The sequence below is a fragment of the Trachurus japonicus genome, chromosome 22 (assembly GCF_045865225.1).
Source record: "Trachurus japonicus isolate A0001 chromosome 22, Traja_1.0".
Classification (NCBI taxonomy): domain Eukaryota; kingdom Metazoa; phylum Chordata; class Actinopteri; order Carangiformes; family Carangidae; genus Trachurus; species Trachurus japonicus.
This window is the reverse complement of record NC_140928.1, coordinates 27,602,351-27,746,529: the sequence shown is the minus strand read 5'-3', so window position 1 is coordinate 27,746,529 and position 144,179 is coordinate 27,602,351. Positions and strand designations below refer to the sequence as shown.

General features: G+C 42.2%; 4 protein-coding genes across 6 annotated transcripts; 2 read left to right on the top strand and 2 right to left on the bottom strand.

The window, feature by feature from the left end:
* Positions 1-56,611: 56,611 nt before the first annotated feature.
* Positions 56,612-61,951, bottom strand: pcare1 (photoreceptor cilium actin regulator 1). The gene is made up of 2 exons (XM_085767476.1): positions 58,179-61,951; positions 56,612-57,191 (listed from the first exon to the last, which is right to left on the bottom strand). The coding sequence occupies exons 1-2, from the start codon at positions 61,538-61,540 to the stop codon at positions 57,068-57,070; spliced, it is 3,486 nt and encodes a 1,161-aa protein (XP_085623602.1). The 5' UTR covers positions 61,541-61,951; the 3' UTR covers positions 56,612-57,067.
* A 910-nt stretch (positions 61,952-62,861) lies between these two features.
* Positions 62,862-68,787, top strand: spdya (speedy/RINGO cell cycle regulator family member A). 2 transcript variants are annotated; one of them, XM_085767175.1, is made up of 7 exons: positions 62,862-62,931; positions 63,794-64,043; positions 64,151-64,209; positions 64,295-64,380; positions 64,482-64,650; positions 65,144-65,508; positions 68,456-68,787. In XM_085767175.1, the coding sequence occupies exons 1-7, from the start codon at positions 62,926-62,928 to the stop codon at positions 68,460-68,462; spliced, it is 942 nt and encodes a 313-aa protein (XP_085623301.1). In that variant the 5' UTR covers positions 62,862-62,925; the 3' UTR covers positions 68,463-68,787. The 2 variants fall into 2 exon arrangements, with proteins under 2 accessions (XP_085623301.1, XP_085623300.1); XM_085767174.1 differs by having other exon boundaries at positions 65,144-65,504; positions 68,456-68,786.
* Positions 68,788-68,994: 207 nt separating this feature from the next.
* trmt61b (tRNA methyltransferase 61B) lies at positions 68,995-74,162 on the bottom strand. 2 transcript variants are annotated; one of them, XM_085767055.1, is made up of 8 exons: positions 74,043-74,162; positions 73,130-73,940; positions 72,922-73,024; positions 71,880-72,073; positions 71,693-71,784; positions 69,367-69,587; positions 69,218-69,286; positions 68,995-69,122 (listed from the first exon to the last, which is right to left on the bottom strand). In XM_085767055.1, the coding sequence occupies exons 2-8, from the start codon at positions 73,850-73,852 to the stop codon at positions 69,088-69,090; spliced, it is 1,437 nt and encodes a 478-aa protein (XP_085623181.1). In that variant the 5' UTR covers positions 73,853-73,940; positions 74,043-74,162; the 3' UTR covers positions 68,995-69,087. The 2 variants fall into 2 exon arrangements, with proteins under 2 accessions (XP_085623181.1, XP_085623182.1); XM_085767056.1 differs by having other exon boundaries at positions 73,130-73,921; positions 74,043-74,121.
* Positions 74,163-75,434: 1,272 nt separating this feature from the next.
* On the top strand, positions 75,435-94,549 carry wdr43 (WD repeat domain 43). The gene is made up of 18 exons (XM_085767764.1): positions 75,435-75,663; positions 76,560-76,694; positions 77,141-77,262; positions 82,327-82,447; positions 82,538-82,656; positions 82,803-82,905; positions 83,292-83,356; positions 83,653-83,812; positions 87,219-87,305; positions 87,419-87,529; positions 88,043-88,189; positions 88,408-88,494; positions 88,618-88,649; positions 88,832-88,895; positions 90,143-90,256; positions 91,464-91,533; positions 93,304-93,362; positions 93,470-94,549. The coding sequence occupies exons 1-18, from the start codon at positions 75,457-75,459 to the stop codon at positions 93,593-93,595; spliced, it is 1,929 nt and encodes a 642-aa protein (XP_085623890.1). The 5' UTR covers positions 75,435-75,456; the 3' UTR covers positions 93,596-94,549.
* The last annotated feature ends 49,630 nt before the right edge of the window (positions 94,550-144,179 follow it).

Sequence of the window (144,179 nt, the reverse complement as noted above, 5' to 3'; positions counted from 1 at the left end):
TCATGCAAAACCGCTGATGCGCGTTGCCTTCAGGGACAGTTTTTCAGCAAGCAGACTCTGCATTTCCCTCTAAAACAACTCTGTGTGGTAACGTTCTGTTATTATCTCATAGCGTGGTGAATGTGCAGCTCACAACTTGTCCACGGAATCTTTTTGGAGTTGTTGGATTGTGTATTTGATGAGTTTGATGAGGGAAACCAAGAAGCGAGAACCAAGAACCCTAGCGATTATGGTAATGGGCCAATTTGCCAAAATGTTGAACTATCCCTTTAAGAGATGAAGGGGAGATTTGTGATTGTTGAGGATTTTGGGGTCGAGGATGAACAGAGTTTTAATCTTTTTTGCCTTTTTGATAAAATAGCAGAGCACAGAGGAGTATTAATGAGAGTGAACAAAGGGGAACATACTGGGAGCGTGGACTAACCAGCGTGTTGGTTTAGTGGCAAATACTAATTTGTTTAGGGTATCTAGAGATGGTATCTAGGGAGGCAGTCTCAAGCTGAGTGATCACAGGTGAATCGCAGGGCAAAGGAAGTGCATGCTAAAGAGGAGACACGACTCTGCTTGTGTAAAATGTTAATTATCTCTGATGTGGCTAATTTGTGATGAAAGAAAGGAATTGCAAAGTGTGGTGAGATTAAACAGAGGCATGAGGGTTTAAATAATTACTGTTGTTCTCAGTGTTATTTGACTGTTTTGTTGAGTGTAGACTAGTTTATTCATGTATTTTCAGTTGTACCATGCTCTTCTTTAGGAATAATTTTCAATATTTGCAATTCCAGTTGCAATGATTGTTGTGACAGGTTTAATTATCACAGACTTTTCCACCTTACCTTTGCTACTAATTCTCACTCTTAACTTAGAAACATTGGATATCCGACTCAAAGCCCCACAGGCCGGCTTGCAGGGGAATTATGTTCAGCCTGCTAACAATAGAGGAGCATATCATTGCAAATGTGCCAATGCAGAGCCAAGAAATGACCATATTTATAAGGAGGAAATATCACACTGCAGATGTTGCCACAATGATTGATGAAAAATAAAGGGAGATGAAAAACAATTTCCATGGCGAGTGGTTAAAGAGCAGTACGAAAGCACCAGTGCTACAAGGTGCTGCAAGTCAATTCTAATTAAAAGTTTTTGCAAAGATAGTGGATGCATCTGAAGTTGGCAGGGGCAGATATCATCACTAACCCCGGGGCCCAGGGGCAAAATGGTCAATAACACTGATATGAGTTCTGGACAAAGATTTCTGATTCAGCAAATAAAAGAGCGAGTGAAAAGAGTTTGGCTGCAGCCGTGTGCTCATTACCTACTCATCAGGCCCAATCTGACCCAGTGGAACAGTGCAGCTTATGAGGCTATAAGGTTAACATTCATTTGAAAATAAGGAAAATTAAAGCTGCAATAATCGATACCATAGCAACAGTGAGTCAGTTTACTGTATTTAATGTGACAGGGGATGCAGAAGAAGTATTACACACATCTGCGGCCGCCCTCGGCTATTGAGCTTTCTTCAGTGCTGACAAGCTTATAGTTCTGGTTTCTGCAGATTCACTGTTTGGATTCACTCTCACTGTTATCATCAACCTTTTTTTGGAAGAAAAAAAAAAACTAACAGTGCAGCATTGACCTGCCAAAGAGCTGGATCTCTTTTCCCAGGCGCTGTACAACAAAACAGATAACATGTGAGAGTATCAGGTCAGAGACATGACTTTGATGCTAATGTTGCTGCATCAACACTGGATGTGTGACTGGCCCGCAGTTTGAGAACTGTTGTCTACACACGTTGAGAACAAATTCTCCAAAAAGGTCGTAAAAGTTCATGAAGGCAGCTTCAAAAATTTGATTTTCAAAACACAACATCTGATATTTTAACATTATAAGACTGTACGGTGGCGGTAACACAGTCAAACAGCCTGGCAGCCACGTGTGTCCTGCAGCTATCCCCATGAATATCACACAGAGAGGACAAAAGCCAAAAAACAAAGTGCTTTTATGCCACCAATATATTGTTTCTTTTAAAGGGATAGTTCAACATTTTGGCAAATTGGCCCATTGCCATAATCCCTATAGTCTTAGCAGTAGGTTCGTTTCCTTTAATTGTCGGTGCAAGCTATTTTTAGAACGGCAGAGCCAAGCTGTGAGCTGCTCAGAGCTACGCTGTCGAGGGCAGTTTTTCAGCCATCAGTCTCTGCATTTGCCTCTAAAACAACTCTGTCTCGTAACGTTCTGTTATTATCTCATAGCGTGGTGAATGTGCAGCTCACAACTTGTTGGATTGTGTATTTGATGAGTTTGATGAGGGAAACCAAGAAATCCCATTAGCCTCCATAGTGTAGCTCTGGGCAGCTCACGGCTCTGCTCCGCCACTCTAAAAAATAGCTTGCACAGACAAATAAAGGTAACGAACCTGTGGCTAACACTATAGGGATTATGACAATGGGCCGATTTGCCAAAATGTTGAACTATCCCTTTAAATGTCTGCATTTATGTATCTTTTTCATTTGCTCATTAGGTGCTGAATGGTGATTGAAGTGGACTACAGAATGTACAGAATGCAGATAAAGGGGCGGTCAGGCGTGCTGCAGCAGTGTTTGAATAGTGACACTGCAGGTGGGCGGTAACAGGCTGAAGAGACGAGCTGCGGGGGGGGGGGGGGACATGCTGCTGCTCCAGCTCCAGATGAAACACTGCTCATTAATGTGATACCAGGCTCAGCCCCAGGACTTCAGGATCCGTGCTGCTGTTAATCTTGAGTCAACGCTGCCAACAGCTCCTGTATTATATAGAATTTCTGAATTTGACTTTCTGACGCACGAACCTCCAGTGGTGCAGTTTCCCCCCAGAACTGCACAGTGTCCAGGAAAGAAATTCCTCAGACCAGAGTCCATTTAAACTCCCCATTCAAACGCATAATAATACAATTTGTTGCAGCAGCAGTTCCTTTAGGACTTCCAGAGACTCTGGATTATATTACTTTCACCAAAAAGCTAATGTCTGAAGAAAATCTAATTTCATTGGAGCTTTTAAAAGCTTGTTCCCGTATCGCTACGGAAATTCATTTTAATGGCATAACTTACCGGATCATAATGTTTTACCAATATTAGAAGTTGTTTTTTCTTTTTTCCTATCTTGGCCCCAGGAAAGGAAATGTTTGATGTTGGTCTGGTTACTGGTTGAAATATTGGAACATTTGTTTGATGGATTGCAGTGAGTTTAGGTTTAGACATTCATGTCCTCTGCAGCTTTTAGTCCTCTGGATGAACGCCTTGGCATTTCATTCATTGTCAGCTGCAGTGGTTATTGGGACTAAGTGTAATGGGAAACTTGGTTTTCCTTGATGTGTTGTGTAACAATTTTATAATTGATTCTGTTCTTCTTAGACAAACTGTTCTTATTAAACAAATAAGCATGTACCTCTTAGGCAAATGATGCTTAACGTCATATGATTCATTTTCAGACATTCTCTGTAAGCCTACTGCACTCTGAACTGTCTGGCTGAACATGTGTATGGGATCATAATTGTATAAAAATCTGAGCCTATTAGTGTGTGTCCAGTCTCTTGAGACCCCTGTGGTTGAAAGATATGGTAACACTTTATTTGACGCCTATCTCTATAATGCACAGTGAATGGAGGCATAAAGGAGGATGGGGTGAGCGCCACTGCTTACTCTGTGTCTTGCATTGCTCTGCCACGTTAGCCAGTTAGCCATTCCCTCTGCCATGGGACACACCCACAGTTGTCCTCCATTGAAAAATGGATTGGACACATCTCTTTTGCTCTTTACTCTGTCCTTCCCACTAATATGTTAGCAAACCAGAATACATGGCGTCACTATGGAACTGATCTGAGCTCCGTCCTCGCGTGCTCCTCCACCAGTGGCGGTGTTATCCCATCAGAGAAGGTCCTCTGTCAGTCACATCGACCCCGGGGACATCGTGACATTTGTTGAGTAGAACAATGTCACAGCTGCTTACCTGACCTTTCACAAAGGCTCCTGCTGAAGCGTCGGAGGAGCCGCACACTTGCTCCCAGGTGGATATGTGGACGAGGCCGTTCATTTTGTGCTCTTGACTAAAGCCGTAATGATGTCGTACACGGAGTTGTCTTTCATTTACCACTTGCTGATTGCCTTGTGCATTTTCATTTATAAAAAAATAGCATGTGATATGTACAGAATTAATTTCTAATGCAATCATCATGTGTGTTTCACCTGCAAAACTTCCATGTTGGGTTGATTTGTTCTTGTGGTCTTATAAAAGGCAGCTTAATATGAGCCACTAATGGCAGCAAAACATGAACAGAGTGAATGGTAAATGATATTTTCCTGGAAATGGCGTGAATCCTTTGGCTAACACTGCCACCCAGTGCACAGGAAACCTCTTACACTCGTCTTCCTGCAAGGCAACACCACTCTCCAGTATCAGAGTGGAAAAAACACAAAACACACAATGCATCTCCTCCATAATGCCACACCTGTTCATTCTGTAAATAAGTAAACACTGATATTATCCCAAGATAGAAACACACACATGAAACAGGATTCTTTTGTTTTTCCTTCACTGCATTTATCTAATCAATCCCCCTCTAAGTAGGATCTAAGTATTTTTAGTCCAACACAGTTTACAGACCTTGAATGCTAATGCTATTATTGAGATGCAGAGCATGTCAGCTCTGTGCTGGGACCTCAGCCTTCATGCAGTGAGTGAGTACAAATCCCAGAGATAGACACGCACACGCTCTAAACTAATAGCTTACCCTATGCAGTGTAAACACACTATTTGTCTTAAAGGATGTTAGGGCATCTTCAAGCTCACAGATCTGTTCCTTCTATTCTTTGTCCTCATTCATTCTGTTCTGAATACCAATAACGCTGACCTGTTTGCCCTTCCCTCCCCCTCCTCTGGTATTTATTGTCATTATTACTCGTTATCATATACAGGCAACTGATTGAATCCATTCCTGTTAATCACCATTTTTCATCCTATCATCACTTTGAGACTTAAGCAATCTGAAAATCCTAACTCTCATGTCACTGCAGATTTTTGATTGTGCTGTCTATATGCAAATGGTGCATGAAATTTGACAGCGGCTCATTGTGTAGTTAGAGGATATATTTTTGCAGGGAACACTGCACCAGTAAAACTGTGTTACTGTGCACCATCTATTAAAAATCCAAGGCACCTAGATCGTTCAAAGTGCTTAGTCAACACAGGGCGTGCACGTGGGTTTACAGACGCCCAGGTACTGAGTGTGCATCTTGTCTTCTCTCATGAGTTCCCTGAGTAGCAACACATACACTGTCAGAGCAGCAGAGTACAGCGTCGCACAAGGAGGAGGTGATTAACCAGGAAATAAAATTCAATACATATTTGATTACATATTAGATCAATTTATTTTTTCCTTTTTTTGTAGGATTTTCTCTTTTGGAAACAGTCATTATTGATCATTTAGAGATGTTTGAAACTAGAAAAGGTGAGAAAAACAAGAACAGACCATCATAGAAATAAAATACTACAATTACAAAAACCCAAACCCTTGATGTTATTCAGTAATCTGTTACTCTCCCTTGATATGACACAAATTAACAGACTTTCAAAAGTTTAATTTGGACCCTTGTGTCAGGTTTTGTCGGGGAACAGGACCCAAATTCAGACACGGAGCTGCAACAAAAAAATATGGGACGGGAAACGCTAACTTTGACACCTTGACTGCAACAGGTATCTTAACATGTAGTTACGATGTAGTTGGATGCATTGTAATATAAACTTAATATACTCACATTCACAGTAGCTGCACACACCCAAGTGGGATCTCAAAGTAGTGAATGTTGCAGGTACTTCATATTTCTGACTACAGAGAAACCAAATAAAAGGCTGAAACTGAATCACTGTAGTTTACAATGACTTTTGTTTAATCCTCTGAGATATAAAATCTAATCTCAACGATGAAAGAAAGTAAAATGCCATCCTTTTTTTTAAATGTTCATAGTCAGCAAAAAGAAAAATCTATGAAACTCCACCTGTATTATTATTTTTTTTAACTTCCCCTCCACCTCTAAAAATATGTATGTAATCCCTAGCTACGCTCTTCCTTTCTCCAGTATTTGGTGCTTCCAGCAAAACAGTAATGGAGTCATTTACATAAATATTAACACATTGAGTAAGCAGTTAGAATGTTCCCAAGAAACAATCAGGAAGAATTAGCATCATGAGACTGCGAGTGAGAAGCCGTGTTGAGAGATGAAAGAGTGTCAGGGCCTGAGGGCGCAGATAACAAAACAAGGAGCAGCTGATCTACAGTAGATGAAAGTCAGTGGTATGACGGTGCCTCTTGTGAATACATTAGCATATGGTGTGTTAATATCAAAGCAGATATGTGTTGTGGTTTTCTAACCTCCCCTGTTCTTTTTTTTGGGGGGTAGAAGCCGCATTTCAAAGGTGTTTAGCAATCTGACATCCTCTATTGACTCCAGCTATGAATGAGAAATGCATTGTGGATCCCTGTTACCGTCACCAAATATTACCACTACACTGGTTATTAATTTTTTTTTTTTACCAGAATACTGTCAATCAACACATTGTGCCAGTTTGTAACTGGTTATTCTCATTAAGGTCGTTCTCCCCTGAGTCAGAACTGAGCATCTGCTGCTCATGTTCATTTCTGCCAGGTCCTGCAGACTGGCATGTGCATACAGGGAACTCAGCCTCTTTCACTCATATTTTGCTACATCCTCGGTGAAATATGAACTCAATAATCTGGTTCCCCTGGTTACTTTAAAGGGATAGTTCAACATTTTGGCAAATTCACCCATTGCCATAATCCCTATGGGGATGCAGGCTGTTTTGCGATCCACAGGGCAGAGATGTGAGCTGCTCAGCTAACACAATTGAGGTAATAGTACATAGTCCACTGTCCCTCAAAACTCATCAAATACACAATCCAGCAACTCAAAAACACTCTTGTGGAGAGGTTGTGACCTGTACATTTGCCACACAATGAAATAATCATGTAATCATGTTACGAGACAGAGTTGTTTTGGAGGCAAATGCGTAGCCGGAACTACGTTCCAGACGCGGCTGCTGGGCGGAGTGATTTCAAAAATGTATTAATTATACATGATTATTTCATAGCGTGGTGAATGTGCAGGTCACAACTTGTCCAAGAGAGTGTGTTGGAGTTGTTGGATTGTGTATTTGATGAGTTTTGAGGGACAGGGGACCTGTACCGTTCACCTCTATTGTGTTCACTAAGCAGCTCGCGTCTCTGCCCCGCTGATCTCAAAACAACATGCACTAAAGATAATGAACCTTCCTCTATGACTATAGGGATGATGGAAATGGGTGAATTTGTCAAAATGTTGAACTATCCTTTTAAGCGACCTCATCAAAGGCAATGATAACAATTTTAGTTCTTACCCGTTTTCATTGTTTCCCATTTGGTGCTTCACATTTACGCTGTGTACTCACTCAGCACACTTGTAAAAGAAGGATGATGTTCTTCTCTCATTTTTGTGTTCTGTCAACTTCCAAAAGTTCATCCCCACCTTTTACTGTAATTCGGGCTTGGACGCCATTTCTTCAGTAGCTTCAAACTGAGGACAGTTTCAATGATGCGAAGCCTGCAAAGCTAGTTCAGGCAGACGACTCAAGCCGTGTCCGTCCTGATCAGCTGATCCTCGCCCAGATAGGGCGGGTTATTTAAACCCCCAGTTGACCGGCTCATCCCTGGCTCTGCTGCTGCTGCTCTGCCTTCGCTACTGCTGCTGCTAGTCTGCTGCTGCTCTGCCTTCGCTGCTGCTGCTGCCTTGCTGCCCATGAAGTTTTGCAAACCCACCTCCTCCCCAGCCACCTGTGGGCTCTGTTCCCTTCCCCCCTCCCTTCCCTGTGGGGGGTCTGCTTCATTCCCTGTAATGAAAAAACAGATCATTCAGGGAACGAATATGAGACAGAGCCTGATGCCAAACCTGCTGCAGCCATGCTCAAGAATATGATATCCATGCTGTGCTTCAGCTTGCAATGCTTACGCTCAATAAATGATTTCTTCTCATTCCAGAGTTGTCTGATTGAACTGTGTTTGTTTGTGCTGTCGTTGTATGATGCAACAAAGCCACAGTTTTAAGATTGTGTCTTTTCAAGACAGTGTTTCAAATTATGGAGTGGCTGTGGCTTAAGAAGTCGAGCAAATCATCTCAAAGGTCAGTCGTTCACTCTCCTCCTTGGTGTGTGTGTGTGTGTGTGTGTGTGTGTGTGTGTGTGTGTGTGTGTGTGTGTGTGTTTGTCTATGTTACTTGGTGGGAACCACCGTCGGACAGCACACTCACAGTGTGGGCACCAAAATTTTGGTGGGGACCAAAATGCTGGTCCCCACCAAGAAAAGCATTGCATTGATGTAAAAAAGGTCACAGGGATGCCCTGTCAAATTTTCAGGGGTTACCCCACCAGTCACGAAAACCTGACAAGTGTGCTTAAGTGTGCTTGAGTGAAATTTACTCAGTATCGCCCCCTACTGGTCAGACCTGGTAAGGCAGACACACACACTTCACACACACTTGGTCATCTGCGCATGTGCAAGCAATTGGTTTACTGCAAAGACAGATACTACACTGACTGACTTAGTGAGGGTTATTAATTATAAAGGTTATTAGATAATGTTATAACTATTGAATGTATTTTCCTGTATGTAAGTACCAGTGGAAACGACAAGCTTTTGATTTATTATCAAATAACATCTTATCAAAAAGTAACGGATATAATATCTTTTATTAAGTACATAGACAAAGAAAACTGGCATTTATTCTTAATTAATTCCGTAATTCTCTGTTAAAAAATAGTATTAATTTTAGGGCCGGGACTCGATTAAAAAAATTAATCTAATTAATTAGAGGCTGTGTAATTAATTAATAGCAATTAATCGCATTTTAATCGCATATAAATATTTGACCTGAGAACAGTGAGAAGCATTTTTTTGTCACATGAATTTTAGTATAGCTATCATTGAATAATGATTGAATACATAAGCTTAAGCAACAAAACTTTTTTTTTTCAAAGTGGTACTTAAAGGGATAGTTCACCCAAAATTCAAATTTCACTCATTATCTACTCACCCTCATGTCAACTAAGAGCTGTGAGAATTTTCAGAGTCCTCCGTTCCTTCTCTGAGATACGGGGGGTCCGCACAGCAGTATTTGTCCATATAATGGTTGTCTATGGACACCAACTTTCTTGGTCCAAAAAGACACACCAAAAAACATCCAAATACCTCCATACTGCTCGTATGTAATGTCCCTCTTGTATTGAGGCCCCCACATGAGAAATTGTTCCGCCGGTCAGTGCAAATCATGAGAGATTAGCACTGACACAGGAAGAGCAGTGAACCGACACACTGGGAGCTTCCGCTACAAACAAGCTTAAAATATAGACTTATTTAACTTTTTTCAGAACAATTTCTCATGTCGGGGCTTCAATACAAGAGGGACATTACAGACGAGCAGCATGGAGGTATTTGAATGTTTTTTGGTGTGTCTTTTTGGACCAAGAAAGTTGGTGTCCATAGACAACCATTATAGAGAGCCTAAGCGGAAGCAGGAAGTAACGGTCACCATGGGACCTCAACTCTGAAAAACTTGCCATTCACTTGCATTGGACTGACAATTTTATTTCGCGATCCGATTGAATTGCGTCATGAGAAAAAAATATGACCTCTACCTGTTTAAAACATCACGTTTCATGAAGAGAAATCAGCAGGTTATCGTAAAACTATTGTAGAATAAAATTCGGAAGAATCCGTAACCAGAAAGACTACAAGTCGCGTAGTGACGTCACCATGGCGACCACATGCCGCCCTTTCCCGTGTCAGTTGGTGACGTATTTTCTGTGGGACAGCAGATCTGTAGTCCGTAGAGCAGTCTTCACACAAAATACATTCTCCTGTTGTCATTTTACAATAAACTGCTGCTTTTTTCGGTCGAAACGTGATGTTTTTAAACAGGTAGAGGTCATATTTTTTTCTCATGGCGCAATTCAATCGGATCGCGAAATAAAATTGTCAGTCCAATGCAAGTGAATGGCAAGTTTTTCAGAGTTGAGGTCCCATGGCGACGTTACTTCCTGCCAAGGGCGTAGAATTGGGTAGGACGCTAGGGACACGTCCCTACCAATACTCAGCCGCTGTGTCCGCTGTCCGTGGTGTTTAGTCAAATGATTATGGCAGAAAAAGGGTTAACAGCCGGTCTCTGCTAGAAGTCCCACCTCTAACCTAAATATCTACCTATTGGTCCGGCCGTTTCTCGCTAACGTACATGTGATTGGCCGTCCCCGCTGTCACTCGCGAATGTAAGTTGTCAACATGTTCGGCATTTGTTCTGTAACTGTAGAGCCTCAACAATAGGCTACAGATAATGAATAAAAGCCAATATTTAATGGCAAACAGATAAGGTTTTTTTTTTTACTACTAGCTTATTATTTCCATGTATCCTCCTTTGTGAAAGGGAGCAACTGCTTAAAAAAACAAAAATAAAGAACATTGGTCGGGAAAATAGGCCTACAAAAAAAACCTCAGATGCTCATGTAATTTTATACATCCATATTTTCGGGGAATAAATTACACATTGTGTGAAAGTAAAAGCCTTTTTTCCTCATGCAATAACTGTACCATCAAGCTCTATGATCATTGTATCCCTCATGTATCTGTTCATATGTCCTGCATCAACATATTCAGTCAGGTGACAGAGACAGACAGTAGAGAGGCTGGAGGAGATGGAGAGACCAGAGGAGGTAGAGGAGGAGAGGCTAGAACAGAGGGAGGAGAGGCAGGAAGAGGTAGAGAAGGAGGAGATGGAGAGACCAGAGGAGGTAGAGGAGGAGAGGCTAGAACAGATGAAGGAGGAGAGGCAGGAAGAGGTAGAGAAGGAGGAGATGGAGAGACCAGAGGAGGTAGAGGAGGAGAGGCTAGAACAGAGGGAGGAGAGGCAGGAAGAGGTAGAGAAGGAGGAGATGGAGAAGGAGAGACCAGAGGAGGTAGAGGAGGAGAGGCTAGAACAGAAGGCGGAGAGGCAGGAAGAGGTAGAGAAGGAGGAGATGGAGAGACCAGAGGAGGTAGAGGAGGAGAGGCTAGAACAGAGGGAGGAGAGGCAGGAAGAGGTAGAGAAGGAGGAGATGGAGAGACCAGAGGAGGTAGAGGAGGAGAGGCTAGAACAGAAGGAGGAGAGACTGGAAGAGGTAGAGAAGGAGGAGATGGAGAGACCAGAGGTAGAGGAGGAGAGGCTAGAACAGATGAAGGAGGAGAGGCAGGAAGAGGTGGAGAAGGAGGAGATGGAGAGACCAGAGGGGTAGAGGAGGAGAGGCTAGAACAGATGAAGGAGGAGAGGCAGGAAGAGGTAGAGAAGGAGGAGATGGAGAGACCAGAGGAGGTAGAGGAGGAGAGGCTAGAACAGATGAAGGAGGAGAGGCAGGAAGAGGTAGAGAAGGAGGAGATGGAGAAGGAGAGACCAGAGGAGGTAGAGGAGAGGCTAGAACAGAGGGAGGAGAGGCAGGAAGAGGTAGAGAAGGAGAAGCTGGAGGAGGTAGAGAAGGAGGAGATGGAGGAGAGGCAGGATGAGGTAGAGAAGGAGAAGCTGGAGGAGGTAGAGAAGGAGGAGATGGAGGAGAGGCAGGAAGAGGTAGAGAAGGAGAAGCTGGAGGAGGTAGAGAAGGAGGAGATGGAGGAGAGGCTGGAAATTCACAGGTGAGGTTAAATAATGATGGATGTGTTAGTCATGATGATGCACAGTTGACTTCAGCCAGAGCAACTGAGAACTCTTCTAAGTTGTCTTCTTGTCTTTCATTAGTTGCTCATTAGTTACCCCTACGTAACATGAAATTATGATTGCAAATGCAAAAAACATCAACTTTCAGGAGCGATGCCTCGGAGCACTTTTGTGTCCCCACCAATGTCAAAATCAAACCTACTCCCTTGCTTCCTGCTTCCGCTTAGGCTCTCTATATGGACAAATACTGCTGCGAGGACCCCCCCGTAACTCAGAGAAGGAACGGAGGACTCTGAAAATTCTCACAGCTCTTAGTCAACATGAGTAGATAATGAGTGAAATTTGAATTTTGGGTGAACTATCCCTTTAACCAAGACCAACAGACTAGGGATGCAAATTATGATTAATTCATTAATATTTAACTACTTAAATCACAGAAGCATAAACTGATTTGTGGAACTCAGCCTGATGTAACCAGGCTGATGGTAACCCAGTGGTTTTTGGCTTGTGACTCCTACACACAGCAGCATCATGTCGCTCTTTACAATAAAGGCAAAAAATCAATACATGGCCACGTGGATCTGTTTACAAAGACGCAGCGAAAAATCAATACATGGCCATGTGCATTTGTTGACAGCTGCCGAAAAATCAATACATGGAGCGGTGAAATAAGTTTTTTTGTGCATCCACCTTGTTGTTCCACATTGTTAGCCAAGATAATGTTTCTGAAATTCAGTTTGTTGTGCCATGGTGTCCTGAAATCCTGTGGGAAACACTGATGCCACGTCTTGACCACATGTCAGCTGATCAGCTGCAGCAGAGGAAACTCCGCTGTTCTCAGCTCCACCTCAACGAGCGCTTTTTTTTTTTTTTAATTATATGGTGCGTTCCAGGCAGGCTTTTTAACCCGTAAGTCACGACTTCAAGTCACCAGTTATGAGTTTGTAGCGTTCCAGGCAAGTTACGAGTTACGAACTGGGAACTGGGAGTAGATCGATCTAGCACGAGTTCACAGGTGGGAAGTTACGAGTTTGACTGTACGTTCTAACGGGTAACCATAGAAACAGGTCGGAAAAATACGAGTTACGGGTTGCCTCGAACGCACCATAAGCTCAGGTAGCGACACACAGGGCGGATCCGGTTTGTTTATCAAAGCTTGGTCGCTGTGAGGTGAGCGCTCCTTGGCTCGACAGGAGGGAGAGAACGGCACAGAGAAGCGGTCAAGTGGCAGCTTGGCCCCAACGAAAAGGTTAGTTGTAATTTCTCACAAATAGCAGGTAGGTGTGTTAAAGAAACAAAAAAGCAACTTCACCGAGTTGCATTCGGTCATGGAGTGAAATGTTTACATGAAGGGGGCTACCGAAGGTTAGCAGAGCAGCTCGCGCTAGCTTGACTAAATGTTTACATGAAGGGGGAGCTACCTAACGTTAGCAGAGCAGCTGCTAGCTAATTGACTAAATGTTTACATGAAGGGGGAGCTACCTAACGTTAGCAGAGCAGCTGCTAGCTAATTGACTAAATGTTTACATGAAGGGGGAGCTACCTAACGTTAGCAGAGCAGCTGCTAGCTAATTGACTAAATGTTTACATGAAGGGGGAGCTACCTAACGTTAGCAGAGCAGCTGCTAGCTAATTGACTAAATGTTTACATGAAGGGGGAGCTACCTAACGTTAGCAGAGCAGCTGCTAGCTAATTGACTAAATGTTTACATGAAGGGGGAGCTACCTAACGTTAGCAGAGCAGCTGCTAGCTAATTGACTAAATGTTTACATGAAGGGGGAGCTACCTAACGTTAGCAGAGCAGCTGCTAGCTAATTGACTAAATGTTTACATGAAGGGGGAGCTACCTAACGTTAGCAGAGCAGCTGCTAGCTAATTGACTAAATGTTTACATGAAGGGGGAGCTACCTAACGTTAGCAGAGCAGCTGCTAGCTAATTGACTAAATGTTTACATGAAGGAGAGCTACCTAACGTTAGCAGAGCAGCTCGCGCTAGCTAAGTTAATTGACTAACATGCAGCCTGGGGCACAGTGCACGCAGAACTTGAACTGCAAGTCTCCTCTGTTCACACTTTGAGTTTGACTTCAGTTTCCTCTCGTTCAGACTATCGGGGGAAGGATAGAGAGGAAGAGAGAGAGTCTACACATGCAGCTGTTTAAAGACTGAAAATTGTGTTCAACTGTGCATCCACAGCTAGTGTAAGCAGGAGGCTCCACAGCTGTTTGACCTGACTCACGCGTGTTTCATGTCCCTCCTTCAGTGTGTCCCAACACACCATATATTACATAGAGCCTATAACACTGGGCTACTTTTGCTTTCTATAGTTCACATCACTTCTATCACAGGTCAATCCAACCCTGTAACACTTGATATTCATTTGTTTTCAGCTGTAACAATCACTGCAGTATTAAAACAGGCTACACAAACGTCACATTGGCTAGAACCAAGTTCAACTTATGTGGAAAAAATATGACTTGGAGCCAGATACTCACAGATGTTGATATTTATGTAAATTATTGATGTTCTCCTTTAACGGTTGCTTATTATTTGGTCTAATGATTTTGGTTTTGTTGATTAGTTGCTTAATAATGATGATTTATCATTTCAGGCAGAAGAACAGCCATGTGATGCTGAGTCCGCTGACACTGAACTCTCCAGACAGAGTCCATCATCCTCCATCATGCAGGTAGGACTCACTTTATTGTGTTTTGTGTTTCATTTTTAGTCAAATATGTACAACTTTGCTCTTGTGCACACTGTTTGGTTGAGTTTAGATCAGTGCAACATTGGTTTTACACATGCTGCTAAGCAAGGGAGTAGGTTTGATTTTGACATTGGTGGGGACACAAAAGTGCTCCGAGGCATCGCTCCTGAAAGTTGATGTTGTTTGCATTTGCAATCATAATTTCATGTTACGTAGGGGTAACTAATGAGCAACTAATGAAAGACAAGAAGGCAATTTAGAAGAGTTCTCAGTTGCTCTGGCTGAAGTCAACTGTGCATCATCATGACTAACACATCCATCATTATTTAACCTCACCTGTGAATTTCCAGCCTCTCCTCCATCTCCTCCTTCTCTACCTCCTCCATCTCCTCCTTCATCTCCTCCTTCTCTACCTCTTCCTGCCTCTCCTCCTTCTCTACCTCCTCCAGCTTCTCCTTCTCTACCTCTTCCTGCCTCTCCTCCATCTCCTCCTTCTCTACCTCCTCCAGCTTCTCCTTCTCTACCTCTTCCTGCCTCTCCTCCATCTCCTCCTTCTCTACCTCTTCCTGCCTCTCCTCCTTCATCTGTTCTAGCCTCTCCTCCTCTACCTCCTCTGGTCTCTCCATCTCCTCCTTCTCTACCTCTTCCTGCCTCTCCTCCTTCATCTGTTCTAGCCTCTCCTCCTCTACCTCCTCTGGTCTCTCCATCTCCTCCTTCTCTACCTCTTCCTGCCTCTCCTCCCTCTGTTCTAGCCTCTCCTCCTCTACCTCCTCTGGTCTCTCCATCTCCTCCTTCTCTACCTCTTCCTGACTCTCCTCCTTCATCTGTTCTAGCCTCTCCTCCTCTACCTCCTCTGGTCTCTCCATCTCCTCCTTCTCTACCTCTTCCTGCCTCTCCTCCCTCTGTTCTAGCCTCTCCTCCTCTACCTCCTCTGGTCTCTCCATCTCCTCCTTCTCTACCTCTTCCATCTCCTCCTTCTCTACCTCTTCCTGCCTCTCCTCCCTCTGTTCTAGCCTCTCCTCCTCTACCTCCTCTGGTCTCTCCATCTCCTCCTTCTCTACCTCTTCCTGCCTCTCCTCCTTCTGTTCTAGCCTCTCCTCCTCTACCTCCTCTGGTCTCTCCATCTCCTCCTTCTCTACCTCTTCCTGCCTCTCCTCCCTCTGTTCTAGCCTCTCCTCCTCTACCTCCTCTGGTCTCTCCTTCTCCATCTCCTCCTTCTCTACCTCTTCCTGCCTCTCCCCCTCCCTCTGTTCTAGCCTCTCCTCCTCTACCTCCTCTGGTCTCTCCATCTCCTCCTTCTCTACCTCTTCCTGCCTCTCCTCCTTCATCTGTTCTAGCCTCTCCTCCTCTACCTCCTCTGGTCTCTCCATCTCCTCCTTCTCTACCTCTTCCTGCCTCTCCTCCTTCTGTTCTAGCCTCTCCTCCTCTACCTCCTCTGGTCTCTCCTTCTCCTCCTTCTCTACCTCTTCCTGCCTCTCCTCCTTCTGTTCTAGCCTCTCCTTCTCTACCTCCTCTGGTCTCTCCATCTCCTCCTTCTCTACCTCTTCCTGCCTCTCCTCCCTCTGTTCTAGCCTCTCCTCCTCTACCTCCTCTGGTCTCTCCATCTCCTCCTTCTCTACCTCTTCCTGCCTCTCCTCCCTCTGTTCTAGCCTCTCCTCCTCTACCTCCTCTGGTCTCTCCTTCTCCATCTCCTCCTTCTCTACCTCTTCCTGCCTCTCCTCCTTCATCTGTTCTAGCCTCTCCTCCTCTACCTCCTCTGGTCTCTCCATCTCCTCCTTCTCTACCTCTTCCTGCCTCTCCTCCCTCTGTTCTAGCCTCTCCTCCTCTACCTCCTCTGGTCTCTCCATCTCCTCCTTCTCTACCTCTTCCTGCCTCTCCTCCCTCTGTTCTAGCCTCTCCTCCTCTACCTCCTCTGGTCTCTCCATCTCCTCCTTCTCTACCTCTTCCTGCCTCTCCGCCTTCTGTTCTAGCCTCTCCTCCTCTACCTCCTCTGGTCTCTCCATCTCCTCCTTCTCTACCTCTTCCTGCCTCTCCGCCTTCTGTTCTAGCCTCTCCTCCTCTACCTCCTCTGGTCTCTCCTTCTCCATCTCCTCCTTCTCTACCTCTTCCTGCCTCTCCTCCCTCTGTTCTAGCCTCTCCTCCTCTACCTCCTCTGGTCTCTCCTTCTCCATCTCCTCCTTCTCTACCTCTTCCTGCCTCTCCTCCTTCATCTGTTCTAGCCTCTCCTCCTCTACCTCCTCTGGTCTCTCCATCTCCTCCTTCTCTACCTCTTCCTGCCTCTCCTCCTTCATCTGTTCTAGCCTCTCCTCCTCTACCTCCTCTGGTCTCTCCATCTCCTCCTTCTCTACCTCTTCCTGCCTCTCCTCCTTCATCTGTTCTAGCCTCTCCTCCTCTACCTCCTCTGGTCTCTCCATCTCCTCCTTCTCTACCTCTTCCTGCCTCTCCTCCCTCTGTTCTAGCCTCTCCTCCTCTACCTCCTCTGGTCTCTCCATCTCCTCCTTCTCTACCTCTTCCTGCCTCTCCTCCCTCTGTTCTAGCCTCTCCTCCTCTACCTCCTCTGGTCTCTCCATCTCCTCCTTCTCTACCTCTTCCTGCCTCTCCGCCTTCTGTTCTAGCCTCTCCTCCTCTACCTCCTCTGGTCTCTCCATCTCCTCCTTCTCTACCTCTTCCTGCCTCTCCGCCTTCTGTTCTAGCCTCTCCTCCTCTACCTCCTCTGGTCTCTCCTTCTCCATCTCCTCCTTCTCTACCTCTTCCTGCCTCTCCTCCCTCTGTTCTAGCCTCTCCTCCTCTACCTCCTCTGGTCTCTCCTTCTCCATCTCCTCCTTCTCTACCTCTTCCTGCCTCTCCTCCCTCTGTTCTAGCCTCTCCTCCTCTACCTCCTCTGGTCTCTCCATCTCCTCCTTCTCTACCTCTTCCTGCCTCTCCTCCTTCATCTGTTCTAGCCTCTCCTCCTCTACCTCCTCTGGTCTCTCCATCTCCTCCTTCTCTACCTCTTCCTGCCTCTCCTCCTTCATCTGTTCTAGCCTCTCCTCCTCTACCTCCTCTGGTCTCTCCATCTCCTCCTTCTCTACCTCTTCCTGCCTCTCCTCCCTCTGTTCTAGCCTCTCCTCCTCTACCTCCTCTGGTCTCTCCATCTCCTCCAGCCTCTCTACTGTCTGTCTCTGTCACCTGACTGAATATGTTGATGCAGGACATATGAACAGATACATGAGGGATACAATGATCATAGAGCTTGATGGTACAGTTATTGCATGAGGAAAAAAGGCTTTTACTTTCACACAATGTGTAATTTATTCCCCGAAAATATGGATGTATAAAATTACATGAGCATCTGAGGTTTTTTTTTGTAGGCCTATTTTCCCGACCAATGTTCTTTATTTTTGTTTTTTTAAGCAGTTGCTCCCTTTCACAAAGGAGGATACATGGAAATAATAAGCTAGTAGTAAAAAAAAAACCTTATCTGTTTGCCATTAAATATTGGCTTTTATTCATTATCTGTAGCCTATTGTTGAGGCTCTACAGTTACAGAACAAATGCCGAACATGTTGACAACTTACATTCGCGAGTGACAGCGGGGACGGCCAATCACATGTACGTTAGCGAGAAACGGCCGGACCAATAGGTAGATATTTAGGTTAGAGGTGGGACTTCTAGCAGAGACCGGCTGTTAACCCTTTTTCTGCCATAATCATTTGACTAAACACCACGGACAGCGGACACAGCGGCTGAGTATTGGTAGGGACGTGTCCCTAGCGTCCCTACCCAATTCTACGCCCTTGCTGCTAAGCACAGTCTGGTTTCCTGATTCAGTTGGGACCAACCAGTCATTACTATGAATACTATGTTACACACTTGTCTGGTGTTTCTTTATTTTGGGGGACCACCGTAGCTGATTCAGTTGGGACCAACCAGTCATTACTATGACTACTATGTTACACACTTGTCTGGTGTTTCTTCATTTGGGGGGACCACCGTAGCTGAGAGATAATCTCCACATTTACTGATACTGATATTACTCTTTCATTCACAATGTCAACAACACACCATATATTACATAGAGCCTATAACACTGGGCTACGTTTGCTTTCTATAGTTCACATCACTTCTATCACAGGTCAATCCAACCTTGTAATACTTGATATTCACTTGTTTTCAGCTGTAACAATCACTGCAGTATTATAACAGGCTACACACAAACGACACATTGACTAGAACCAAGTTCAACTTATGTGGAAAAAATATGACTTGGAGCAAGATACTCACAGATGTTGATATTTATGTAAATTATTTATGTTCTCCTTTAACTGTTGCTTATTATTTGGTCTAATGATTTTGGTTTTGTTGATTAGTTGCTTAATAATGATGATTTATCATTTCAGGCAGAAGAACAGCCATGTGATGCTGAGTCCGCTGACACTGAACTCTCCAGACAGAGTCCATCATCCTCCATCATGCAGGTAGGACTCACTTTATTGTGTTTTGTGTTTCATTTTTAGTCAAATATGTACAACTTTGCTCTTGTGCACACTGTTTGGTTGAGTTTAGATCAGTGCAACATTGGTTTTACACATGCTGCTAAGCACAGTCTGGTTTCCTGATTCAGTTGGGAACAACCAGTCATTACTATGAATACTATGTTACACACTTGTCTGGTGTTTCTTTATTTGGGGGGACCATTGTAGCTGATTCAGTTGGGACCAACCAGTCATTACTGTGACTGCTATCTTATACACTTGTCTGGTGTTTCTTCATTTCTGGGGACCACCGTAGCTGAGAGATAATCTCCACATTTACTGATACTGATATTACTCTTTGATTCACAATGTCAACAACACACCATATATTACATAGAGCCTATAACACTGGGCTACGTTTGCTTTCTATAGTTCACATCACTTCTATCACAGGTCAATCCAACCCTGTAACACTTGATATTCACTTGTTTTCAGCTGTAACAATCACTGCAGTATTATAACAGGCTACACACAAACGACACATTGACTAGAACCAAGTTCAACTTATGTGGAAAAAATATGACTTGGAGCAAGATACTCACAGATGTTGATATTTATGTAAATTATTTATGTTCTCCTTTAAAGGTTGCTTATTATTTGGTCTAATGATTTTGGTTTTGTTGATTAGTTGCAATGATGATTTATCATTTCAGGCAGAACAGTCATGTGATGCTGAGTCCGCTGACACTGAACTCTCCAGACAGAGTCCATCATCCTCCATCATGCAGGTAGGACTCACTTTATTGTGTTTTGTGTTTCATTTTTAGTCAAATATGTACAACTTTGCTCTTGTGCACACTGTTTGGTTGAGTTTAGATCAGTGCAACATTGGTTTTACACATGCTGTTAAGCACAGTCTGGTTTCCTGATTCAGTTGGGACCAACCAGTCATTACTATGACTACTATGTTACACACTTGTCTGGTGTTTCTTTATTTGGGGGGACCACCGTAGCTGATTCAGTTGGGACCAACCAGTCATTACTATGACTAAGTATGTTACACACTTGTTTGGTGTTTCTTTATTTGGGGGGACCATCGTAGCTGATTCAGTTGGGACCAACCAGTCATTACTGTGACTGCTATCTTATACACTTGTCTGGTGTTTCTTCATTTGTGGGGACCACCGTAGCTGAGAGATAATCTCCACATTTACTGATACTGATATTACTCTTTGATTCACAATGTCAACAACACACCATATATTACATAGAGCTTATAACACTGGGCTACTTTTGCTTTCTATAGTTCACATCACTTCTTCTATCACAGGTCAATCAAACCCTGTAACACTTGATATTCATTTGTTTTCAGCTGTAACAATCACTGCAGTATTATAACTAGAACCAAGTTCAACTTATGTGGAAAAAATATGATTTGGAGCCAGATACTCACAGATGTTGATATTTATGTAAATTATTGATGTTCTCCTTTAACGGTTGCTTATTATTTGGTCTAATGATTTTGGTTTTGTTGATTAGTTGCTTAATAATGATGATTTATCATTTCAGGCAGAAGAACAGCCATGTGATGCTGAGTCCGCTGACACTGAACTCTCCAGACAGAGTCCATCATCCTCCATCATGCAGGTAGGACTCGCTTTATTGTGTTTTGTGTTTCATTTTTAGTCAAATATGTACAACTTTGCTCTTGTGCACACTGTTTGGTTGAGTTTAGATCAGTGCAACATTGGTTTTACACATGCTGCTAAGCACAGTCTGGTTTCCTGATTCAGTTGGGACCAACCAGTCATTACTGTGACTACTATGTTACACACTTGTCTGGTGTTTCTTTATTTGGGGGGACCATCGTAGCTGATTCAGTTGGGACCAACCAGTCATTACTGTGACTGCTATCTTATACACTTGTCTGGTGTTTCTTCATTTGTGGGGACCACCGTAGCTGAGGGATAATCTCCACATTTACTGATACTGATATTACTCTTTGATTCACAATGTCAACAACACACCATATATTACATAGAGCTTATAACACTGGGCTACGTTTGCTTTCTACAGTTCACATCACTTCTTCTATCACATGTCAATCCAACCCTGTAACACTTGATATTCATTTGTTTTCAGCTGTAACAACCACTGCAGTATAATAACAGGCTACACCAGGCGTGTCTAAACTATTCCACAAAGGGCCATGTGGCTGCAGGTTTTAGGTCCAACCAATCAAGAGCACACCATTTGACCAATCAGCTGTCTGAAGACTGAGATCAGCTGATTAAATGAATCAAGTCTGGTGTGCTCCTGCTTGGTTGGAATGAAAACCTGTAGCCACATGGCCCTTTGTGGAATAGTTTGGACAACCCTGGCTATATAAACATCACATTGACTAGAACCAAGTTCAACTTATGTGGAAAAAAATATGATTTGGAGCCAGATACTCACAGATGTTGATATTTATGTAAATTATTGATGTTCTCCTTTAACTGTTGGTTATTATTTGGTCTAATGATTTTGGTTTTGTTGATTAGTTGCTTAATAATGATGATTTATCATTTCAGGCAGAAGAACAGCCATGTGATGCTGAGTCCGCTGACACTGAACTCTCCAGACAGAGTCCATCATCCTCCATCATGCAGGTAGGACTCCCTTTATTGTGTTTTGTGTTTCATTTTTAGTCAAATATGTACAACTTTGCTCTTGTGCACACTGTTTGGTTGAGTTTAGATCAGTGCAACATTGGTTTTACACATGCTGCTAAGCACAGTCTAGTTTCCTGATTCAGTTGGGACCAACCAGTCATTACTATGAATACTATGTTACACACTTGTCTGGTGTTTCTTCATTTGTGGGGACCACCGTAGCTGAGAGATAATCTCCACATTTACTGATACTGATATTACTCTTTCATTCACAATGTCAACAACACACCATATATTACATAGAGCCTATAACACTGGGCTACGTTTGCTTTCTATAGTTCACATCACTTCTATCACAGGTCAATCCAACCTAGTAACACTTGATATTGACTTGTTTTCAGCTGTAACAATCACTGCAGTATTATAACAGGCTACACACAAACGACACATTGGCTAGAACCAAGTTCAACTTATGTGGAAAAAATATGACTTGGAGCCAGATACTCACAGATGTTGATATTTATGTTCTCCTTTAACTGTTGCTTATTATTTGGTCTAATGATTTTGGTTTTGTTGATTAGTTGCTTAATTATGATGATTTATCATTTCAGGCAGAACAGCCATGTGATGCTGAGTCCGCTGACACTGAACTCTCCAGACAGAGTCCATCATCCTCCATCATGCAGGTAGGACTCTCTTGTGCACACTGTTTGGTTGAGTTTAGATCAGTGCAACATTGGTTTTACACATGCTGCTAAGCAAAGTCTGGTTTCCTGATTCTGTTGGGACCAACCAGTCATTACTATGACTACAATGTTACACACTTGTCTGGTGTTTCTTCATTTGTGGGGACCACCGTAGCTGAGAGTAGGGATGTCCCGATACCACTTTTTCACTTCCGATACGATACCGATATTGCAGCCTTCAATATCGGCCCGATACCGATATTGATCCGATATTAGGGGTGGTGAAAAAAAAACTAATTATATATATATATATATATATATATATATATATATATATATATATATATATATATATATATATTTATATATAATTATTTATATGTTTCAAGTTCTAATACAAAGGAGAGTCCTCCTGTTGCTGACTGACAGGCTGCTGCTGTCATGTTCTTCTATGGGACAAACAGTAGTGAGCTTACTTTTGAACTGTGAAATATTAAAAAATAAACCTTATTTACAACTGTTATTGAATTACTGTAGGTACATCAATGTCAAACAAAAGGCAAAATCTTCTTGCTTCAAGGTTTTATTTGTCACTCCAAATTGAAGATTATAGCCTGCCTTACAGTAAAAATGGCATACATCAAATAAAAAGAGGAGTAAAGCAATATATTAAGCAGCAATATTTAAGCATCAAAGATGTTTAATCAAACCCACATAGTTTGAAACAACGTTCAAAACACACAGCCAGCGTCACAACTAAGCATAAAGCCCGCTAGCTTAATGCTAACGTATAATGTAAAACGCCATAGACAGGCTAACAGAAATTAGCATCGTTAATTTAATGCTGGCTTTTTAGCACTGTTACTCGCGCCCGGTGTGAACGCACCGTAACCTGACCGTAACACGGCACAACATGTGGACCAGCTGGTCTTCCTCCAGAAGAATCTGACCACTGACCTTTAGAGCAATATAGCGCATTTACCGTTGATTAGCGGGCAAGCGCGACCTGTCCATGCACCTGTGTCTGTGTGTGACACGCTGTTGTTATTGTGATCATGTGATCTCTGCATGCTGCAGCCGGCCGCTCTTCTTCTCTGGCAGGCGGCGCACCAACATTAAGGTGCATTAGCGCCACCTACTGTGTTAAAGCGTGAACGAGAGTCACCTATTCATATGGGACAGAAGTGCTGGAGCGGAATAATGGACTGCTTTTATCGGAGCGTTTATATCGGAGATTTTAGATGCAGTCCGATATAATCCGATATTCGTTTTTTTGGCTGATATCGGACATAAATCCGATATCAATATCGGATCGGGACATCCCTAGCTGAGAGATAATCTCCACAATTACTGATACTGGTATTACTCTTTCATTCACAATGTCAACAACACACCATATATTACATAGAGCCTATAACACTGGGCTACGTTTGCCCCCTGTGAAGGGTGGATGAGTCTGTAATTGCAACCACTGGATGGCCCTAGGCTCCTGATAAAGATCTGAAAGTTTAAGGCTGATAACTCAAAGCGCATAGACGCTATTAAATAATTGCTGTTGAAATATGTCTCCCGCAACAGGAGGCTTTAAACATGACCATTGCTTTTTGGCCATTTTGGACCTTTCTGAATGGAACAGAGTTCTGATTTTTGGCACAAACAATCTATTCCCCAGTCTGGACTAGAACCTAAAAGCTCAGCTTCCCAGCTTAAAATATTGGTGAGTTATTCCAGAAATTAGGGCTAAAATCATCAGATTTCACATGAAAAGTTGACCTTTGACCCCTGTGAAGGGTGGACGAGTCTGTAATTGCAAACACTGGATGGCTCTAGGCTCCTGATAAAGGTGTGAAAGTTTCAGGCTTATAACTCAAAGCGTGTGGAAGCTATTAAATAATTGCTGTTGAAATATGTCTCCCGCAATAGGAGGCTTTAAACATTACCATTGGTTTTTGGCCATTTTGGACCCTTCTGAATGGAACAGAGCTCTGATTTTTGGCACAAACAATCTATTCCCCAGTCTGGACTAGAACCTAAAAGCTCAGCTTCCCAGCTCAAAGTGTTGGTGAGTTATTCCAGAAATTAGGGCTAAAATCATCAGATTTCACATGAAAAGTTAACAAATAGTTCACATCACTTCTTCCATCACAGGTCAATCCAACCCTGTAACACTTGATATTCATTTGTTTTCAGCTGTAACAATAACTGCAGTATTATAACAGGCTACGTCACATTGACTAGAACCAAGTTCAATTTATTTGGAAAAATTATGATTTGGAGCCAGATACTCACAGATGTTGATATTTATGTAAATTATTGATGTTCTCCTTTAACGGTTTGCTTATTATTTGGTCTAATGATTTTGGTTTTGTTGATTAGTTGCTTAATAATGATGATTTATCATTTCAGGCAGAACAGCCATGTGATGCTGAGTCCGCTGACACTGAACTCTCCAGACAGAGTCCATCATCCTCCATCATGCAGGTAGGACTCATTTTATTGTGTTTTGTGTTTCATTTTTAGTCAAATATGTACAACTTTGCTCCTGTGCACACTGTTTGGTTGAGTTTAGATCAGTGCAACATTGGTTTTACACATGCTGCTAAGCACAGTCTGGTTTCCTGATTCAGTTGGGACCAACCAGTCATTACTATGAATACTATGTTACACACTTGTCTGGTGTTTCTTTATTTGGGGGGACCACCGTAGCTGAGAGATAATCTCCACATTTACTGATACTGATATTACTCTTTCATTCACAATGTCAACAACACACCATATATTACATAGAGCCTATAACACTGGGCTACGTTTGCTTTCTATAGTTCACATCACTTCTATCACAGGTCAATCCAACCTTGTAATACTTGATATTCACTTGTTTTCAGCTGTAACAATCACTGCAGTATTATAACAGGCTACACAAACGTCACATTGACTAGAACCAAGTTCAATTTATGTGGAGAAAATATGATTTGGAGCCAGATACTCACAGATGTTGATATTTATGTTGGGACCAACCAGTCATTACTATGACTACTATGTTACACACTTGTCTGGTGTTTCTTTATTTGGGGGGACCATCGTAGCTGATTCAGTAGGGACCAACCAGTCATTACTGTGACTGCTATCTTACACACTTGTCTGGTGTTTCTTCATTTCTGGGGACCACCGTAGCTGAGAGATAATCTCCACATTTACTGATACTGACATTACTCTTTCATTCACAATGTCAACAACACACCATATATTACATAGAGCTTATAACACTGGGCTACTTTTGCTTTCTATAGTTCACATCACTTCTTCTATCACAGGTCAATCAAACCCTGTAACACTTGATATTCATTTGTTTTCAGCTGTAACAATCACTGCAGTATTATAACTAGAACCAAGTTCAACTTATGTGGAAAAAATATGATTTGGAGCCAGATACTCACAGATGTTGATATTTATGTAAATTATTGATGTTCTCCTTTAACGGTTGCTTATTATTTGGTCTAATGATTTTGGTTTTGTTGATTAGTTGCTTAATAATGATGATTTATCATTTCAGGCAGAAGAACAGCCATGTGATGCTGAGTCCGCTGACACTGAACTCTCCAGACAGAGTCCATCATCCTCCATCATGCAGGTAGGACTCACTTTATTGTGTTTTGTGTTTCATTTTTAGTCAAATATGTACAACTTTGCTCTTGTGCACACTGTTTGGTTGAGTTTAGATCAGTGCAACATTGGTTTTACACATGCTGCAAGCACAGTCTGGTTTCCTGATTCAGTTGGGACCAACCAGTCATTACTATGACTACTATGTTACACACTTGTCTGGTGTTTCTTTATTTGGGGGGACCACCGTAGCTGATTCAGTTGGGACCAACCAGTCATTCCTATGACTACTATGTTACACACTTGTCTGGTGTTTCTTTATTTGGGGGGACCATCGTAGCTGATTCAGTAGGGACCAACCAGTCATTACTGTGACTGCTATCTTACACACTTGTCTGGTGTTTCTTCATTTCTGGGGACCACCGTAGCTGAGAGATAATCTCCACATTTACTGATACTGATATTACTCTTTCATTCACAATGTCAACAACACACCATATATTACATAGAGCATATAACACTGGGCTACTTTTGCTTTCTATAGTTCACATCACTTCTTCTATCGCAGGTCAATCAAACCCTGTAACACTTGATATTCATTTGTTTTCAGCTGTAACAATCACTGCAGTATTATAACTAGAACCAAGTTAAACTTATGTGGAAAAAATATGATTTGGAGCCAGATACTCACAGATGTTGATATTTATGTAAATTATTGATGTTCTCCTTTAACGGTTGCTTATTATTTGGTCTAATGATTTTGGTTTTGTTGATTAGTTGCTTAATAATGATGATTTATCATTTCAGGCAGAAGAACAGCCATGTGATGCTGAGTCCGCTGACACTGAACTCTCCAGACAGAGTCCATCATCCTCCATCATGCAGGTATGACTCACTTTATTGTGTTTTGTGTTTCATTTTTAGTCAAATATGTACAACTTTGCTCTTGTGCACACTGTTTGGTTGAGTTTAGATCAGTGCAACATTGGTTTTACACATGCTGCAAGCACAGTCTGGTTTCCTGATTCAGTTGGGACCAACCAGTCATTACTATGACTACTATGTTACACACTTGTCTGGTGTTTCTTTATTTGGGGGGACCACCGTAGCTGATTCAGTTGGGACCAATCAGTCATTACTACGACTACTATGTTACACACTTGTCTGGTGTTTCTTTATTTGGGGGGACCATCGTAGCTGATTCAGTAGGGACCAACCAGTCATTACTGTGACTGCTATCTTACACACTTGTCTGGTGTTTCTTCATTTGTGGGGACCACCGTAGCTGAGAGATAATCTCCACATTTACTGATACTGATATTACTCTTTGATTCACAATGTCAACAACACACCATATATTACATAGAGCTTATAACACTGGGCTACTTTTGCTTTCTATAGTTCACATCACTTCTTCTATCACAGGTCAATCAAACCCTGTAACACTTGATATTCATTTGTTTTCAGCTGTAACAATCACTGCAGTATTATAACTAGAACCAAGTTCAATTTATGTGGAAAAAATGTGATTTGGAGCCAGATACTCACAGATGTTGATATTTATGTAAATTATTGATGTTCTCCTTTAACGGTTGCTTATTATTTGGTCTAATGATTTTGGTTTTGTTGATTAGTTGCTTAATAATGATGATTTATCATTTCAGGCAGAAGAACAGCCATGTGATGCTGAGTCCGCTGACACTGAACTCTCCAGACAGAGTCCATCATCCTCCATCATGCAGGTAGGACTCACTTTATTGTGTTTTGTGTTTCATTTTTAGTCAAATATGTACAACTTTGCTCTTGTGCACACTGTTTGGTTGAGTTTAGATCAGTGCAACATTGGTTTTACACATGCTGCAAGCACAGTCTGGTTTCCTGATTCAGTTGGGACCAACCAGTCATTACTATGACTACTATGTTACACACTTGTCTGGTGTTTCTTTATTTGGGGGGACCACCGTAGCTGATTCAGTTGGGACCAACCAGTCAACCAGGAAATATGGAGGGAAAGAAGGAAGGAAATATGGAGGGAAGAAAGGTAGGAAGGACAGATGGAAGAAAGGGAAGAAGAACAGATGGTAGGAAGAAGGGAAGGAAGGAACAAATAAAGGATAAAAGGGAGTAGGAAGGACAGATGGAAGGGCATGAGGAAGAAGGGGAGGAAGGGCAGGAGGAAGAAAGAGCGGTTAAAAGGAAGAAAGAGGTTAAAAGGGCAGAAGGAAGTCAGGTCAGGGAGGAAGGACAGAAGGGAAGAAGGACAGATGGAAGGGAAGAAGGACAGAAGGAAGACAGGGAGGAAGGACAGAAGGAAGACAGGGAGGAAGGATAGATGGAAGGAAGGAAAGGACAGAAGAAAGAAAGGATAAAAGGACAGATGGAAGGAAGGAAAGGACAGAAGAAAGAAAGGATAAAAGGACAGATGGAAGGAAGAAAGGACTGAAGAAAGAAAGGGAGGAAGGAAGGAAGGACCAAAGAAATGATAAAAGGAAGTAGGAAGGACAGAAGGAAGAAAGGGAGGAAGGACAGATGGAAAGAAGAAAGTGGGCCGGATTGCACCCCTTGGTGGGCCGGTTCTGGCCCACGGGCCGCATGTTTGACACCTGCCACATCTGGTTCCCTCCTACTTGCATGTCAGTAATTTGTTGTTGTTTTTTTTGTCTTTCGTTTTTAGAAACTTCTGTCACAACAGAGGAAAGTGAGACAGCAGGGTCAGATGTGAGCCACAGAAAAATAGTATCACAACAGGATCCTCACAAACCTCTGACGAGGTTGAAAGGTAAAGTTTTTAAAATTTGAATTTCAAGATTGGCTGCCAAAAAATAAGTAAATTAACGAGAGCTACTTTGTTTGTGTTGTGTGTTGGTGTATAGGGCGACAACCTAACAAAAAAAGGATGTGGGAGAAGGATGAGGTCGCTGCCGTGGAAAGGCACATGATGTCCTTCATAGAGTCATGTCGGGTTCCTGGAAAAAGGGACTGTGACAAGTGCCTTGACAGTGAAAGAAAAGCCCTTCGAAATAGAAACTGGCTAAGTCTTAAGTTTTACGTTAAAAATCGCATCACAGCACTGAAAAAAAAAAAGTAGAGTTTAACCCTTAAAAAGGAAGGGAAGGAGGGAGGAAGAAGGAGGGAAGGAGGGAGGGAGGGAAGGAGGGAGGAAGAAGGATTGAAGGAGGGAGGGAGGGAAGGAGGGAGGAAGAGGGATGGAAGGAGGGAGGAAGAAGGATGGGCGGGAGGGAGGGAGGGAAGAAGAAGAACAGATGAAGGAAGGAAGGACAGATGAAGGAAGGAAGAAAGGACAGATGAAAGGATGGAAGAAAGGACAGATGAAAGGATGGAAGAAAGGACAGATGGAAGGAAGGAAGAAAGGACAGATGAAAGGATGGAAGAAAGGACAGATGGACGGAAGGAAGAAAGGACAGATGAAGGAAGGAAGGAAGGACAGATGAAGGAAGGAAGAAAGGATAGAAGGAGGGAACATTTACCCTAACAGCTGAACTTAGATCTGAGGGAGGAAGGAAGGACCCGGGAGGACAACAGGAAGGTTAAAGAGTCTGTATCTCCTGGTGCACGTTGCCTGTTTAAGGGTTAACCCTTAAATGATAGAGTTAGAGTTAGATGTGTTAGAGTTGATGTGTATTGATATGGGTATAGTTAGGTATACCAATAGTTAGTGATACCACCATAATTGTAAAGTTACAATTATTTGTGTACCGTGGACTGTCAAGCTATTAAAAACTGTAGCCTTTGGCCCACATCCACTGTGTTTGTCATTAAGTGATATAAATGCTTAAACACAGGCATTATGGGCACTGACACACATTTTGCATGAACTGTTCGTCCAGACAACAGGTGATCTCTGGCACGTGTGAGTATCTGTACATAAATGTGTGTATGTGCAGATCTGCATCACAGTATGTGAATGTGCTGTACATTTACTGTATAAGTGAATGTACAGCATATTTGAAGTGTAACATATTTTGTTCTATTGGTGCCATATGTATGAACACCAAAATCCAGCCAAAGCCAGAAAATTAACAGACAAGCCAAAAATGTCTTGAGTGAGGCATAAGGGTTAAGAAAACATGCTGCCAAGCAGCACAAATACATTTGATCAGGCGTGTTTAGATGCCAGTAGAGCCAGGAGCAACAGCTGCATAAAAACATTAGCGCAGCTACGTAACTGACATATAAAGTAACAAATAAAATTGGTTCTCAGCTGGTTCACAAGTTGAACTGACTGGTTAACGGAGTCAGTGGTGTGTAAGGTCTCTACAAAGTAAGTTGAACCTGAATGTGTGTTAAGTGGTCCACAGGAAGACAGAAAAATCAGACAGTGTGTATATGTGGACCCCACCAATCACAAAAACATGACAAGTCCCCAGGAAGTTGTTCCTGGTCAGGTGAGGGACTCTACTTCTTCTGATTGACAATTTGAAGTGACATCTGTGTTTCTGGCTGTTCCAGTATATTGCTTGATTTTTTTCAGTGCTGTAGAACCTTCAGAAAGGGTGGTCCCCAGATTGCACGTCCACGTCTTGTGTCCCTACAATGGCATATAGACAAGGCTGTGTGTGTGTGTGTGTGTGTGTGTGTGTGTGTGTATGTGTGTTAGGTATGAATGATTGAATGTGACAAGTAGGATATTGTGCTTTGAGTGGTCATACTTAGGAAAGTCACAAGAAGTGCTGCCCATTTTCTATTTAATGAGATATAGTGTCTCCTTTCCAGAAACTGATTTTAAAAAGCAGGAGGGGAACTTGATACACATGAAGGTTATTTTATAAAAGTTTTTCACTTTCACACACAAATTTAAGAGTCACTGGACCAATGGAAACCGGTTAGCATGGTAACCTCTTTAGCTACAATAAATAGAAGCAGAACAAAAAAGATTGGATCAGATTTACATCATTCTGAACAGCTCTGAGTAAAGACAGCACGATGAAGGATGTGCACAATTTCCAAAAGATGAAATATATTAAGACAGATTAAAATAATAATAACAATGGGTTACTGAAAAGAAAGAAGTCAGGAGGTTGTGTTGGCAAGTGGTATGACGACGCCTCTTGTGAATACATTAGCAGAAGTGTTTTAAAGCAGAAGTAAGTGATATATTTGTGTTAATATAAGTCTTAAATAGTTGTATCTTCCGACAGCAATGACTTCTATAGAGTGTTTGGTCTGAAACACGGGTCTGTCAGTCACTCTGCTCTGCTCTGAGCCCAGGAGAAAACTTTCCTTGTATCCTACAACCTTTATCCAATGAGGAGAGAGAACGGCATAAAGGGGCAGTCCTCTCTGTGTGTGCAGCCAAGGGATGCGCCTGAATGTGGTGACGTAGGGACGAGGACCAATAGATCCATGACGAGGGCGGGGGCTGCTAACTCCATCGGCTGACAAGACGTTATGGTGCGTTCAAGGCAACTCGTAACTCGTGTTTTTCCGACCTGTGAAGTCGTACCAGTTCGATCTGGTACGAGTTCACGGGTCAGAAGTTACGAGTGGCCGTTATAGTGACTTTCACAGGTAAAACAGGTCGGAGAAACACGAGTGGGTTGCCTGGAACGCTACAAGGTCGTAAGTTGTGACTTGAAGCTGTAATTTACGGTTTCAAAAGCCTGCCTGGAACGCAGCATTAGCCAAAACCACCGGATCACTTACTTCTGCTTTAATATCAAGTGTGTTGTGGTTTTATAACCTCTCCTAGCTCTTTTTTTTGTTTGTTTTGTTTAGTGTACATAATAGAAGCAGTATTTTAAAGGTGTTTAGCAATCTGACATCCTCTGTTCACTCCAGCTAATTGTTGTTGTTGTTAATTATTTTACCAGAATAATGTCAATCAATACATTGTGCCAGTTTGTAACTGGTTATTCGCATTAGTGTGGTTGTATTTGTTGTTTCAAATAAGTGTGGAACTTTAAAAACCAGGCAGATTCTGTCAAAAAAAGCGCTAAATAAATGTAAGCCATTATTATGATTAAAGTCATAAAACCTTGTATCCATATCAATAAACATATAACCCTGAATTGTTTTAGGTGACAGCTTGTGCAAACATCCCGGCATCTCGGATGATTCACCTCATCTTTATGACAAAACATCTTTAATCCCTCAGTTGATCAGTGACTCAGGCATGCAGATGAGAAGTTTCAGTGAGCCCTACACTGCCAAAAATGTCCAAATTCTCGTCACGCTCAACCTTCCAAGGCCGTTTTCTTTTTCTCTTTTGTCTGCATCTCTGCATCTGCATCAGAGTTCACCTTCAGGCCCGGGCCATTTGACATAAACCGTTATCATATAGTGTTATCTGGTAGCTGCCATGTTCCAACCAGCACTGAGCACACACAAGGCCTGATAAGAGGCATCCATGGCAGCTGATGGGTCATGTGGTTTTTTTTTTCTCAACCCCACAGTCCTGTAGTTGCAAGCCAGCCAGAGGAGTGAGGCTGTGTAAACGGGATAATGGACTTATGTATTTGCTGTGGTCTTGGATTTTGTGTAATGAATGGAATCTGGGCCAGTTCGGCGAGATAAGGAGAGTTCTGGATAACGATAGTTTTGTTTACTCTTGCGTCACCGATCCCCTGCAAAGACAGCCGGTGCCATCTTGGATGAGTCACTGGACCAGTGAGTGCACTACAGTGTATGAAATGCAACATTAGAACCACATTAAAATGAAAAAGGCTAATAAGAAACAGATACATGCACTTGGAGGTGGAAATGTCTTCTTTTTTTGGATATGTATATCACAGTCAATTGAATTATAATTAGAAAACTGGAAAATTTCCTCTCGGGAAATTTTGAAAGGCCCACGGGGCTACTGCCGGTTTTGCCATCTCTGTCAACATGGGAATCAAACCCACGATCTTAAGGTCAAGACAGAGCTGATCAGACAGACACATGATCATCTTTCTATAAGCACTGATATGGAGGAGCTGTAACCACATTAGGTTAACTGTGTGTGTGTGTGTGTGTGTGTGTGTGTGTGTGTGTGTGTGTGTGTGTAATCACATTTAGTTACCTGTGTGTGTTAGAGTGTGGGAGAGGAGTGCGCGCCTCCGCGGGCATTTGTATGTTACCTGTGTGTTTTGATGTGTGTGTGTGTCTGTAACTGTAATCACATGAAGCTGGTTCTAGAGTCTGTGTGTGTGTGTGTGTGTGTGTGTGTGTGTGTGTGTGTGTGTGTGTGTGTGTGTGTGTGTGTGTGTGTGTGTGTGTGTGTGTGTGTGTGTGTGTGTGTGTGTGTGTGTGTGTGTGTGTGTGTGTGTGTGTGACTATGAGCTGCATCCTGTGTCAGTCTGATTTAGCTGTGTCTGTGTTTATAAACATTTAAACGAGCGCCAGGTGGATTGTTTATGAAGTTAACGAGCTCTGGCCTGAGAATCAGACATTACCACGGCAACTCGAGGTGGTTACCACGGCGATAGGGGCCCCCCCAGGCTGAGACAGACAGAAACGTGGAGAAAAAGAGCCATTTTCTGCCTCTGCACCGGTCTCACATTTAGGCTTAGCATGACAAAACGGTAACTCCTATCAGAACAAAACACAGAAACAACAACAACAAAAACAAACATCAAAATGTCACTTTATCCAACACGGGACCTTTAAGCTCAACGTATTGAAAAAAAAAATTAAAATAGAAACAGAATGGTAAAACCAAATCAACGCCATTGCTCCTCCGAGCCATGCTGGGATTATCACATTTCACATTACCTATTCCCAATGGTTTGTCTGAGGCAGGAAGTTGTACATGACTGAAACATAAACTGGCTGACAGACACCATTCAATACACAAGTTTGGTTATGTTTTGGAGGTTGTTGATAGCCTACTTCTTCCGTTTGCAAACATATCATTAAGCATGGTAGAAGTGAGAGAGAGAGAGGTGAAAGATAGTACATATCTTGGATGAATAAATATGACGACTATGTCATCCACTTACCTATTTTTGATTAGCAAACTGCACAAAAACTGCAAAAAACCCTTTTATTTCCAAGAACTGCAGTCATATTTATGTATTATTACATTATCGACACCAGTTATTACCAGCCAATAATGTAATAAATTACTACATTATTGGCAAAAAGTTATTACGTTATTGGCTCAAAAGTTTTATTACATTATTGGCACGTTATTACATTATTGGCTTTATTACATTTAAAATGGCCAAAATGATTACGTTATTGGCTGTTATTACGTTATTGGCCGTTATTACGTTTTTGGTTGCTACAGGGTGGTTTAACTTTTTTGCGTTTTCAAGCCCCCAAAACGCTGTCGCCGTCTAAACGAAAGGCACATCCAATGAAATATTTAGCTGTTTTCATCCGCGAGCGCTGTCGTATAAACAGGGCCTCAGTTTTTCTCTGTTTACATGCCTCCTTGTTCCCCCACAGCTCCACCCAGGTCCCAATCAGCTGAACGAGGCACACTTAAAACCCTGCAGCTGGCACCGGAAGAGCAGGGGCTGGGCGCGGGGACTGCTGAGCTTGCCTGCCTCCCAGCATGGCTTTTGTTTCTTTAGTTTATGTCTACTTTGTTTGTGTCACCGTTATGTTTTGTATTAAACCTCTTACTATTTTATTTAGTGTCGTTGTGTGGTGGTGTTTGGGGTCATAGGTGGGTCCATTGTTATGCCCCTCTGGGTCAACAAAGTCTGGGGTGTAACACATGGAAACAGTTTTCCAAAATCTCCACTCTGGCCGCAGTTTATTAAAAGAATCGTTTTCAGGGGCAAATTCTCCGTTTGCGTCTAAACGAAGGGTGCAAACGATGGTTATGTCTCCGTTTTTAAAAATAACCGTATACGTATAAACAGGGCAATCGGTAGGAAAAAAAACACAAAATGTGGCAACATACCGCACACTTCGACTGTGTACAGGATCTATGATTTATTGAGGAACATGTTCGCATCAGCCTTCTTCAGGCTACTATAAATAGGGCCTTGGACTCAAGGGTGATTAGACGTAGTACTCAAAGGCAAAGATTGTAATGTTTTCAGAAAATTGTTCACGACTTACCATGACAAAAACAAAATCTCTTGAATAAAATTTCATCCATAATCTTGAAGTCACAGCTTCTCTTCCTGCCACAGCAACTAGGGCAATGGGTCAAGCATGTTCCTTCCCAGCTCAGACAGCAAAACTGTTAAAAAAAAAAAAAAAGGACTGAATGGTACAAAAGTGGCAGCATTGCACTCAGCACACTGTGTTGCTTGTTAGGCCAGGGCAATACAGCTGTTTCTTTCATTATTATTTATAGTATTTGTCTTTAACTAGCTATTTGAGAGGAGGAGTGAGGAGTCGAGTTCCACTTTTAAACTGTTCCATGAAAACAGGCCCAAAAGGGCTTATTGGTGCTCAGCATGCAGCAGAAGCAGGTACAATAAGCCAAATGTGGGTTTCAGACAGTTTAAGATGAAGGGAAATGAGCTCAGTAGGTCCATCCTGTCTGAAACGCAAGCAACAGGCCCATCCAGCCTCCCCTCTACCTTGTCATCATCAATACTCTGAAGAGTGAAATGAGAGGTTTATTTTAACATCTTCTGTCTGCATACATCTGCATGGTGTCCAGATTCATGTGTGCTTCTCAGTGAGCCTTCTGGACTATCACCATAACCACATGTTCCACCACATATTGCTTGAAAGATGACAATGGATCTACAAAATCTCAGATTACATTCAGTGACAAGGAGCCATTATATATATAAAAAAAAAATAAAAAAAATTCTCAAAATGAGAAAATTACACGACATCGTACGATGCTAATCCCCGCCTTCATGGACGTGTCTTACTATGGCACGTGTTGGGGTTCATCCCAAGTTCAGCTTCATTGGCGCCACACAGTTTTTTCTGACGCCCGTTATCTACTTCACCCGGCCTTGACTCCCCCTGCAGGTGGCTACACACAAATCTACTACATTATATCATTGAGCGCACTCTCTGTCTAGCTCACTCGCCCCTCCCTTCTCCTTTTCTCTCTACTGTCCCAAAGCTCAGTGTCCTTTTCCTTTTTTCAGTGCTTTACCTTTTTCCTTTACCCAACATTACCCCCTGTGAGACTTGCAAAGTCTCATTAACCAAAAGAAAAAAAAAAAAAGTACATGTAATGTTTGATTAAAGCAAAAGTTTCAGTAAGTCAGAACAAGTAGGAGTCTTGCATTAATCTTTTATCAATTAATCATTATAACCAAACCAAAATGTACTATTTCAAAATCTACTTTTACTTAGAATACTTGAAGATCTATATGATGTGAGTCAAACAGGGTAGTGGTATCAGTACACATATTAAACCAACAACAACAGTTCATTAAAACTACCAGAAATGACCCCTTGTTTTAAATCGTCAAAGTTAAACCCACACACCCCTGACTCTAGGCAAACCTCTTACTAAATTACACAAACGCTAAACCATTGTCAGAGTTGTACTGCTAACTGAAACTGTACTTTGTAGATTATATAAAACACTGCATAACATATCAAAATTGATTATATGTAACCACACAAATCAGTAATATGTATCACACAATAGTAGGTGTCAACTTATAATATGGTGTTGATCACTTTTCAAAAACAACACATTAGTACGTGCTCAGTTACTATCCCAAAGTCAAAGTGAGGGTTAAACATCACAGAAGTGATTACCAAATGTTACGCATATATGATTGTTGGTTAATAGATTACATGTAAAGTAGTTTAATGAATCAAAACCTTTAGATGGGTTCAAACTATGGGTGTATATAATGTACTAATGATCCTAACAACTATAGTAAATAATAAAAAGAAGAAATGGCCATGTGTTCACTTAGGTTGAGTATGGTGACAAAACTCATATAGAAAATCACAGCTCGGCAGGGCAAGGCTCAGTATCGGTCACCCATCTCAGGGTGCGGTAACGATCCAAAGTCTCTGACGTACGCAACCCAACGATTAACAGGTTTTTTGTTTTCCTCTTCCAACACCTCGATCTTCTTTCGCAATTCGTAATTCTCTTTCAAGAATGCCACCCTATCCTTCATCAGAAGCTTGATCCTGGATGCCCTGACTTTTCGTTCTCGAGCCAGTCTCATCTGCTCTTGAGCTCGTTTATCAGCTTCAGGTGGGTTAGGTTGCTCCGTCATGGTAGACTGATTCATTTTATCCACCTGAAGTGTTCCTTCTGGAGATGATGCAGAACTCTCTGAGTCAGATTCGTCTGTCTCAGTAGTTGAACTGACGTCATCATAGAACTGCCGCAGGTTCAGGGTCTGATAATGATCTTGCTGTATATCCAGACTTATGCTTATGGCTTCTCCCAGGTCTGGCCAACCAACACTCGGCCCTGCACCTGGTTGAATCACTTCCACGTTGGTGTAGGTAACACTGTGCTGGTACGTAGGTGGTGCCAATGATGGTGGATTCACTGGCTGTGGTCCCGGTGGCGGTGGTGGTCCCCAGGCGGCTGTTGGCTGCGTCATCGGTGGACGTCCCTCATACTGCGATGGAAGGAATGGATTCATCTGTCCCCTCACGAATGATGATGGTGGTGGAGGTGGAGGTGACATCACCCTACGCGGTCCCCAGGCTGGTTCAGCTACGTATGAGCCGTAGCGTGACAGCACCCCCGGCACTGGTGGCACCATGAGATGAGCTGGCTGCTCCGCTGGCCTTTCTATGTATTGGGACTGAGCTGAGTTATTAGCTAGACCTGGTCTGGGCTCGTAGTGGTCTGCCATGGTGTGACTACTAGTGAGGCACACAAAACACATCATTAGTGCACACTAAAACATTGTGTATATATCGATATAAGTATATATTTTCTCCCGAGTTAGTTAAGCTAAACGCGGGGGCCTAAACTTGTATCATAGTCTACAAACACATGCAGTCTAAGCAGTCTGTGAACCTTCCGGGTCGTAGGGGTGACACACAGAGACTGGCCTAGGTCTTAGAGGTGGAGCATCATAGTCTGAGGACCTAGGAGTGTCATAAGTTGTACTGACCATGGGTATATACTCCATGTCTTCTATTTCAAGGTACTCATTCTCCATTTGCTGCATAGGGTTCAGTTCAGTCATTTCAATGTCCACGCTATTAGTCACTGCTACAAAGAATTGGCCTGATGTCATCTTAAGCATCTTGTTTACTAGAATCCGAATCAGTGGTATGATACAACATGTTACGGTTACGACTATCAATAGGAATATGCCGATGATCATACCTATCACCTTTAGGATTTTCTGCCATGATTGGTTGTTTAACCATTCCCACAGGGGAGTGATTTTTGTGTTCCAGTTTGAATTTCGTACATGCTCATCTCTTAACCCTTTCATTTTATCTAACACCATAGTTAGTTGTTAGATAGTTGTTAGATAGTTATTGTCCCCACTAACTGCCCTGAAATAATCCAATCTTCTCCTATGGCCTTGTGTTCTTCAGGGATGCCATATGGTTCTTGGTTCCATGCAATATAAACATTACTGTCCGGTTTCCATCCCAACTTACCATCCACTTCTCTTTTTGACCATTTCCCCTTAACCTGCAGTTGTTCAAGCACAGTTAGTTGTCCAGTTAACATAACAGGTGCGCATAGAGGTTGAACAGATTTGTTAGTTTTAGGTGGTAGCACGACCCTCAGTTGATTGTCATCGTCGCATAACCAAAAAATGTCGGCAAGAGGTTTTGTTCCCTTACGCAGGGAAGGATGCACCTTAATTCGATTGGCTGCTACTGATCCGTTCCAAAGACGCAACCACCCATTTTGATACACTACTTGTTTACATTGAAATAGTGCCTGGCTGGTAGTGTTAAGCGGCGTTCACACCGGACGCGATAGACGCGAATATAATCGCGCCAGACGCTTTCATCGCGCCGCTTGGTCATTTTGGATCATTCGCGTCCATCGCGTCATTCGCGCTAGACGCTCCGCCCGTTCATTTGAAAACCGGTCTCAACCTGCTCTCTTTCCACGTCAATCATGGCTGATATCACCACCGTTGCTGCACTGTACTACTGCTGTACAAGTCTCAGAAACACCGGAAAACCACCCGCCGTCCTGTCTGGGTTCACTGTGTGTGTGTGTGTGTGTGTGTGTGTGTGTGTTCACTCTGTGTAGAAGACGGCAGCGGTGCCACACACAGCTCAAATACAATCAGCTTCTCCTTCATGTTGTTCTGAGTGTAAACAACCGTACAGAGAAGTGACGTCGTCGGCTTGAACTCGGCGCTGATTGGATGTCACGGCGCGATGCCGCCTGAAAAGTTCAATATTTTCAACTTTATTCTCGCCGCTTCAGACGCGCCGCTTCATTCGCGCCGCGTCTCATCGCTCCAGACGCTCCATTTGCGCCGCCTCCGCCTGAATCGCGTGTCATCGCGCCATTTACATTGATTTTCAATGTAGAGTTGCCGCTCCATTCGCGTCTATCTCGTCCGGTGTGAACGCCCCTTTACACAGTGTCATATTCACTTGCGTTGTGACTGATTTCAGCTTTTGCAGCCATGTACCTTGCACCAAACCTTCTCGTTTCTCTACCACTGGTGGGATCCAGGACTCCAATTCATGTGCGAGCGCTTTTGGACAAATCTTTGGGTCTGCTGACCAATTGGAGCTGCCTATGGCCATCTCTAGAACACATTTCACAAAACAATTATCTGTGTCAAACTCTTCACATTCTTCTAAACCCAGGGAGGGGTCTCATTTGAGGAATACGTCTTGCATTGTAACATGTTATACACGTTTGATCACTTATTTGGTTGGCTGTGAATTTCATCCATTGGTAAAACAAGTTTCGATCTTGTGCTCCTGTTTTAATTGTCAAAGCTGTCCCATAACTTCTTTTACCACGTTTTCTTGGTTTCAGTTTGACCAAATTGGCTGCAGTTTGGTGATTTATTAGTTGATTGGAATTTTGATTAACACAATGTGTTTCTGAACAATTTACCAGTATTGTGGCCACCCCCTCGACGCTGCAATTGCTGGTCAAAGGTTCACTTTCTACCTTAGGGCCATTAGGTCCAAAGGTTAAGGTTAGCTTGTGAGTGTGAGAGCTGACGTATGTTAGTTCGATTACTTTATCAACAGGAATAAGTTTTTGCTCGGCTGCTAGCACTGCTACTGCAAAAGCACATTGTGTCAGTTGCTCGTGTTCATGCACTGTTTTGGCTGCATTCTTCTGTTGTCCCGTGCAGATTAAGATCTGAATTAGTATTATTAACACCCCATATCTCTTACTACACTGATGGTCCCACCCCCAAGTCCCCATGCTCTATGTTTGGATCCTGAAGTGGGTTAGTCTATGAATCACTGTCCTGTCTTTTCTGCCAGCCTTGTAGACCTCCTCACTCCTTTCTGGCTGGGAGTTTGTTTAGTCTTTGGTGGGGAGGTGTCACCGTCCCCTTCCTGTAGTCGGTCTCCCTGCGGGGCGGTATCACCATCCCCTTCCGACTCAGGTGGTGTGCTTCTTTCACTGCAGCCTTTTAGCGCGTGTGTAGGTTCTTCTGCCTTACAACAATGGTTGAGATGGAACCAAACACTCTTACCCTCAACTTTCAATGCAGTTGGGGTTGCCAAGATAACCTTTAATGGGCCTTCGCGTCTACGCTGGTTCCACTTTCTTTTGAACACCTTAACATACACCCAGTCGCCTGGCTGTATTTGTTTGTTCGATGCTGGAATAAGGACTTCTCTGTCCTCGGTGGCTCCTTGCACCTGTTGAAACACAAGTTTATGGATTTTAGTTAGTTGTTGGACATAGCTATACAGTTCATTTTCCAACTGTTCGAGTGCGGGGCCTTTATAAGGTCCTCTAAGATATGGGACTGGCATTGGGCGTCCCGTGCACATTTCATGCGGTGTTAAATGGGTTATTCTGTTAGTTTGTGATCTCATTACCATCAGTGCTAAAGGCAGCGCATCCACCCAGTTCAACTTACCATTGCTGTCAGCTATTATCTTAGCCAATTTGGATTTCAATGTTCCATTGGCTCTCTCAACTGATCCTTGAGACTGTGGATGGTACACACATCCAAATTTTTGTCTGATTCCCAACATTCGCATTGTTTTTCTGATAATCTTAGCTACAAAATGTACTCAAATGTGTCTGATCACTTCCCCCCTGGCGCAGTGGTCCTGACCATGCGCCATTCTAACTGCACACATCAGTAAAGATTGTGGAAGAACAAAATGTCCTGACTGACTACGCCACAAACCCTTTCCTGTGATGAGGCATTCTCTTGTGCTTGGGTGAGAGAAGAGAGAGTTGTTAGGGGCTCACAGTCTGGTGCCATTAAAAGTGGACTCATACTGGAACCAACTGCAGCCCTCTTAGCTGCTTCATCTGCTAGATGATTTCCTTTTGCAATGAGATTAGTGGGTTTCTGATGGGCTGGGCATTTAATAATAGCTAACGCGGCTGGAAGTAACATGGCTTCTAACAATGCCGCCACAGCTTCACCATGAACTACAGGTGTGCCGTCGGCTCTGAGGAAACCTCGCTGTTTCCAAATGTTACCATTCACATGGCATACCCCGTACGCGTATGCTGAGTCGGTGTAAACATTAAGATGTTTATCTTTTGCTAGTTGACATGCAACAGTCAAAGCTTTGATCTCTGCCAATTGTGCAGAGCATGGCTGTGGGATTTGTGTTGATTGTAACTCGGTGAAAGTGTTATCTGCATCTAGCTGGATTATGGCATATCCAGCCCTGTAGCCTGTAGCATCTCTGAAGCATGAACCATCCACAAACAATGTGAGGTCTGCTGCAATAGGTTGGTTATACAAGTCATTTCGGACCTTCATAAACTCGTTCGTCTTATTTACACAGTCATGAGGAGTTCCATCTGCTGGTGTGACCATTCTGGCTGCTGGATTTACTGTATTGCACCGTTGGATGGTCAATTCTGGAGCGGAAAGAACTACTTCATAGCCAGTTTTCCTGGCTTGGGTCAGAACAAATCTGGGGCTCGTTCATAATGCATGCAATTGGTGTGATGTGTAAAGCGTCACTGGGTGTCCCATTGTCAAAGTGGAAGCTTTCTTAAATGCAAATGCAGCAGCTGCCAAACCTTGGTAACAAGGTGGCAGTCCTGCTTCAATGTTATCAAGTTTTGTGCTATAATATGCAAGTGGTTGTTTAATAGTTGGAGTGTCTTGCATTAAAACAGCATTTGCATAGCCCGATTTTTCTGCTACATATAAATGAAAAGGTTTAGTGTAGTCAGGGTTACCCAATGCTGGAGCCGTGAGATCTCCTTTTAACGTTTGGAAAGCTGTTTCAGCTGTATCATTCCACTGCAGTTTTGTGTTGTTATCATTTTGACCAGCAGCTCTAATAAGAGCACGCAGGGGTGATGTTTTCTCAGCAAAATCACTAATCCATGCCCGACTGTATCCTGCCATGACCAGAAATGAAAGCATCTGCCCTACTGTTTGTGGTCGTGGAGCCTTAGTTATTGCCTCTACTTGTGATGGGGCAATCTGTCTTTTCCCTCCAGACAACTGTCTGCCTAGGTATTCTACCTCTTGTCGGCAAAACTGAAGCTTTGCTTTACTGACTTTATGTCCACCTTTGGCTAGAGCATTTAACAGTGTTACAGAGTCTTTTTCACATTGTTCTTTGGTTGGGCTGCAAACCAACAAATCATCCACATATTGAAGGACTGTGCTATCTAAATCTAGGTGTTGTAGGTCTTGGGTCAGTACTTTGTTAAACAAAGATGGACTTTCTACATACCCTTGTGGCAGTCTGGTATATGTATACTGCTGCCCTTTGTAGGTAAATGCAAAAATGTTTTGAAAATCTGGGTGAATAGGAACACTAAAAAATGCAGAACACAAATCATCTACTGTAAACCATTTACTGTAGATTAGTGCTACACGATTAATCTAATCATAATCGCAAATCACAATATTATCCACCATAATCGCAATCGCACATTTTTATCAAATTGTGCAGCACTACTGTAGGTGGTAGGCTATATGTAAGAATAAGGTGTAAGGATCTGGGACGATGGGAGTTTTAGATCCTACAACAGAGTTGACAGCTTGTAAATCATGTACTAGTCTATAATCATTAAACTGTGGTTTTCTGATTGGAAAATTAGTATGTTTTAGATACAGTCTTTGTTACAGTCTTTGTTTTTTACCAACACTCCAGCTTTTAACAGCCGTGCGACTGTTGGCTTAATACCTTCAATGGCATGTTGCTTCAGTGGATATTGTCTTTGGTTTGGTAGACTTCACCTTTTTTTTCCTTTTTTTTTTTCCTCATCTGTTTTGTGTTGATTTTGACTTTCGTGTAGACTTAAAATTTCTCAGTTGCTGGTCCAATAAAATTTTCTTTGTCATTTCCTCTTCATTTTTCTTCTAGGGATATTATGCTCAAGTAGTCTCTGGGAATTTCTTGATCTTGAATTGTCACTGACAGTGGTCTCATCTTGTGATTGAGTGGAGAGTGGTGACACGGTAGTCACCCTCCTGGTTCCTCAATTGCCAATTTTTAGCGTCTGTCCGTTGTCTTGTGGGACAGTCTCTGCATCAATGTCCTGGTTGTTGACATTGCCAACATAGTTCATCATTAGATGTGCCGTCATAATCTCCCTCATAAAACTGAATTTGTTGATATAATCTCTTTTGGTATCTTGTCAGGGCTCCTCTTTGTGCTGGTCTCCATCTTCCTGGAGGATTCATTCTGATATCCTCCACTTTATGTATAAATGGTGCACTTATTGGTCTTCCTGCAGCCGCTGGATTTGACAATGGAGAGTTGGTGACTTGTGTGGTGGCTTGGGTTGCAGGTGGTTGTGTTTCTGTTACTACTGACTGTGGTGGGCTTGGTTGGGTCACTGTCACTACTGGACCTTATGTTTCTTCTTTATCCTTCTTCTGCTTGGTGAGTTCACCAAGCTGCTGCTGGGCTAGTTTGTTTACTAGCTGTTCATTCTTTTCTTCTGCCATTTGCTTTCTAATCACATGCATTAATAGGGATTCCATATTCCCTAGTACCATCTTCACACCTTCTGTACCTTCTTCTAGCTTCCCGATCCACTTGTGTGCTCCTTCAGTGAGGTCTGGCAGTCTGCCAGCCAGGCCAATCATATCCATAAAGGACAATGATTCACGCTTGGTTTGTCCACTGGCTCTCGTTGATGGACACACTGAAGTTGCTACTTCTTCATCCTCCTGTTGGTCGTTTGGAGTCCGGAAGTCCAAATCTCGTGGACCCAATCTTTTCCATTTTGCATCTGCAATGGTTCGCTCTTCATTTGCCTTGCATTCATCTCCTTTGCTCTCACCTCTTCTCCATTCTTCAATAACTTTCGTAATACTTTCTTAAGTTCTTCTTCCTCTTCATCCAGCTGCTGTATCTTCCTGTTTACATCAGTTTGTGACATCATGGCCCTCTTCCTCTGCTCTACCAGCTGAGCTTAGGCTGTATGCTTGTCTCAGTTTTTTTGGAGTGATCTTTGGTTCAGGTGAGAGGGTTCTTGAGGTGTTGTTGATCATTGGCTCTTCAGGGTCATATGGTGGCGGTGATGAGTTTATTGTCCACATGGGAGTCGTCAGAACTCTTTCTTCTTTTGCTCCCACAACCCCTGCCTGTGTTTCAACTCCATCTGGGAAATTCTTTCTCATCGGTGATATCGACAGGCGTGGACACAGGGTTCGTTGTTGCCGTTGTCCTTCTTGTCCAAACCACTGCAGCACTTCTCTCTCTTTTGTTTGCTTGTATTCTCTGTTGACATTGGAGTCTTTTGCTGCGCAATGTTTGATGTCGACTGCCACTTCATCACAACATTTTTCAATGAAGGTTCCAGCTGTAGGCCACTATGCCTCTCTAGACGTTCTCCTATGGCTTTTTACCATACATTTTTGAACTTGCATCTCATGTTTTTTTGGTGCTGTCTCTGTATTCCCTCCATTGGGATCAACATCCCATAGTCTTTTTCCTCAGTTCTGCTCCTATGCTTAACTATCTTCGCTGTGTCTCTATTTGCTTTGGTTTGTTGAGTGTGTTTCTTTGTTCGATTTGCGCCTTGTATATCCACTACTGTTACCACTTACTGTGGTTTTAACTTTTAGATGGCCTAAATTGTGTCTTTTATTTTTATTATTTATTATTGTTAGTTATAATAGTTTATTTATCAGTAATATTTTCTTCCTTCTTATTTTATGTTATTGTGATAACAGTGGCATGTGTTTTTTATTGTTATTATTTTTATATTGGATTTAAATGTTTAACTTTAAGTTTTGCTCTCTCTCTCTGTCCAAACTGTGTGTGTCGTTATCAGTTCCCCAATTAGCTCTCCTAGGGATGGCAGTACACAGAGTAGAGTGGATTTATGGTACTTTCCAGACTATCTTGGTACTCCCCCACAGGCCTCTGTTGGCCCGCTTACACAGCAGCTCAGGGAACTTTTCTGTGACTGTGCCAGATTTATTAAATAATGTTAGATGTCAGTTTTATTATTTTAACTTAATTTTATTTTCTATATTACTATTAAATGTGCTTTCGTCCTAGATGTATTTTATATTCTCTTTGTTAAATAAATAAAAAATAAAAAAAATGCTTTAATGATAGCACTGTCAATTCACCACAGTTTTTCTCTTTTACTCTAGTTACTGTGTTTCAATCATCCTCCAAATTACCCCAGTAAGAAACACTATGAACATTAAACCTGTCAGTATTCCTAGGAAAGCATATCCTAGTTCAGTTTGTTCATACAAATTCTCTAATGACTCTATTTTGTCAGATTTACACATACACTCACACACATATACACACATACAGTATGTATATATATATATATACGTCATCTAGTTCTATATTACTACTCACTATTCATGCAGTTTACACAAGCTGGTTAACATATAGTTATATATACATTATTTACAACCGTGCACGAACTTTAGTACCTCACGTACTATACACTCTGGTCAGCAGTCCTCTCAATCACCATGAGAGCGGTATCATCAGAATGCACCTTCTGGTCAGCAGACCTCTCGGTTGAGAGCTGTATCATCAGAAGTTCACCCAGTACCTCACGTACTGTAGCTACTATACACTCCGGTCAGCAGACCTCTCGGTTGAGAGCTGTATCGTCAGAATTCCACCCAGTACCTTACGTACTATACATTCTGGTCAGCAGACCTCTCAATCACCATGAGAGCGGTATCATCAGAATGTATCTTCTGGTCAACAGTCCTCAGTTGAGAGCGGTATCATCAGAGTTTAAACTGGAACCCCCCCCCCACTTTGGTATTTAGATTTATAGCACGCTGCCTGTGTACACTTCGATTAGTGAGAAGAATTTCACTCAGGTCTTAACATAGCCGCCTGCAAAGCAGTCCATGTCAGTCCAGCGAAAAACACCAAACAGACTAATAGCCACAATCCAATCCCCACATTCAGTGTTGTCTCATTCATTCACTCCGCACCATGGTTTTCTTTTTCTTTTCTTTTTCTCTTTTTCCAAACATGCACTAACTTATCTTCAATTTTATACAGACACAGATTCTAGACAGTGGTTCAGAACAGATAGCATACAGATGGAGAGGTTAAAAGACATACAAAACATGGAATCTGCACCAAAGCTCAGTCAATTGTATTTACGACCTAAGGTTGGGAGTTAACATCAATTTACAGCTAGGTTCTTTAGGGGCAAGCTTATATTTTCTGAGTTATCTTACCTTGGCGGAGACCTGCACTCAGTCACACAAATTTGAGCAGAAAATTAACTGCTTTACCTTTAATTTGTGGCCACAAGTGTGATGAGTTGCATGTTGTCCACCCCGGCACGTCCTCAGCTGCTCGCAATCCCTCCTGGCTAGCTCGCCAATTATGTCGGAGGAAAAATAAGATCCAAAACAGGGCCAGCTGCGATCAAGGATCCTTTTATTCCAACATGTAATTAGTACAAAATTATGGTATCGAATATGCTCAAAGGTTATAAAAGTTGTTCATCAAAGTTATAAGAAAAATCCCCTCAGAGTATCAGAATAGCTCCACAAGGCGATCAGAGTAGACTGAGCTTTGGTGCAGTAGAGTTTACGCCGCTTAGAAAAAATGGACATAAACCCGAGCCTGTTCCGGATCAGACTAAGTTGCTATCTCTTTGTCTTCGCTTTTTATTTACGATTTCTCCCTTCTATTCAAATGACGGTTGACGAAAATGGTTCGACTACGATCTACCCCGCTGATTTGTTCAACTAAAATTACACGACATCGCACGATGCTAATCCCCGCCTTCATGGACGTGTCTTACTATGGCACGTGTTGGGGTTCATCCCAAGTTCAGCTTCATTGGCGCCACACAGTTTTTTCTGACGCCCGTTATCTACTTCACCCGGCCTTGACTCCCCCTGCAGGTGGCTACACACAAATCTACTACATTATATCATTGAGCGCACTCTCTGTCTAGCTCACTCGCCCCTCCCTTCTCCTTTTCTCTCTACTGTACCAAAGCTCAGTGTCCTTTTCCTTTTTTCAGTGCTTTACCTTTTTCCTTTACCCAACACTCTGTCACCAAGAAGTGATTCACGTCCCTCATTCACAACAAAGAAGAATAGGTGGTGCACTTTTCCTTTAACTGTGACACCTGCATGTGCCCAAACATTTGATTGGCCGCCCATTGTAGTCTTTCAGTCCAGATTCTTTTCTTTTTATTTGTGGCTTATTTTTCATTGCCTTCACATCACACATGCTTATGAGATTTGCTTTCGCACCAGTGTCCAATCTCATGGTGACTACAGTCCCATTTATCATTAGAGGAGCTATCCACTTATCTTCTCTAGTGACATAATTTACATTGTCTGGTTTATTTATTTGTTCACTTTCACAATTCACCATTCCAACAAAGAACGTGTCACTTAGATCAGGCTCGTCTATTAAGTTTACAGTTTTTTTTTTTTTCCACTCTTTCCGTTTGGAGAAGCATTGTTTAGCAAAATGATTCTTGCCTTGGCAAGTGGAGCATTGCTTACCAAACGCTGGACACTGTCTAGGCTTGTGCTGTGAGCCGCAGCGCTTGCAGTTTATCATCACGTCCTCCTGCTGTGCAGGCCGGGTCTGTGTGCGCCGTCTCCGCTGATACGACACTGCTCCAACCGCTGCCGCGCTGTCGCTCTGCGCCGAGGCGACTGCAGACATCTCGCTGAACGTCCTCACGTGCCTTTGGGACAGCTCACTGGCCTGGCAGATCTTAATGGCTCCTGCCAGCGTCAGCTCCATCTCCCGTAGTAGCCTCTCTCTGACCTTTTTATCCTCCACGCCGTAGACAATCTGGTCCCGTATCATGGAGTCCTTCAGCATTGCGAAGTTGCAGGACTGCGCCTTTAGCCGCAAGTCCGTCAGGAAGCTATCGAAGGGCTCATGCTGCCGCTGTGTACGAGACCGAAACACGTACCTCTCGTACGTCTCGTTCTTCTTCGGAGAACAGTGAGTATCAAACTTACTAAGCACTACATCCAACATACATCAAACACGAACGTGTTAAATACTTCTATGGCCTGTGGCCCTGCTATCGTTAGCAGCAGCGCTACCTTTCTTGTCTCTCGTCGACATTCCCCGTTAGTTTCAAACTTTCCGGTGGTTTTAAATCCATGTCGCCCATTCGAGTTTACTCCTGGTACCATGTCATGTTTGTGTTCCAAGGATGAGGCCGTGTTGATGGTAAATGGTCTGTATTTTATATAGCGCTTTTCCATCGGAAACGATACCCAAAGCGCTTTACAGTATATCATACATCACATTCACCCATTCACACACACATTCACACACTGATGGCGGAAGCTGCCATGCAAGGTGCTAACCACGACCCATCAGGAGCAAGGTGGGTAAGGTGTCTTGCCCAAGGACACTGCGGCAGCAACCGGGACAGAGCGGGATTCGAACCGCCAACCCTCTGATCATTGGACGACCCGCTCTACCACCTGAGCCACTGCCGCCCCTTGATAGCAAGTAACTTAGTTTAATGTCTCACGTTCTCAACAACATACATGTGGCTTCATGCAGTCTTGCTCTACTCCGGTATATGGTACGGTAAGCTGACTACTAACCAGTACTGCCGCCTAGCGGTCAAACATGTAATAACATCCAATCATAACACATTCCGTGCAATACACAACCATTGTAATCTCATAATTTCTCCAAAAATGATCATGGTCATTGATCAGGGATTGATCAAAAACTATATGACCAATCAAAACGTGGAGTAATACGACAATACACAAGACTTGTGTCTACTGTTTAAAGTTTAAATGGAGTCTCTAGGTGAAAGTATGCCTGAGCAGTAGACGTTTGTTAAACTCCAATGATTGGTCTTTTTCGCTCTTTTTTTCCCGCCCGTCCCATTGACTTCAATGCAAAATTTTGCGCAGTTTTTCACGACTTATGTCGCGAAAAATTCGTAAACTGTTGAGAAAAGTAATAGCATACCGATCCCGATCAAACCGCACGTTTTGATATATAATTTGACAAATTTGACAAAGAGTCTCGAATCGAATCGATGAAAAATAAAAATAAAAACTAGGAAAAAATCCACACAATAACAGTAGTGCCCGGGCTTTGCCCTGCAGCTATTCCATAGCTGTTGGGACCAGTGCCCGGTGCGATTGCCCGTGGCCCTAATAATAAGTATAAAGAAAATGGCCGAACAGAAGAACAATAAAAAATCCACACAATAACAGTAGTGCCCGGTGCGATGGCCCGTGGCCCTAATTAAAAGCTGAATACATTATTAATACAGTTTCATTCATGTATCGTCTTCTACAGCTGTTTATTGTGCATGACTTGTAGCAATGTGTTCAGTTCTGCAGTGACTAGAATTAATATTCAGATAGGTCATTATAAATGTGTTTCTCTAAGTGTCTGCAGGTCAGCAGGTATCTGCTTTGCCAGCATGGATGCAGCCCATTTGAACTGATGTGACCCAGACAACAAATACAATTGTTGGGACCATGACATCCGTCGGAGAGCTGGAGAGTGAGGCGAATGTTGATTTCACCTCCTGACAGGCTGTGCAAACATACAATAACAATGTTGGACAAGGCAATTACGAGAGGAGCTCACTCAGCAAATATCGCTTCAGATCCATGTCGTTAACAGAGAAATAAACGCCAAAAAAATAATGAACGGCATTAATACTTGTTACTGAAGTCATCATTTACCTCTACGTTTTGCAAATGCTATCCGCAAACTTTCTATATGACAGTCTCAGTAACAGAGAGTACAATTCCATACCTGGTTTCCTCAGCTGGATGAAGGTGCCCACGCATTTTATTTCCAAATCTATAAGAAACCGGGCGCATTAGCAGGTTGTGTTTAACACTCCCAATCTGCGTCAGCACTCATGGGAAACTCAGTATTTGGTCCTTTCAGTCTTGCTAAAAGTGTGCATATTTATTTGTTTCCTATGTTTTGTCACTTCATCTTTCTACAGATTCAAATTAGCATCCTTATAGCCTACCTAACATCTTGAAAAATCCGACCTGCAGACACACTGTTCTACAAGTTTTGTTTTTATATCCTGTTGTGTGTGTCTTGATATTTCAGCTCTGTGACTCCACACTGTTCCTCTTCTTGTAAATCTCAAGCCAGCACACAGTGATGCATGCTGGGGTAAACAAATACACACTGATTGCTGTGTTTAGGATGACAACAGTTTCTGTTTAGGTGAATGTGGAGGCTGAGAGCAGCATTGGACTGTATTGCTTTCACAGTGGGTCTCTGAAGGCTGCTGACAAGGTCTTTACCTTTCAAAATAATAATTCTGAATAATTAAAATTTCCATTGTTATTATACACAGAATAAGGAATATGTGCACCTCAGGCGGTTGACTTTATGTTTGTGTGATCTGTAATTTCAGGATGTGACAAACAGAATCAGAAAATTGGAACAGTAGGTTCCTTCTCAGTATCAGAATCAGAATCAGCCTTACAGAAGTACAGCAAAATTACAGCAATCACCCCGTCAGTACATATACAGCATACAATACAAACATAACAGGATGACTGGGCAGTATGGGGGGGGGCTTGTTTGCTCTTAAAGTGAGACTGTGACAATAAACACAACACAATAATACTAAAACTTTAAATTCATCAACAGTAAAACAAGCTGTTAGCTAAAATATGAAATGTTTCAGAAAATAAACTACAATAGTATTTTGCATTTTTCACATATTCCACAAGTTGCAAAAAAAAAAAAAAAAAAGGATTGGTAGTAAAATAAGTGTTCAAGCAAATAACAACTCTTGGACTACAATGTCCACTTTTAGCAGCTAATAACTGCATGGTTATATTAAAGCAGTAAACAGTAACTTCACACAAAACATGCATGGCACATTCTCTAAAGGAGCTGTTTGTAAGTTTTGTTAACTGAACACAGCTTCTTCTTGTTAGACTGGATGCTGCAGTGACTTAGTATGGGAAAGACACAACACACTAAATCAGGGGCCAGTAGTCTACAACACCAGTATAGATGAGATGTACACACTTTACATAGAGAGCTTGGCTTACAGACAACAGTCTTATGGTGGCCACTATATCAACATTAAGATACATTTATTCAGATTTTCAAAAAAACTGTTTTCATTTTACTGCACAGGGATGATGGGAGATATATACTTTGGTGCGACATCGTCCTCTGGTGGAGAACAGGTGTCACTGCAGGCTCGACTTCATGCAGCCTGTGCTTGTTACCAAGTGAATTACCCTGATGGCCGATAATCCACCCAGCTCCATTACTGTAGTAGGCTTTCTCAGTAAAGAGAAGAGAAAGAGGTCATTACATACAATTTGCTTTGAAAGAAAAGTTTATTTTTTTAACGAGTGGACAATACTACTAATGAGGAAAAATTGAATAGTAGCTACTGTATCAATAATTAGATGTAGGCTAAATTACATAGAAGAAAGAAATGCTGTAAGTGGATGTAAATCAATATTCAATTTCAATTTTCATAGCCTATTGATAATGTGCCAACTATGGCAAAGAAGAGTTCTTAAGCCTCAGTGAAAGGTGGACTAAACATGGCTGCCATGTTGTCAGTGCTGTGTCATGAGAGAAGCCTGTTGTGCGAAGAGAACTGTGTGTGCAGAAGTAAACATGTGGGATAGAGGGATAGAGAAGTATAGAAAACTGATTTTTGTGAAACTGTATTTTAAAAAGTGAATTGTAAATGATGATAAATATGGATTGAAAATCCAGAACATTGAATAAAATTTTAATAGTAGTACAGAATAAAACATGACAGAATGAAATTTTGAGAATGACAGTTTGGAAATATTGAATACAATTTTGAGGACACTGAAGAAAATTTGAGAATATTGGGTAAAAATGTGAGATTACCGAGTGAAAATGTGGAATTATTGATTAGAGGTTGAACATATCAGCAATAATTAAATTATTCATGTTATTAAAGTAAAGATTTAAATTTATGAGGATTTTAAATTCATGACGACAGACAATTTATTTTTCTTAGACACAGACTACTGGTCACTTACAGGAGAGAGAGTATAATCCAGGAAAATGTTTGCTTTCTACATACTTTTTGATTCTTAGCGGATAACAGAGGGACACCAGTGACCTGGCAGGCTATATGCATACGATCACTGACTGTGGGTTGCAGAGAAAGGTGTGCTATACATTGTCTGCAAGGAGGAGGAAACAAATGAGAACAGTAAGTGACAGTTGTAATGACTAAAATGTCAAAGGGAGTTCACTGTGTAAGTTTGTATTTCACATCAACTTTCAACATCTGAGGGCTTTAGTTCCCACGATGCAAACTTCAAAACAGATTGTTTTGAGTAGCTCATTTCTGCAGCCTCAGAACTGAACATCACCGTGCTCCCAGAGTTCTTTGCAGCTTTGATGCAAAATTTAGATGAATAGAAATACAAAATGAAAGACATTTATTTGTTATTAAAAGACGCTAAGTGCAAATATTTCTCATAAATCTTGAAAATGTATTGAAGATCATGAAAAAAACAAATAAAACAGCGAGTTCAGCTCAGGTTATTCCTACAGAAATTCCAAAACTGCGGCGCATGCACCCCCTGTGGTGCAAAAGCTGCTGCTATGGTGCGTGACATGAACGCCATGGGGTTTTCACTTAAAAATTGTAAACTGGCATTAAAAACATTTTACTAAATATAATATACAGCCATACCCAAAATGCAATTGATAAATATGCCTTTTTTTTTAAAATGTGTTGGGCATTGGGGATGCGTCAGCTAGGTCGGAAAGTAGAAAGGGGGGCATGGCCTAAAAAGTTAGGGAACCACTAAGGGCATAGGCTACTCATTTGAGAAATGACATTATCACACTCCTAGGTTTCATTTGTCCAATCATGAATCCAGTGGTGTGTTGACGTTTGCAGAATAATAATACATTTTATTTAGAAAGCATCATTCAAGCCACTCAAGGACACTTTACAGAGGAGTGCATCAGATAAAATCATCAATAAACAACATCCAAACACAAGAAACCACAAACAACATTCAAAACATCAGTAAATAAAACAATTAAATAAAAAGAGCAAATATTACAATGAATAAAACTGTGCAACATGAAGGGAATGTTGGAGTTAGCAATTTTAAACAGGTGGGTTTTGAGTTTTGTTTTGAAAACAGGGAGAGAGTCGGTATGTCAGATGGTAAAGAGTTACAGTCGGGCAAACTGAGGAGGAACAACCTTCAAAGCCCCAGTTTGAGTCAACAGGATGCTGCCAGTCGAGCTATAGGTTTCAGAGATAATAGCCTACTAAGGCGCCACAAGAGGGCAGTAAAGGATTCAGGCAAACAGCTAAGAAGTTTTCTATTCAAACATGAGAAATGTACTGATGAATGCCATTGTAATGATAAAATATGTGAAAAAACATTATTTGGAACATTTGAATGACTATATTATACTGCACAAATTCAGTAATGCTAAAAAAAAAATGCTGTAGGCTACATAAATATCAACTTGAGTATAAATTTATCACATCCTCCTCCCTCACATCAGTGTTGCCCCACACTGTTGAATTTTGGTTGCCAACACTATTCTATTGCTGTATTATTTCATTACTAATTTGAATTATTTGATAGAGGCAGATGTTTTATTCATCGAAGGAAAAACAATCTTCTGTGCAGCTTTATTTCAATGCATAACAAACAGCAAACACAGAATATATGCAGAGACAGTCACAGGTGCCCAGACAGGAAATAATTCCACTCAGGTTCCTCATCAACATGAAACAAGGTGCAGACATTATTGTAATCCACTTTCAATTATGCCATAAGAACTACTCTGCATTTGTAAAACGGTGTAAGATGGAGCGTCAGTGTGGGGACTACTGGTTTAATAGTGTGACTGCTTCTGTTCATGTGGCATGTGAAATAGACTCGTGACTGAAGAGGACTCATATCTAAGATCAGTTTCCTGTGATACTTCATTACAACCCATTTCCAGCTTTAGAGAAACTTTCATACTGATGATTTTTTTTACAGTTTTTCTCAATTGCTAAAACACTAAACCCTGTTGTCTGAACCAAATTCTCAGTTGCCTGAACCCACTGATTGAATCAGTATCTCTTGGCAAAACCATCAGCACTTTTCACCTGTTTAGACACAACTCACCAACACATTTTCATTGTGATGCACCTGTGTTGCAAAATGCCGAGCACAGGTGGCAAAAGTCAAACACAAGTAAAGCACAAGTTTCACCGGTTGAACACAACAACTCAAAATTGATAACACTTGTGTCCAATGATGTGAGGGAACATCTACTGTAGCTAGTTCAGGATGAAGTCCTGTGGCCTGAACCAGTACAGAGAAATGATGCTGTGGCTGAGTTGTGCACTTCTCATTTCTATACTTTTGTACTTTATTTTTACGTAGGCCTACTGTATACAAGTGCTAAATGCACAAGATTTCTGTTTGTCTTTGTACTGTACAAGTACTACGTGTAAATGCACAGGATTTCTGTTTTTTTTTTACTATGTACAAGTGCTAAATGCACAGGTTTTTTGTTTTGCAACATGCATTTAGCTACAGTGAACGATAAACATTTATTTCTACAGCTTCATGTGCTGAACTTTGTGTTTTCTATTTGTCTATGTAGTGTTTAGTGGCTGCTCAGTAGTGTTTTTAATTTTGATTGACTCGGGGCACGATTTGACAACATAGTTCAGTTTTGAGCATCAGATTGAACTGTTTTGAGGTGAAAGTTTGGTTTTGCAAGAAGAGTCTGAGGTTTTGTGAATTCAGCTTAAAAATTGGGTTTTGTGTTCACAGTTTAGAGAAAATGAGAGAAGCTTTCGAGAAATGTGTCTTAGCAATCGAGAAAAACTGTAACCTGTGTGTTAAAGGTCTGTTCCACTATTAGCCTACCACCGCTCAGTGGGCTACTTTCCCCTGTTCTATTAGATGACCAATGTGCAAACCTTTCTCTTGACTAGTGATCATTTATCTGCTCGCTGTTAATGAACCCTGTGTTCTGTTCCATGGATTTGTTCTGTTGGTAAAACTGCTGTTTCATTTGAATAAAAGGTGACATTCACCATCTTCAAAGAACAAGGAAATCATGCCAGTACAGCATCACTTTTCTTTCCAGATCACAATTAAGAGAGAGAAGACCAACATGCAGGCAACAGGAAACAGTTTGAGTTGAGGGGCAGACAAGAGGGAAGCAGGCAGACGGAGGGTCGCAGACAGCCAGCAGGGAATCGTAGAATCAACAGCAGAGGTCAGACCAGGAGCACTTACGGAGTTGAACATGTTTCTCAAGGCAGGCAACACAAGGCTCTTCAGATAACACTGAAACTCACAAGTACTCACAACAGGGAACAGATGAAACTCAAGGTCAGGGACAGAGGGCTGTTTGGTTTACCAGGGGATCAGGCCAAGAGAGAGAGCTGGAAGGTCTGGCATTTATAGGTGCTGAGACAATCTGGCAGTGAGTGTGTGCTCTGGGACTGGTTATATGCAGGCTTGATTGGTGATGTGGTTGAGCTGGGAACAAGAGGTGACAGTGATGAGGCTGACGAGGAGGTGAAGGGTGGAGAACGGATGTGGGGCTGGAGTAGCCTTCACAGCAGCTGGGTTGGGGAAGAGCAGGCGGACCAGACCATAACAAGATCAGATCTATGTATCTATGTGTGTATAATGTGGAAGTGGCTTCACTTCTGTGAACTCCCCAAAAAAGCATTTTTTTTTTTGTGTAAGTGCTGAGCTTTGTGAGATTCAATCATCATCCTAAAACACCTAAAAGCAGATTTCATAAACATGTGTGGAACACGACAGTTCCATTTCACATATTCCATGTGTTTCTTAATGGTATGTTAATTGGTAAAGTGATAAGTAACTATAGCTGAAAAAGACATGGACTAAAAAGTGCAATATCACCCCCTTAATTATAATGGAGTGGAGGGATAAAGCAGTTCGATAGTGATAAAACATACAAATTGGTTAAGTATATTTTGTTGTTTTTTATTAGCAAACAAGTTGTAAAAAGAAAACTTGAAACATATAGAAATACAAAAGTGACTGAAAAAAAAATATTGAAAAATAATGGCAGACAGGTGCATTTTAGAAAAAGACAACAGACAACTCCCTGAAGTTACTGAAACAAACTGAAGAATGAGATGACATCTGATTATTGATGATGACATTATTGCTTGAACCAATAATTTGCTACACAATCCTGGAGGGGATTGTGCAACTGATTGGATGTATTCACTTTAAGGTCATTTATTTATTATGCTCCATTATACTATATATTAAATTCTGCTTTAAAGTCAATAAAAACTGGAACTATTTCTCATTTTGATGTAAACAGTGATCTACATGAATTTAAAGTAAACTCATGCGACTTTAAATGAAGCTAAATGAATTTCTGAATCACCCATTGATATATTTATAATTTGGATGGACAACCTGTAATATCATAATGAAATCTGGTGCTGAGCACAGTGAGTTCCATATCTTGTAAACATAAAAACTGTGTCATAAAATGTGTTCTTCTTTGAAATACATTATGAAACTCAAACAAATTCAAGATGCAAAGGGTCAATGAATGTGTGCATGTGTATGTTTTTTAAATTACACATACATAACAACAGAAACACATTTAATTATAAACGTTGAGGAGGCGTGTGATTACAACAAGTGGACAGAATTAGCTCTTCCTCTCTTCTCGGTGGCGTAAACACCATCACCTGAAATCCTCGGTAAGGCCTGCTAATCCATAATCCCACTGGCCCTTCGCTGTCAGTCCCTGTGCAAGGCTTGACCAACAACACACAGGTCTGGATGTGATGCAGAGCGTGGTGTAGCTCTGAGGTCTGATTGGCTGCCCCATAGTTCACTGCCCCTGGTTGGTTCATCGTCCAGCCTTTAAGAATGAATGGAGAATGTTGTCAGGAAAGTGGGCCAGGTGGGTTTGTGTCAGCTATTTAACAGTAAGCATGTATAATGGAAGTGAATGGAAGTTCACTCAGTTGCATAAGAAAGAGAACATGCAATGCAGCATTTGCTTATAAAAGCCTGTAAAACTAGACATTTCTTTATATTATTTTGGAGTGTTGCTAGTGACTATTGTGACAGAATCCACAACATTTGAAATAAATGCATTCAATACAGTGATGGCAAGATAAAGCAGTAGAGTAACAAGAATTCAGACCAGAGGGATTAATATGATTGGCTTTATACTCTCCCTTGTATGTTGCATGTGATGCCCTCTACTTATTTTCCATCATTCAGAAATTATCTTCTTATCCATGACACACTTACTACATCTTCAAGATATGTCATGCTTGGCTGACTATTGCATACAAACATATTGAATGGTGCTCTAATGATCTGGTGTAACAGCTTTATCAAATCTGTTGCTCCTTAAATAAGATACTGTTTTGTGGCAGCTACATTTGCTTATCTCACATAGTTTATGTCATGGTAGATATATTCATTGATTTATTATACATTAAAAATAAGTAATTATATTTGCTTATTTTCTCTCTTTTTTAAATGCAGTTAAGTTTTGTACATGAATGAAACAGGTCTTCTAGATCATCAATGAATATATATTATTCCTATATTGAATTTCCAAATAATTTTCTTATTATCTCCCAAAATGGATCTAGATATTTTTGGAAAAGGTTGTGTACATTGGTATGGAAATGCAACAAAAACCATTCATAGTTGAAAATTGCAGGTAAACAATGAGTGATAAACTCTCAAATCAACCTTTATGTGGATCATAAACCCAGATTTAATGAGTACATTCTTGCCAACTAATCATGTTCATTCGCATCACAATTTGGACCAAAGTGCATTGATGTACCTTTTAAGTTAAAACATTAAAAAAAGAGTAAACACTCACCCCTGTGAACTTATTGCTGGCTCACTCCCACAAGTCTCAGAGATGCCTGGTGATCTTGGTGGCAGATTCAGACTTGGCCTTCGGTCAGAATAACTACGTCGAATGAAAGGTCGAGGTCCTTGAACAGAAACAGGAAATCTTCCACGGCTTCCGAAAGTACGTGAGAGAAAAGACACCCCAGTAGCGGTCCATGCTTCAGGAGGTTGGGGAACTGGACACGGCTGTGCTTCAAACAGGGATCGAGATGCAGGGCAGAAGACTGAACGTGCGTTATTGATAATCCGAGTACTTGAAGAATCTTCACTGCTACTCTCTCTTGACCATCTTTGTATTTTTGGAGATGCAGGTGGAGAAGGTGCTTTGAAGGGGAATGAGGAAAGAGGGTTTGAGTTTAAGATGTTTTGTTTTACAACAGGTGGGCTGGGGAGTCTTCTCTGAACTGCTGGGGGCGTGGGGAGTTTCCTGTAAACAGGGGGGCTTGCTGAAGATGGTGGAGTGGGTTGCCTTTTGGTACTTTGGGGGCTGGGAAGTCTTCGATGTGAGCTGTTTGGTGTAGAAGGTGTGGATGGTAACATTCGACCCCTAGACTTAGGTGGGGTGGCAGGTGGTTGGCTAGTGACTACTGAAGAAGGAGGCAATGTAGACACTGTAGTGTAGGTTCCAGGCACTGAAAGGTTTCCACAGTCTTGAAAATCAGTGGATTCTTCTTGACTTGGTGGACTAGTTTCTACATGACCTGTTGACAGTCTCTCTGTCCGAGAATCTGATGAGTTTCTTAGGTGTATAATCCTGCTGGCTTGCTTGTTTGATGAGTCCTTTTCCTTTTTTGAGTCTGACTCAACTTGACCATCTGTTTGGTTAACCTTTGATGGAGAAGATCTCTCTTGCTGATCTGCTCTTATACACCTGGAAGCTTGTGGGAAACCCCCTTTGCTTGGCAACACTGACTGAACTGAGGCCCTGAGTCGGTGCGATACTCCAGCCCTTTTTAACACTGGCGATTTGCCAACTTTTGTAGCCCCATCATCTGCTGCACCATTTGAAAGACTCTGGGCACCTTCAAAAGAATTGTCCATTAATACTTCCAAAGGGGGTGGAGGAAGACTCTCCAGATCTAAATCATCAGTTTTCTCAGATGAGATGGATTCAGACCTGCAGCTGGTGATGCCAGCACTAAGCACAGCTTCAACATTTCCTAAACCTGGCATCACGGGGACGCCACACTTTCGTACTCCTTTAAGAGGTCCCAAGACCCGAGGATTGTCAAGTTCATCTATTCCTTGACTAAATGTATCAATCAGTTTTTTGACTGAATTTCTGCCTCGGTGAAAGCCTGAAGATGGACACGGTGATGAGGGAGGGCTAGGGGGTGGAGTGGCTCTTACAGGACCCTTGGATGAGTTCTTGTTCTTCTCTTTATCATCTTCCACATCACTGGTTACCTCCTGTTTTTTATTGTTACGCTTTGTTAAATCTGCTTTGTCTTTAAGCGTTTGGGGATTACTGTTCTTTTCAACTGATGGATGTTTGCGATTTATTGCTGGAGACTGTGCTGGGGAGCTTCCTTGATTCTGCTTAGATGGAGCAGTTCTTGTACTTACTCCTGCCTTGCTTTTACTCATCCTCTGCAACCTCTGGTTTAAATCCTTTTGAGTCCTTTCTAGTTCAAGCAGAGTAGGATCCTCAGCTTTGCTCCTCAGGGATTCTGCTGACCTGGAGCGTTGCTCTCTAGTTACTGGAGTCTTTTTTGGAGGTGCTTTCCGAACTGGTGCTGCGGTTTGAGGCCTCTTCGGAGATTGTTCCACTCCATCTGTCCACTGACGTCTACTGATTTTTGGGCTTCCTGTTGCCTTTGTTTTGGCACTAGGGTTCTGAGATGGGACAAACTGTATTCTACCACTTATAGCATTTTTCATTTTTAGGGTCATTTCTACATTTTGAGGATTCTCTATACGTTTTGGAGGTAGACGCCGTGGGTGTTGTTGTTCACGGTCTCCAGGGGAAGAATTAGATCGCTTTCTAATTCCTCCTTGCACATATCCCTTGCCTCTATCCATTTCCTCATCATCATCATCGTTGTTGTCCTCTTCCCCATCATCTAAGGAGACTGATCCAAGTATTGAGTCTCTTTGGTAATTTGCCATCATGGTACATGTAGAACCTAATGAATTGAGTGAGGTGAGGGAAACACTAGGACTTATTTGACTTAGAGGTTTTTTCCTTGACAAGCCTTGCCTAGTGTTCCTGGAGCTATATCCCATAGGACTGACCGGAGTAGTCCTATTTGTTCCAGTTGACTCACAACTCTCTCGTCTATGACGTCTTTCAGATCCAGCAAGGGATTCACTCTCAGCCCCAATACCACTGTCCTCACTAAACAGAGCAGAGTCCTCAGGCCCAGGCTTGCGTAGAGAGGCCATTTCAATGCGTGTTAAGAGCTGCCGTAGTCTGGTCTCTACTGCGCGTTTGACCCTCAGCTTCTCCTCTAAAAGCTCTGAGACTGAGGCAAAGTACTCCACTGCCTCCTCCAAAGCAGAGTCCCCAATTCCACCAACAGTCTGGCTCACATTTCGCATTCTCTGTGTAGTGTACTGAAGCAGCTGCTGCAATAAATCCGGTGGGGGCTCAATATTAGCAGAGCCAGACTTCAGAGGTGGGGAAGATGAGAGGTTTTTCAATTGACTTGGCCAAGCAAGATGGTCTCCATTTTCTTTTAAAACTCTATCTCCCTCATCTGCCATCTCTTCCAGCCCCTGAATTATTTCCTGGTAGCGCAAAGCCATAAAAGCAACCATAGGCTGCACAGAAACCTGTGTGTGTGTTGCCTGCTCCAAAAGTCCAAGCAGAACATCATATTTGTTTATGCTAGGATTCAAAAAGGCATAAGCTGCTTGGTGAGCCTTTACGAGAGGTTCTGGGAAGTCCACTTTGTGCTCTGCAGGTAATTTGTCTTTGTCTTTCTTCTTCAGAACTTTCACACCTCTGGTGTTTTTCTTTGGTTTTCTGCCAGACTTCCTCTCTGTTACATCCTGCTTATCATTATTTTTCTCTTTTCTCTGGGACACTGTGTTGTTGTCCACGCTCTGATTCCCCAATTTATCCATTACTGTTTCCGAGGCAGGCTCAGTGACAAGTCTTTCTTTTTGCGGTGTCATATGCATGTCTTTCTGAAGTACCTGGGTTTGTCCAGCGGTCCTCCTCTCCTTTGTATCCCCGTCGTTAGATGCAGTTGAATTATAATTCTCTTCCTCTTCCAAGAGGGTCTGCCTTTGGGTTTCTTGAGGCGCTGGGGGCAGCATTCTGCTCTTCCTTACGGAACCCAGTGTCCCAAAATTGTTACCTTTGGATGGTGAGCAGCCCATTTTCGATGTTTTTTTTTTTTAAGTAAAAGCTGGTATTAATGTCTTGTTAGAGACACCAACACAGCAGAGCAGACTGCAGTGAATGATGCAAAGAATAGCCAAGGTCCTTAGCCACCTGCTGTATCTGTCATTTTCAGATGGCTCTGGTTGTTGAGGTTGTCAAGTCTGATAATGTCCCTTTCCAGAAGGAAGTCAATAAAACAAAATACCGACAAATCCATTTTACAAATCTCTTCCACCTGTCATAGATGGGAAAAATAAATCCACATATTGATGGTCATGTTTATAAAAAAAATCCTTGTAGCATTCTCTGAAACACATCCCTCTGTTCCTCACAAAGGACAAGCAGCTGAGAGGATTAGCAAGGCTTTGCGTGAACTCCTCAGCATGCACATATGTCACGTTAAAGCATATAAAACTCACCTACTTGTAAGACCATAAGCTCATTTGGGTAATGAGGGCTGGCCTCAGGTGGCTTTTTATAGCCAGGAAAACAATATCTCTCTATTTAGTGCTTGAGCCATTTCCATTGAAAAGAGGAGAGGAAAAATAATTCAGCACAGCAAACTATAGCCTATAGCCTGTACTGTTACATATTCAGTTGCTTAAAAAAATGCACTAGTAGTTTCTATCATCACTCTTATGAAGAGCCCAAACCCTAACCCTTGTTAAATGGATGGTGATATTTCTGATGGTCATATTCTCCAAAAGGCCTAAATTGCTTTGTCAGTCAGTTATTTTTGGTTAGCTACTAATCTTCTTATGAACTTCTGGGCTATATCTAGCTGGGCCACTGGAGCAGTGAGGCAAGCTTTAAAATAACATGAGCTATAGCTACTGCTGCTTTGTTATGGGACATGCACTGAAACCAAAAAAACAAACAATAATTTCCTTTCTTTTTCAAATGCCACAAAATCATGAAATGAAATAAAATCTGAATGAATGTTTTTGTGTTTTTTTGTATGTTTTTCACTACAAATTGCCCCTATGGGATAATAACTCTTGGACCTTGAAATAATGTGTAAGAGCTAACTGTGTACACATACATTACTAACCTATGATGTAAATTAAGCTGACAAAGACATTATTTTTTAATGTGCTCACTCACGATTGACTACATTGATCAAATAATCACTGTGGACCAACCATGGATGGACCAACACACTGGAGAGGGGGGAGGGGGGAGGGGGCTGACGCGATTGGTCTGCTTGTCCTCGCGCGCCGTCACGCCGCTGGCTGATTGGCTGATTGGCTCGGAGCCAGAAGCGCGTTCACTTTCCATCTCCTCCATTATGCTCCTGTTGTAACGGCGAATTAATACTCTAGTCTCTATTTTATTTATTTTATTTCTAGCCCCCAGTCACTGAAGTTGAAGAGGAAGCTCCATGGAGGTGAGGGTCTGGGTGAGGACAGGGCTCTTCTTGTTGACGTGGAAGTCAACTTTGCTGTCATGTTACTGTAACACCTGTGCGCCATGTTTAACAGCATAACGTTACACGGGATCAAAGATAGCTAGCTTCACTTTAGCCGCCTAGCTTACCGATCAAATTAGTCTCAGTATATTTACACCTGTTGTGTTTGACGCAACTTTTTACAAGCAAGTAGTAGTAGTAGAAGTTTACTTCGGCTCAGTGATGGGTGTAACGGCGTTACTAAACGGAGCTAACGTTACATGTTCAGTAAGGTAGTAAGCTACTCTTTCTCATTATAATGCCGCTACCGTTACTGACAATAAAATGCGCCATTACTTGACCCAAAGAAGTACCATCACAAAATAGTACACCAGTTAAAGTGTACATTTTTTCGAACTCTAACAACCTAAAATGACTTGCTGCTATTGTGCTTTTTATTTTTGTAAATGTTTTTATTGCCTTATTGTGTTTTTATTGAGTGTATGTAAAGTGATGAGCCCTGTCAAAGACAAATTTCTGCTACCCTTGGGGCAGACAATAAATTATCTATCTATCTATCTATCTATCTATCTATCTATCTATCTATCTATCTATCTATCTATCTATCTATCTATCTATCTATCTATCTATCTATCTAACATTTTTGAGTCCATCAACTAGTCGGAAACAAGTGGTTTATCTGGAACTAACCACCTCACTCAGTATTCCTCCGTAGGCTACAGGCAGCGTCCCGGGCTAGTCCAAGTAGTTGGACATTTGACTATAACTCATTACTTTTAGCACTGCTTATCATCCAAGTGCTCAGTGTTTATTTGTCATTGTTCACTCTCGTTCCTGTCAGAGCACCCCGCTGACCTCTTCAGCCGGCATGAAGACGCCCTCCTCTGTAACCGTCTGGGTCAAACCTAAGATCCGTCAAATCAGAAGAGGGATCCGGCTGAAGAGGGCCAATGGCCAGGACGTCCAGGGGCCACCGGCGAAGAGCCAGCACAGACAGGCTCGGGTTGAGGGGCATCCTGCCAAACTGACCATCAGGGCTCCAATTGTTGTCATCCAGCGGCAGGAAATGGCATCATACTTGAGACTTTTTGGTGAATAAGTATAGAATTAACCGCATGAATTCAGATAATCGCATTCACATGAATAATCTAATTTAAGAATAAGATGAAAAGTCTCATTCAGAACAATTATGTTGCAGACGATGACCTTATTCACGACTTCCTGAGGATGGACAGCTGTTATAAAATGACAGACAAGGTAGGCAGCTCTACATTCTTAACCAGGCTTTATGTTGCTTCCCATTTACTGACTCGTGACTGACCTGTTCTCCCTAATTCCTCAGTACCTTCTAGCCATGACCTTTGTGTACTTCAAAAGGGCCCACTTCTCTATTGCTGAATACACCAGAAGACATTTTTTCATTGCGCTGTAAGTTTTAGACACAAACTCTTTAAAAAAAGCAAAACTTTAGTGCAACTGATGTTTACCCGTCATTGATTTGCTGGCAAAACTGTGCTGCTATCCTCCAGGTATCTCGCCAACACCATGGAGGAGGATGAACAGACCAAGTATGAGATTTTTCCATGGGCGCTCGGGAAGAACTGGAGGAGGCAGTTCCCCCGCTTCCTAAAGCAGCACGACAAGTTGTGGGGTCGCATCCAGTACAGAGCTGCTGTCAGCCGGCACTGCTGCGACGAGGTACACACCAGTTAGGCTGCCAGAGGGACTGCTAAACGGTGTCTCTAGGGGGGTTTTTAAGAGGCTTGTTGTTTCTGCGCTGTGCTGTTTTTATTACTTTTTGTTTTGTGTCATAAGTTCCATCTGTATTTTGTTTTTATGCCTCTGCGCTGACAGCAGCCGTGGGTGGAGGCATTATGTATTGAGATAATCCGTCCATCCTGCTCCTGCGAATGTGGCACAAACGTTAGCTTGGACTGAAGGATGAACTGAGGGAAAATTTTAAGTTTCACAGGTCAATGTGACTACACAAAATACCAGATAATCCATGTGCTAATTATGACAAAACAACACTTAAACTCTTTTTTGTACTATTTCCAAGTTTTCAGTACTTATAAGTCTAGAAAAATCAATGTCAACTACAACTTGACTGCTTGGTGGAGGCGTACAGCTGTGAGGCAATCATTCGAGTTTAATTTCTCAGCCTGTGTCTCTCACATGTCTTTCCCCGTAGGTGATGGCCATTGTCCCCTCTCACACTGTGTGGCAGCGAGAGCGGTCGGAGCACCACAGCGGCGCCCAGCGGCACTATGGTGACCGAGATCTCACCCATATTCCCCGTGGGCCCTCTGCCTCCCCCGTCTCCTGTGCTCTCTGCAACCGCGGCACCAAGATGGATCAGGGCCTCGGCTCCTCGGCTCTTTACAAAGGGTTTCCTCCTGCACAGGCTCCAAACCCCAAACCACCACGCCCGCTCACCTCTTTGCCGGCTTGGGAGACCACCCCACCTAACGCTGAAGCCTCTAACAGGAAGGAGATGAAGACTAAAAGCCACATGGAGCGTTTCTCCTGCCGCTGTGCTGAAGAAGTTCCCAGTAGGTATCACTAACACAGCTGTGTCTCTTCTCCAACCATAACTGCTTTAAAACTGGACATAGCAATACACTGTTAGAAGCCTTGATTGTGACGTTTGTACCGTGTCAATTACTCTGCTATTTAGTCACGTTGGTGCCCAAACAAACATTAGGAGAGAAAGAAGAAAAGCCCAAAAAATAACGCTACCTATTATACCTATTATATTAGTCGACCCAGTCTTGAAATGAGTTTCTGATAAGACAGACTAACTTTCATACTGTCAACTTCTGGACAGTTTGTCTTTTGTGTAGGAAGCCATGTGGAGTTATTGATCTTAAAGGGATAGTTCAGCAAGTGGGGTTGTATGAGCTACAAATGCCCATTAAGTACACTAGATGCAGATGAGTTAGTTCCAGATTAAAAAAAACAAAAAAAACAACAACTTTTTTCTGACCAGCTGATGCATTGTAAATTTTTACTTTAATATCCTACTTTTGAACTGGTGTCTTATTTTGAGACGGGACTTCTCGTAGGTGGCGAAAATACGCTGATTGTCCCCCAGTGTCTCTGTGCAGCGCAATGCGCCAGTGTTTCTCAGTGTGTGTGTGTGTGGGGGGGTGGCAGTCCTTTCTACTGCATCCAGTGTACTAAATGGACATCTGTAGCTCATACGACCCCACTTCAAAAAAGCTGAAGTATCCCTTTAAGACAGAATCATTGTCATTCAAGACGATCCTAAAGATGAAAAAGTGGCTCTAAGTGGCTCATGGTGGAGATGGTTACAGGGTTAGGAGGGACAACTGCAGCAGCCATAAGCTAGACATATTTATACACTCTATATACACACATTCCTGCGCACATGTATCGAGTAGAAAAGTCACTGAAAATCAGAGTGGAACATTGACTCTTGTTTCCATCTCATACATAAAGGTGTTTGTATCAGGTCTGTGTATAGATGTGATTTAGGTGGATTACATCAGGGAGGAATTTCACAAAGCTGGATTACAAAGTTAAACTGGAAAAAAAAAGATAGTGTTACATCCCAGTGACAGAAGAGCCTGGATGTTAGCTTTAAGAAAGGGTTTATTCTAGCAGGTGGATGACTCCTCATAATACCATTTTAGAGCGTTTTTCATGTTCCTTTTTCAAATTCATGTGGCTCATGTCAGCTTAGAGACGCCCCGCTGGCACACGTTTGTGTACCCAGTATAAACTTGGGTCTCAATTTGTCAGACTGGCTCATAATATTTGAGTTTCCTTTACAGACTCGACAATATACATTCACAGAACACTTTCTCTGGCTGTACATCTGCCACTGCACTGTATAAAACCATGCAGACACAGGATGGGAATTTCACAGTGACTTTGACGATGTGCTGTATGATTGTTGGTGTCAGGTGAGCCGGTTCTAGTATGATTTCCACACGCTACAGTCACAACAATTCAGTCAGACTGCCGAGGAAAAAGCGTCCAGTTGGCAGCAGCTCTGCAGGTGGAAGCTCCTGGTTGATAAGAGAGGTCAGAGGGGGGGTGGGCAGACAGATGGAGCTGACAGAAAAGCTACAGTATCTGGCTACTCTTTACAAATGTGGCGCACAGAAAAGCACCTCAGAACGAACAAACACGTCAACCTGCAGGTGGATGGACTACAACAGCACAGGTCCATGTCAGGTTTCCAGCAGAAATCTGAAGCTGCAGTGGACACACAGACACACTGACACTTACCAGCTGGGAACTAGAAAAACACAGCCTAGGCTATTGAATCTGGGTTTCTGCTGAGGCAGCGGGAGGTGGGCTCAAAGTCTGGTGTCAAAAGCATGAATCCATGAGTCCAGGATTTGTATGGTGCTGACGTTCTGCTGGCTCTCTTTGGGCTCCTTACAGTACAGCCTGTCAGTCATTTAACCCTCGGATGATCCTTCAATTTGTACCACTTCCATGACCCCTGGACAAAATTTAGATATCAGTTACTCCCAAAATATTTGTGATACATATAGAGCTGGGTCTTGACTAAACATGAAAATCACTTTTGACATGGATTTCAACATTTTTAACCCCTTCCTGGCCAGTTTGCTGCAAAAACACAACATTTCTATGGGGCTCTATGGGGTTTTTGGCTGGTGACAGTTTTTTAATGATTAAAAAAGAAATCCCCTCGGTGAAAACTTCTGACTATAATATGTCAACAAAATAAAACAAAGAATTTTGGATTTTGCTTTATCCATTGTTCAGATTTCAGTTCTGGAAATGAGCGCATATTTCATTAAATATTGCCTCATTTACATATTTAAACATAAAATGTCTTAATGTGAATACCGTAATAAACTTGGGAAGTTTCATGGTGATATCTGTTAGTTGAAATCTTTACTTTATTTTTACATTAAAAAAAAACCCATTGGACATTTTTGTCCGGCAAAGGGTCATGGGTGTGGTAGAAATTCATTACGGGTCCAAAAATTGGACTATCATTTTGAAATTCGGGACATCCAGAGCTTACCCAAAAATCAGGCCCCAGTGACCTTTCATTTGACCGTGGGGAGTTGGGAAAGTGTGAGAGGTGGACAAAAATGTCCAGGGGTAACAAGATGCCACAAGTGTCATCTCTGACCATGTGTATCCCATTATCGCCACATGTACCTTCTCCCTATGGCTACTTCCTACATGACAGTGCAACATGTCACAGCACAAGTCATCTCTAACTGGTTCCATCAGCATGACTTCTCAGACAGTGTATCAGAATAGGAAGGCGTTTAGTATTAGTGTGGCGCTGTTACTAAAGTGTTTACATTTCATACAATAAAATGACCTTGAGGGGGAAATACCAGAGGTGTGATTACACAGGACCACTGCCTTATGTTGAATGAGTGTGATTGCTGCTGCCACTGATTTAATTTGATTGACAGGATTGGATAGAAACTGCATCACTTGTACTAAACAACTTTTGTTTTTTTCTGTTTTTCCTCTCTGTTAGGGGATGAGTCTCATTGTGGATCTGGATTTGACTCCTCCATGGACTGGATTGCTGAGGAGTAGGGCTTCACAACCTCAGAACATTTACCACTAAGTGTTTTCCTCAACAGTTTGCGTCCATGTCCCCAGAAAAACACAGTACTGGTTTTATCATAGCCTGTCAGAGCAAAGTTACCTGTTCAAGTCACAGACAGTGTGCCGATGTTGTTCCTTACATCATACTCTGATGGAAACATATTAAGTCTGACAATACAGTGAATGACACTGTAAAATCTAAGCTACACCGAGTTCCTTACATGTATTTATTTATTTATTTATATATTGGTTATTTATTTACTCAAGCACTTTTGTATGAGAAGCAGAGTTTTCTGACATGTTCTGTGTCTGTCACAATAATGGAGTTTTCCAGGGTGCGTTTTCAGTAATGTTTGCCATTGCGCCTGTCTGCCTCTTGTTTTCAATAAAGGCTCCACCTTAAATCGGTAAATTCTGAGAACTGTCATTCCTGCGTGTAGAAATACAAAACAATACACGAAAAACTGATTTTTGGTTTTTATATTTTATTTACAGCAGTAATATATTAATACATAAAACATCCATTTCCATCCACGGGGTCTTTCCAGGCGGAGCAAGCTAATCAACAAACTTCCGGAGTTTGACCAGGAATGCTGAAAATACAGACGTCAACCATGAGCATTTATTTACACCATCTTCATAAATGGACTGTAACACTGGGACTATGGGAAATGGATACACATCTGACCTGTGTGGCTGAGCTGTTCAGGGTGAGGTCTGGCAATGTAGGGGACGTTCCCGAAGGCTGGCTCTTTACCTGAAACACGTCAGTAACGTTTCAACTGAAGGAAAATCATTGTGATGATGAAAAACATCTGTAAAGTTACTTACGATCACCTCTGTCAGTCTGATCTGCTCTCTCCTCCTCCTCCTCCTCCTCCTCCTCTTCACTGTGGTCTTCTTGCAGGACTGGGGCTTTCCTGATGCAGTACTGCCCGGTCTTCTGCAGGGCCGGGGCCACCAGCCAGTGTCGGACCGGGACCTCGATGATGCATTCACACAACAGAGGGAGTGACGAACACCGGATGCCCTCCAGCAGGTCCACCACCTGTGTTATACTGCGTTACAGAGAGAGAGTCAGTGAGCAGGTGGGCTCCTGCACATATCAGGACATTTGAAACAAACATTAAAGGGATAGTTCAACATTTTGGCAAATTGGCCCATTGCCATAATCCCTATAGTCATAGCAGTAGGTTCGTTACCTTTAATTGTCGGTGTAATTTTAGAACGGCGGAGCAGAGCCGTGAGCTGTTCAGAGCTACGCTACGGAGGCTCATGGGATTTCTTGGTTTCCCTCATCAAACTCATCAAATACACAATCCCAACAACTCCACAACGCTCTGGTGGACAAGTTGTGAGCTGCACATTCACCACGATATGAGATAATAACACAACGTTACGAGACAGAGTTGTTTTAGAGGGAAATACATGCAAAACCGCTGATGTGCATTGGCAGTTTTTCAGCAAGCAGTCTCTGTATTTGCCTCGCACCGACAAATAAAGGTAACAAACCTACTGCTATGACTACAGGGATTATGGCAATGGGCCAATTTGCCAAAATGTTGAACTATCCCTTTTAAGAAGTGGATTAAAACAATATTAGGGTTAAAATGTAGAGAAGAAGAAGATGATTCGGCAACATTTTTCAACAGTGTCGTAGTGTGAAGATTGGCCACTGATGCAACATAAAAGTCAGTATGTTGTGTACACTCCATACTGAATTATATATAAATCATTAAAGCATGTTTAGATTTATTCTCTACTGTAATAATATGACAATTATAGTCAACCTGCTACTTATAAATTATTATATTATATAATTATATAAATTAGGATTAATTGTTACAGCTTAAACTTCTCTGAAGTATAACGAGGTTGAAGTCAGCTTCACCTCCGGTACATTGTGCTGATAAAACCTCTTGGCTTTTCAATTATGCAAAGGTACTTTTACAATGTGACATTTCTAATTTTCTTCATTCCAATTAATGATCTGAAAACATTCAACCATAGTCTGCACTATCTTGGCACTAATTATCTTCCTGTAAAAAAAAAACTAAATACTAAAAAGTATTAGTCCTTGTTGTTTCCTGCCTCCATGCAAGGCTAACTAGCTGCTGTCTCTGGGTTAGAGTGGTATTAATCCTGTCTATTAAAGGACAATTCCAGGCGAATTCAACTCGGGGGTGTATTTTCATATCATTTTAGGTCTAAAAGAATGAATCTGAAAATTTTCAGTTTAATCGCTCCTGTTTTGCGGTAGTTGTGTCTGTCTCCGCATCGCCACGGCAGCGATGAATGGGAGTGGATGTAAGTTCTGCTGTTTAGGCTGTTTCCAGCCCTCAAAGCCGCAATTTTTTTCCACAGACAGCGTCAGATGGAGACTCAAACATGCACCGAGAAGTTTATTTACTTCAAGCAAGCCGGCATGTTTGTAAAACTAGATCTAATTCAAAGTCTCCCAGAGTCTCGCGCGAGACCCAGTTGCAGTGCTGGTGTGTTCAGGTGCAGTCGGAGCTACCGCTTGTGTCATAAACACAGGAATATCAACTCTTTACTTGCTTCAAGTGTACATTTTTTTCCACAGACAGCGTCAGGTGGCTACTGAAACATGCACCGAGAAGTTTTTTTTACTTGACGCAAGTAAAGAGTTGATATTCCTGTGTTTATGACACAAACGGTAGCTTTTCCCACTGCACCTGAACACACCGAGCACGGCAACTGGGTCTCGCGCGAGACTCCGGGAGACTTTGAATTAGATCTAGTTTTACAAACATGTCGGCTTGCTTGAAGTAAATAAACTTCTCGGTGCATGTTTGAGTCTCCATCTGACGCTGTCTGCGGCTTTGAGGGCTGGAAACAGCCTAAACAGCAGAACTTACATCCACTCCCATTCATCGCTGCCGTGGCGACGCGGGGACAGACGCAACTACCGCAAAACAGGAGCGATTAAACTGAAAATCTTCAGATTCCTTCTTTTAGACCTAAAATGATATGAAAATACACCCCAGAGTTGAATTCGCCTGGAATTGTCCTTTAACTCTGAGGGAGAAAACATTTAAGTGTACTTCCCAAGATCAGGAGGATAAAAACTGCATGTATCTAAGTTGATTTACCCCCACATCTCAGATCTACTCTGAAAGACGCACAAACAATAAATACACACTTGGCGAGGTAGACGGCACAGACGGCTCCGGGGTGCAGGTGTGGAGTCACGGTGGGTAAGACCAGGTGAGGGTTCGTCAAGTCCAGAGCAATCTACAACAGACACAATGCATCATGGTGAATGAGCTGACGTCATGAGATGTGATCCCCACAGCTTCACAGAGTCTGATGACAACACGGACGCTGACCGCGTGGAAGCCCCGCCCGGCGAGGAGCGAGGAAGACGAGCAGAGGTCGGCGTGGAGGAACCGAACGTTGTCGGGCCACTCCCCCCCCCCTCGTCGCTGACTCCATGACGTCCTCCAGCGCTGGTAGTTCAGCGTGGCTCTCTTGAGGTGGTCCTCCCTGATCTCCACACTCAGCACACGGCCCCTACACCCAACTGGGGACACAAAGACATGATGATGGAGAGTCAGATGCAGATATAGGGTCTTTCACCTGACATCCTGGCATGGAGTCTTTGTATTCAGCATCAGTTTTATTCTTAATTAGATTCTTAATTAATCCATCAGTTAACTTAGTATCATTTTGGACAAACAAATAAACAATAATTATTATTGTTGCTGCTGCAGAAACGTTGTATCTAAAAACGTGGCTCAGAAAAACACTAATTAGTCTTGTCTTTTATTGACAACCGTTAGCACTTTACTGCCTGTTGATGCATTTCAATGAATCTCAAATAGCACTTTACAACAACTATGGTAGGATAAACTTGCACTTTAATTTTTTACCATCCTCCTGATTAATGCAAACATTAGGCTATGTGATGTACTGTATGTTTACCATGGGAGATTAGCTCCCTAGCTAAATCTGGCATATTTACATTAAATAATTGTTTTTGTATGTTCATGAATATGCGGAGTCCCATTTCAAATAAACTAATAAATGAAAAAATGAAATAATATCTATCTATCTATCTATCTATCTATCTATCTATCTATCTATCTATCTATCTATCTATCTATCTATCTATCTATAATTGAGACCGCTAAAATTATACATTTGATTCAAAACTCCAAGCAGCTTTTACAACAGCAGCCACTATTATCCCTTTCATTCAGAAAACATAAAGCAAACTGTTCTAAAACCAGCAACAACTGTGACACCACAGTATTCAACTCAATTTCTGAGTAATTCCTTTAATATATGAAAAAGTTTCTAAATAAAGCAAACACTTCTCTGTAAATGGAAGAAAGCCACAGTGAGTGAGGCAGTGCGGTGGGTTCACACCTGCTCTGGACAGAAACAAAGACATGGCTCCAGATCCAGACCCAGACTCCAGCACACAGTCTCCCTCTGTCACGTCCATCATCAGCAGCATGGCTGATGCATCCTGGGAAACACGGGGGGCAGAGAGAGAGAGAGAGACAAAGTACGTCAGGTGTTTAAAGAGGAACAGAGGATAAGTGAAACGTGAGGGTAAATAGTAAACCAGTACTTTGGGGTAGGCGATGGCGGGAGCTCTCTTCATGTACAGCACATAATCCTCCAGGCTGGCTCGCCGGATGAAGATGGGAAGCCCCACGCTTGTCTTCAGGAACTGACCGGCGGGCAGCCCGGCCATGTGGTCATGTTGGATGAAACCCCAGCTGCTGTTCAGACGAGCTCCGGTCTGAAGCCTGAACATCTTCCTGAACTCCACTCGTCGTTTTTTATGATACTCAGCGACGACGTACTCCCCCAACGCCAGCAGGTTCTCTCCTGGCAGGGTGGCTGATGTCTGCCTCTCTGAAGGGTTTCTCTCCTCAGCTCCATCAGATACAAGACTTTCTTCTTCTTCAGGTGTCGTCCCATCTCCTGTCAGTGCTGTCTGGATGCTGGAGCCTCCTTCTCCTCCCTGGTCCTGCTGTCTCAGCTGCAGCACCTCTGGGCTGAGGGCATCAGGGGGCAGCAGGCCGCTGACCCTCTCCAGAGGGGACAGGGGTCTCCTCCTCCTGGCCAGCAGCGCCTGTCTGGATGTCAGCTCGGTGCTCGGCTGTGAAGAGTCTGAACCGTCTCTCTCGTTGTCGTTGCACCTCACAGAACCAGATAAAAATGTTCTGATTCCCTGTCCTCTTTTAGTGAGTATTTGCACATCACTGTGTCTGAGATGTCTGGAAGTGCAAGTTTTCATCAGTCTGTGCACTGCCAGAAATCCACCAATGGGCTTTTGCACAGCCATTACTTCAGATTATAGCAGAACACACAACTCCAAAGGTAAAGGCTGCGTCCTGGGATCCCAACCAGTGACCTAAAGCAATAATAAGCAGCTGCAATGTGACAGAAATATGAGCATTAGATAAATACAAGTCTCATAATGCATATTTAAACTTGTTATTTAAACATTTAAACTTGTTAAAAAAGCAACTTACTACATTCAAAGATTAGTAATCCATCATTTGTTGGTCTTCAGCTCTTCTAAACCCGGCTGAAGAAGGAGGAAGGTCACCATGCTGGGAAAACACACGTGAACAGCGTCATAACTGAGCGACAGAGGTAGTAATTCAAGTCTACCGACAGAGGGCGACATGCAAACAGGAGTTGATAGGAACCATAGGAACCAACAGTTCATTAGTTATTGATGAGAAATAAGAGCACTTCCTACATCCATATAACAATATAAATTAAAGATTTATTTCGTTATCAATGCATTTGTGGAAATAATGGAAATCATAAAAGTGTAGAGTGCTGTCATTTAAATATTCCACCTCAACAGAGGGATATCCTGCTGTAATTTCAGCCCACAGCACTGTAGGTTTGTTTTCTTATCGATTATTGTAAATGTATTGTCTGTCACAGGAGCCTCAGTCACGGGACAATACCTTACGATCATTTAAAAGGAAATCAACTATAATTCACTTTATAAAACGTTTGGTTTAATGTAAAATGCAAGGTGGAAAACAGCCATAAATAGGCATACTAATTTACTTTATTAATTATGAAAATTGATCACATCAATGATGCACGTACGGCTCAGTTGACAATCAAAAACATCAAACACAGGTCAACAAAAGATATTATTATTAATCTTTAGGCTATTGCAGACACAACAAGCGGTCCATATCAACAACAACAGACATGTTAAAAACAGATTTAAGAAGGAGAGAGAGAAAAAAGACATACACAAAGACAGAGAATCAATTCTCCACATAATTCTTTTTTTTTCACAAAGCTTTATTTCAAGTTGTAACAACAACAATAACATTTCAGCCTTTCCAGCCCACATTCGCTACAACAGCAACAATACATTTACAATTATGACAGCATAACAAAGGTTAAGTGAAATAAAATAAAATAAAAACCAAAAAAATAAAAAACAGTCAAATTAACAATAAAGGAAAACAATGACAGACCTTGTATCCAATGCAAACCATAATCATGGCCATTGTGAATTTATTTGTTGTTGCGTTCAAGTACTATACAAAGTCGTAGATTTTCCATAGAGCAGTGACAATGACATGTGATACAGAGACGTATTAGGCCTATACGTTTTTTTTAAAAATATGTTTTATTGGTGCTGATAAAAACATGTTACTGTAGTGATGTTATATGTTGGTTGGTTGTTATTTCTGATCGATTCGTAACTGCTTGATTGGCTGTAAAGCGTGTTGTTTACCAGCCCTGGACGCGGTGAGCCGGGCCTGAAGGCAGCGGGGCCGTGCTGGCCGTGCTGGCCGCCCACAGCCAATGGGAGGGCGGCGCCGCCGTCGTCCTAACGCGCATGTGCCCGGACGGCCACGCGTGGAGAGTGTAAACCACCACGCAGACGCACGCAGCGCTTCAGAAATGGCGGCTGGTGCTGGCAGAGCTCCGCTGCAGCTTCCCTGCGTGTTTTCACCCAAACCTCGACAGTACTTGGCGGTGAGCGCCCAGGACGGCAGGCTGCGCATCTGGAGCACAGACAGCAAAACCCTTCACCAGGAGTACGTGCCTTCAGCCCACCTGAGCGCCACCTGTACCTGCATATCGTGGGGACCATGCCGGACAGTGAAGGTACGTGGGGCTGGGGGCTGCTGCTGCTAGCTACACGAGCTAACGAGGCCCCACCAGCCTGCTTTCACAGCTTCTTAGTAAAAGTGTGGCGCGTTTAAATAACAAAACGCGTCGGTGTTTCCGCTGCAGTGTGCTGAAGGACTTCAACCCCACTGTGTGTGTGTGGATGCGTGACTCTTTCACGCGCTGACACGGACTGAGTTAGCCCTGAGCCGCGCTAGCCGCTAGCTCGCTCCCAACAGCTGCGCAGGACGCACATGTTAGCCCCACATGGCAGCCGCATGAAACACGGACACGGTCTCAGCGGGACGGTTCAGTGTAAACTCACTTCACAGAACACATTAATGAAGTACAGTGACCCGACCCAGTGTTTGTTGGCGTCTGTGGGCCGACGGCAGCGTGGATAAACTCGTTATTTAAGTTAGCATTAGCTCCCCTGAGCCTCGGAAGCGTGAGCCACCATGACACTCAGGGCTGGGGAGCTGCGAAAAGTTTCAGCTCAGTCTTTCTTGCGGTTTTGTAAACAGTTAATCACCAGGCAGGGAACTTAAAGTCTGACAAACATTAAACGATTCAACCGTAATTACGCATTTTACTGTTGTAAAGGAAGTCCTATAATCTCTCCCTGGTTTTTCCCTGTGATAAGTTAATTCACTTTACTGATTAGCAGGTTTTTCAGCAAATTCCTTCACTTCCATGAAAAGTGATAAAAGTAGGTCACGTTGTTTCGATTTATCTGATGCTAATTATTTAATGTGTAATGTTAAGAAATAAGTCATAGAGGGCTGTATAGCTTCCACAGGAACTACTAGACACATGCTCAGTCATATTCACATGTCTGCCATGATTCATGATGGAGCCAGCAGGGTTAATGGTATCAGCATGCTGTGTTTCAGGATGGGCCGCGGAGGAAGAAGAGAAAATCAGAGATGGAGCAGGTGGAGGAGAAGGCAGACCTGCTGGCCATGGGCACAGCAGCGGGCACGGTGCTCATCTACAGCACAGCCAAGGGAGCGCTGCACTGCACCTTGGTGAGTTTGGCAGGGATCTGTTGCTAGATCTGTTTTATACCATGTCTTAGAAAAGCAGCACAGAAAGCAATGTTTTACCTGGGAGATGTTACTTGATTTCTACAAATTGTCAGTGAAATTGTTTGTCAAAGTGAGCAATCATAAATGTCCTGTTAAACCGAGTTTATGGAGTAATACACAACTAAAGTTTATATTGTAGCTTAACATATTCAGTTGCTGAAACTCTCAGACATGGTCAGCATTGAGGTTTGAGTTATTAGAATCAAATATGAAGTACAGCCTCCAAAATTACTGTTAAATTCAGTTGACACATGCTCCTAATTTCATATTTTTTCCCGGGGGAAACCCTGGACTGCTCAGAAATAACTTGTGCTACATATCCACTACTTTGGACAGGTATTACAGTTGCTAACAGTTTGCTAACTGTGATTTTCTGTCTCTGGCAGGACGGAGGCCATAGTGGAGGAGTGAATTGTGTGGAGTGGCACCCTGAAGACAGTTTATTATACAGTGGCTCAGATGATACAAACATTATCGAGTGGGACCTGCAGACAGGCAAGATGAGAAGGTTAGTGTCTACTTTGTCAGACCTTTGTTTTATCATCACATGAAAGAATTTAAAACTGCATTAGATCTTTGGAATGAGTTTTGTTTTCAGTTTATCAAACACTAAACCTTAGTTCATGCAAAAATCAGGGAAAACAAGTTGCTTTTCGGCGAAAATTGAAATGGGAATGAGATTTGTGTAGATCCGATGAGAAAACATTTGGGGGCTGCGTGTCGGTTTCGGGTCAGTGAAATGTTTTTCTAAAGCCAGGGACACACCGAGCCGACCGCCGGGCGTCGGGCCTCGTCGGACGGCGTCGGGAGCTCGTCTGTTTGGTGTGTTCACCTCCGTCGGGGAGCGTCGGCTCTTGTCGGATCTCGTCGGGGCCGATTGAACATGCTCAGTTGGGACTCGTCGGCCGTCGGGAGAGTAGACTCGTCGGGTACTCTGATTGGCTGTGTGCTAGCTATGGCGATTCTGATTGGCGGTGCCCTAAGCGAATCAGCGCGGTGTGTGGGAGGGACGGAAGTGACCACAGTAAACAAACGGTGTCATAGCCTGTCCTACAGTAAAAATGGTATACAAAATAAAAAGAGGAGTAAAGCAAACCGGCGGCACGGTGGCACAGTGGTTAGCACTGTTGCCTCACAGCAAGAAGGTCCTGGGTTCGAATCCCGGGCCGCCCAGGGCCTTTCTGTGTGGAGTTTGCATGTTCTCCCCGTGTCTGTGTGGGTTTCCTCCGTGTGCTCCGGTTTCCCCCACCACTAAAAACATGTCGGCTAGGTTAATCCTCCAGTCAGTGCCCCTGACCAAAGGCACTGGCTCATAATCTGGAGTTGGTCCCCGGGCGCTGCACCGCGGCTGCCCACTGCTCCTCAGGGATGGGTTAAATGCAGAGAAAGAATTTCACTGTACTAGCTGTATATGTGACTAATAAAGTACCTTTAAGAATATATTAAGCGGCAATATAAATATATATTTAAACATCAAAGATGTTCAATCAAAGCCACATAGTTTGAAACAACGTTCAAAACACACACAGCTCACAACTAAGCATATAAAGCCCGCTAGCTTAATGCTAACGTGTAATGTAAAACACCATAGACGGGCTAACAGAAATTAGCATCGGCTATCACCAGTTCGCGGCAACCGAGCCACAGCAGTAAGCTGCTAAAAACTGTTTTAATTTCGGCTTTAGCGCTGTTAACACGTGGCTGGTTAAATTGTTTTGGGGAGATTAATGTTGTCTCATTGATGAAATTAACTGTGGCATTAGTTTGTTTGAATGAACAGTGAGCAGAGCTGCCCCTGGTCTGTATGGGTCTGTATTTCTATGGGGGAGTCCTCGCCACTCAGTCGCTCTGGTCGGCAGTCGGGGCGGTCACAGTGTGTTTCACTGTTTCCTTTCTCCCGACGAGAGGCGACAGACTCGTCGACCAAAGCCGTCGGCGTCGGGACGCGTCGGGAAGCGTCGTGGCGGTGTGTCAGGGGCTTAACAGGCTGACAATCACGTGAAAGTGAAGCGAACCCATTCATGGTTTGCTGTGATTATACTGAATATATGTATTGGCCTCCAATGCACGCACTCACACACCGAACGCAGCGCCGTAGCCGTGCATATTCGGTGCGACGGCGACACCCGTGAAGTGAAGAAAGCCCGTATGTGGAAAGACGTCGTCTCCGAGATGTAGAATGTGTACTATAGAAGAGAAACACGCTCCTCTGACTTGTATCATCAGAACAGACAAATTTAATCACAGAAGGCTGAAAATCACAGGACATGTCTGTTCTGATGATACAAGTCAGCAGTGTAAAGTAGAGCTGTCAAGATGTATGCAGTAGTTAATTATTGCATTTACTGTAACTATCACTCCTATGTACAGGTGCATTAGAATATCATGGGAAAGTTTATTAAGGCCTATGTCAGTAATTCAATTCAAGGGTTACATTATATATATATATATCCATTACACACAGAATGAATCATTTAAAGTCATTATTTATTCAATTTATTTCAATTGTAATAGTTATGGCAAACATCTAAATATTACAAAGGACCAATTTAATAAAAACTTTAATTATCCTGATAACAGCCAAAATTAACCGCTGCCGTTATAGAATTAGCTAGTATAATCAAAAGTGGAGACAATCTTCTGCCTGATACTTGTGTCATTATAACTAGCAACAGTCAGAACCTTCTTGAAACGAGAAGCCTGGATGCTTTCATGAACACAGGCAAAACTTTCATACTTTCTAATGCTCTGCTAAACCTCGGCTCCATGTAGACGGAGTGACAGCGGCAGCCTGATTCTGGCCGACTGAGCTGATTTCCTCACCTTTTCCAACTTGAAAATTAGAAATTGCTCTGCGCCACACCAACATTAGGGATCGTACCAGTGCATTTCTGTGCCACAGACACAATCATCTATAAGTGCGACTGGCTTATCCACAGCCAACACCAGTCATTTTTGGCCTGATGTGAGTTATATCAGTATCATACTCTTTGTAAATGTTGCACACGACCGACATGTTTTGTTTCAGTGGCCTGGTGTGAACTGTCACTCTGGACAAGGCGGCAGGTGGGGTTACACAGGCGATGGGTTTGACGGTAATCTGTGACTAGAAGCATTGTTTCCAATCTACTGATTAGCTGTTTTTAATGAAAATGGACTGACAATCAGCAGCAGCCAGTTAAGAGCAATTGACAGTGTGATTGATCTGTCATCCACCTTAAGACCTGGATCTGACACACCTAATGCATCTGTGACAGGTCTGCTCTCTCCTAAATTGTGTGCTCTCTGTTACTCTGCTTGTTGTCCTGGAGTTGTTGTGGGAAAAGAAGTTTTCAGAACAGAATTTGGGAGACAGGTTAGTCTGAACTTGGACCAACAGCAGAAGTCAACAGTGGGACTTTCTAACCCAGAGCATCTCTGTAAACTCCTCTCGGTGTCAGCATCGGCTCAAACTGCTTCCTCCTGCAGTCCACTCAACCATAACACTGTGTGGAGCTCCAGTTTTTTTTTTTATATCAGTGGGTTGACTGCACAGTTTTCCTTCACATTCACACTCTGACACAATGAGAAGTCCTTGATTTGTGATACAGAAAGGATTCAAAGATTTTCTTTTGTCACTTCTCCATATTTACAGGACGTATAAAAGAATTGAAAAGCAGTTTCTCTCTCACTGTAATATAAACAACTTACATATAAATTGAACTTCGTGATTAAATAAAAAATATAAACTCACAGGGTTCCTACGCAAGTATGGAAAGTATGGAAAAGTATGGAACTTGATTTTATACATTTCCAGGTCTGGAAAAGTATGGAAAATGGAAATTATTGTATGGAAATATATTTATCTTAATACTTATCTGGGTTTGGTCTCATCTGAAGTTATTTGGGTTAATTATTTTGTATGCGCTATTGTATAGCTACAATCTCCAGGAAATTATTTGGTCACATAATGGCATACACATTCAGAATAATGAAAACAAATGATAAATTGCATGTTTTTTTTATATTATGCACATCTATTTACTCAAATATCACAAATAATTTGAATTTTTTTTATCGAGAAGTCTGGAAATTAGGGTCTGGAAAAAGTATGGAATTTGGAAATTTCAAACGTGTAGGAACCCTGAACTCAAGTTAGTACAAAATAGCAGTGCACATGGCAGAGTTGAGCATCCTGACAGCCTGGTGGATGACGCTGTGTGACAGTCTGATAGAGCCGGCCCAGAGGCTCCGGTAGCTCGTCCCTGAAGGCCGGGGGCTGAAGAGGGAGTGTGAGGGGCATCACTGGTTGAAACAGGTCCAGTATAAATAGATCAAGCCCAATATGCGTATCAGTAAAACCCAGTGATACAGAGAGGTGGTCTGTGGAGCCCGAGGTCCTTCACTGTGAATCAGGACATATTTGCCACCCGGTCGCTAAAAGAATGTAGCCACATGTGATCGGATCTCAGTTTGTCCTGTCGATGCATTCACACCTAAACCTGAGCTGTTGACGTGAGACTGGATCACCGGAGTCAGGTGTTCGTACCCAGCCTGAAAGAGTAGAATGTGGGAGTGACTTAGCTCTTGTAAACGTCAGCTCTCTGGTGCTGATTTCAGGACTTAGTACTTCACTAGTTAAGTGCTGAAATGTGCCAACAAGCTAACCAAACACAATACCGTGATGCGTTCAGTGCCGCTGTGTTTCATCCTGAGGACTATTTGTCTAGAGGCTGATGCAGCTGCAGTACAGTCAGTGAGTACAATCATGACCTGTTATGTCACCATGAATCCTCACTTGATGCTCACTCACAGTTGTGGTCCACAAAATGCTTCTGGAGAGTGGTGAGTGTTTTGTGTATTTCCTACTAAATGGCACCCTGTTGACTGTAGCTGTAAATACATTCAGACTCTTCACTTTAAAGCAGAAGTAAGCGATCCGGTCGTTTTGGCTAATGCTGCGTTCCAGGCAGGCTTTTGAAAGCGTAAATTACAGCTTCAAGTCACAACTTACGACTTTGTAGCGTTTCAGGCAACCCACTCGTGTTTTTCCGACCTGGGAAAGTCACTATAACGGCCACTCGTAACTTCTGACCCGTGAACTCGTACCAGATCGAACTGGTACGACTTCACAGGTCGGAAAAACAGGAGTTACGGGTTGCCTTGAACGCACCATAACAGTCCTCGTCCCTACGTCGCCACATTCACGGCGTCCCTTGGCTGCACACACAGCCCTGCATGCCGTTCTCTCTCCTCATTGGATAAAAACTGTAGGATACGATAAATGTTTTCTCCTGGACTCAGAGGGACTGACAGACCTGTGTTTCGGTCCAAACACTCTATGTAAGTGATTGCTGTCGGAATATATAACTATTTAAGACTTATATTAACACAAATATATCACTTACTTCTGCTTTAATATGAAAAGTACTGTGATAGGAACCAGGAGAGAAAATTAAGCTACGTGGACAGGAATGGAGAATAAACAGGGTTCTGTTGGGTAATGTAAAAACAGAAACGATTCCAGTAAAAATGCACTTCCAATATGCAGCAGGCACCAACCGCTTGTCATTGTCTTTTCATGCTGACACAGTAAGTGGAAGGCGGACCGTGCATCAGTGACCAGTCTGTGTGTCAGCCACGACGGCAAACTGCTGCTTTCAGCCGGACAGGTGATCAAGATGTGGGACCTGGACACCAAGGAGGTTTACAGGGTGGGTGACGATCTTCACAAGTTGTTGTCATCAATTGAGAGTACAGGTGAATGTTACTAACCATTTTTTTCCCTTCTTCCTCTTCTACAGAAATTCACAGGCCACTCCACGGCCGTGACGACCCTGCGCTTTGCCACCACGCGGCCTCCCGACAGCAACGGCCTCTATTTCCTGTCCGGCGCCGCACACGATCGACTGCTCAGCGTGTGGTGAGTGCTGTGCTGACCTTGTGCCGTCGGCGACATCATCTATGCGTGTCACGTTAAAAATTTGGGGATGTTTTTTGGGCTGGTTTTTTTTATGCCAGCCCCGTGACCTTGTTGTTTTACCGATGAGCACAATCGTGTCTCGGCAGGCAAGTACGAGAAGATGGAAACGACAAGAACTCGGTGGTGTCCTTCACACTGACGGACGAGCCACAACACATTGATCTCGTCGCGTCCCACAGCAAGGAAGAGGTGAGAAGGGACGCGTGTGTGTGTGTGTGTGTGTGTGTGTGTGTGTGTGTGTGTGTGTGCGCACTGGAAGCGGCACATTGGCTGCAGTTGTGCTGAGGTGTTGCGTCTTGTGAATCAAATAACCTCTGTGTGTTGTGACACTGGCAAAACCACATCAAATAGCAAGTTGAACAAAAAAGTACAACTTGGATAAAAAACTGTGCTGACATTGTTGAACCCAATTTGAGGACCATTATTCTGTGGAAATAACTAAACGAGTGTCGATAGCTGTGCATATGCAGCAGTTTAGTTTGCTGTAAGCATTTTCTCAGCGGTGGGAGGATACCGTACTGCAGCTCTGCTTTATATTACCTGTTCATAATGAGCAAACTTTTTGTGTTGTGCAGGCGGTGAGGCTGGCAGTGGTGTGTAAGGACGGGCAGATGCATCTCTTCGAGCACTTTTTAAATGGGTAAGACCTTAGAACACGTGTTGCAGCTCAACCCTGAATAACACAGTTAGAGACTGGTGTATTTTTTAGATCCGACGCATCTAAGGGAGCCCAACAGTACTATTCATATTTGTTCATAATCATAGTTGGTGTGTTTGCTCAATAAAAGCTGCTAGGGAACATTGCACTTCAGATGATACAGAAATGTTCCCCTCACCCCAATGCAGTCATTTTGAATTCTGTTGATGGTTTCTGTTACAAGTACATTTTAATCAACTTCCCCTGCTCATAGCACATGGACATTTCTGTCTCCACAGGCCCTGTAAGAAGCCCCTGTCGGCCCTGTGTACGGTGCAGATGTCGGACACAAAGGACTCCCCGGTGCCGGTCCCCCTGCTGGCAGCGGCTCTCGGAGCTGATATTCGAGCTGTGCTGCTGGCCTACGGCAACCACCTACAGCCTGTGATGGAGAGAGTGGTGAGTACACAGGAGGCTGCAGGAATGAGCTGTATGCCAGGACCCGAGTGAAGCTGCAGCTTTAAATGACCTTTAATTTGTTAACGCAAATGTTTGCTCACACTGTTCTTAAAAAAACAAAACAATCCTGTTTTCCAGTATAAGCTCATGCACCTCGTTAATACCCCATTAAATGAATCCAGGGTGGTAGCTTTCATTTAAAGTAGGGATAGCCATTAACTGATAACAAGAACTCTGATCCATTAAGACAATCACTTAATGTTTTTTAATTAGCTACGTATGTCAATCAACTCATGGGGGCGTGTCATCATGTGCAGACTTCCACTCGTGCCTTCAACTGTATTTTGCAGCTACATGGGAGCACTGACAGTATGTGGCAGTAATGCAGCACAGTCCTGTCAGAAGAAAAACGCTCTGCCGGTCCCCTCTCTTTAGCCTGGTGTTTGGCTGCACTTCATATGTAGAAAATGAGTTTAAAATGTGAAGATCAAAGTGCCAGTCAGCTGAGCCAGAGCACAGTGGATCCTGCGCTGAACAGCTGTAGCAGCGTGTGTCTTTTATAACATTAGTAAAGAGTGGATAACACACACATCCCAAAAAAACATTTTGCCGGATCTAAAGAAAGCTTTATAAGTAAAAATAACAAAAAGATCTGCACCCCATTAAGCTCCCATTTAGGATATTCCTCAGACTTCACTATTGTCAGTGGGGTCGCCATATAGCTGCAGAAAAAACGAAACCATCTCAGGAAAAAGATGTGTTGGTCTAGCACATGTATAAAGAGTCACATCCAACATATACACACATAAAAGAAACCATATATACATGTAGTAGATGTCCCTCATCAGACATGTGATATGTCCCTAACTAACCATTACTCATTTACATACAAAACCAGTGCACAAGTTTAATAAGAAAATACATATACACAAGTAACTTTACATTGGAAACTTTGGTAGGTACCCCCAGAAGGGGAGTACCAACTGAAAAGTACATCTTTTCCCTGATATTGTTTAGTTTTTTCTGCAGCTGTATCACTTTACTCTAATTGCAGTGAAGGATATTTAAAGATGGCGGCCCCAATAGTGAAGTCTGAGGAAGAGCCTGTTGGCTCGAAACGTTACTTAATAAATATCCTAAATGGGAGCTTAATGGGGTGCAGATCTTTTTGTTGTCTTTTATAACATTGACAAGAAAAAAAAACATTGTCGACCGTCCTCTCAATCGCTGATACAGGATTGGGTCGCCTATCGACACAAGCGGTGTCGTAGACACTCAATAGAGCGTTTTACTCTCATCAGTTAACGGTTAATGGTCGGTTAACGAGCCTCAGTTATCGCTCTGAGAAAAACAAATCAAAGTGCACATCCCTAATTTGAACATTGGTTCATCACATGAGAAATGACCAGATGAATGAGAGCACTTAACTCATTGAGTGCCAACCACGTAATTTCTCGTTTTTCGTTCCCATGCGTTGAGTGCCAAAAACGGAATTTTTCGTTTTTTGCTTTTTTTTAAATTATGAAAATAGACACTTTAATACACATTATATGTAAATTTGGGGACTCTACGACGAGGAGAACTGAAATAGATGACGATCAAAGTCACATGACAGCTCATGATCTGGAAGTTTTTATCATAACTCAGCTTCTGCAAACGGAGTTCTGCATGCAGATGCAGCGCAGATGCAGCGCAGCTGCTCCGCTGCTGCTCCGCCCTCACCTGCGCTCCTGCTCCAGCTGCTCCAGCAGCTCAGAGCAGAAACAGGAAGCTCTCAGCCCACAGTCCGCCCGGTCTTCATCTGGAGCAACACCGTGTCCTCCCCAAAGTCCTCCCGCGGTAAAATCTGATGGTCTCTGGACCAAAGCAGACCGCCGTCACCGACCCGTACCACAGACGGACCGCGACCACCGGCGGGACCGGTGTTCGCGAGCCGCTGTGGCCGGCAGAGCCTCACGTTCCGCGGCGAGAGGCTGTGACACGGCACGGTGCGTCTGTGTTATTGTTGTTTAGTGGCGCCCCCCCCGCCCCCGATGGTGGTTTTGTGAATAGAACAACAATTGTTGTATATATTTATCTTATACGAGCCCTTTGATCCAGAAATGCGAGTGTCAGAAGAGCGACAGGCACAAACAGCGCAGCTTTCATAAAAGACGCTCTATCTCCTTTTCTAGAAAAAAAGGAGGGATTTTGGTGAAACCCAGCCATGTTTAGCTTGACTTTTCTCAGGAACGGAGGCACGTAGAAACAAACGGTTTGTGGTCACTTGAAGCATAAAGTTAAACCTTTCAATTGAGCTACAGTATGTGTTGGTGGCAATAATATAGAATACACTATGGCTCTAAAATAAAAAGTCAAAAATGGTCTAAATTGCCGGTACACTTGACTAAAACTTTGGAAAGGAGCGCGGCACTCAATGAGTTAAGGGTCATTGGGGCTTTATTACATCTGTGGTGAAAATGTTCATATTTAATCTTCAATCCTCATCTTCAAGTGTTTTTTACTCTGTGAGCTCACAAATTAATTTTTTTTACATTTTTATAAGCATGTCATTTTTCTTTGCTTTGAACATGAGGAAACATTAATTTTTGTTTCTGAGTTGTGATGCTTGTGTCATAGTGTTTCTAGTAGCATCACAGAACAGTAGGCAGAGCTAAATAAAGGCTCCATTAGGAGAGGCAGGCAGGTCTGTGTTTCGCCTCATGCCACTTCACGCTGCTGCACGCACACTTATCTGCAGCCCGTGTTGGGCAGCGTAACAGTGACTGCTCATTTGTTTGTGGGTGCGTGATAGTGTCCACTTAGTTGTGTACTAGCGCCAATGAATCATGAGCTTCGTGAGTTGAACCATTGAAGAACTGCTTAGACAGTTTGTTTTTTACAGCAGAAAGAGTTTCTGAGGGAAATATTGAATTATTGAGAGTTCAAGTGTTTTTTTCTAAGCCTGTTTATCTTGTGCTGCAGAAAAAAGGGCAGAGTAAAAATGTAAAATATTCAAGCAAATCAGAAAGTACATGTTTCTTGGTAAGCTTTATTATGTTAGATAATTAGAAGTGAAGTGACTGCTGTTTTTCCAAGGCAACAGAGTGAGCTCTCTGTGAATAAGATTCATGGTCACATTATATTTGTGAGTGACAGCTGAGTGCGCAGCTACTAAAACTGTCCCCCAGGGAAAAAGTGTTGTGGAAGAAATACAGTGATTTTTAAATGCATGGCAGTGTACAGTTAATAAATCTTAGTTTTGTAAGCTGTTAGCCTCACTGAAGCTCTGTTGACCTTCTACAGTGAAGAGAATTAAATCCCCTTCCTCTGTGATTTATGGTCCAGCTCTGGTCATCTCTGAAGAAAAATGTTGGATGTCTTGTCAGTGTCGTTCACCTGCCTGCTTCCCTCTCACTCTCTGCAGGAGATCAACACAGCTGAGAGACACGTGTGCTTGACCCGCGATGTTCACACCAACTTGTCCCTTTCCCTGGAAACCACTGTTTCCAAGGTAACAAGCTTGTACTCAATTTCTTGAAGTCTATGATCTAAAAGCCCAAAAGACGAAGGCGGTGTGGGCCGGTTCTCCAGTCACAAGTCATAACTGTGAAACTCGTGTTCCAGGTGAAAACTCCGATGGTCAACGCCAAGAGCCGAGTGCTGGTGCCCGGGCTGCCGGGCCACCAGGCCCCCGTGAAGGGAAGCTCAGAGAAGAGGAAAAAAGACACCAAAGAGGTGGGACCAGTGATGACGACCACACACCCAACATTGCACCACACTGATTTATTTTATTTATTTATTAGTGTATTTGAAAAGGTACATTAATAAAACATGGTAAAAAAAAAATGAAAACACCCGAGTCAGCTAAAAGTGTAAAGGGCAACCTTTAGCGAGCGATATAGCGCTGCAGCTGAGCAATTAGCACGATATAGCGCATTTAGCGTGCGCCCTTGTCTGTGTATCTATGTGCAGGCAGAGATCAGAGATGGTGTTTTTCACCAGCTCTCATCTCTGCCAGTCAGCCTCTCAACCTGCCGCCTCTCGTGTGCGGGCGCACCGCACATAGACACACGTGAGGAAAAAAAATTGAATTTTTTTTTTTTTTTCCTGTGAGAGACTGTGGCGGGCCCAAACGAGACTCTCGTTAATTAATGGGAAACACTGCAGCTGTGAGGTGTTACTTCTAGTCTTATAAACGTAGCATGAGAAGGGTTCCTCTTTAACTGGTCTGATCCTCTTGTTGTCTAGATGTCCATAGCAGAGCGACTCGGTGAGATCGATCTGTCCATCTCCACTGAGAAGGGAGCTCCTAAAGGAACAGGCTCTTTACAGACGGATAACTTTGCAGTGCTGCTGGTCCAGGGCCTGGAGAGCAACGATGCCAACCTCCTAAATGTAAGTTATCTGCTCCGCTGAGTCTGGTGGCTCAAATAAAATACAAAATCGAGTTTGTTTTTTGTCATTAAGGGAATTTCCTCGGCTCTAACATCTCAGCTCATTTTTCCACTCAAGCATTTAAAAGCAGAATGTAATGCCAGCCAAAACTGGAGTTGATTTGTATTGTGAACCTTTTATCTCTCTTCATCTGTTTGTTTCGGTTTTGTCTCTGACAGAAAGTTTTCCAGACTCGCAAAGAGATGGTAATAAAGAAAACAGTTGCTCGGTTACCGCTACCTGCTGTTTTACCATTACTGGAAGAGGTGGGTGTCACTTTTCTGTCCGTATTGTTTTTCTTGTTTGTGTTTTGATGCACCAGTCGTCCACCAAACCTGAGCAAAACGGCGTTAACTCTTGTTTTAATCACCTTTTGTGTTTTCTTGCAGCTCACAAAGAGGCTCCAAGGGCATCCCTTTACGTAAGTGAAAGCTCGATGGATCAACTCCTAAGTATTTAACTGGCTTAACTCCAGTGTTTGTACACTTTAGAAGTGGTTGCTGGAGATGCTGGTAATTGTTACACTGCTCTTTGTCCATGAATGAAATCAGGAAGCAGGTTGCCCACTTGACACCATATCTATACGTTTGCTCCTTCCCACAGGGCAGTTCTAATGGTCCGGTGGCTCAAGGCCGTACTCATGCACCACACATCATACTTGGCATCGGTGAGTCTCTCCTTTCGCTGCTGCCGATATGAAGCCGCAGGGCTCTCGTCTTATGGCCGCTTGTTTTCCACTAGTGCTCTGCTTTCCTTCTGCACTCCAGGCTCAGCTTGATCCAAACAGTACATATTGTGATTATCCCCTAATCACCGCACACGGCCGTTCAAATAACGCGAGCAGACAAACAAACAGCACAGAGCCCTTCTTTACATGTCGTCTCTGTTTGCCGACATTCATGTCTAATCATGTTTAGCTCAACAGTCATTACCTCCACCACGTAGCAGAGATTATGGTATCTCCTCTGACCGTCTGTGGGACTTCAATCAAAACCTCTTCAACCAGCAGCTCAACATCAGTGCACATGTTGATTTGATGCTGTACAGGAGGAGGAAATCTTTTCATGTTTTCTTTTCAATTCCCTGTACTTTGATTTTCAGATGACTTATCCCCTGAATGTTATTCATACATAGGGCTGTTACAATCATGACATTTTGGTTGACGATTAATTGCCATTTTAAAGATTAAATTGTCTTTTTCAAATCATTTTATGCTATTTTTCTAAGCCTAAACATAGTTTGATCATACACAGCCATTTTAACAAGAAGAGGCGTTTATTGACTTTGCAAATAAATCCGTGATGCTAATGTCAACAGATGTTTGTTGAAATGTCGTCGTTGAATATCAGAAATGAAGCTGCTCCAGATAAACAGTTATGAAGCTGCTCCAGATAAACAGTTTGTGTCATTAAACCATAGAGGAAGAGGGCACAATGTGATGTCATTAAAAGAGCAGTCAAACCTCAAACGATGGAGAACTGTGGAAATGGTTATGGAAACATGACATTTATGTTTTTATACAGACGGATGGAAAACATTTTAACGATAATACAAAAATGATTGCAGTCAGCTCGAATGATGACGATCAGGCCATTATGTAATCATTGTGACGGGCCTAATCACACAGACAACCTTTCTGTACCTGTTGTCACCCATTATGAATGAGTCTGCCTGGCTCAGACTAAAACTGGGGTTTTCACATCCGTTTCAGGCGCCCAAAACTGGAGAGCTGATGTAAATTAGTAAAAGACGATGTGTTTTAAATGTAATCTGAAATATCATGTGAAGTCTGGTGGCTGGAGGCCTTGGCAGAGGTTCGGAGGTTCCTTCATCGCCAGACGTCATCTTGTTTGTTTTGTTTTTTGTACCTCTAACGGCTTTTACCTGCAACTGATCCATCTGTGTATCCAACAGCTGCCAGACCTGGTTACCCAGCTGGGAGTGCTTTATCACATGATCGAGAGCAGAGTGAAGATGTTCCACAAGCTAACCAAGCTGCACGGGAAACTGTATCTCCTGACGACACAGGTGGGCATCATCACAGACAGTGTGTGTGTGTTTGCTGTGTGTGTTTTCTGCAGTGTAGAGAGTATGAATTAGACACAAGGATGATGTCGTAGAGCCCCACACCAGACTGTTACTCAGTCCTCTGCTGTTAGAAATTCATCTTCAGAGAAGCTGGCTGCGATATAAAACTGAGCCTTGAGTATTTTCCAAAAGCATCATCCTCAAATCTTAAAACGCTCTTTGAAAGTCTGACTTTTAAAATGACTAAGCAGGAATAAAGCTACGGTTCAGCTGCCTCCAGAGACGTGAGATGTGTTTTGACCCAAAACATCACCTGTGGCTGATCTTACAGCGACTGTGAGAGAATAGAGGAGCAAACAGCCTGTGTAAGATCATAATAACAACATTTAGTTGAGTATAAGAAAAGTCTGCAAATCTCCTGCTGCAGGGTATTTATAGTGAATAACAAAATGTTGGTGGAATGCCTGGACTTATTCGTGGCGGACTGCACAAGGTTCATTTTAATTTAACTTTAGTAAAACAGAATAAATTTGTCAGTCTGCTTTTTGGTGTTTATTTTTAACCTTGAGTTTAAAGTTGTGCTTTCCAAGTCGGTCCTGAGGCGCACCTCTCCTGCAAGGACCATTATCGCTTCAAAAATGCAAAGTTGATTCTCCCGACCTTGAGGAGAAGGTAGTCGGCAATCACTCTGCTTCTACTGCTTCCTTGTCTTGTCAGACTCTGTGTGTGTGTGGTATACACACACTTCACACTGTGGATGTAAATCGTCCCAATGCAGACTCGCAGCCTGGAAATGAGTCAAGTCCTGCGTGAATGCGATGTATCAGTGTAAATAAAGGAGCTGGCTCTTATTTGCACCAGTCATGCACATCAGTCTTTGCTCCAACTCTCAATCCCAATCTGAGCAGGGCTCAAGTGAACACTGGTTCTGATTGGACAAGGAGACACTGATCAAACATGAAAAACATGGAGGCAGCTCAGCGATGGTTTTATTCCTGTTTAGTCATTAAAAAGTTAGACATTCAAAGAGTGTTTTAAGATTTGATGATGATGTGCTTCTGTAAATAAACATAGCTCAGTTTTATATCAGACAGTTTTTTTGTGTGAAGATGAATTTCAGTGACTGGTGGTTTATTAAAAACTAAAAAGAGAAATCAACTGAATCAAACCTCTGATTTTGTCTGTCTGTTCTCCTCTTCACCACTAGGTGGCAACAAGTGACAACAGTAACACAAATGCAGATGTTGACCACACAGCTAAGCTGGTGTATGAAGAGGGTAAGTGTCCTTTATCCTCACTGCTGTTCACCATTACTACGTTCTTTATGTGTCGATGTGGTTTCTGACTAGTTTCATAGTTTGATGTGTCGTCGTTGTGTACAGCCTTCTTCCTGTGACATCACTCCTTTAGGACCTAGATACCTCGTGTCTCTTTACCTTGTTGAGTCCCACTCATGTGTCAGTCGTGATGAGCAGCTCTGTGACCAATCTGATCAGGACCAGTTCCTCGTTCAGGCCTCAGTGACTCCTCCGTGTTGTGATGCAACAGGTCCCGTTACAACGTCCCATCGTCATGTCAGTTCACCTCGACTCTCTCTCTGTACACGGACGGAGACGGGCTCTGAATCGGTCCCGTTTCACGAAAGCAGCGCTGGCCGTCACTGGCAGCCACTCTTGGCGATGCACCGCACGCAAACATGACTCCTGTTGCCTGGCAACCTGACCGGCAGCGTTGAGATCCTCCCCTTCGAGCGGAGCAACAAGGCCCCACTCTGTTCCCTCTCATTTCTCATCACCGTACTGTAGAAAAACGCTTTATTGAACCTCATGGAGAATTGGCTTTCATGAAATAATTAAGGACCAAGCCCCCACCCCCCCACAGTGAGTGGTCCAGGATGTGAGGGTCCGTTTAGAAAAACAAAGCAGCAACCGATGAGGGAGGCTGTTGACGGTCTGTGTGGATGCTGCTGGGCTTATTATGGGCCCTACATGGTGAATCTGACAGGCAGCCTCAGAGGAGTCAGACTAGTTAGCGACTTAGGTTGGTCAGGATGTGTTGACAGGCGTCGTCAAGCGCGCTCTCTGTTGCAGACAGTTGCTAAGCTTTAATTGTTGTGGTCTCTGCCTGTATGTGCAGCGGCAATTAAACATGAATTAATAACTCCAAAGCACGAGCCGGCGTAATTAGAGCAGGTGCAGAAATGGCTGTCAGACGACGGGATCAGATCTGCGGCCGTACAAACGTGCAGCAGTGACCCAGGAGAGAAGCAGGTGATCAGACTGAACGCTCCTTTCTGTCCGTTATGTAACAGCAGCACTTTAAAACAGTTTGCTCCTCGCTTAAAGTGATTTCACCCGCTCACTCAGTTGATGGTTACATGTAGTAATTTGTGCTTTGTGCTTCCGCTGGAATAGGATGCAAGTCTATGGCCTTACCCATAATGCAGTGCTGAAAGTTCTCCGGCGTGGTGCTGATTTGGCTCACCTGGTAGAGGAGCGCTCTGCTGTTCTTCTTGTAGCCTGGTGTTTGGCTGCACAAAGCGTTCATGATGTTAAGATTTAACTTCCAAGAGCACAGCTGGAGCGCAGGGTGTTTTTGTTTTATAGAAAGACAAAAAAAAAGATGCTGATAGAGGGTCTGGTTGCCTAATGGCACTAGTCACAGATGTGTTGTAGAGATGTGTTATTTAATCTTATCAGTTAACAGTTATTAATCGGTTAATGAGCATCAGTTTACGGTCAGGGAAAAAAGTCAAAATGTGCACACACGACCCCACATCCACAAAAAACAAAAATCCAGCACAGAAATCTCCCGTGCTTTAAGCCCTGATGATGCATAATGAGAAAATGGCATGAATTTGCGAGCATATAAACACATGTAGATACAGTAGCTGAGTGGTCAGTGAAGCCTCTAGGTTGACGAGCCACTGTGTTTACAGCAGATGGTGGCAGGCCGACTGAATGCATCTTGGCCTGTGTAGCTCTGTCATGATTTTTATTTTGTAGCATCTGCTGAGGGATTTGTTTTTGTTGACTCGTCCTTTACAGAATCATCTGATGAAGACGAGGCCTCTGGTGATGAGGGTCTGCCTGATGAGGACTCTGATGTGAGTATGACAGATGTTCCCTCAGACTTGGAAGAACTCAAACGGTGATGTCAGGAGATGAGTAACGGAGAGTTTTACACTGACGCCTGTTGTTTCGTCTTTATCAGAACTGGGAAGAGGAAGAGGCGATGAAAGAAGCTGAAGAGGATGAGGAAGATGAAGACAGCAGAACAGAGTCCAAAGCAAACGGAGAGGAAGACATGGAGCACGAGAACGAGAGCGAAGAAGAATGAATGAGGAAAAAAACAAAATGAAATGCCAATCACACATAGAAAGGACCTGAAAGAGTTATATATACTTTCATTTTATTTTCATGCTTTTGATTTTATTATCAGAACAAAGTATGGTTTTACAAAATCGAGGGACACATGTTGAAACGCGGGCAGCTCGCCCCCCCCCCCCCGCCTCATCTTTACCTAACCCACCTCCAAGGGGCACCGATGTGATGCTCTGTCTTTCCCCCCGTCTGAAGAACAGAACATTTCAAGGAAGGAGGACAACACATTCATTCTGCAAAAAAAACAAAAAAACCGAAGCAAATTCTCCCCACGCTCCGTCAGATCAGTGCATCCCAGCTCCACAGCCGGAGTTTGAATAGAAACGACTGAAAAGTTCACCTGGTGGTTTCCAGTTTGCCTACACTGCATTCCAATGTCATTATATGATAAATAGTAATAGAGGATATCGTATGTCCAGCTTAACAGTAGATGAGACGGCAGCCTGTGATTGGTTTACTCTAACTTGACCCTGTAGGTCATCTGGAAGCCGCCGCCCACACGTTCAAACACAACTCGGCTGCTGAGTTGGGATGCAGGCTCCCCGGCTGTTTGTTGTACAGAAAACCGCTCGATCCTGAGCTGAGCTCTGCCAGGCAAGACTACACATCATGTCCTCACAATGTAAATCTGTATGTACAGTGAAGTGTTTGTATGAGCTCTTCCCTCTACAGCTACCCCCCCCCCCCCCCAGAAGTCCTTGGGATTAAATGAACTCCTGTAAAGTCTCTTGAAAGCTGTTTGTTTGTTTTTTGCTTTGCAGCCCTCATGTTTTAACTGTTCTCTTTGTGTGTTTGGTTTCTGGACAATCCCTGGTGTCCCTGGTGTCCCTGCCATGAGCCCACAGTCACAGGGGCAGCTGAGAAAAGATGTGAACTTTGCTCTGATAGGTGAATAAATGGGTTTTCAAAATGGCCTACTGTGTGTGGTGAGCAGGGAGAAGGGCCGTTTTGTTTTGGTTTTTTTTACTTTGCCTTTATGAACTCCTTTTATTTCCTTAACAGCTGATCAAACATTAAAGGGATAGTTCAACATTTTGGCTAATCCCTATAGTTTTAGGAGTACCTAATTGTCGGTGCAAGCTATTTTTAGAACAGCGGAGCAGAGCCGCGAGCTGCTCAGAGCTACACTACGGAGGCTCATTATGGGATTTCTTGGTTTCCCTCATCAAACTCATCAAATACACAATCCAACAACTCCACAACGCTCTGGTGGACAAGTTGTGAGCTGCACATTCACCACACTATGAGATAATAACACAACGTTACCACACAGAGTTGTTTTAGAGGGAAATACAGAGACTGCTTGCCAGAAAAACTGCCCCTGACGGAAACGTGTATCAGTGGTTTTGCATGAATTTACCTAGCCATTTGCACCATTCCCCAGAGTGGCCTGATATAAACAAACAGTAAATGGTAAATGATGTGATGAGCTGTATGAAGTCTAAAGAGTGTCTTGTCACATCCCACCAGCCTCTTTCATAGAGTTAATTTAGAATCACAAACTCACAGGACGCCTCATGAAATTACAACCTTTAACAGTTCCTGCTGAGCTGTGAATACGAACCCAGTAGATAAAATCCAAGAAAGCAGTTACTCCTCATTTCTAACATAAAACCGAAAATATTTGATGATGTGGTACCAGAAGGTTTCACCGCTCCATCCTCAGGCGCTGGCAGAGCAGACACAGTGAGAATCTGTGCTTCATCCAGTGTGTTTTAAAACAACATGAACTGAACGGTTAGTCTCTGAGAGGATTGTCTGCTCCTCTTCAGACTCATACACTGAAGGGAAAGAAGACGGCAGCTGTGTGTTTTTACTGCTATTACAAGTGAAAACATCCACTCTGACAGCCCACAGTTGGTGGTGGTTTACAGTAATAACAGCTATTATCAATAGGGATTTTACAGGGAAAATAAAAGGATGTGATTTGAGGACCTATGTCCAAAAAGCTTCCTGAATTGTATTTATCATTTAATGGATGTGTGTTATCACAAAATCAATCAGTAGTTTAGAGTTGAAGGTGACACAAGACAGATATTTAAGGTTTACCTAGACTTTTATGTTTGTTGTTTTTGCTCTCATTTTGCTCGGTGTTCTCTCTTCTTCACCCCTAAACTTTACCTCATTACTTCCTGTTAGTGTCCTCAGCTATCAGTGATCATATAATATCACAGTTTCATTTGGATAATGGAGGGAATTTATGATTTGAAATAGAAGGAAGAAGGATGCAGCAGCAGCACCTCTTTGTGATTTAGCTTGACAAGACAGGTGGGACGCCCTGACTGTCCTGCTAAGTGCCTCTGTTGTGCAGGTCATTTTTTACCGTATAGGACAAAGATCCATCCTTGATCCTCCTGCTGCTGCTTTGTTCTCATCCCAGGAGCCCTTGCTGCACACCGACCGACTCATGGCGTGCGTGCACTTGTGAACAGAGCATGGGTGAGTGCAGTCATGTGTCGAGCTGGATGTTTGGTGGAGTTGATGTGACAGGAAGCTTCAGTATACGAGGCCTGTAGCAACCCAAAATGTACTAACAGCCAATTATGTAATAATTTTGGCCATTTTAAATGTGATAAAGCCTATAATGTGATAACTTGCCAATAATGCAATAAAATGCTTGAGCCAATAATGGAATAACTTTTTTTTGCCATTAATGTAATAAGTTATTACATTGTTGGCTGGTTATTAAGTTGTTGGCCTAATATTAAAAACCCCTTTATAAATGTATGCATCACTTTATTTTTTATTTTCAGGGTAAAATATGTCAGTCAGTTACAACCTTGATGTGTTACAATGGGGTTGTTGATAGCCTATATGGTAGCCTAATGGTAAATGGTCTATATTTATATAGCAAACATATATGAGAAACATAGAAGAACTCCTTCGTACCACTTTCAGTCTCGTGAACTCTAAACAGTACCAACGTTGAGGGCAGCACATCAATACTGTGGGGTCAGGTTTTGTGTGATGTATTGATGTTTGTGCTGTCGGCTTGTGATGTGTGTGATGTTGGCTCTTGTGCTTTTTGTATTGATGTTTGTGGTGTTCTGTATGTTTGTGTTTGCACTTAATCGTATGCACTGTCTCGTCTGCTCACCTGTGTGTGTGTGTGTGTGTGTGTGTGTGTGTGTGTGTGCAGCAGCTGCATGTATGTCCAGCACAAATTTAACTTAAAAATTAACTTAACAGCCAATCAAATCACATTTTGTATCATGAAGCATGGCAGGAGTTTGCTTTTCATTGTAGATGAGACACAGACACACGATACAGAACTTCATTCAGAAATTCATCCTCTACCCTGAAAATAAAAACAACATGGTGATACATAGCCGACCATATATTATTACATTATCAGCTCCAGTTATTACTATGTCTTTTTTTTTGTTTTTTTTTTAAATACTAGGCCAATCATTTAATAACAAATTATGTAATAATTGATTAGATGATTGGCAAAAAAGTTATTGGCAAGTTATTAAATTATTAGCTTCATTACATTTAAAATGGCCAATATTATTACGTTTTTGGCAGTTGTTACATTTTTGACTGATTATGTTTCAGTTGCTACAAGGCCTTTTAACCCATATGAAGGAGTCCAAACTGGACTCTCTTTTTGGGGAGAATTTGATTTCAGTGGTGAAGTGGGCCTAGATCCAAACACTGAGTTAATAGCTCCTTCTAATAAAACACACACACACACACACACACACACAACTTCAATTCCAAACGCTCTCCAACCCAAAGCCAGACAGCAGGTCTGAGTGAAATGCTTCTGCCTGAGTCGTAGTCACAGCAGCTGAAGTTAATAATCTGTGTACCCAGTCATTTTCAGACATCTTCTCTACAAATTCTGTTTGGTAGTGGTGTATTGAGCAACCTGAGTTACCATGGAAACCCATCCCTACAGACTAACCTGGTTGTGTTCTGGCTTGTCTTCAGGATCAGCCTCCTCCGTTGCCAGTTTGTGCTGTATTATTTTACTCACCAAATGTTGTGTTTCAGTCCGTGCTGCTCTGTATTTGACTCTGTTAAAGCTGGTACAACAGCACAGTTTGGATTAAACTGAAAGTTTATCTCAATGAAAACCACCACAGGACCACACTTACCGTCCTGGAGCCACATCTACTGTGTCCTTGGATTTGCCTGCAGGGTCTGTGAGACGAGGGGGGGCTGTCCATCCCAAGCCACCAGAGACATGTTCCTGTCCTGCCACTGACACCGCTTAATGAATCATAGCTGAGCAGAACGGAGAGAATAGATGTTGGCTCATTAACAGAGCTTGTGGTTGGACTGTGGTTTGACAAGTTAAAACCACAGGAACAGAAAAAAAAAAAGTTTTGGTTTTCAAATGATTGGTGGAGGCTGGTCACCCAGTATCGGCTGGTTAACCATTTACGATCTGTTATATAAAATACCACCGGTTCCACTAAAGCTATAATTGTGTGAATGGGCACCAGACTTTTTTGCACATTGAATAATGCATTTATGAGTGTGCATGAATAATGAATGACATGCATAATTCACCGTGGAGTTACAATAGTTCAGACTTTTTAACATTACATCACTTTAAAGCACGGACGGGCTGAGCTTCATCACCACGTCCTCTCTCGCTGTCGCTGATTGCAGGACAGGAGGACGGAGCAGAGTCCTCCAAGCTCGCCGCCGCACACGAGCCAAAACTTTGAAAGGCAGCGTGCGAGCTGACCCGCACAACACGCCGCTGTTGTTAATGTAGAAAGCCTTGTGTTATCAAATAGGGTTTGTCTGCACACGGTGGATGAGGGACGCCCAGTGGCCTCCAACAAAGCAGCAGCTTTAGAGGTTAGTCAAACACTTACAGCTACCGATGTACGGCTTTGAGACTTGGAGTGGACAGAATTGAGGGAAACTTTGGAATGCATTGAACAGAACTCTGAACAAGATGAAGAACGACTGAGATCACAAAAGGAAAATCTCAGAGTATGAAATGGCATTGAATGTCTGTCCAGAAAGGATCTGCCGAGACATTACTATTCAGAGAACTTTCAGTGAGAAATATTTTAATCTCATTTTAAATGAAGCATATTTGCTTTGATCCTCCAGTCCAGTCTATCGACTATCTTGTTATATCACTTTTGGCACCCGATTTCTTATTGACTCAGACGAGCAGTAACCATGGCTAAATTAACCTGCAAAGGGTCCATGGGTGGGGAAAATGAGCTGTGAGGTCTCAGTAGAGTTGTAAAGTTGGAAGAACTACTTATGGCTCCAGACGTAAGCGTCTCATTTGTTTTCTCCACGGACAATTTTAGGTGACTCACAGTTTAATCACTCCTGGAGCTCGGACTGGCTCAGAGCCCTCCTGTTGAGTCATCAGTACAATAGAAATGAAAAAGAGGAATGTGTGAGAAAATACAAAAGGGAAATATACAAGTCTCAGGACTGAAAGATGTAGGATGGAGAGTAAACTGCAACTCTACCACAACAAAATAGAGCCAAAGCAACATAGCTTAAGATGAGTCATGATGGCAGGAAGAGGACAAGGATTCTGTGAAGTAAACTCATCAAAAGAAAAGTTTGGAAACTTTATTTCAGTCAATTATTCACCCCCTTTAACAATACCAATTGTCATTTATATTGTTGGAAAGCCTGATTAGTCACCTTTACTACGAGGTACAACTGGTAAGGACCGTGCATCCGTGGAATCAGCAACGCAGCTAAACATGTGGGTAGCGCCCCCAAAAATATGTGCCGAATTCCCCTGCAATATTCTCCTGTTGGTGTTCACTCTTTTTGAGTTGCTTGGTTGATTGGATGGTTGCACTCTCCCACAGTAAAAAAACAACATATACTGGCAATATATTTATACACTTTATTAATTTGACACTGTAATGTGTGGAAGATCCATATGCATCGGCACCTCCTCTGGTCACATTTTGCTGTGGGATGGCATCCCAGTCCTCAACCAGGAGTTCAGTCAGACAACTCACGATTAAAAAGTCTATTGCAGCTTAATTTTGCATTTGAGTTTGGCATCAAGGCTCCGACTTCATCGACCCCTGAGAATAGGATTTCATTAAAGTATATGGGAGTGATGAGCCTACAGGTGGATGCTGGGGTGGTGGTGGGGCAGAAATAGGGTGGAGCTGTGTAATGCTGCTGTGTAGACAGGCAAAGAGGACGATGGGTAAGCCACCCATCTTAAAGGGACAATGAGGAGTTTCTCCAGCGGCAGAACGAAAAATTCCGCAACAATAAAAAAGTCTCATATTAATGTGGATGAATCTACGTTACCCACACTTGTTAATGGGCCCATTTGCGATAAATATATTGTTTTGTCTCTATCGTTATTTTATTAGTGGTGGCGGAGATGCTGGGCGAGCCGACCAGCGTTTCTTTACTTTCGGTTTCGTGGCGAGTCATGAGAATAACGCCGCCGAATCGCCGTATATGGTGGGAACTACGACGGTATGTGATCGTCTTCCAACCTCTGACTTTAATTATTGATGAATGAAAACATGAGTCCGTCTTGTGCCGGTTAAATCATTTCACGGTGCGGAGGCTCATAAATGTAGTGTGGAAACACTTCGCTTTTCCAAAACTCCTTGTTGTCCCTTTAAATAGACGGCCAAATTGGGAAAGTGTGTGTAGTGTATGTAATGTCAGTGAGGCAGCGCAGCTCAAGTTGGCTGCCTGAACTAGCTTGCAGGCTTAATTTGCTTAATTTGTTTAAGGTCAACCAGTTGTGTTGGTCACTCAGAGAGGAATGGACCCCGCCCCAAACTAGAAGCAGCCTGAGGGGGGACAGTCTGCTACTGTTGAAGCTGAGGGACTTGATGTACAGGTGTCATGGCGCCTTAACAACATGTAACTCATCAGTCTGGTTCAGTGGCTCCACTGTAATGGAGAAGACCCTGACCTCCATCATATTCTACTGTAGATGTGCCTGTAATCTGAGTTCCTCTTGTCTTTGGGGTCTGGTAGCACGAGGGCCGTTTCCACTGTAGGAAGTTGGGGGTGATTTTACAGGGCTGCATGCGTGGCTTGAGGTTTACTCAGTGCTGATTGGGCAAAGCAGGATGTAACGCCAGGAGAAAGCCCCACATTGAGCAGCAGTTTAAAAGCTTTTTTTTAAAGCATCTCCACAGCCAGAAAGAAAGAGTCCTCCCAGAATTTCTTCACTGAGGACTCAATGTTTTTCAGCTAAATTGCCTCCGATAAAGAAAAAGAGGAGACCAGAGCTCAAGTGGACAGGCCAAGTGGCTGCAGGCCGAGTACTGAAGACAGTGATACGTCTGGTAGCGATGGCCTTTGAGCTGCAGAAGCCAGCAAGTATTTTGATGTCATGTGAGGGAAGGATCCTGATGCCCTTCACGTTGATCTCCATTTGCACAGGCACAACCTGTACAACATAAATATATGATGAGGCCCAGGTTGGCTCCCAGTCATCCTGCCCTCTTGTGCCTCTTGTGCCATAAAGTTACACAGTTCCTCCTCTCTGTGCACAACTGTTCACCTGTTCATCGCTGTTCACCTACATCACATCAATATTACACTTTTCAAAAAATCAGTCTGGAATCAAATGTAATTCACTTTTGCAATGCAACACTTGGCTCCTGGACTAAATATTATATCATGTCACATTATTTAGAAGAAAACCAGTGTTTTTAGGATATGTCCTGCTCAGTGTTGCCATAATCCATTTAAATTCATTCATTTTATAGTATTTTTTATTTATCATTCTTTTGTGGTTTTAAAACATTATAATTTCACAGACCCAAGTATAGCATGGCCTCACATCCAATCAAATGACCGAACTGTTCTGTTTACGGAACTTGCAAAGGTTACACTGTTAAAATCTGAAGCTACAACGAGTTTTTGGATGAATTTGTATGACTTCTGGCTTCTTCTCCATAGCATCAGCAGTAGGCCTACTGTATAATGTATATTATAGATTTAGTGCCACACCAAACTAAGGAGACAATTATATCTCTGAAACAAAGACAAGATTAGAAGTTGAAACTAATTAAGAATGATGCAGAAACCTCCTCAGTTTCTATATGTAATAACAATGGGGATGTCATTACAATGAAATATTGGGAGATCTGGAGTGATGAGGAGAAAACAGCTCCTCCTATTTCACAACTTTAATTTTTTATGTTTTTCTGTTGAGATATTACATGTACATACTCCTGGGAGAGAAAATAAAACAGTTCTCACTTTAAGGCCTTCAACATATCAGCTACTGCAGTATAGCTACATGAAGTCTGGAGTTACATCACCTGTGTCATGTCTCCTCCAGCATCTTGAGTTATGTTTTTGTGTTAGATTTTAGTTCTCCAGCCGACCGGGAGCAGCTGGTCTCCTGAGGTGATCGCCCGGCCGACCTCCGTCTTCATCCCGGGGGAGAAGGCGAGCTGAGTAACTTACCCTCAGGGCTTTAGAGGTTTACTGCCGGCTGGAGGTCTCCTTGATAAAAAATCCAGCCACATTAGTTAGTTTGAATGTGAAGTGAAGCTTTAGGTGTGAACTGGACAGAAGAGCAGCGATGCCTCTGGGCTCTTTATGAACAGAAATCACCACATTTCAATAAGTAAATAAATGTTTTAAAATGAACTGATCGGTCTACATTCAATTTGATTTTAAACAGGGTAAGGGTATAGCTCAAAGGTCACTAGTCTATAAATCTTTGATTAGGGCTAGAGATTAGGGCTGCATTGCATTGTGGGTTACAGTATGTGACGTAGACTGGTCGGATGCATACTGGAGATATTTTAGATTTTGTGTGTGTTTGCATGCTGCATACTACATTTGGCCAAATATGTACCAGCAGTATTAGCCTCGTAAACCAGCCTCTCTAAGTGCATTTCATTTCATTCCGAGGGAGAGTCTGGCCTCATCCCCATTCTAAGCGTTTGGACTGAAACCCTCAGAAGGCCGAGCCAATCAGCGTCGCCCGCTGTGATTGACACAGCACGTTGGCCAATCAGGGACCGACTGGTGCAAAGCCCCGTCACTACACCAACGTGCTGATTGGCTGAATGGGGTTGTCTGTCAACGCTACTACCAAAGATATTAAACCGTCTTTGCTACTACTCCTGCCCAGCTCCCGCCCAGCCCAAACGCTTAGAGGGGGGATGAGGCCAGACTCTCCGAGAGATGAAATGAAATGAAATGCATTTCCGCGAGAGGCTGGTTTACGAGGCTACCAGCAGTATAGTAGTTTAGTTTAATACAGGACTGTACAATTCAATTTATCAATTGTAAAACAACAAAAAGATGGTTGTACCAGATTTAGCGTCAACAGCTAATTTCCATCTGTAGTCCCAACATAAAATTCACAAATATAGATTACAATAGAATACAGGAGGAGGTTGGAACATAGGTGAAAACATGGACAGCATAGGGGCAGTATACACATGAGTTGCACAGGTAGTCACATGGACAACATGGAGACTGATAATACAGACATAGATTTCTTCATTATCTATGAACACACAAAACACTAGAGGGTTGGACAGTAGCAGCTTTTGGCATAAACTGCTAGGCAAGAATGTGATTAAAGTGCAAGTTTTCTTGAATACAGTGCTGGTTTTCTTATTTGGGGTAGATGAAGTGCTGAGTGCTCATAATGTACATGATTAAAATGCAAGTTTTCTTGAATAAAGTGCTGGTTTTCTTATTTGGGGTGGATAGAGTGTAGAATGCTCATAGCAGCAATATGAGTAAAAAAAAATAATGATAGTAATAGAAATGTTAGCAATTATGAAAACATAAAAAATAAAATGAGAATAACATTGTTTATATAGCTGAGAAGGCAACAGTGAGTAGTGAGTCTGACCTGGTACCTCAGGTTAAAGCAGAAGTAAGCGATCCGGTCGTTTTGGCAAATGCTGCGTTCCAGGCAGGCTTTTGAAATCGTAAATTACAGCTTCAAGTCACAACTTACGACTTTGTAGCGTTCCAGGCAACCCACTCGTGTTTCTCCGACCTGTTTTACCGGTGAAAGTCACTATAACGGCCACTCGTAACTTCTGACCCGTGAACTCGTACCAGATCGAACCGGTACGACTTCACAGGTCGGAAAAACACGAGTTATGGGTTGCCTTGAACTTCTTGTCAGCAGATGGAGTTAGCAGCCCCCGCCCTCGTCATGGATCTATTGGTCCTCGTCCCTACGTCACCACATTCAGGCGCATCCCTTGGCTGCACACACAGAGAGGACTGCCCCTTTATGCCGTTCTCTCTCCTCATTGGATAAAGGTTGTAGGATACAAGGAAAGTTTTCTTCTCGTCTTACAGCAGAGCAGAGCAGAGTGACTGACAGACCCGTGTTTCAGACCAAACACTCGATAGAAGTGATTGCTGTCGGAAGATATAACTATTTAAGACTTAGATTAACACAAAAATATCGCTTACTTCTGCTTTAAGGTTGATGACACAATTAGACAGATTTATTCTATGTTAGATGCATTCTCTATATATATACATCCACAACGGGGAAAATAAGCATTAAACGTGTCAACTTTTTTCTCTGTAAAGACACTTCTAATGGGACCATTGACATTTCTCACCAGATGCACCACAAGCAATCAACACATACAGAGAAATCAAAACATACATGTCCATGAATGAAGTTCTGTGTAATTAACAAAAGTATTGAACACATAAAGAAAAGGAATGAAAGAGAAGAAAGCAGCTGGAATCGGTCAGTGTTTAGAAAGTCCTCCTGTCTCCTATCAGTGTTGATTAACATCAGCTGCTTTACTCCGAATTGATGTCTATAAAAAGGTTTGTCATCACCAAGGTGTCACATGGGTCAAAGCAAAGAGCTCTGTCAACACCTTCACAGCCTTATATACCATGTAACTGGTTTTTGAAAAATGCTATATAAATGAAGTTATTATCATTATTATTATTACGCTGAAAAATATACTGATGCTGTTGGTTACAGACATGTTTCTAAGCCCTTGAATGCACCGTTGGGGCTGGAAGTGAAAACAACATAATTTCACCATAGAGCGACCAGGTTCAGGTGAGTGAGTCAAAAGAAAACTCAGATTTGTCCACAAGCCAAGGAGCTCTCAGAGAGTTTTAAACAGACCTGAATCAGCAGGTAAACAATGAGTAATGCAACCAACCACTACGGCCTACTACAATCATTATTGGATTTTTAGTCAGATCATAACTCTGTATAAAATGTTTTACAACAGGGTGTATTACAGGTATTATGAAGAAATCTGTTGCTGGAACTATGATGCTTACAGGTGGTCATACAGCGCAGCAGAAAGCAACACGCCGCAGCAGAAATGGTTTCAGTTAAGTGAACAGCATAAATTCATCACTAATAAGGGAGAAAATATGGTGTGAATGGAAAACATTCATCCTTTTCAATAATACAGACCGAAGAAGCATAAATCCATACAGCCCCTCGCCAAGTGCTACATCCTGTAATATTTGATTTCCTCAGCTTCTGTCCACGCATGGAGCACAGGCATGGAAAAAGTTGTAACTCGCCTGCTGGCTTCAAATATTATTATCTTCATGCTTTCATTTCCTTTGTAAATGTATGTAATAAGGTGATCCACCAGTCTCCGGAGGCGATCGCAGTCCCACAATGCCACGGCACATCTGTCAGAAAACCCCTGGTTGTAGCTCCGCTGGAGTTCCCCCGTGAATCTCTATAAACCCCCGCGAGCTTTGTCCCATTTCAGCTGAGCAAACCACAGGAGATGAAAGGGGGCAAAGGGCGCCGCTGGATGTGCTTCAGCTGCCAATAGGAAATGTCAGCCCCTCTCACAGATGAGGAATAACAAATAGCCTCTTGAGCATCTTGACAAGCGGCGGTGGCTGCAGCAAACTTACTTCAACCCCGAGTCCACAGAGAATTATGCGTGACAAGAGAAATAACTGCCTCCCGCTCAATGGGAAATTTATCTCATCTTAGAGCTTGGAGAGCTTTTTGACAAGAGCATCGTACATATTTCATCACATCAGCTCAGGTAATGTAGTCAGTACCAGCATCAAGAGTAATAAACAGGAAAGGTTTGACATTATTTACCTTTAGCTGTGAACACTGAAGGCTGCCTTGTTATTTATATCACAGTGCACTGGCAGAGAGCGCAAATTAAAAAAAAAACATCTACATTCTTCATTATAGTCTGAAATCCCTTCACACACACACACACACACACACACTGTTTCAGTTTTCACAGCTGCTTAACCTCCCTCTTGTCTTCAGGTCACCAGTGACCCGTTTTCAGGCTTTTAAAGTATATTTTTAGGCGTTTTGCCTTTATTCAATAGCACACAGTAGAGATAGACAGGAAAGGGGGAGGCAGAGAGACGGGGAATGACACGCAGGAAAGGGCTGCCCGATGCGGGATTCAAACCAGGGCCGAACAAAATAATCGGTTTCCGTGAATAGATAACCGGAGAAGTTACACAATGTCCCTTTAAATGTCGCCAAAAGTCATTTCCTGCAACTACAAACATTTCCACACACACACACACACACAGAGCAAGTTTGCCTGTAATAAAGGGAAATCTTCAGTGATGGCACTTGACATTTTAAGCTGGACCATCTTGGTGACACAGAAATGACATTGATTTTCCACTCCAGCCCACTCCCACTCCCACCGCACTCCTCTCCTCTGTGTTCGCCAGCACCACGTGCACGTCTGCCCTTCAGCCACCACAAAACATCTCAACACTTCCATTAACAGAGGAAAACAAATATCAGCTCATTACTGTTAAATTATATGCACTGTAACCTAAATCTGAGCATCACTTCAATACCATCTATCATCTTTACAGAGGTGTTCAACTACATCTCGTGTTTTTCACACACTGTGTCCTCTCAGAGACACATTATGTCTCATTCTGCCGTCTTTACTCCACACTTTGTTCACACACTGATAATCATGGCAACACCCAGTGCACTATGAATACCTGAATGGTGCAGTCATGACAAAAACCTTGAGGTAGAAACGCTGGACCCCTCTCACACTCAGTGGGGCCACCGCTGCTGCTGGTTCTCTATCTACAACAGGAAACAGAAATGTTGATTTTTTTCTTTTTTTTCAGTCAATGCCTGATGTATTTCTGACAGAAATATGAATAAAGTGCCACTTTCTCCACATGCAGCTGCCAAAGTGGTTAGAATATATATTTATATCCTTTTATGTCTGTTACATTGTGATTGAGGCTAGACATGGAGACCTGCTGTATGGTGGAGGCTGTCAGTTATGTAATGTTGCTGATGTGCTGGTGGTATGACATCAGTCAGAGTCATTCATTTGCCATTTGCAGTACAATCTGCATTGGAAAACAATTGCCATGGATTCACACTTAAGACATATATATAATAGGACTGTGAAACAAACATAGATAGATAATAAGACAGTTGGGTGCTTAAAACATAAAATAAGATAAGGGACACTGAAAAACAACTCAGCGCCTCCGACCCGGTGTCTCAGCTCTCGTCTCTGCGCACCGCAACACAAATGAGACCCATTATGACAGATAAGATATACACGTCATAACATTGTATATAATATATAACATTATGTACCGCTCTATGACTGATTTCTGGCTGGCTTAGTTGTAAACAAATGCACATGACCGGGAGGAGGGTTAGCAAAACAGTGGAAAAGTGACCGGACTTGCATAGTTCCCCTTTGCAGGATAGAGAAGTATCCATGTTTCACCACGCTATGAAAGGCAAAGAAGGCGACCGCACACTTCAGCTCCCTCATGTGCAGATTTATTAGCACATCAACAAGTAGTAACGTTTCGAGCGCACTGCTCTTCTTCAGACTAACTCATACAAATCAGACGCCACATTTTTGAGCCTTCCCCTGAGGGTCACATGATGAGTCACATGGTAAAGGGAAATGCATAAATCAGAACACACCTTGTGCCCATCAGGCCGACTGGCCGTCATAAAGATCTAATAAATTAGAGGCGCCTCTTAGTATTAGGATGGCTAATTTTCAAAGTCTATACAAGGTTATCACATTTTTTACATTTTAATCATGTTTAGAGATTTAACATATTTTAGATTTAATCATATTTTAGAGTTCAATTTCCTGTAACCTTGAAATAGATAAAGGACTGATCCAACCACACAAAATATGGAAAGGTTAACGTTATATAGAAGAGCAAACATGCATATAATCCATCAGTAGGACTCCCTCATGATATGTATCAAGAAGCAAAACATGAGAAGTAACTACTACAACGATCATATGCAGGACATCTCAGGAACCACATATATCACAAGAAAATAGAACATGAACAATAGAAAATAGCATAAAGACCCGTCACAGTCGAATATCATATGATAAATAGCATCAAGACAATCATCTCATATATTCACCCACTCTTTCACAAATTTTTCACAAAGCTCACAACAAAAAACTCACAAAAAAGGTCCAATGTTAAAGTCCTCATTCAGACCTTTGGGAGTTAAAGTGTCCAACGTGTATATCCAGTACAGTTGTGTGTCAATATTGCCACCTCTACGAGGGAGTTTGATTGATTCAATCCCAATGTATTTTAATGAGGCGACACTGTGACGCGCTTCTGTGAAGTGGACTGCAACTGGACTGGACGGGTCCTGGTTCCGGATAGCACATCTGTGCTCTGTGATCCTGGTTTTTAAAGGTCTTGTGGTTTTCCCGATGTAGGGGAGACCGCAGGGACATTGAAGCATATAAATGACATTTTTTGTTTTACAGGAGATGATGCTCTTAATGGGGAACCTCTTCCCAGAATGAGGGGGGTTAAAGGAGTGTGTTTTGTATGTGGAATTACATTGTTGGCAGTTTCCACACCTATAGTTACCAGGCTGGATTTGAGTGAGAAAATGTGAAGCGACAGGTGGTGGTCGGTCTGCTCTCACCAGTATGTTACGAAGGTTAGGAGGTCTTTTATGGATCATTGGAGGAGGGTCCTTGAAGCATCCCTTCAATGCGGGGTCCGAGTCCAGGATGTACCAGTGCTGTTTGATGATTTTCTCGATTTCCCTACCCACAGGTGAGTTGAATGCAACATGATGTCTTAAAGGGACAACGAGGAGTTTCTATTCAGTTATAAAAAAGTCTCACGTTAATGTGGATGAATCTCCGCTACCCACACTTGTTAATGGGCCCATTTTCGATAAATATATCGTTCTGTCTCTATCGTTATTTTGTTATTATTAGTGGTGGCGGAAATGCTGGTCGAGCCGACCAGCGTTTCCTTAATGAGAATAACGCAGCTGAATCGCCGTTTATGGTGGGAACTACGACGGTATGTGAACGTCTTTGAACCTCTGACTTTAATTATTGATGAATGAAAACATGAGTCTGTCTTGCGCCGGTCAAATAATTTTATGGTGCGCGCGGAGGCTCATAAATGTAGTGTGAAAACGCTTCGCTTTTCCAAAACTCCTCGTTGTCCCTTTAATTTCAGATGTTTTGTTTTTTATTTTGTTGAGGCATTCATTCTGGGAGGTCATACGAAACCTGGTTTCCGCTCCAGAGATCCACTCCTCCTTGTATCCCCTCTGTCTGAAGCGATCCTGTAGAATGGCCGACTGTTCCTGGAAATCCACATCCTCACTGCAAATCCGTCTGATACGGTATTTATTTCACCACGCTATGAAACAATAATCGAGTGTTATAAGACAGAGTTGTTTTCGAGGCAAACTGCATTCCAGACACGGCTGCTCGGCAGAGTGACTTCAACAGTAATTCAGAGTATTTGCTACATGTATACGTTATTATTTCATAGCATGGCGAATGTGCAGGTCACAACTTGTCAATGAAAGTGTTTTGGAGTTGAGTTGTTGAATTGTGTATTTAGTTTGATGACGGAAACGTGGAAATACCATGAGGCTCCGTTACGTTAACTGAGCAGCTCGCGTCCCTGCCCCGCAGATCTAAAAACAGCTTGCACCGACAATTAAAGGTACCATAACAAACCTGCTGCTAAGACTATAGGGATTGTGGTAATAGGTGAATTTGCCAAAATTTTGAAATATCCCACTAAAACAAGTACATGCAGCCTCACTTGAAGCTCTCGGCCTTGTTTATCTCCTGTCGTGCTTCTATTTTAAGATTACTAAAGGTTATGATTATTTTTATGTGGCTGCTGGTAAGTTTCTATTCTGTACACATGCTCACTGGGAAATGATGTATGATTTAAATGTCCTTCCTGATCCAGAACCTGTTTGATTTGCTTTTAGTGCAGTGTGCAATGCGTTCATATTCGTCAGCCATAAGAGTTATTAGGTTTATTAAGTTATTGTCTCCAAAAATAAGTCAAAAATGAATCTTTATCAGATAATAAATTGGGCAGAAAAGCACAACTCGAGAAACAACATTATGGAACACAAGGGACTGGAGCTAGAAATTCAGCAATTACTGTAATTTAACAATAAGTAAAAATAATAATACTCAGAATAGCACTTGTATGACAGGGTAAGTGTGATTTTAGTTTTGTCTATTAAATAAGATGCAGCTTCAGTCTCTGCTCAAACCTTTTACAGAGCATTACTGTCATTTTTATTGTAATTATAATTTCCATACTTAGGTTGCCTTGTTGGAAGCAACTGCACTTCGTTTTGTTTTATCAAACATTTGCATTGAACCACCACGGTCAAAATGGCACCACAGAATCGTCTCCTACGGTAAACGAATTTACTACATGTCAACACCGCTTTAGCTTTTAAATGTGCAGCCGAGTTAAATAAATAATGTTTCACAATTAATTTGAGGTTTGTGCAGCATAATGTGACAGTCACACCACAATAGCCGAGGCCATTTTCCTGCAAAAGAAGCTGCCTGAGATTCTCTGCTCGAGCTGCCTGAGGACAGCTCCGGCTTCTGATGTGCACTGTGGTGTGACTGACAGTGTACGTGTGTGTGTGTGTGTGTGTGTGTGTGTGTGTGTGTGTGGGAGCTCTTGCTGTGTAGTTTTGCTCACCTCCTAGACACAAGGACATTGTTTATCACTGCTGAATGTGATTGTGATCATCAGTGTCCTGCAGTAATGCTGATTGCAACCACTTTTACCAAGCCTCAAACTGCCTCCACTTTTAACATAAACTGCCAGAGCGTGATGCAAATTTACAAGCTAAGCAACAAAGCACTCACTGGAATGAAGACCCCCACTACAACTGAGTCACCTCCTCAGCTGTGTATTATCACCATTATGCTGTGTAAGAGCAACTGAAGTTTGGCTTGATGGTCGTGCAGAGGGGAGGTCACGGGCTCATTATGATCGAGGGGCCGAAGCCCTTGTGATTTAAAGTTTACATATGGTTACCTTGTGTTCACAGCAGTTCTTTCATCACCACAGCTCTCCTCTGAAGCCTCAGGTTAAACACTATTAGTTGTCTGAAAAGCTCTTCAAACACATCTGAATTCAACACGACCCTTAGTTTCCATCAATATACTGTTGAATCAGTCTCTGCTCCAAACCTGGAGTCAAGTGGCATATAGAAGTTTACACTTCAGCCAAGGTTGCCTTATACTGTAGATGGCTTTTTGTTCTTTCTTCCTTACATGCGCTGCAACCCTGAGCTTTACCTGTAGGAAGTGTGACGGCAAATAACCAGACATGTTGAAAGCGGCGGTTTGCAGGTGAAGTGGAACGTTACGACTGCAGTTGTGGGGCTTGAAGTGATTTGACGTTAGGGGGAGCCAAGGTGGAGCTGGTTTGAGGAGGCTTTGCCGAGCATCGCTGTCAGTAGTGTGGTGAATGTGCAGGTCACAACTTGTCCACCAGAGCGTTTTGGAGTTGTTGGATTGTGTATTTGATGAGTTTGATGAGGGAAACCAAGAAATCCCATTAGCCTCCGTAGCGTAGCTCTGAGCAGCTCACGGCTCTGCTCCGCCGTTCTAAAAACAGCTTGCACCGACAATTAAAGGTAACGAACCTACTGCTATGACTATAGCGATTATGGCAATGGGCCAATTTGCCAAAAATGTTGAACTATCCCTTTAACAAAGCCAGCAAGAAAGCAATCCATGGAGCGGTGGATAAAGTTATACTGTATATCATATAAGATGGTACGACGTGTATATTTGTGTAGTCTTATCGGTCAAGAACAAAAGGCGCAAAGTGTCGGGTGGTTGTTTCCGCAAAGTCCATCAATTCCTGATAATGGACACCCTGTTGGACATCATCCCTTACTTATATTATTGTATTATTTAATACTAATATGTCATATGAAATACTTATTTCAACCATTTGCTAAAGGCAGACATTGGTTGTAGGAAATCAAGTGCACTAAAAACACAACCTAAACCCATCCATTACATCCAACCAAAATCACAAAGAAATACATTTGCACAATAAAAGCTGTTAAAAGAAAATGAGCATCAGGTCAGGGCTGAGAGAGAATAGATAGATGTAATAATTATATCATTAAGAAGCAAAGCAAGGTTATATTATCTAATCTTAGATGTTTATGTTTGTCATGACATGGTATGATTATTAGTACCCCTTTGTCCTAGTTCCCTAACCCTAACGCTTTAAGCATGACCTGATGTACACAGATCAACCCTTCTCTTTTTATAGTGAGTCATATTGTTAAGCATTGGCATAATAATTTACAACACGGTTCAATCTGTATTTCAGCAGGACAAGATTGTCTCAGACATAAAAAACCTGTTTTTTGTGAACTATCTGAAAGCAAGCAGCTGATATGAAACACGACAAACTCTGTAAATCTATCACAGTTATTTTTGTAAACTGCAAGAACGGAAACGGTGACAGGCAGTCGACAGTGATTGTAAATATAAATGTCAGTGATAACTTGCTTGGTGTCAAATGCACGAGTTCAAACCACACCTTAACAAAGAGTTAGCGTGATTATTCATACAAGAATAAGGATGCGGACCGAGAGGGGCTGGGCCGGTTGAAGAACTGATCCTCTGAGATCCGGCATCTCACAGTCTGGTCTGCTTGATGTTCCCTTCTCCTCCCACCGGAGAGAAGAGACAGTAGACAGATGAGGGAGGAAACGTGGAGGACGGGGGGTGTAAATAAATCACAGACTTACTGAACTGCATTAGTGAATCAACAGTATACAGATGTACATTATTCTGAATGGTGGCGTCCCAGTGTGGTTTAGTCTGCTGAACCTGAGTAATGAAAATACCGTTTAGATCTGTCATCTGACTTCTCTCTCAGACAGGCAGGATGGGCAGATGTTGTCATCCAGGAAAAAACAAAAAAAAAAACTAAACTAAACTGAAGATTGGATTCTTACTTATACAAACATCTCAGAGCCGGAGCTGTTGGGTGTCAGAAATTGGTTCAGTTAAACCTCAGTGGGAAACTCTGTCTGCTGGTTAGGGTGTCAGAGAAACAAATGTCTCGTTCACTGAGACAAAAAAGAGAAAAAAAAATAAGATACATGATTTTTTTTTTTTATTACTAATGATGATTTCCTTTGTCTAACAGACCAGCTCAGTGGCCCACAGCTATATCAGATGTGCACCTAAACATACCTTTTGAATAGACTTTAAAATGGATGTGATGCTAGCTAACACTATTAATTATCCAGAGGGAGGCGGGCACATTTATTTATATAGTGCATCTCACACACAGAGACACTTCAAAGCATTTTGCATAAGAGCAGATAAGAATAGAGCTAAGTGAAATAAAGATTAAGTATAAATACATAAAAAGAATAAACATTAAAAAGTCACCCTGCATTTAATGATCAGAGTCCAATTATTAGCAGCAGTAAACACAACGTCTTTATCCCTGTTTTTATGCAGATATAGTTTTATTATTTCAGTATAGTGTCTCCTACTAGACTGGCTGGTGGTTAAGGCTTTTATGCTGCCTCCCATCCATTTAAAGCTGGGATAGACTCATAACCCCCCAGGATGAAGAGGGATGGCTGGAGCCTCTGGGGTTACTACTACACATCTCCCCCAGGTTGGTGGGAGGTGACTCTGGTGCTGTCAGCCCATATGTTACAGCTTATTGTTATAATAAATTCACTTAAGATGCGTGCGTAACTGTGTGTCTTTTCCCTGTTAAACCCATATGAGGACATTTGTAATCAATTTTCCAAACCCACTGCACTGCCATACAATCTCTGAGAGCTCAGTCTGCCCTGCTAACTGCACCAGGGGCGTGTCTACAGGTGGGCAGAGGAATTATCTGCCCATCCAATTGCATCTGTTATTTTTATTTTTATTTTGGAGAGCTCATAGTGCATTATTTTCTATTGTAGCCTACTGAAGATCATCCTGAAGACATCCTGGCAACACCTCATCTGCACATGCAAATGTTCTCACCTCTCACATCTCAACAGTGCATCATTAAACATCACTCTTGTGGAAGTATTAATGGACCAATGAAATGTAAGAAATCATCATACAAACTTGTCAAAGATTAATGGATTATTGGTATTACGTATAAACTGTCTTTACTCCTCCTGTCACAAATAAACAATACAGAGCCAGTGGTTTCACAGCAGTGGTGCAGAGACATTGGACCAATGTGAAATAATGAGCTGCCTGGGTTGTTCCATTCTCAGAAAAATCGGCTGCTTGTATGTGAGGATTCAGAGAGCAACAGGAACTACAGTCAGATCAGGACTTACCGTAAGTTGCTTCTTCAAGCTGTTTCCAAGTAGTATGTGATAAATAAAATCTTCTTCAATAGAAATTATTTGGCTTCAGGATTTCAGGACCCAAACACATTCATCATTTGGTAACCATAAAGGATTTACTGGGAAAGACGTAGGGCTTGAATTCACAAGGGCCTTGTTCAGACTGAAGCCCAAATCCAATTTTCTTGGCAAATCTGATCAGAATCCACCATCACCACAGGAAGGACAGTGGAATGGGGCATTTGGTGCATCTTGATTTGTTGGTGTCGGTCGTTTAACGCGCTGTCGTCATCGTTATGAGTGACACTAAATACACTTCCAAATCCTATTTGAGCAACAACACAAACTCTCTACAAATCTGATCAGAGTCTCATTTGAAACTACCTCCGTATGCGGTTTGAATCCGTTTCAGAAAAATCGGATCTCATGACATGTGGTTTTTGGTTGTTCAGACTGTCAAAAAATCTAACTGGTTCCAATCTGGATATGTCAAAAATCAGATTTGAAGTGGCAATGTGAACTGGGCCAAGGAGGCACAGCTGAAATGCATCAGGGTGGGGCACACCAGAAGAGAGACATCCAACAGACACATTAGTTAATGTAAAAAAACGAAAAGAAAAGAAAAGAAATATCATACAAGGTCCAAATTATTGTCCTATCAGGATCAGGATGTGACAGTGTCATCTCATGGCTGAATGCTGATGTTACTGACTCACATGAAAGAAAGAGAGACATGTTTAATTGCAGAGCATGGATCTGTGTAATTAAATAACAAGAGAAAAAACTGAAGGCGATAATAATGATGTGGAGTAAAGAAAGAAGGTAAAAGCACCTTATTAACTCAGGCTCCATTAGGGAACCTATGTCAGCACATTTCTATATTAGTGAAGAAGCTGTATATAAAATATAAATGTTGTTTTTCAGCCAATGTGTACTCTGTGCACCGTCAGAAAATACTGAATTGGGGACTGGTTCAGACATCTCTTCCAAACAGCAGGATGATTTTGCTGAGAGCTTTTTTTCACCCTGATAAATGTGAATCACCTGTCTTGACATCTCTGATTGAGGTTGTGACAAAAGTTCAGTCCAAAGGGAAAACTGTAAAAAAAAAGAGGTTTTCACTCCTGTCAGCACAATGAAAAGTCAACATCCAGGAAAAGTGGCGAAATACTCACAGGATAATAAAAAATGACACATTAATGTGCTGTGGTAAAAAAAAAAAACAAACAAAAAAACACTCATTAGATGCTGGGCGGCTCTTATTTGGTCCCAGCTTCCTCTCCTTTAGATGGTCATGTTCACGCTTGTCACTCGTATTTTTGATGAGGTGTCTGCATTGAAAAGGCATGGTGCCTGAGGCTGAGATAACCGGAGTCTATAAAGTCAAATGGAGAAGACACAGATGGTGAACACAGCCAATATGCAGTAAAAAGAAACAATGATCTTTGCTGTATTCTGGTTAGACATCCATACTCATTTATTCCCTCTTCTTTTTGTTCAAATGTTTTCTTTATTGTTGCTGCTAAGAGTCTTAGACATCCCAGCTCAACAAAAAGAAAACCCAAGGTTTTGGTTTACAGCCAAGGACTTGATAACTAAGGACACACACACACACACACACACACACACACACACACACACACACACTGTATATGCATGCTTAAAATTTGACTCCTCTAGAGCGGCTGTTTATGTCGGTCTGAGGCAAAATATTTCTGCCATTAAAACACAGGTATTCACCCAGCAAAGCAATGCTATCAGATCTCCTAAAAGCAATAAAAGGTCAGGGAAAAATGCTCTTAATACTGGTGCTAAACTGCCCCAAGTACTTTGAAGTCAAAAAACTTTTTAAAAAGTTATCCTGTAGTGTTGACTTCAAAATCTTGAATGTAAAATTAAAGGGGAGTTGCCGTTTTTTTTTTTGTTTTTTTGTTTTTTTTTACAATCTGGACCTTATTTCTAGCATAAAATATGATCATTTACTCACCCAGATAACTTTGGTGTCATTACAAGTCGTTCCGACGAAATTGGATCCAGCGGAGAGCCGCGTATATCCATATAATGGAGTACACGGGGCAGCCTCTAAATAACACATTATCTGCCACGAAACTCGTTAGTTTCACCAATATTTAGTTCTGATAGGCTAGTGCTATTCCCCTCTGAGTCCGGGGTTAGCTGTTATCATCATCCGGGGTCTGTAGGTTGACCTACTGACCTCTGACCTGGATGATGTCATCTCTGAGCGCCGCGCTGTACCTGAAAGTTGCTACTGCTAATGGTTCGTTTCTGTGTGTTTCCGACTTGTCAGAACAACATGAGCAGCTGGACGAAGTTCAGCTTCCACAGGCCAGGTCAACCTGTGTACTGTATGCCTATTTTTTTTTTCTAAATCTAATCCCAACATCACATCATCTCTCTAATCCAGTGAACATAGACAGGAGGGTTCTTCCCCTTCCAGTTCAGCAGTATCGGTAAATGATGAGTTTTTGAAAATGATGTGGGGTGAACAATGTTATTTTTGAAAATGTAGAGGAGGAAATATTAGTTATTGTATGCTACTGTATGTGTAAATGTAACTTAAACCATGTCCTCCCTCGAGCTCGAGCGACGTATCACAGCTTCATACACACCTTCTCTGTGTCTACAATCACTCCATCGTTCCATTGTTAATAAACACTCAGTAACAGGCTGTAAAAACTGAGATCCAGGCACTTGTGACAGGTGTAGAAACTAAGAATGTAATTTTAAAACCTACTTAATTAAAAGTATACCTGTTTGCATGTCATGAACACTGTGTTTTTGTTTTGATGTTGGAAGTTTGGGAGCAAAAACTGAACGTTAGAGGATAAATATAAAACATTATCATATTGTCTTTTTTACTCCCCCTTTTCATATACAGTATAATAGGCCTACATTACATACATTTTACACTTTGTTAACAAACAAGTTTAAATCCGTACTTCTCCTTCGCCCAGATTATCCATCCACCAGACAGGTGTGGCCAATCAGAATGCTCGTTACACTGCTTGATTGCTGAACAGGTGTTCCCCGAGCTGCTCACAATAAAAGGCCACTTTAAAAACGGACAGTTTAGAAGAAGGAGCTGAACTCAGGATGGCACTGGGACTATAAAGGTGTATTTGTGGCTACTAGGCATGAACAGAATCTACTGGAGTCAAGAGTTCAGTCAGAGAAACCAGATTGGAGCTGAGTGTTAGAGGCACTTTGACTAATACAAAAAAATAATCACACAAGCATTTTGTGTTTACTATTCACAAGAACCATCTGTTGATTAAAACCGTGTCTTCCAAAATTAAATAAATAAATAAACTTAAAAAAAATCTCAGGGGACTTACAATCAAGAATGGCTGATTTGCAAAAAGGGTTACAGGGTTGAAATCTTCATCAGTTAAACTGTCTATAAATGGATTGGAGTTGTGCGTCTTCTCTCTCCAGAGTCTCCAAGCAAACAATCAGACTACAGTGATCAGTGACATTAACAAAGGAGCTCAGGGCAACAGCTAAAGGCTGAAAGGCTGAATCATTAGACCTGGTTAACACCTCTGTCATTAGTCCACCCACTGCAACTCATGGGACATGGTGCATGACGTCCTGCCAACAACACCACAGAGGAAGGTGTTGGTTTCTAAACAACAAACAAACAAATAAAAACCTTGCTGTGGTCCTCTGTTATAAAAAACACCTTTACACTTCACGGTGCTACTGGGAAATGTTCAACGGACTGATGAGACTACTTGTGTGGGAAAAACATGCAGCACTGTAAGAGGCGTCACATGACATACCAACATCTCACATCATCTCAAAGGTGGAGCCGGCTTTCGGTCCGTGGTTCCCAACCTCTTATGGCTCATGACCCCATTTTGACAAAATACATTTCTGGTAACCCCATCAATCAAGATGCACCAGCTCAGATATTTCTATATGCTGCATTTTATTTGAACTCGATTAAAATTCCAGAAAGTGAAAGTATAAACAGTTGTTTAGGATTGTGTGTGGTGTTTTTAATCATCATTTTAAAAAGAATGATAATTAGTTGTGCTGCTGCTTTAGGTTGATTTGCTGCCTCTGGACCTGGACTGCTCCACATCATTTAGGGGCTGCTCCAGTGTCTGTCCACTGGGACATTGACCACCAATTTAAACCAATTTTAACACCAATTTAAATGTGAACATCAATCAATCATCAATCAATGACTCTAGACAAAGAACATCCATCTTCAGGAGTTCTGTGATGCAATAGTATGTGTGGGCGGGGGCTGATATATAGCGTGGCGCGCACCTGTATGGATGTGACACGTTGACGTTCTTCTGGGGGGGTGATGGTGTTCCCTGTGTCCAGTCCACTCTGTAATCTTGTTTTGCTGCTGTCACTGCAGAAAACTATGCTTCACAAATATAATATGTAATGGAAGCAGGTTTTCAGTGCTTTTGTGCCAATCTCAAGACATTCAGCTTTAATCAAGAATGCACAGACATTTGAAGTTTTCTGTGAAGTGGTGGAGAGCTGGTCGCCACATTTATTACACACAGCTTGGAGCATATGAATTGGAGCATATAAATCACCTGTTAATTTAAACAGGACTATGTTTTTCTTTTAAATGCAGCTTTCTTCTTGAGTATTTCCTGGCGGCGTGTGTTTTTTACTTGTTTATGGACCTGCCTATCAATTGTGCAGTGCTGGAAAGAGGCACCGACAGAAGTGGCAACATTTCCAACATAAAACAAACTTAAGTGTAATTTAGACAAAACAAATGATGATATATTTTTTTGTTCTTTCTCTGAGGCCCGGTACTGGTGTCCAGCCCGGTGGTTGGGAACCCCTGCTCTAGAGGATGAAGAAATACCAGATGCAGCTAAAGAAGCAGGGAAAATATTTCATGGCATTGTTGAAGAAGGGCTGAAAAGGCTAAATGCTGCTGGTCTCAGTGCGTGTGAAAAGAAACCTGGCAACCTATGGAATTACTTTGAAGGTCAACTAAAGCTAAACGTGAACTTCAGAATCCATAGACTGCATCTAATGCAATACAGACAAAAACCAGATGACATGTTGATGACTTTGTGACCAGAGCAAGAACATTAGCACAAAAGTGTCAGTTTACTGACCAATAGCTGAATGAACGTCTGATTGAGCTTATCACTGCCAGCACACTCCACCATGCTCTGAGGAATGATCTGTATGGCAAACCCAAAGACTATTCTTTAGCTGAAGTACTTGTAGAAGAATGGATTATGAGGCCTTGTCAGCAGGCAATGAGCAGCTGCACAACTCGGCATGTCACACAGTGAGAAAATCCATGCAGTGGACAGAGGGTGCACATGTCGAAACTATGGCACCAAACCACGTCATCAATGTAATGATGAATGCTCTGCTTGTCGTACTAAAGGCCACTAGGCCAAGTGCTGTGAGAAGACCAGACGTCAGAGACAACAACACTTCAGTCGAAGCCAGAGAAGCCAGTCTTGCCCACCACAACACAAAACGCAGACATACTTCAAAAAGTTCTGGCAGTCGACGGAGTGAGGTTATGTTTACACGGAAACAATCTCAACAGAAAACGCAAAAGTGGCGTTCGTCCTCACTTTTTATTCCGCGTTTAGACAAGCGTTTTTTGGAGGAAATCTGCATGCATACGTTGACGCCAAAGTTTGTGGAATTCAATGTTGTATGCACACCAGGCTGCTAGGTGGCAACACTGCCACACAACACCACAAAGTCTGTGCACCTGTTCAGTAGTACTGTCTGTAAAGAACTGACTGTACAACTGCTCTTGCATGTTTATTAGAGCTGCTAGGGCAACCTGAGGGTCCGACGGATGGAAATGATGCAACATGTTTGTTGTTGTTTTCCTGCTGGCGCATGCCTGTGACGTAAACACGTACGCAACATGAGATTGGGGCAGACTTTTGCGTTTTTACCCTTTAGATGGGAACGCAACGGTGGAGTGTTATTAAGATTTCCACTCTGGAGGGTGGTTTCAATTTTTTTAAGCCCCAAAAACACCATCACCGTCTAAACGAAAGACATCCCACAATTGTTGCCATGTAAACAGGCCTGAGTCTCACGTTAGTTACAGTCACGAGGTACCAGTGAGGAGAAGTGACGATGTGTGGCGGTTAGCGGTACTGAAGGTAAACTCACTCACCCATAAAAAGACATGCAAACCCACTTGGTCACTGACCTCTTGGTGAAACGGTCTGCATTGTCACCCGCAGTGCGGGAGAACAGGATTTGAAACCCACTCAGGGCAGGTCACAGAACATCGGTCATACATAGAGCACCAGAAACAGTTTCCAGTCAGGAACCATACCTTAATCTAATAAAGATGCTGTGGACTGACCTGAAGAGAAACATGCAAACCAGACATCTTCATAATGTCTGATGTAAAGCAGCTCTGTAAAGAGGACTGGTCCAGACTTGCTCCTGCACATTGCACACATCTGATCAGCTAGTGTTGTGAGGTTATTGCTGCCAAAGGAGGTTCAACTTATTAAATCCAAGGTTTCATCTACTTTTCTCACCAGCACTGTGTTTAATGGCTTTTCCAATAAAGACGCAAAAGGTTCTAATTACCTTGGTTATATTAGTTTGGGGCCACACTCTGTCTAATGGGCTTCGATGAAGATCAGCTTACATTAAATGACAAGTCACTGCAGATAGCACGTCATTAAATGGAGTTCAAGCCTCTGGTTTGGCCATCACTTCCTGGACACCAGCAGTAGAGTGTTGTGCTTAAAGACATCCTGAAGTGGATCACAGTTCTGCATCATTAAAGCAGAAGTCAGCGATCCGGTTGTTTTGGCTAACTTCTTGTCAGCCGATGGAGTTAGCAGCCCCCGCCCTCGTCATGGATCTATTGGTCCTCGTCCCTACGTCACCACATTCAGGCGCATCCCTTGGCTGCACACACAGCCCTTCATGCCGTTCTCTCTCCTCATTGGATAAAGGTTGTAGGATACAAGGAAGTATACAAGAAGTTTTCTCCTGGGCTCAGAGCAGAGCAGAGGGACTGACAGACCCGTGTTTCAGACCAAACACTCTATGTAAGTGATTGCTGTTGGAAGATACAACTATTTAAGACTTAGTATATTAACACAAACATTCCGCTTACTTCTGCTTTAAGTGTTTATGGTAAAAGTACAAAGCTAGGGAGGGACACGTCACATGTGATTGCCAATCGTGTTGAATGTACATTAACTCTTTCGCGACCATTGACGAGTAAACTCGTCACAGCGTGCCGAACGTTCAGGACCGTTGACGAGTTAGCTTGTCTTTTTTACAGATTATGATAATAGACACTCTCAGGTACCGTGTGTGTGAATATGGTAGTCCTCTGATATGTACAAACTGTTTTAAACTATGTACAATCAAGTACAGAGTGAATGCTGCTCTGGGGACAAAGTGTAGCGTGCTGTACGGCTGTCGGCTACACCGTGCTGCCAACTTGGCGACTTTCTCGCTAAATCTGGCGACTTTTTTTTTTTTGTCAAAAGCAACTAGCAACAAATCTAGCGACTTTTTCCGGTGCTGTTACAAACGTTTCTGGTTTGGAGATTCAGACCTGAAAGCACGCTATCACTGCTGTCTTCAACGTGCAGTGGGCGCTGGTTATTATTGGCTATTGGTGAAACAAACGAGTTTTGTGGCACATAATGTGTTATTTAGAGGCTGCATTCCACTGCCCTGTAGACTCACATTATATGGATATACGCGGCTCTCGGCTGGATCTAATTTCGTCAGAACGACTTGTAATGACACCAAAGTTATCTGGGTGAGTAAAAGATCATATTTTATGCTAGAAATAAGATCCAGATTGTAAAAAATGGCAATTCCCCTTTAAGCACCACCTGTGGGATTGTCTGCTGCTGTGGAGGACTTCTCTCCCTCACCTTCACACACACCTGGGAGCCTTGGAGATGAGATGGGTGGTGGTGATGAAATGGGGAGAAAACAAAGCAAACAGTTTTGGAGTAAGACAATGCAGACTGTGTGAGGCTGAAGGTAGCAGTGATGCTAGCGTGAGATCACACACACACAACATTGCACAATTAGGAACGCCCTTGCAGGATGAGTCATCAAACGTCTCAATTTTACAGAAAGAGAAAATACATAGATTTTGATGGCAGGGCAGGGCAAGGCAAATTTATTTGTATAGCCCGTTTTTACAGACAGTTTGTCTCAAAGGGCTTTACATGGCATCATAACAACATCCTCTGTCCTTAGACCCTCACATCGAAAACTCCATAGAAAACACTTTCTCTGATGTTAAAAAAAGCCTCAGGACGTGAACTTGGCAAAAAGAGAGAAACAGTTAATTGAACAATTAACATTACATCATTTAAAAAAGAAAATACTTTTGAGGGTTAAAACACTCAGTGAAGGTCAGGAATCACTTAAAGACCAACATTCACATTTACATTTAGTCATTTGGCAGATGCTGTAATCCAAAGACACTCACAAGTGAAAACATCAGTAAACATCAGCCTCAGTGCTGTGAAAAATATAAAGTGTTACATCTATTATAAATAAGTGCAAGGTTAACTTGTAAGGTAACTGGGGAATGTACTCCATCGGATTTATGTCACAAATGTATGCACATGCATACATACCAAAGTATGAAAAAGTCACTCTGACTGACTGGGGGAAGTTTATGCGTGGCTGATTTACATTTACATTCTTAGAAGTTCTGTGCACATCAGACCAACATTTTTGCTCTGAGCAGCTCTACACATGCAGTCCCTGGGAAGGAATCTATAAAGGCATCTGCCACAAGAAACGCTGACAGCAGCAGAGCCTGCCACTGGTGTTTTCTTTACACTATTTTTGCACACACAATACACAAGACTTACCCTAAATGATAAATATAGCCATGTAATCATACAAGCATTTGTCCAGGCTCAGGGAATCACGTATTCTGCTTTTTTTTTTCTCTTCTCATTAATCCCCAAATGTTTCTTTCACTCAGGCCCAGAACATATGCTCAGATCTAATACAATTAGAACAGGACTAGCTTTCCAAATAAATCCCATTGAAACGTCGCCCAAGTTAGACAGCTTTGGTGCTGTCTTTCATATCACATTAATAGAGGTGCGGCGCAGTGAAACGACGGCATAACTGCTGATTAGAACGGTGTCTTTCCACATGAGCGCGACAGGAAGCACACGCTGGCAGTTTTCGCTCTGTGCACCGTCGCGTGGGATTGCGGGGATGAACTATTTGCTCCGGATGAAAATTGAGGTAAATCAATTTTCCATTTTCTTTTAGGACTTCACTTCTATCTGGTGTCAAGCTAATGACAGCAGGAACCAGTGGGACAGGAGTCATTCATCAAAGGCGTTTAAAAGCAAACGGCGAGCCAGCTTCTCTCTCACCGCTCATTAGTTCAAACAAAATTACTTCTGAGGAGAGCTGCTTCCAGCTATCATCCTCCGCTCGTACGGGGGAGAGAGGAGTGAATGAATGAAGTGCATAAAGACACTGTGGTTCAGCATAATGATGATTCTTTTCATAATAGGCCTAAAACAAACACAAGTACATTCACTCGGTCTAAATGTACCAAAGGAGTGATTTACAGTATAGGCGAGAGGAGGTCAGGGTTTCAATTTTAAAAAGAGACACTCTGAGCTCTTTATACTGTCTGGAGAAAAGCATGTGCACACTGGTGACAGGCTTAAAGGAAAAGCAGCATAAATGAAAAGCGAAGGCACGATGGGTCATCACTGAATGGAAAAGATGTGGATCATATATTATACTCTTCACAGTCTCCAGATTTAAACCTAGTTGAGCAGCTGCTGGAGACCGTGGCCTGGTGGTTTCAACAGAGGCAGAACTGACAGTCTGTCAGGGGCACCGAGGCCCCTCACTAATACTGACTTTAGATAAAGTGAAGGATTAAATGCTTTTTTTATGGGTGGAGAAAACCATGTTGCTTGTTGGAGCCCTTTAAAAAAACAACAAAAACATGGGATGCTGCTGCAGTTTAGCGTCACATTTATGTAAAACGAGGACTTATGTAAAACTGAGACACAAATTAAAAAAATAAGAAATAAAGAGGAGTGCTTAAAAGCATGTGTGACAGTTGAGTGTCCTTTCACTATGCCTCCAATTGAGCATGCGCCCTGGCTACTTGGCCACAGGGATGTCCCTTTGGTCCAGTGGTCAGCACGCATGACTCTTACCCAGGAGACTGGGGTTCAAACCTCCTTCGTCCTGACACACATGCGGAGCAGGGGAGACAAAGATGTTGCGATTTCCGATTCATACAACAGGACAAGTTCCAAAAACATTCCACGATGCAAGGCAAAGTGAGAAAAGTCATTTGAAGAGCACATTTCAAACGCACAGGTGAATCAGTGGATAGTAGTTTACATATTGCATTCAAATACACAGGACATACATTATACAACATGAAAATGCAACTTAAAACATATATATATATATACACACACACACGCACATGAGCAACTCTGTAAATGATGCTGCTCCATGTTTCATTGGCAGTCCGTACACACAGCAGCAGGTGGGCCTGGGAGCTCAGGACCACTTAATCACTTCAAACACACATCTGGTCAAAGAGGAATTAATGAAATGCAGTGAATACCTGGTGACAATAAAACATTCAGTGTGTGTGTGTGTGTGTGTGTGTGTGTGGATCTGGTTTACAATGATAATTCTGTCTGTGATTGGCAGCAGCAGTGTGTGATCTCCCTGTGATTCCTCTGTCTCTCATTGTTCAGTGGCAGAGAGGAGGAAGCCTATCACTCCAGCTGCTTTTCATTAGCCCAGAGTTTAAATAACAGTCAAACAAAGCATGTTGCTGAACTCTGTATCATGGTATTGCTGTGGGGAACTGAAGAACATTCAGATTCAGGCATCATTCACACACCTGACTATTTTCTTGGTCAGATAGTAAGCTACTTTTCCCCAGTGATGGACTGTCGTAGATAAAGAAGCTCATTCAACATGAAGTCAAAATGAACGGTGACCTATGAGCCCTGGGGTAACTTCATTAAAATATGATTTAACACTATGGCAACAGTTATACAGTCCTTGAGGTAGGCTTAGTCCATGCTGACCCATAATGATTCCTGGCTACGCTACTGAGGGAACAGTTGGCTGACCCCCACCAGACCTCAACCAGGACTCACTGAAGCTCAAGGCCCACTGAGAGATTTATTGACAAGCAGAAGTAATTTAAAAAAAAATAAAAATACTTACCAAACCCAGAAAGCCAGAGCAGGGACTTAATATTTGATGTGATGTTTTTGTTAACACTAAAGAAGGCTTTCTCCTCATTCCGGAAGAAACAAGGGTTGTAATAAAACAGAGAATGTGCACCTTAAAATAAAGTGCTTCGTTTCATCAAAGTGAAATAAAACATTTCACTTGGGTTTCATTTCACATCTGCTCAGTCTCTACCAGTTTTATGAAAAACAATGTCAACTGAACATTTGTAACGTCCCATTTCCCTCTTATATGTCTCTCCATCTCTCCTCTATGTGTACCTAATTCTAACCCACTTGTAAATATCTGGGTTTACTCATTTATTTGATAAGGACATTGTGAATCATCATTTTGAAACAAGATGCAATAATGTTTATGGTAATTGTTCATTCTTGCCTTATCTCCCTAGTTGGGCTTTCACATGCAGGATATTGTCTCTCAGTATGATTAAATATGCACATCAAAAATGAAATTGTACGATATGAGACCAATAAAATCACAGCATCCCCTTTTGTGAAGCTCCTGTGAATAATCAGCCTAGAATTACAGGTGACTCAGCCTTGTGCCTGTATGACCTGTGTTTCGCCAGGTAAACTGTCGGTGTACACATAAGTAAATGCTAAATTAAATATTAGTTACAGTAAATGCTAAGTCATTGCTAGTGGTGAAATGACTGAATCTTTTTTTTTAACTGTAAACTAAAGCCCGCTCTGAAATAACCCTGATGGTATACAATCATGTTCTTGTATCTATTAAACTTTAAAAAATATGTTCTTTTAGAGCTGCAGAGGTCATTGCACTGTTTCCGAGAAAGAACTGTATAAAACTCCTTGTGATGAATGAAACGTTTTTTTGTCTAAAATAAGGTTGTTTTCTTCACTGGGCAAAAAGCTTGAAGGACGATGAGGGCGAGGACAGACGGAGAGCAGAGGGACAACAGTGAGAAAATGTAAAGAAAAGACAAAACAGCGGGGGCCATTTTGAGAAAGCATCACGTTCCTACATAATAACATTGACCTCTGGGTCAGAGCGAAGTCATATTTTGGCTGACAGTGAACAGCTCGGCACTGCCATGTTTAATTTCAGTTCAGGCCTCTGTGTGCAACGCTTGACAAGTGAGACTATTAAATGAAACTCAGTTGAACAATGAGAGAAGTTTTCATTTAACCAAACAAGCGGATGGGTTGAGGCGGTGGAAGTCGGGAGGTAAATTATATATTCATGAAGGTTTTGTAGCTACGAGCGTCATTTACGGTACAGTTTTTGACATATTTCTTTGACACCTACTGAAGACTGTTTGCTGCTGCGCTACTGATCACAGTAAGTATTTGTGAGTTGTTGTTCATATTGCACGGTGCTTCCTGTTTGTTGAATCATGGTCAAGTTTGCAATAATCTTTTCTTTGTCAGGTATATGCACCTCAGTTGCCTATGTGGGGTACATGAAAAGTCACAGCAATATTAGACCTGTAGTGTTGTCTGCCTGATTGCAAACTGCAAAAATGTGCAGGTGAACAATCTCACCCTCTTTCTCTCTCCTTTACAGAGTTGAAAGTCCCTTGCTGTTATTCTTGCCAAGTTATTTGTGTCTGTTTCTGAACATACAACTGTTTGAATGTTTCATTCTGGCATATTTTTGACTATCTGAGGTCAGGACTTTGGATATTTTTTTCTGGACTTGTGGCTTTTCTTTGATTTTTATGTTCATAGACCACATTACAATAGCAGATTACAAGAGGATACAAAGGGCAGACACATCTGAGAGCTTTGTAAATTTATGACTTATCTATTGCTCAATTGTCTGTAACGTCTTTTTTTAAAGAAGGTGTCTGAATGTGGTCTGAAAGTGGAGATTCTAAATTCATGTTGAAATAAAAGTCAAAGTGTATTAAGAAGCTTTGCTTTTTACTGTTTTCTTCATTAACAGTAAAAAGCTGTAAATTTCCATGACAGTAAAAAACTGTAAATTTTACAGTATCATAATGGTAACCCAGCTGCCAGTTCTTTACTGTTATTTTACAGGAAAATTCTTAACAGTGTACTTTATTGGCTTTAGGCTAGACCTCAGCACAGAGCCCGTAAACTAAGTTTGACAAGCCCCGTGCAGAGCAGCAGGAGCGGGAATAAGCCTCTCACTGCTCATCCCTCCTTTAACTGCCTGGAACCTTCTGGATCACAACAACAGCGAGTACAACATGAAGGAGCTGATATGGAGATCAGCTCCCAGGGAGGTTAAGCGGTGGGTAACCACATCCTTCTCTACATATATATATTTTTTTTGGGGGGGGGGGGGGGTGTCTGTGCAAAATGTAACTTTAAGAAGAATAAAAAAGTTCTCCTGCAAGCTGAACCGCAGCATTAGTATTTCTAATGTCTTGTAAAGTTTAGTCAAGTCTGTCAGGACAATGTGATACAGACCGACATGAAGTGACAGCGAGTGGGAGGCAGGCTGTCTAAAGTGAGGAGACAAACTGTTTACATTCCACTGAGCTTCGTTTAGTATCAGTGATGGTGGCAGTAGAAGTTTTGCATCAATAAATGTAACTTTAACTCTGGAAATGGACTCAGATGCACTAAAGACTTGATGTGCAGGGTTAGTGTATGTCTATTTTCAAGCTTCAGAAGAGTCTGCGACTTTCAGTGCATACTGGACTGCTCCAAGATAAACAGCATTCGTCAATACGGTTAACAGGCTTCGAGGATCAAAACCTATTAGCCAAATTAAGCCTGCCATTAACGTGCCAGGGCCCACTTGTTACACAAACAGAGTTTTCTATAACAGAATTATACTCGAGGCAAACTTTTATTCATAATGTGATCATTATTAAATAAGAAATGTTCTTATCTACTCCTATTTAATTTACTAATGCTGTTTACTGCAGTCACACATCCTGAATGTTTATCTGCTGTCTTGATTTGGGATAATGCATCTTTGCACACTTTGCTGCTCTGCTCTTTTACCACAAAAGCTGTACACAAAGGCTGCTGTCATTTAAACTCCACATTTCCAGCGTAGATTGTTTGGTCTTAAAAGCTTACCATCAAAGGCATTTAATTTGAAAATTCCCCTGGAGAGAGTGACTGGGGCCGGATTCAAAGACTCTGGGTGAATTCCAATTACCCCCTGAGCCCATCCCTTGGCCCTATCCCTTCGTTATGCGCGTTCACATGAAGTGGGTCGGGTAATCCAAATGACCACTGTTTAGACGTTTGCTCCGATGTTTTTCGGTGAAGTGAAGCTCCACGGTGGAGCAGCCACCCCGTCCGGAGAGCTTGTCAGCCGGCCAACCTTCGTCGTCATCCCGGGAGAAAAGTTGATCGCTAAATAACTCACCCGCAGGTTTTTAAAAGTTTACCGCCAGGTAGTTTCTTTTTAGGAGATAAATGCTGGTCTCATTGATGAAATGTAACAATTGTGGCAGTTGCATTAGTTTGTTTGAATTAAAAGTGAAGCTTCACCGGTGTATTTGACAGAGGAGCAGCGCTGCCTGGGGGCTCTGTAGCCTACGTACAGAAACCACCACATTTACATCAATAAATAAATGTTTCACAATAAACCGATCAGTCTGCATTACATTTTATTTCATTAAGTTAACATGGTTTTGAATACGGGATTTGTGGCAAAAGCTTGTCACGTCTGCTTACTGTATGTGAAAGCCAGCAGAGAGACTACTCTTGGCGTATGTGATTGTTGAAGTGGTGTCCCAATTCTGTAGGGGTTGACTTTCAACCCTACCCCTAGCTCCGTTTCAAGGGGCAAGGGTTAAGGGCTAGGGGTAGGGGTAGGGATGACAATTAGAATTGGAATTGGGCATAAGAACATGCTATTGGATGAGAATAACACCTAAGAATAATGAGCTTCTGCTAAACCATATAACCATGTAGCATCATTCACCACACAGTGTAAATATACAGACATGACAGGTAGATGAAATAATGTCAATGAATATGTAAATGTGGACCACAGAGTATTTTATATGAGTCACAGAGACGCATATGGAGCTTGATTGCTGCAGGCATTTTTGTCAATGATCTCTAACACAGGGTTGTATGAGTCTGTGGCTGAATGTGCTCTAAGAGCTGTGTGGAGGGGGGTTCAGCCATGATTTGCAGCAGCTGTGTCTGAAGCCTCCACTCCCTCCTCTCAGCAGCTTAATGAGTCTGTTCAGTCCGTTCCTTCGTTTTGATGCCTGCACCACAGAACAACACAGCAAAGGAACTATAGCTCACATCCATAGACTGACAGGACATGTAGAGCGTTTTGTTGCAGGCACCAAAGGAGCTCTCAGTCTCCTTAGGAAGTGAAGCCTGTTGCATGTCCAGATCCTATTTTTGGATGATGTCAATGATGCTCCACTCCTAGTCCTTCACAATCCTTGTGTGGCCCGGGCGGGGATTGAACCCACACCTCCTGGGTAAGAGTCATGCGCGCTTGCCAGTCACCCAAAGGGACATCCCCTTGGCCAAGTAGCCAGGGCGCATGATCAATTGGAGGCATAGTGACAGGAACCTCAACTGTCACACTTGTATCTCAGATCAAAGTCAAAGTCAAAGTCAGCTTTATTGTCAATTCCACAACATGTACGGGACATAAGAGAATCAAAATTGTGTTTCTCTCAGACCCTCGGTGCAGACAGTAAATAGACAAACAGACAGTAAACATTTTTTAAAAAACAATAAAACAATCTGCAAATCTAAAATACCAATCTAGAATAAATGAATAAAAAAAACTAACTAAACTATTAATAGAAAAAAGAAGTAGAAGGCACAATAGCAGCAGTAGTAAAGTGCAAAAGACAGTAGTGCGAGTATTGTCATATTCTGGACTGGAGTAAAGTGAATGTGTGCATGTAGTTCAGAGTTCAGGTCGTGTGGGCAGGGGCCAGAGTGGGGAGGGGGGGCAGTGCAGGGAGAGAGTTTAGCATCTTGACTGCTTGGTGGAAGAAGCTGTTCTCCAGCCTACTGGTCTTGGCTCGGAGACTCCGCAGTGAGTCTCCTCCCTGATGGCAGCAGGCTGAAGAGGCTGTGTGGTGGGTGGGTGGGGTATATGTCATGGAGGGAGGGGAGAGGGGCACTGATGATCTTTTCGGCTGCTCTCGATGCGCTGGAGGGACTTGCAACAGGACGCGGAACCGGCGCCGTACCACACTGTGATGGAGTTGGTCAAGATGCTTTCAACAGTGCCTCTATAGAAAGCCTGCATGATGGCTGCCGGGGCTCTGGCTCTTCTCAGTTTGCGGAGGAAGTAGAGGCGTTGATGTGCTTTTTCTTTCCAGTGATGAGGAGTTGTTGGTCCAGGAGAGCTCCTCTGATATGTGCCCAGGAACTTGGTGCTGCTCACCCTCTCCACAGCAGCACCGTTGATGGTCAGAGGGGCATGTTGTGTGTGCACTCTCCTGAGGCTCAAACACAGAGCTGCAGCTTCTCAAAGTGTGGTCTGCACATCAGGTTATATAAGAGTGAAGTCTGCACACTGTTGTAGCTCCTCAAATGTTAATAGTAGGCTACGATCAATGTTTCGATCACATAGATTTTCGTCAGGATAAAGGACAAAAGAGACACGTTGCTCATATAAGTTATTGGTCCCACTCCCCAATCAAGCCTGGGATGCAGCGCAGGTGAGGCAAGCCAAAAGAAAACATACAAATCAATAAGAATCAATACAATCGGTAGGGAACTGAGGAACTGAGCAGGTTGAGAGAAAAACAATGAATACAGTTAAACAACGTTCAGTGTGTTCAACAAATGTTCCCAAGATGAGTATTTAAAGAATATTTAGAATTTTTGAAAAAAGTCGCAATCACAATAGACATTGGATCCATCAAATAATCAGATTAAATTGATATAGAAGGTGTGCATGTAGAGACAGTGAAAGCCCCCATTTTTAAATTAATGGGTTCATTACAATATAAACATAGAAGAAAAAGAAAAGCATAAGTACAGTATAATGTCAAACACCAATGGGAATGATATTAAGGAAATATATAAGAGAAAAATGATAGAAAAAATGGGAAATCTGTTATGGGAGACAAACTCTAGAAGAGAAACTCCAGGGAAAAGGGTAAAAAAAAATTGGAATACAGATCCTCATCCTGGGCGCCCTTTAAATACATATAAGCAGGATGTGACATACATGTAAACAAGAAAACATTTTTGTCCTTTATCCTGACGAAGATCTATGTGATGGAAACGTTGATCTTAGAGCCTACAATAAACATTTGAGGAGCTACAACAGTGTGCGGACTTCACCCTTTTTCTAAAGTCTGTTTGTTTGTTAGTCCTGCACCTGTAATACTTTGGACGTGCATTCTCTATCCTACTGCCCATCAGGTTAACCTCAGTCCACGACACCAGGGGGCTCCACCTGCGTCTCTTCCAGTTCCGCCTCCAACAGTGGGGGTGGTTGGGGGCTGGTGGTGGTGGTGGCGGTGATGTGCTGGGTCTGTCCAACACTCTGCTTACACACTCTTTACACCAAAAGCATGGATAAATAGGTTTTTTAAATGGATAAACCTATCACACGCAGTGTCAGAACACACACATACAGACACTTTCTCTCTCTCGCACACAGCGGAGAAGGGTGAGCTGCTGGCTGCTGTGTAGACTGATAAATGAAGCGGTTCTTCACAAGCGTCGGAGCCTCCACGTGAGATGCTTTATTGGTGATTGTGTGTTTGGAATTGAATTCACATCAAAGTGTTGCTGTGTTTCTGTTCCAACAGCAGCAGGTGACAGGTGTGATTACAGTGTGATGTGAAAGATGTCACAGGACGGAAAAGGGGCCAGTTCAAAAACTAGCACGTTCACCCCTATTATGTTTCCATCACTGCTGATCAGAAACAACATAATGCAGTGCATTTAGATACACATCAGTCATTTGACCACTGTACACAAAAGTCAGGTGTTAACAGGTCTTTATGACACGTGAAGACAATGGCGATGACAGGGGTTTGGCTGGGGGGGGCAACCGCCATTCCAACAGCCCAGCAATCTGACATAGGCCTCTAATTGTCTAAATGATAACACTTAATTTCCTATCAAACATCCCGTCATTCTGACAATTTTTGCCTCCTATGGTCGGAATGACGGTATTTTTTTCTTTTTTTAAACATCCTGCCTTTCCGACAATTTCACTGGTTGGGTTTAGGCAATGATGAAAGGAGTTGGTTAAAGAGTAACTAAACCCCTCAGTTTTGCCTGACGTGCTCTAAACTGTTATGCCTGTTATGTTCAGCCTCCATCTCAGCCAATAGAAAAATTTGATTGTAATAGCCGGGTTTCAACCCATAGAGGGCAGTCACTCTTACATTTTTACTACAAAATACACTGAATTGAAATATTTTGAAGAGTTGGACCAGAATCAATCGACAACACTACTTCATACTCAAATTTGTTTTCAGCAGAAAAAAAGTGGTTTAGGGGTTTAGGTACTCTTGTTTAGTAAAAAAGACCAGGTAGAGGTTAGACAGGCAGACTAGTCCCTGCCTGCACTCTGGTGCGTAATTACGCACATGTGGGTATTCCTCTATCAGCATGTCTTACAGAAAGGTCACCTGTTAAGTAACACACATTTCCTTATATTTAGCCTAAGCCTTGTTGGAATAGCGGTATGTTGGAGTGGTGGGATGTCTAAATGGTGGGATGTCGGAATGACAGCATGTAACCGTTTGGGTGAATGGACAGCAGGCATGGTGAGAAAGGCATTAGGGCTTTAACGTGACTAATGGTGTCAACTCAGCCACTTTGTTGCAGTTGCATTGACATCAATGGTAAAAGAGGAAAGAGGAAAAGAAGAAACAATGGGTTTAAAGTAATTCCACCATTCACACCTCGGCTGCCAAGCAGCTATAACAAGCTTTTATTTGATAAAAACAAAGAGGTCCAAAAGTCTAAAACCACACACACACACACACACACACACACACACACACACACACACACACACACACACACACACACACACACACACACACACACACTCTCTCTCTCTCTCTGCTTAGCTCCTGTTACTGTGATACTGAGAGCTTTGAAATGCTGTACACAGATATATTTTCAAGGCTTTGTGATTTTAAAAAGATGCACAGTTGGTAAGGTTGAGTGATAACAACCCCCTCCAGACCTGTGTTCAGACCATGTCTTGTTAAGGGGCTTAAATGAAAAGAAAATTCTCTACACTGCATCTCATTTGCCACTGAAGCTTCACGTCCTGTTGCCTAAGCTGTATTGAAGCTCTATGCAAATTCTACTAAACGCATGAGAAACACTACATTTGTATGGCTTTCAAGAAGAAAATTGTTGCCAGAGTGATAGTTGTTTGTTTTTTGGCTTTTTAAAAAAAAAAAAAAAATTTTTTACATTTTGACACAACAGATGATCTCCTTCTGTGTTCACTGCTGCAGTGCAAACAGGTGATCTTGAATATGCATGGTGCAGTTTAATCCTAAACTGAACTGCCTACCTCGACCATCTGACGTATCAGACAGCAACAGGTGCAGCCACCGCTCCGCTGTTCTCCCCAAAGCAGTTGTGGAGCTTTATGGGCCTGCAGGCTTTGAAATTCAATGTGAAATGATCACAAATCCTTTTTAAGTGGTTGATCGGCCCCATTGTGTGGTATCAGCAGTGGAAACTGTAGCAACAAAACAGAAACAAAAGCATCTGTATTTTACACACACAATATCACCCATTGATCTTTAATTTAGTTGCTGACTCGCTATAAATCATTTACTTTTGGGGGAGAGAGTGCACATTCAGCCAAAAAGCTTTCATTCACATCACAGTTACTGTTCGCTGTATCAGGCTGCACTGAACCAGGGTCCCTCATTGAGATGTGCTCTATATCTATTACAAGTCACAGCAGTAACACTTTTGTTTCTCCAAAATGGACACAAAGGGTCTGGGTAATAAAACCTTTCATTTGTGGGCGATGACAGTGAAGAAACACGAGTGAAGCCAAAAAGGTCAAGTTGGCCCAGCTCGTCTCAGAGAAGACGCCACGGGTCCAGAGTGCATCCAGAAGTACCTGCCTGAGTGAACAAATGTTCTCCGTGATGAAGATCAACAAATCATCCCACAGGTCCGGCCCGGGCAGACAAACCTTCTCTCTCCGATGTGAGCGGCCGCAGCCCGGGGCTTAACTGCTAAGGATTGATGAAGTCGTATAAAGGGAGAGACAGCAGCTGTCCAGAGGGAGCGGACGGGTCAGAGATCTCCACAGGACTGTGGCTAAACACCACGCAGCGGTGATGCGTCACACAGAGGCCTCTGACACGGGCTGTGTGTCAGCACAACTGTCAGCCACTTCACAGGCCTGTCGTTTAGTCAGGCCGCTTAATAACTCAGTGAGTTCAGTACTGTCAACGTGTCATTTGTACATTTGATGTGCTCCAGCTAGTGAGGCTGGTGTTATAAAATATATGGTAAACAGAGGAATCAGCTTTCAAACATTTTAACTTCAAACTGATTTTGCTTTTCTTTTATTTAACCCTTCTCTGGTGTTTGTGTCACCAGTGACCTGTTTTCAGGTTTTAAATGCATAAAACTACCGCATAGATTTGTTCATAGCATCAAGGCTTTTTGACTTTGTCAGCAACTTCTATTTAAACAAATAAAACCTTTTTTTTTCACAAAATTCTAAAATGGTCTGGTTAAAATTGTTAGGGTCAATTTTGACCCCCAGTTATAACGATAAGAACAATAATGAGAGTTCAAACTGAAACCATAAGTGTAAAACCAACCTTTTCATGGATAAGGAAGCCTACCAAGAGATGAGAAACAAATGGGATGATAAATATATGTTTTAGTTTGTTTTACAGCTGATTTAAGACTCGGGTCAAAACCGATCCTAACACCATGGTAGCAGAAAGAGGAAGGTTAAATTGAGAGTATACTGACAAAAAAGCCCAGGGGCCCGCACCAAAAAATATTAAAGCTATAGTGCGTAACTTCTATCGCCCCCTAGAGGATTTCTGCATTATTACAACGATACGGCTGGAACCTATGGCTCGGTGTAACCCGCCCCTCCCCACTGCTACCCCTGTAGCTCTTTATGGTACCGGTAATGCACATCACACACAGTAACACTCACCAGACACAGCATACTGTTCGACAAAGTAACACTGGCTACAAAATGTGTACACACACACATTTTGTAGCCTAACAATGTAACAAAGAGAAGAAAAACAAATTGGATGAAAAAAAAAAGTTTTTGTGTATTTTACAGCTGAAAACACATATACAGAAAGCTAACACAAGACGAAGGATAAACAGTAGACACCCTGTAGAGATGCAGGCATAGCAGCCACAATGCACGCTGACAAATGACTGGTAATTGTACTATATCATTATGTCATGCTTTGTGTCTTGTTCCCTGTTTAGTTCCTGTTTTATTTTGAAATTCCTGTCTTGTCTTCCTGTGATTACCTCATGTATCTCACCTGTGTGTGATGTGTGTGAAGTGTTTTTACACCTTCCTTTGTCGGTTCACCTGTTTCCCGATGTGGAATCTTGGTCTTTTGAGTACAGGAACTACTTGTTGTAAATTATACAAATTACATTATATTGAAGACAGGCGTACAGGCGTTTAATCAGCACCTTTTAAACTTCTAATAAATAAATGTGTGCTCCGGCCACAGACTGTAGGCTCCGGCTCTTTCCTTCGGTCAGTCGGAGTTCTAAATGGGCCGGACTGAACAACATGACTGGACCGAGAATAAGTGTTCATGCCGCGGGGGTCCAAGCATCAACACCCGAGGCCGACTGAGAACTCTAATGAGAAATGAAGCAGCTTAGAAACTGCTCAAATGGGTGATTGTGGGCTATCAGAGGTTTTGTACATTTACCAGAACTTGAAGAAAATAGAAACAGACCGGGCTTTTATTTGAGAATCTATACGGTAGACTACCTATTCTCTTGATCTGTGGAGGAGAGTGTGGTGAAAGCCAGTCCTGGGATGCAGGTGGTGGAGTATAGATAAGCAACTTCACAGAAAAACAGCCCAAAGTCAGCAGACTTGGCAACTTGTGCTGCTGCTGTTGTTGTTGTTGTTTTTGGATACAGGAAGAAGAAGCTGAAATGACGTGCATTGTGTCATGATGTTCTCTGTGCATCCAGATGTTGTCCGTACGCCGCTGTTTTGATCGGTTGTGTTGGACTGTTTTGTTTGTGTAGGTGAAGTCAGTTGGTAAAGTGACGTTTGAATTTACAGTTTTAACCTATATAAATGGAGCTAAGTGAAAGTTGAGACAGGAAGACTATCTCCACCACACCTCCAAGCCTCTTCCCAGTTTAGCCTCTATCCTCTCGCTCCGCCCTTCTTCATCTAATTCACCTAATCAAAGTCTGCCATCATTTGCCAATCCACATCTGGTGCCCTCTGCTATCACTCCAAAAAATGCTGTGTATACAACCATTCCCAATCCTGAGTTACAGGGTGCACTCACTTCATGGTGGGGCCTTGCCGAAAAGGGACTGCCCCAACTGACTCAGTCGTTTCTCTACAAGTTTAGATCATCTATGTCCTTATTGGTAACCCTTTCTTTTACAGTCCCCTAATTACTGTGTATTTACTGTGTAATTACAAGGTAAAAGAAAGAAATTACAAGGTAACTAACACTGGTAAAATGATGGTAACTACAGAGTAAATACTAACTAATTGCCTTGAAATATCTCAACTATTACTAAAGAACAACACTGCATTAATGGGTAATTACTACCGTCATTATGAAGGTAACTACAGTAAAATAATAACGCAATTACAATGTAAAAGGAGAGAAATTACATCCCATTTACCTGGTAGTATAATCCAATATCTCACCTGTCCATCGTGTTACTAAGTTATTGAGCTGTTTTGGCTGGTAATAACTTTGCTCATTCATTTATCATGCCTGATTTTATTTAGTACTTACCTGGCAAATATGCCATCAGGGTCCTCTTGTTAATTAAACCTTCTGTAGTGTTACCAGGTAAAACACATCTATTTACCAAGCAAATAAGATGAAAGTGTGCTGTAAAAGAAAGCGTGGCTTCTTTCCACAGTATTACCAGTTTATTACTATGTAATTAAGCCAAGACTGTTCAGTTTTACACATTTTCGTTTCTCAACATTACCATGTATTTTCTGTAGTATTACTAGGAAAAACACATCTATTTACCAAGTAAATAAGATGAAAGTGTGCTGTAAAAGAAAGCGTGGCTTCTTACCAGTTTATTACTATGTAATTAAACCAAGACTGTTCAGTTTTACACATTTTCGTTTCACAACATTACCATGTATTTTCTGTAGTATTACTAGGTAAAACACATCTATTTACCAAGTAAATAAGATGAAAGTGTGCTGTAAAAGAAAGCGTGGCTTCTTTCCACAGTATTACTGGTTTATTACTATGTAACCAAGACTGTTCAGTTTTACACATTTTCGTTTCTCAACATTACCATGTATTTTCTGTAGTATTACTAGGAAAAACACATCTATTTACCGAGTAAATAAGATGAAAGTGTGCTGTAAAAGAAAGCGTGGCTTCTTTCCACAGTATTACCAGTTTATTACTATGTAATTAAACCAAGACTGTTCAGTTTTACATATTTTCGTTTCTCAACATTACCATGTATTTTCTGTAGTATTACTAGGTAAAACACATCTATTTACCGAGTAAATAAGATGAAAGTGTGCTGTAAAAGAAAGCGTACTATGTAATTAATTATTTTCGTTTCTCAACATTACCATGTATTTTCTGTAGTATTACTAGGAAAAACACATCTATTTACCAAGTAAATAAGATGAAAGTGTGCTGTAAAAGAAAGCGTGGCTTCTTTCCACAGTATTGACTGTTCAGTTTTACATATTTTCGTTTCTCAACATTACCATGTATTTTCTGTAGTATTACTAGGTAAAACACATCTATTTACCGAGTAAATAAGATGAAAGTGTGCTGTAAAAGAAAGCGTGGCTTCTTACCAGTTTATTACTATGTAATTAAACCAAGACTGTTCAGTTTTACACATTTTCGTTTCTCAACATTACCATGTATTTTCTGTAGTATTACTAGGAAAAACACATCTATTTACCAAGTAAATAAGATGAAAGTGTGCTGTAAAAGAAAGCGTGGCTTCTTTCCACAGTATTACCAGTTTATTACTATGTAATTAAACCAAGACTGTTCAGTTTTACACATTTTCGTTTCTCAGCATTACCATGTATTTTCTGTAGTATTACTAGGAAAAACACATCTATTTACCAAGTAAATAAGATGAAAGTGTGCTGTAAAAGAAAGCGTGGCTTCTTTCCACAGTATTACCAGTTTATTACTATGTAATTAAACCAAGACTGTTCAGTTTTACACATTTTCGTTTCTCAACATTACCATGTATTTTCTGTAGTATTACTAGGAAAAACACATCTATTTACCAAGTAAATAAGATGAAAGTGTGCTGTAAAAGAAAGCGTGGCTTCTTTCCACAGTATTACCAGTTTATTACTATGTAATTAAACCAAGACTGTTCAGTTTTACACATTTTCGTCTCAGCATTACCATGTCTAGGAAAAACACATCTATTTACAAGTAAATAAGATGAAAGTGTGCTGTAAAAGAAAGCGTGGTTACTATGTAATTAAACCAAGACTGTTCAGTTTTACATACCATGTATTTTCTGTAGTATTACTAGGAAAAACACATCTATTTACCAAGTAAATAAGATGAAAGTGTGCTGTAAAAGAAAGCGTGGCTTCTTTCCACAGTATTACCAGTTTATTACTATTTAATTAAACCAGACTGTTCAGTTTTACATATTTTGCGTTCTCAACATTACCATGTCAGTTCGGTTCATTTTCGGTACAGTAAGAGAACCAAATGCAAAACATAAATTTGATTGTTTATTAGGAATTTTTCTAAACCAAATGTTCATGTTTTAGTCAAATGTAATTATTTTACTCACCTACTAATGTTATGTTGTACATTGTCCCTGATACAAATAAACATATTAAACAAAAGTAAACCATTATACAAAATATTAAAGAAGAGAGAAAAGAATAGGCCTAGGCCTACTGTTCTAAAGTGCTGCCTAATAAGTTAAATAAATTATTCTCAAATTAACAAAATACGGTATATAAAATAAGCCTTACAATGAATTAAATATTCACAAATAAACAAAATATATAAAACATGATTTAAAAAAAACTTCTCACACAACTTTTGACCATAGGGCAATGTGGGCAAATGCCACAACGGCTGCCTGACGATGCTCTTGCTGCACAGTCTTGGTTTAATTACATTTAATTACATAGTAAGAAACTGGTAATACTGTGGAAAGAGGCCACACTTTCTTTTACAGCACACTTTCATCTTATTTACTTGGTAAATAGATGTGTTTTACTGTGGAAAGAAGCCACGTAATTTCTTTCTTTTACCCTGTAATTACACAGTAAATACACAGTAATTAGGGGACTGTAAAAGAAAGGGTTACCTCATTATTTTAAAATGCTTTTTTCTTAAATGTTTTTGTGCCCTTTGTAATGTGCTAATGCTTTGTGTGAAGCACTTTGAATGTAAAGTTTGTCTCGGTCTGTCATGTTTTTGGTTATTCTGGCATGGTGTGTCTCGGACGCTTTGAAGTTGGAAATCTGAGTTTTCAACTGGGAGTTTCCGAGTTGTCATGGACGCAGTATAACATCAGAGGAGAGAGAGCAGCTCTGGGGCTTCATAGTGCACCTGCTTGTTGCGCACAGCGCAGCCAGAGGTGGGATACTGATGAATGCCACACAACTGTGACTACCTGAGACAGTTTATTGCAAATCTAATGCGAACAGATACATGCATGCATGTGATACATTAGGAGCATTTCATTTACACAGATAAACCAAAAGGTTATGTGAAAAGTTGCCAATAAAAATCTCACTGTGCATGTTTAACTATAGTACCACAAGCAAAGCAGGCCTGAGGGAAAGTAGCTGAGTCTATAAACTGCTGGAGGAGTTACAGTTACAGTGGCTGAAGTGGGAGGTGTGTTGAGGCATCGTTTCAGGTGTTGACAGGAAGTGTCAGAAACAATCTCAAACCTGCAGGAGCTCATGTTTTTTGCACTTGGCGGCAGTGCAGCAAACTGGAGACACAACACTGACTTCTCTTTGAGAGTTTGATGTTGAAAATACATGTTTGTTGACAGACAAGTGTTTGATTTGGGGTTAAAACACATGAAAGCAGATGTCTGCAGCTGTTGGACGGATGGGAACTGAACAGTCAACGTGACGCCAAGACAACGACATAAAACCTGCTAACAAGCTCTATAAAACTGACTTTATGTGGGTTTGCCCCCGCCAGTGACCCCCTTCTAAACATGTTAATTGGAGCAGCTTTTACTGGCGTAAACATCAAGAAATAATCTTCCACCCAGCGTTGTTTCTAATTAGTTCTGATGGGAAACACTCCGTCACATCTGCCAGCTTATCAGAGACATTTGTTCAAATCAGAGAGAATAATCATATCTCTGCTTTGTCTGGTTTTCTCTCTCTGGCATCTGCAGCTTCCTTTCTTTCTTAATTTTTTCTTTTCTTTTTTTGCTGTAGAAGTTTTTTTTTCTTTAGCCTGTCAATCACACTTAACATACAATCTTTAGGTGCTACGACAGATTCCATAATTATGTTACATTTCTAATTCCATAGCTGACACGTAAAGAGAGTTCAGCCTGGTTTGAAGAGCACACAGTGTCATTACACCACAAGTGTTATGTCAGTTTTCCTTTATTCCACACATACTCTTTCAATAGGTGTCCAAAAAAAACTGTTCAGAATTGTATAATGACTTTGACATTAGATGTAAATTTGTCTCAGTTGTCTGTAAGAAAGAGTTAGAAAGAGTTAGTTTGCTGACTTTGATTAGAACTACTGTACTGTACCATCTGTCGCTCCCAGACTCCAGCACACGCATTAAGTGAAATAAAGTCGAAGGATGAGAATAGATAACTCTCGCTTGACATCCCTTAACGCTTTCATGAGGAACTATTTGTGGAACATGGATGCACATGATGCAGAAGTTTATAAGAGCCTAATGAAGCCCCTGGGTCATGAGCTATGCGCACTAGAAATAAACTGTGATGAATCATTGATCTCTTGATGGTCCTTGTTGAAAAAAAATCCTAATGTTACCTTATGGTCCGTCACCGTGGTTGAGCTGAAGCCCATTTTCTTCAGTGGAGTTCCCTGGTGGCTTGGAAAAATGTCACAATGCTTGTAGCGGCGGTAGAGCCCAGCTCCCAGGAGCTCTGTGACCTATATAGAAAAGCGACTAATTTGGATGTTAAAACTGTGTCGGAGGGTGGTCACAACAATCAAGTACATTAGGGTTTGTTGTCGTATACTGTCAGTGTGAAAACTACACAAAGCTGCACACTGATTAATTAAAACCATGTAGCTTTCGCTCAAGCTCTTTTGAATCGTGATGAAAGGAAATAAAATATCAATAGCCGTTTTCACTCTATTGTAAATTTGTCTAAAATGAACATTTGTCCCTGTCTTCCGCTTTTTCATCCTCTCTGTTTCACTGGTGTTCAAAGTTTCTTTTAAAATGTTATTTTGATCATATATGTGGTGATATCATCTGATATTATTCATAAGGGAGTCCTTGTGGATTTGAAAGTTTGGTGTGAATACTGACAAACTTGCACAGCGCTCATACATATTAACAATGATGTCATGGGGACTGAACAGCTTGAGGTCACATGTGGGCAGCTGATCAGGCGCTGCAGTCAGGGATGCATAAAATCATACAGTACATGCTCATTGGTGAGGTAGGAGATTGTATTTTCTACCACCCGTGTATTTTATGTGTTGTCATGGTAAAGACGTGGCTCTGGAGCGGAGTCAACTCCTTTTAGAAAGTACAACTACTAAACCAGTTTTGAGCTATCTGGTCACTGTGGAGAGATTTTGTCACTGTGATGAAAGATGCAATCACAAGACTTTACAGGTGTATTGAGATCAAAATGCAGGCTGGGTTGGGAGATCGCCGTGGTCCGAAATGTCAAAATGTCAATGGGCATCAAAGCTGCTGTGATCCCAAAAGCAAGATGCTCTCTAGTGGCTCCGGGGTTTGAATTTGAAAATCATAAGAGCAGTGGAAGCAGGAAAGGGAGTGGGGAGTGTTGCCTGAAATAGTGGTCCGATAGTGGGCCGATACACACAGCCTACATCCAGTGAGTCAGTTTCATTTTATTTGCATAACACCTGCTTCACTGTGCATTCCCCATAGTAGTCGTGACTGATGAGTCCCAATCAGGGAGCGAGGCCGGTGTCTGCTTCATCACTCCTAAAAGTGTCTGTTTCTCCTTGTATGTATAAAAGTATTACACAAGCCAGAGAGTTTTAAAACTGAGCCAGGATCAGCTGTGTTGCCAAAAGTCTCTGTTTTAGTGGATGGAAACGTCAGAGTATTGTGGTCAGGTATAAGTGACTAAAACAAATGAGTGTGGCTGTTTCCTGGTTCTGTGCTGCCAGGTAGTTACAGTGGGTTAACAGAGCTCTCTCTGTGAAAACAGCTGCACAAGGAGTGTGAGACAACAATGGGAGTGAACTTAGACTTAGAACTTAGATACAATTGCATTGCAGATGAATTTGTCTTTTCATATTCTCACCTTGACTGTAGCTGCTTGAAATGAATATTTGGACAAAGACTGCTGATGCTTACTCAGTTCTTTACTGTATACAAAAGGAACAACATCGTCTAATCCTTACTCCTGCTTCTGGCCTGAAAAACACGGCTAAACCTTATTAACCAAATTTTACACAACCTTTTTCCCATTTATATCACATTTTGTTTTCCTTCACAAAAGAAATCAAAATCTGATTTGTTTTTAATCGCCCCCACATAATATTGACCTAAAATCCCACTGTCTGTCAGGCTTACATTTTCAGCCTTGCTGCTTAACAGCAGAGGTTTAAAGGCACATGAAGCATCTGGACTGACATTACGTTTGGCTGGAAATGAAAATCAACCCATCACTAATCAACACTGTGATGTTTAGCAGGTGATTCTGCTCAAGACCAGAATGTTGGTTTTTGATGCATCAGGATGTTGAGATGATGATGAAAATACATTTAGAAGTTGATTATTAGCTGGTTAGTTGGTTAGTTAGTTAGTTAGTTAGATGGTTTATTGGTCTTTTGGGAAATTCATTTTCATAGATTCTGTATAGATATGAAGTGCCTTATATAGCTACAATGGCAGCAGCAGTGACATTGGACACAGTGCTCAGTGCATTCACAAACACATGGCATTCACTCTGACAATTAATAGCAGATGAACAAAGCTGACTGCTGATGGCTGAAGGTATGAGGCTGTCTTTAAACTGCGCTCTGTTATATCTTAGTGTTCTATATCTGTGTCCAGAGGGCAATAATGTGAAGTACTGGGGTAGTACTGTAGTTTTAATTTGAGAATGACTCATAGTATTTGATCACTTTTCTTTTGAATGTCCTGTGTGAGCTGATCAAACCTGAATGTTTTGCCTAGTGTCAGTCCGTGGTATTTGAAATGATCCACAGTGTGTTGTTGATGACAATTGGATGTTAATGTGTGTTGTACAAGTTAGAACCATTGAAATACCAACTTTAGCTGTTGTCACTGTTCTACATGAATGATTAAAAATTCCTAAAAAGATAAAGTTTACACACATTCTCAATGTTAGTTTGAAAGCTGATTCACAAATTACAT

Excerpts from the sequence above, each read along its gene's own strand:
- pcare1 (XM_085767476.1), bottom strand. The coding sequence starts at position 61,540 with ATGGGCTGCTCACCATCCAAAGGTAACAATTTTGGGACACTGGGTTCC. Across the intron at positions 57,192-58,178 it reads CCAGCAATAAGTTCACAGGG|GCTGGACGATGAACCAACCA; the intron begins GTGAGTGTTTAC and ends TCATTCTTAAAG.
- spdya (XM_085767174.1), top strand. Across the intron at positions 64,210-64,294 it reads GTTATAAAATGACAGACAAG|TACCTTCTAGCCATGACCTT; the intron begins GTAGGCAGCTCT and ends CTAATTCCTCAG. Across the intron at positions 64,651-65,143 it reads GCCGGCACTGCTGCGACGAG|GTGATGGCCATTGTCCCCTC; the intron begins GTACACACCAGT and ends CTTTCCCCGTAG.
- trmt61b (XM_085767055.1), bottom strand. The coding sequence starts at position 73,852 with ATGGCTGTGCAAAAGCCCATTGGTGGATTTCTGGCAGTGCACAGACTG. Across the intron at positions 73,025-73,129 it reads CCGCCATCGCCTACCCCAAA|GATGCATCAGCCATGCTGCT; the intron begins GTACTGGTTTAC and ends CGTGTTTCCCAG. Across the intron at positions 72,074-72,921 it reads TTTGTTTCTGTCCAGAGCAG|TTGGGTGTAGGGGCCGTGTG; the intron begins GTGTGAACCCAC and ends TTGTGTCCCCAG.
- wdr43 (XM_085767764.1), top strand. The coding sequence starts at position 75,457 with ATGGCGGCTGGTGCTGGCAGAGCTCCGCTGCAGCTTCCCTGCGTGTTT. Across the intron at positions 75,664-76,559 it reads GACCATGCCGGACAGTGAAG|GATGGGCCGCGGAGGAAGAA; the intron begins GTACGTGGGGCT and ends GCTGTGTTTCAG. Across the intron at positions 82,657-82,802 it reads GATCGACTGCTCAGCGTGTG|GCAAGTACGAGAAGATGGAA; the intron begins GTGAGTGCTGTG and ends GTGTCTCGGCAG.